This window comes from Pogona vitticeps, chromosome 1 (assembly GCF_051106095.1).
Source record: "Pogona vitticeps strain Pit_001003342236 chromosome 1, PviZW2.1, whole genome shotgun sequence".
Lineage (NCBI taxonomy): Eukaryota > Metazoa > Chordata > Lepidosauria > Squamata > Agamidae > Pogona > Pogona vitticeps.
In genome coordinates this window covers 357,141,152-357,277,616 of record NC_135783.1, presented here as the reverse complement: position 1 = coordinate 357,277,616, position 136,465 = coordinate 357,141,152, and the positions used below count along the sequence as shown (strand labels likewise).

The 136,465-nt window shown below is 43.7% G+C and overlaps 3 protein-coding genes across 4 annotated transcripts; all 3 read left to right on the top strand.

The window, feature by feature from the left end:
* The first annotated feature begins 6,995 nt into the window (after window positions 1-6,995).
* Window positions 6,996-34,607, top strand: LOC110071354 (cytochrome P450 2C18-like). Its single transcript, XM_078384631.1, has 9 exons — window positions 6,996-7,227; window positions 13,395-13,557; window positions 17,717-17,866; window positions 23,520-23,680; window positions 24,300-24,476; window positions 28,671-28,812; window positions 29,500-29,687; window positions 32,816-32,957; window positions 33,807-34,607. Exons 1-9 carry the CDS (start codon window positions 7,045-7,047, stop codon window positions 33,986-33,988), a joined length of 1,488 nt encoding a protein of 495 aa, XP_078240757.1. The 5' UTR covers window positions 6,996-7,044; the 3' UTR covers window positions 33,989-34,607.
* Window positions 34,608-60,425: 25,818 nt separating this feature from the next.
* LOC140703309 (cytochrome P450 2C18-like) lies at window positions 60,426-79,398 on the top strand. 2 transcript variants are annotated; one of them, XM_078384621.1, is made up of 9 exons: window positions 60,426-60,642; window positions 61,988-62,150; window positions 63,117-63,266; window positions 64,793-64,953; window positions 65,564-65,740; window positions 70,694-70,835; window positions 71,748-71,935; window positions 77,337-77,478; window positions 78,589-79,398. In XM_078384621.1, exons 1-9 carry the CDS (start codon window positions 60,460-60,462, stop codon window positions 78,768-78,770), a joined length of 1,488 nt encoding a protein of 495 aa, XP_078240747.1. In that variant the 5' UTR covers window positions 60,426-60,459; the 3' UTR covers window positions 78,771-79,398. The 2 variants fall into 2 exon arrangements, with proteins under 2 accessions (XP_078240747.1, XP_078240748.1); XM_078384622.1 differs by lacking the exon at window positions 77,337-77,478.
* A 12,354-nt stretch (window positions 79,399-91,752) lies between these two features.
* Window positions 91,753-115,394, top strand: LOC110070541 (cytochrome P450 2C18-like). The gene is made up of 9 exons (XM_072986971.2): window positions 91,753-91,961; window positions 93,264-93,426; window positions 94,389-94,538; window positions 100,697-100,857; window positions 101,404-101,580; window positions 104,604-104,745; window positions 105,659-105,846; window positions 113,600-113,741; window positions 114,590-115,394. Exons 1-9 carry the CDS (start codon window positions 91,779-91,781, stop codon window positions 114,769-114,771), a joined length of 1,488 nt encoding a protein of 495 aa, XP_072843072.2. The 5' UTR covers window positions 91,753-91,778; the 3' UTR covers window positions 114,772-115,394.
* Window positions 115,395-136,465: the final 21,071 nt, after the last annotated feature.

Sequence of the window (136,465 nt, the reverse complement as noted above, 5' to 3'; positions counted from 1 at the left end):
TTATTTCAACAGGATTCCCTTTAGGACCTTTTAGCATTTATGTAATTGTTATCGTGTTTGAGTTTAGAAAATTTGATACTTCTATTTTTTGAAATAAATAAATACCTGAACTTTGGAGAAAAAAGGTCAGAAGCCTGTTGGTGATTAATTAGTTATGCAAAATTAACTTACAGCAACTAGGTTTTCAAAGAAAGTATATGTTTTTAAAGAGTGATTTTACAATTTCCACTCCTAGTGAATTTCCATGGCTGAGTGAGGATTTGAACCCTGGTCTCCAGAGTCCTAATATGCCAGACTATTCCTGTATTTGTGATTAACACATGCTTAAGTTTAATTGTGTTCATCAGGTGCCCCAAGAAACATAACCAAATTTTGCCACCATGAGTTAATGCTTTTTAACATGAAGTTAATTTGCCTCCCTCCAGTGATGTCCTTTCAAGGGAAAATGAACATTTATGATATAGGCCACTATGTTTAGATTTTCAGGGAGGGAGGGCATAACATGCCACTTTTTTCATTGGTATGCAGAAATCTAGTATTTAGGATCTATGGAAAAACTAATGGGGAACCAGGCTTGGTCAGGAGGAGGGGATGGTATTATATTTTATTATGATGATGATTAAAAAATTTAAAAGCTGGTAAGGGCATTTATTTGCAAAGGCTTTCATGGCCGGGATCTGATGGTTGTTGTGGGTTTTTCGGGAAGAGCAACCTTCAGAACATGGCCAAAGAGCCCGAAAAACTCACAACAACCAATTAAGGGACCTTTCAACTTTTTTGGAATTGGCAGTTAGATGCAGGGAATCCATACAAAGCCTGTGGTTTCTACTTAGGGTGACCCCAGGAATGAGCAATCTCCAACATGGCCTGGCCTCAACAGCCCTGCCCATCTGTTGCAAACTCAAGCTTGTGGTTTCCTTAGGGAGTAGGTCTATCTTGCATTTAGCCCTCCTCTTTTCCTGCTGCCCTCCACCTTTCCAAATATTATGGTCTTTTTCAATCTATGCCTGCCTTCTCATGATGTGCCCGAAGTAGGACAGCCTCAGGTTTGTTTGTGTTTTTTTTTTCTTTTTGCCTCTGGAGATAATTTAGGCTTAATTGGATCGAGAACCCACTTACTCATCTTTTTTGGCAGTCCAGAGTATCTGCCATACGATCTGATCAGGCCAAGGGTGTCTGCAAAGACGATCGTAATTTTGTTAATTGGGACAGTCCTCTTTGTGTCAGCAAGCTGTTTTAAGCTTCTGTTGTTGTTACATGCTATCAACATTGCCCCTTTGTGCTGTCCTCAACAGCCCTGCACAGCTGCTGCAAACTCAACCCTGTGGGTTCTCTGATGGTGTCAATCCATCTCACATTTGGTTTTCCTCTTTTCCTGTTGCCTCCAGCTTTTCTGCAGAACCTGGAATGGGGAGGGATTAAATGATTGTGACGTTGTTCAGAGACTAGTTCCAAATCCCAGGGTTGGCAGCCCTCTCTTGCTTGTGCTACAGAAAAAGCTTTGTTACTGTTGCTTTGTGGTAAGAACTTTTTCTTCAGAAGGGGTCAGAGAATTTGAGAGTTATTCTCAAGTTCATCTTTGCTTTACATGTGTGTTATGTGCCATTCAAGATGACCCTAATGGGCCTTTCAAGGCAAGTGAGATATTTAAAGATATTTGAGGTATCTAAGGAGTGGCTTTACGTTTTACCAGTTCCACACCCTCAGTGAGTTTCCACGCCTGAATGGGAATTCGAATGCAGGACTCTGGAGTCCCAGTCTGTCCCTCTCTGAATTGCATTACTTAATGTTAAGGGTTGTTGTGAAAGGCAGGATGTTATTATTTGCAAGCATATAAGCATGTCCTATTTTGTCTCTGTGAAAAATTTGATTTCTCTTGAAAAATTTCTCTGGAGAGAATTCTACTTCACTGTCATCATTAATACTACCAGCCTACAATTTCGTTACAAATGTGGTAGCTTTGGGGCATGAAATAGGAGCAGTCTAGAGGTAGCTTCCAGTAAACATTTATGGAAACAAGTCATTGATAATGTTAAACTGCAGTTAAGAGAAAAAAAGCCAGAGGAACTTCGACAACCACATTGTTGGTGAATTGGGGGGTGGGGGGCGGGGGGGAGGAAGTGTCTGGCAGCCTACTGCTGAGTCAACATGTTTTTACATCCCTGTCTTGTTCCTTGTTCAATCTGTATATTTCCATAACTAGATAGTGCTGTAGTAGATAATAATGTACTGATGAAGGTATGTGAAATCATTCAGGGCCACCCAAAGACAATTTGTGAAGTAGTGTGAAGCAGAAAATCCTGCAAGCACCTCTCCCCAATCCTGTCAGTAAAAATACAACAAGTAACCCTAAGTTACTAATAATTTCCTGCCATTTCATGACATGAGGTAGTTGTCACACTCTGCATAACTACAGGCTTGACCCTGAGGCAGTGGTTGCTGAGGTCTCCAGGCTTAAAAGGAAGGTCCCTTCAAATTCCAGATGCAGGGAAGGGGGATCAGGAGACAGGCGTCTAGTTGTCTCTTTGCTCCCAGAGGCATCTGATGGGGCCACTGAGAGATCCAGGATGCTGGACTGAGATGGGCCCTTGGCCTAATCCAGCAGGGCTCCTCTTAGGTTCTTATGCAGTTTTACTATTTTCCCATGTGTGCAGATATGGGGAGAAAAATGTGTCTAATTTTCTATATTTTAGACACAGACTGGGTTTTAGCAAATTAAAGTTTTGTGTAGCACAACAGCAGTTTAAGGAAACTTATGAGAAGCATAATTCTCTTGAATAATTTAAATATAATATCTATGTACAGCAGGGGTGAGCAATGTCTGTTGCCCCTGGTCTCAATTTTTGCCGCAAAGTCTGTAAGTTGCAAAGTCCACCTCCTTCTTCTTCCCAAAGCGGCTAGAATTCTAATTCTGGTTTTCAAAAAGAGTTATTTTGTGTGTGTGTGTGTGTGCGCGCGCATGCTCAGTAATGCCAAAGGGCCCTGTAGATATTTTGTAAGGTAAATCCCTATACCTGGAAGAGCAGTTGTTCACATTCTTTTCACCAGGAATCTTCTGAAGTTTTAAATTTCTGGTCAAATTCCTTTGTGTGTTGCAGTAGAAGTACAGAGATCCACAGAGCAGATGTGACAGAGTTCGTCACTAGGGTATGACAGTTCCTTGATTTTTGATATGGGGGGAAATGGAGAGGTCGAGTTCTTTGGAATAGAAATTTGATTAACAGCTTTAATGGATTTGTCAGCAACAACTTCTGCAGGTGTGCAAAGGTGGCCTCCAGTTAACAACAAACTGAGCTATCAGTCATTTCAGGAGCAGGAAAGGGGAGGGAAGCAATTTTTACTGGTGAGCTATAGGGCGAAATTGGAGGTAAAGGAAAGATGTGTCAGTTCTCTGTCAAACTTGGTCATAAGCACTCACTGTGAGGTGTGTGTGTGTTTGTGTGTGCGTTTTTGGCACAAGCCCATGGTGAGGGTAACAGCAGTGGTATGCCCAAAGAGATACAGTACAGTTATCCAGATGTCTTAATCATGTGAGAGGTAGTTGTGATAATAGGCAGTAGGGAGACCACTATGGAAGAAACCCTCATCAGATCCCACTGTCCTGGGCATTTATTTATTTATTTATTTATTTATTTATTTATTTATTTATTTATTTATTTATTTATTTATTTATTTATTTATTTATTTATTTATTTATTTATTTATTTATTTATTTATTTATCATTAGGACATAGAACCGGTTGTTAATTTATTTGAATCCCACCACTGGAGCAGAGAGTTTGGGGAATCTCCAGAACTACAGTTTGGAGACTCTTTCTCAGCTCTTCTGAAGCAGCCCCTGTGGTGACCAGCAGGCTCTCAACGCCATGTCCAATTGCAGTGGGACAACCTAGCCACGACTGTCTCTCCTTAGAGTTACACACAAGACAAGCAGGAAAAGACCCCAGGCGCTTGTGAAAGGGTCAAGCAGCTTCTTAAGAACCAAGAAGCACAAAGGAATAGCTGCCCAGCTTCACAAAACCAGGCATCTGCCTGAATGTGCTATTTCGTGATGATGATAAGGAGACGTGTAGCTCTTCCCATCTACAAGCATGTCCTTCAGGTTCATTTCGGAAAGAGAACTGGGAATAGTCTCCCCTTTCGAAAGGGATAAGCAGTGAACCAAAGGTACCCAAAGCAGCTCTGAAATCAAAGCAGGGCTCTCCGAACTCCGAAATACTGACTTGGCGATTCAGAGGGGTTAAATAAGCTGACATTTTTTTTAAAAGTTGGTAAACAGAAGTAATGCATAAGGTGACAAGAAAGCAGAGAGAGACTGACAGCTCAAGCACCAATGAAAACTCCAGCCGCTGAGCTGCTGGGAGGGAATTCTTCTGCCAGTTTGCCAGGTTTGGAATATTTATTGTATTTGTTCACTTGTTTGTTTTATAGTCTGCTTTCTTCCAGTAAGGAGACAGAAAGGCAGCTCGCAGTATTAAAAAGAATAGAATCAAAAACTTAATAAGTGAAACATTTTTTAAAAAATAATTAAACTATATGCTAATTAAAATACAATTGATCTTGGCATTGTGATGTTTGCGGAACAGCTGATCGGCGGTTCCAAAATGGCTGCCGGGTGCCCAAAATGGCCGCAACCATTTTCGCGCTATTTCCTCTCTTACCGAGGCAGCGAAATTGGCAGCGCTATGGAGGATCTTCGCATAACGGTGAGTTTTCACCCCCGCATTGCAATGTTTCCGGATAGCGATGATTAATCCGGAATGGATTAACGTCGCTATGTGGGGCACCACTGTACATCCATACAAGAACAACTGCTGAAGCAAAGCCAACCGAAAGTCTCGTGGCAGCTGTAAAAAGCTGGCAGGCGTTGAGTGACTTTCAGTCCACAAAGTTTCGTGTTCATTTTTAAAAAAACGATGGGGCATTAAAGCCAGAATCCTATTAGGATTTTACTCCTGAGTAAGTCAAAACTGCATCAGTCATGGGGCAAGCAATCGCTCATCCACAAGATGGGGCTGCCAGTCACAAGCTCTAGCATGCAACTCACCCCTTCTTTTCAGCTCCACTTCGTCCCCGTGGATTGGAGCTACAGTGGTGCACTGTATAACGAGCGCCCTGTTTAACGATGAACCCGCATAGCGGATTTTGTGATCGCAAAAGTGATCACATTGCGTTGTTTCCTATGGGCCCCACTTCCCCCCAGCTGACCAGTGGGCACTTTGGAGCGACTGCAGTGGAGGCTTCCCCGGTGGTCGCTCCAAAGCCAGCGCCACCCAGCTGGGGGGAGAAGGCTTCAGAGCGACTGTGGTGGAGGCTTCCCCGGCGGTCACTCCAAAACCTGCGCCACTCAGCTGGGGGAAAATGGCCACCTGCAGCGTTTTCGCGCCTCGCTTACCGAGGCGGCGAAAATGCGGCCAGATGGGGGATTCTTTGCTTACCGGTGAGTTTTTCCCAATAGGAACACATTAAATGGAGTTTAATGCATTCCAATGGGTTCCCCCCCCCGCCGCATAGTGAAGAATCCAGATAGCGACGTTAATCCTGGAACGGATTAACGTCGCTATGCGGGGTACCACTGTACTCAGGATTAAAATCCCAAATGGATTCTGACCCTTGTCGTCGACGTTGGTGCATGTTGTGCTTCCATGCAGATTTATCTGAAGAAAGCAACTATATATTTTAAGTGCATGTTAATTGTTTTGTATTTTAATTGTATTTTAACTGTTGTAAGCCACCCAGAGACCTTTGGGTAGAGTAGGTGGCATATAAGTAAAACAAACAAACAAACAAACAAACAAACAAACAAATAAATAAATTCCACACCAGTGGGAATCATCAGCACTTCCAACAAAGAATCCAGAGAAAGAGTCCAGCCACTTGATGTCAGATGATAGTCCAGCCACTTGATGTCAGATGATGGTCTGTGGAGATGATTAGCAGTGCAGCACTGGCTGGAGAGCTCAGTGGTTTAGGGATCTGGCTGCAGGGAAGGGGAGGGGACACCTTTTTGTTCCCCTTGACCCCAACCAGTAAAAAAAAAAAGATTATGAGGATGCTCTGCCACATGTCTAGGCCGGGTATCCATCAAGACTTGTCCGTGGTGTCCATGAGCTGCCCCTGATATGGCTTCTGGGCAGACAACTAACGTCAAAAACCTCCAGCACAATCCATTGGGGGACCTCAGCACCCCCTCTGGCTATTCTGCAAGCTCAGGACGAGGAGATTCTTGGGCGGCAGGAGGTGGTGGTGCAGCAAGAGGACCTTGAAGCTGTCTTGTCCACCAGTCATGGGACAGGCACGTTTGAGCTTTGGAGATTGCTGGGCAGGGGACAGGATACATGATGGGCCAAGATGATTGCCAGATCATGCCAGCTGTGGATCCCGGGCACCTGGTGGGCCCAGCTGGATATAAATCTGACGCCCAAACAGGCTTCAGTTACACCAGTCACAGCCTCTTTACTCAGGATCAAATTCTGGACCACACAGCTCTTTGTGGCATTAAAAAACAGTTTTGTGACTGGGGATCATTAAGAACCCCCTGGACACTCTGCTGGAAGGCTTTCCTTCTCTTTCCCTTCTTTTCTTCTCAACAGCCTGCTTTGCTCCCACCATCAGGGGACCCTGAGGACATCCCCCAAATTCTGAACAATGCTTTGCGTGGTGGATGATGTGGACTTTTGTCCAGGGAAGGTCAAGCACCCTACAAAGGTTGATCTTTCCCTTTTCAAACATCACAGCAAGAATCTCTCTTGGTTTTGCTGCCACAGAGGAACCCGGCTGCCTCTTTGGCGAAGGTCACCAGAAGACAGCCACCTCCTTGTTGAATAAATCAATATTTTAAGTCAGATAAGTCCATTTCCAGCTGATAACAAACAAGTCGGAGTACCGACTGGCTCACCATAATTTGGCAATTAAACCAGGAATGACTAATGATTAACTTGATGGTGCCCCAGAGCATCAGATGTGCAAAGTCCAGGCTGTGGAGCATAAATAAGGTCCCCCTCCTGGCCTCTGGAGATCCTGCTGCGCCCACTGCCAGCCACCATGGAGCCTCTGGGCACGGTCACCCTTTTCCTGGGAGTTTGTCTCTCTTCCCTTCTCCTCTTGGCCGCCGTGAGGAGCAGGACGCAGGGCAAGGGAAGGCTGCCGCCGGGCCCAACGCCTTTGCCCCTTGTGGGGAACATCCTGCAGCTGAAGACCAACTTCCTCAGTAAGGCTCTCGAACAGGTGAGCTGCAGAAGGAAGTCCCCCCACTACCAGGCTCTCTCTAAGGGGTTGTGGTTTCATGGATGGCTCTCGTTCGCTGACTCTCCAGGTTTGATTTATTCAGCAGCTGAAACAACCCCGAGCGAAGTTAGTTTGCAGTCTGCCATTCAGTCCAGAGTCAAGAGCAGAGGAAGGATAAGGGAGAAAAGGCAGGGAGGGTGGGGGGCATAGAAATGCTGAGTTTGAAGGAAGGGCCAAAGAATGCAAAACTATGCTAGAATGCTGTATTTAACACATCTTCCGCATCTGGTTTTTGCCCAGACAGCCCTGCATGAAAAAGGCAGACTTATTGTGTGACTTAGGAGAAAAATGTTTGCCGAGAGGTCACTGTGTTAGCCTCTTTCAGCAAAAACAAAAGAGAGACAAAAGCCTTGGTGAACCTCTGAGCCCCCAAACTGTGTTCCTTCTGGTTAAAATCCACTTCAGGAACATTGTAGCGAAGTGGTCAAAAACCCAACGGAATCATTGCCAATTGCTGAAAATATTTGTGTCTCTCCATGAGTAGTCAGACGGGCAGGCAGAGTCCCTGTGGCTCTTCTGATTATAGGCGCTGCTGCAGCCATCGACGATCGGGTTGTACTGCCTCCAAACCAGTTTCCCAGATTCTTCACTCTTTTTATTATTATACGGTCATACTAACTAACTCCATAAGATGGACTTTAAACCCTTATTCCAAATGCTAGATGTAATGCAAAATGACCTAAGGAACAAAGATGACCAAATAACTCCGCCGCAAGGAAAAAGAAAAGCAAGAGAAGTGACTGCAAAATAAGAAAATAAATGGCACACACTGAAAACACCGGAGAAAGCCAGAAAAATACCAGCAACTCAAGACCTGGTTATATAGACAGGCCTTCCCTCTGGACACTATGTAATTCTCTCTCTTTATCTTTATCTATTCTGTTTTGTGTTAATGTTGGAAGCTGTTATTTCATATTAATTGTTTTTATTATGTGTTTTGTGAGCCTCCCAGAGTAGACTTTGTCTAAATGGGCGGCATATAAGCTCAATAAATAAATAAATAAATAAATAAATAAATAAATAAATAAATAAATAAATAAATAAATAAATAAATAAATAAATAAATAAATAAAACTGACCAAATAATCATTGCAACGAGCCAGAGTGTTTAAACACAAACACTATGAAACCTAGCTGGATGCCCCAGATAACCTACTAGCATGGAAATATTGTTGTATACCCAGATGTTAATATTGAAGCCCAAAAGATAGCCCCAACTCCAAAGACCTGCTTATTGAAAATCCCTTCATGGAACATAGCTGGTTGAGCCTCCAGACACAGTGACCCAGGAATACTGGGTTATTTAACATTACACGATATAATTGCAGTACAGGAAACCTGGAGCACTGATAATATTAGTTTGAATGGCTATCTGGTGCTTTAACAGCTATGAAGTTCCTAGCAGTGGAAAGGGTCATCCAAAAGCAGGGATGGCTCTAATGTTCTCTACTGCTTTGGAGGCTAGGGTTAAATGGCTGCCACATTGTGACAAAATTGCTATGGCCGCCTTACTTGTTATCAGGTCAAGCGCTTATTTGATTATCAGTGCCTATATTCCTCTGTTGTCTTCCAAAAATCAAATAACTCAAATATGGAACTAATTGGAAGTTTATATTACAAACTTAGAATCCATAGCCCCCCAATGCACATGTGATACCTATGGGAGACCTGAATGCAAGAACTGGATCGAACAATGACATTCTTTATTCTTCCAATGTCTGGGGTACAGACTCTCTCAAGAGATCAATTATAGTGGGATATGCCTGGCCCGGATGGTAGAACGTCTTACTCTTTACATTGTACAGTGGTGCCCCGCATAGCGACAATAATCCGTGCAGCAAAAATTGCTGCAAAGCGATTTTGTTGCTATGCGAAAATAAAAAGCCCATAGAAATGTATTAAACCCCATTTAATGCATTCCTATGGACAAAAAAATTCCTTTAAGCAAAAATCCTCCATACGGCCACCATTTTCGCTGCCCGGTAAGTGAGGAATCGGCGGAAAAAGACAGCGGGTGGCCTTTTTTTAACTCGGTGGCCATTTTGGAACTGCCGATCAGCTGTTAGAAAATCATTGCTATGCGATAATCAGTAAGCGAAACAGCGTACCGATCATCGCAAAGCGATTTCTTACCATTTAAAACTTCGCAATGCAATCACTTTTGCGATCGCAAAAACTTAATCGCTATATGGATTCGTCATTAAATGGGGTGCCTGTTAAGTGAGGCACCACTGTAAATGGCAATGAACTGTTTGATAATTGTGCAGAATTTACTTTTGTATCAGGGAGGGGTAGTAGTGTGGTAGACTATATGTTAATTTCTCCATCTTTAACCAGGATGGTTAAGGAATTCTCTGTCAGACATAGAACAGATAGCGATCATTTACCCGTAATTTTAACCTTGTCACTTCTAAACCCAATACAGTGGATGCTCTACTTATGGAATTAATCCGTATTGGAACAGTGGCTGCAGGTCGAAAAGTCTGTAGGTCAAGTCTCCATTCACCTACAATGCATTGAAAACTGATTAATCCCGTTTTTGATCCATTTTTGTTTCATTTTGGGTTTTTTCTGTTCTGTAGGTTGATTCTCAGGCTGCATGTTGAACCGAAATTTTGCAGCCAGAGAAGTCTGTAACTCGAAAAGTCTGTAAGTCGAGCCATCTGTAAGTTGAGGGTCCACTGTACATCTTCCCCCTGAACACGATTTAGGTGACAATGTCTAATCAGTATGGTACAAATGTCTAATTTGGACAGATGAAGTTAATGTAAAAGTCGCCAGTTTCTTAAAATCTCATCTCAGTGAGAAATTAAGAAACTTAATAACAGCACCTACGGAATCTACTTTGGCTTCCACTGTGACAAACTACAACTCCCTAGTATTAACAATACAATCTGTTCTAATCCCAAACAATCTCATACCCATAAACAACTGGGAAGGTACACTCCTAAATGGCTTGATAAGGAATGCTCCCATAAAAAAAAACAACTTAGAGAAATATACATGCAATATAGGAAGAAGAATCTGGCAGTTCTCCCCCAGGAGTACTATGTAGTTAAAAACCAATATAAAACCCTGATTGCCCAGAAAAAGAAACAATCAATTCAAAAACAATGGAACATCTTAATAGACTGTGTGCTATTCTGAGCCTTGGTCTCTGGAGCACTAGGCACTCAAACAGGATCAGCTTGCTGTAGTATCCCAGCAAATATATGGGAACAGTACTTTACCAGAATATTCGAGGAAACTAAACCATCACAAACTGTTAATAACATTAACTGAACTGAACCGGTAACTGAAAATATATAAGGCCACTAATAGCTTGCCTAAAACCAAGGAAGGCACCAGAAGTCTTTAAAGACCAATGTAGACTGGTGCCCCCCCTTTATCTCATCTATTTATATTCATTAATAACACTGGGCAAATTCCATACTCCTGGTTAGAGGCAATAGTGATACCAATCTATAAGAAGGGGAACAAACCCTCAAATTATAGACCAATTAGCCTTCTGTCAATAGTGGGCAAGCTTTACTCTAGATATCTTAATAACAGATTAATCATATGGATTGAGGAAGAGGATCTCTTAGGAAATGAACAGGTTGGTTTTAGGAAGAACCGCTCCACGTTTGACCACTGTATAGTACTGAATCACCTTGCAGAGAAGTATAAGGGCTGTCATGGGAATGGCCTGTTTGCAGCTTTTATAGATATAAAGTCTGCCTTCAACTCAGCACCCAGAGGAAATTTATGGGAAAAACTCTACTCTTCCTCAATTGATAAGTGGCTCTTTTATTTATTTATTTATTTATTTATTTATTTGTTTGTTTGTCTGTCTGTCTGTCTGTCTGTCTGTCTGTCTGTCTGTCTGTCTGTCTGTTTATTTATTTATTTATTTATTTATTTATTTATTTATTTATTTATTTATTTATTTATTTATTTATTTATTTATTTATTTGATTTATACCCTGCCCATCTGGTCTTCCGACCACTCTGGGTGGCTTCCAATACATATATAAAAAACATGCACATATAAAATATAACATACATTAAAGTTAATAAATTATTCAAGATGGGAGAAAAGAAAAGAAGAAAAAAAGAAAAAGAGAAAGAAAAAAATCAAGGGTTAACTGGAGGGAAGGCCTTCATGAACATCCATGTTATTGATTGATTTCTGAAGGTACGCAGCGAGGGGGCCGCGCGAATTGTTGGAGGGAGGTTGTTTCAGAGGCGAGGAGCCACCGCCAAAAGGTCCTGATTTCTAGTTTTTTCCTTGCAGGCCTCTCTCGGCATCAGGCTCCTCAGCCTCACCTCCTGACTCACATGGGTGATATGGGTAGACCTTGGTGGGAGAAGGCGTTCCGTCAAATATCGAGGTCCTAAACCATTTAGGGCTTTATAAGTCAGCATTAACACTTTGAAGTTGATGCGGAACCGAATGGGCAGCCAATGCAGCGCGACCAGAATAGGAGAGATGTGTTGGTATTTTCTCGCTCCGCTAAGGAACCTGGCCACCGCATTCTGCACCACTTAGAGTTTCCGCATCAGCCTCAAAGGCAGCCCCACGTACAGCGCGTTACAGTGATCTAATCTTGAGATTACGAGCGCATGCACCAAGGTATCAAAAGCTTCTACTAACAGACCACAATTAAGCCGAGATGTGGAGTCGATGGGAATCTATCAAACCCCATTCAGGCAGACAGAAGGGTTCGCCAAGGTTGTATTCTGGCACCTACATTATTTAATCTGCGCCTAAATGACCTTCCTAAAAGCTGCACAGCACCTGAATTTCACCCTCTGAAACTGGCTAAAATCAATGTGCCCTTACTACTATACGCAGATGATGCAGTTATCATGTCACTATCAGAAGTTGATCTTAAATGAATTCTATGTGCATTTATGAGTTACTGCAGGAACAACCTTTTAACAATTAACTTCTAGAAAACCATAATAATGGTTTTCTCTAGGCATAGTAAAGTTAAAGAATGGGTTATTGAGGGCCAGCATATAGAACAAGTTAAAACATTTAAATACTTGGGAATTGTCTTCTCACGTACCGTCTCCTGGTCTCACCATAGACAAGCAGCAGTGCAGGTAGATAACAATACAAGCAAAGTTTTTAGATGACACCACTGTATGGGCAGTTCATCCCTCGTGCTCTACAGATAGTTAAGTACAAAATTCTTGCTCAGCTCCTGTATGGTATTGTGATTTGGATAAATGCTTTCAATCCCTCAGTTGAAAGTGTCCTGTCAAACTCGCTGCAACTCCTATTTGCCATGCCAAGATGCATATCTTCACCTGCCTTGCATTTGGAGGTTGGCCTTCAATCAGTGGAATGTCAAGCTTGTTTGTATTCATTCAAATTCTGTTTGAAGGTGGTATATGCTCCCACAACCAGCGGGTATTTACAAAAATACCTCCATTTTTCAAACTCTTTGCCAGCGCATGACTCACAAATTTACCAACAAATTACATCCTATAGGCTTCTCTATGGACTTCTTTCTGAGTCAGCCTTATGATACTGTAGTACCAACTCAATGGTTCTACAATGCGTTAAAGACATAGATCTCCTGTATTCACTAGCATGTGCAGACAGGACCTGCTCACCAATGTACTTTGGTTTAAATTTTAACTTTCCCAAGTTGGCAAATTATCTACAGTATATCGAATCACTCAAGAGATTCTTCTCTTTCCTTCACTTCCTCTCCTCTTTTGAGTGATCAGCTGTAACAATTTGTGAGATAGAGAAGGAGATAAGGAAAGCCAAATCTGTGCATGGAACACCTTTGTCAAACTCCTTCTTATACCCTGACCCTGCCTCCCAAACTTGATGAAGTGGCTTGCTAAAACAAGTTCCACTCCATCATTTCCCCCAAGAGATCTTTATTTAATATTGCATTCAGAGGTGAAGCAAGGTCTATGGAAAACTCAAGAGAGACAGAGTCCAAAACCTGATTTTGCCAGGCTCTGGGGACAGGCAGGGTTGTACAGCATCAAGCTTCAGTTCCTTTTTCCCTGTTGAATGGACCACTTTCAAACTATTAATACTTGTGCAATGTTTTTGAGTTATTGCAAGGACAACTGGTCTTTCCCTGGTCTTTCTCCAGCTCAGTGAGAAATACGGCCCTGTGTTCACCGTGCATTTCGGACGGTTACCTGTCGTGGTTCTCCATGGCTATGACGTCATAAAAGAAGCACTGATTGATCGCGCAGATGAATTTGCATCCAAGGGACGCCTACCGTTGGCTGACAAAATCAGCAAAGGGGAAGGTAGGTTTTGCTGCTTGCTAGTCCACATAGGGTTGGGACGTGGTGGTGCTACGGGTTAAACCACGGAAGCCTCTGTACTACAAGGTCAGAAGACCAGCAGTCGTAAGATAGAATCCATGCGATGGAGTGAGCTCCTATTGCTTGTCCCAGGTCTTGCCAACCAAGCAGTTTGAAAGCATGCAAAATGCGAATAGGTAAATTGGTACCACCTTGGTGGGAAAGTAATGGCGTTCCGTGTCTAGTCGTGCTGGCCACTTGACCACAGAAACTGTCTTCAGACAAATGCTGGCTCTATGGCTTGGAAACAGAGATGAACACTGCGCTCCTTGGACACAAATGAACTAAATGTCAAGGGGAACTGTGATGTGTAACCCCTGCTTATTTCCCCAAACAAAGGGCTCACAATATGTCTTCTCACCAGCCGATAACAATTGGGACGTTCCCCCTTTTTCTCACTGCCACCAGTTGATTTCTTTTATCCACAACCTCTCAAGAACTCTATTCAGACACTTGTCAGGTTGCTGCCAATAGAACTGATTTAATGAAAGGTATTAACTTTAAGTATAATCAGAGATGTTCTTTATTCAATGCATACAGTATAACCATTCAAATATTATATATCTTGCCACCTTCACCACCTGCTCTATTGTTTATCTTGACCAGCTTATCTCTATTATTAGTTCTTCTCACTATCACCAAGTCACAAGTGGTGGCAGTGGCAGGATATGAATAAAGCCAAAGTTTAAAAGGAATTTTTCTGAGTCAAGAGTGTCTTTTAGTGAGTGATCTGTCGTGAAGGAGTGGGTGACTCACTAGAGCTTTTGTGGGAAAGCTTAGCAGTGGAGCCACCTGAACACAGATTTTTTGGGGGTGGGATTAAAGATAGGGAATGACTCTGAGAAAAAAAATCTGGTTGAAGTTACCTCAGGATTTGAAGAGACCCAGTGGGCTAATTTAGAATCCAAGGCTCCAAGAGTTAAGAGAGCACTTGAGGAGAAAAAGTGGAAGCCAGGGTCAATACAGGTCTGAGGTAATAGGAACAAGCAGAGGCGTGAAAAAGATCAGAAGTTGTTTTGGGTCTGGAGGCAAGAAGTGTTTTGGGTCTGGAGGCAAGAAGGAACAGCGTGGCTGGCGAGGTGCCAGAAAGAAAAAGTCTAGCCACCCTTAGCTGCCAAGGGAGAGCTACAAAGTATCTGAGAAAGGAAAAAATATTTTAAAAAGAGGCTTGACTATCTCTCTGCAATATAAATCAACTCTTATCTAAAGAAAAACACATACGTATGCCACCTGAACGAAATAAAAAGCTAGTAATGGAGGCAATGGAAGAGGCACAAGTTTTACCTCATGAAGTTGAGGGAAATGAAGTTCCTCTACCTGTGGAACAAGAGGAGACCCACGAAGGTGCCTCAGGGAGAGAATGTGATCTAAGCTCCCAAGAGTTTGAAAAATGGAGGTTACTACAGGAATTCAAGCTTAAAGAATTAGAGATCAAAGAAAGAAACAGAGAATTAGAAATTAGAGAAAAACCTAGGGCTGAAGAAAAAGCTTGAGAACTTAAAGTTGAGGATGAGGCCGGACAAATCGAATTGAAACAAGAGAAATTGAGTTTCAATTAGAAATGAAATAATTGAAATTGGCCTCTCAAAATAACAACAACAGCAATGCTGAGAGAAATCTCTCAAAAATAGATCTAAAGAAATTTCCTCAATATAGAAAAGGTGATTGCCCAGAATCTTTTCTAATTTCCTTTCAATGTGCGTGCTGGGATTTTAAAGTGAAAGAAGAAAGAATGATATTGCTGAGATCCCAAATAAGTGGAGATTTAGCTGTGCTGTATTCACAGATGCCTCTAGAGCAGGCCAGAGACTTCGAGGCTTGTAGGAAAATGGTGTATTCAAGATATGGCATCAATGCAGAATATTTCGCACTCTGACAAAAAAGCCTAATAAATCTTATTCCCAATTGGTGGCTAAATTAGTTCAATGTTTGGAGAAGCGGATGGAGCATGAGAGTGTCACTTCTTTGGAACAAATGAAAAATGCGTCTGGGCATTTTTATTCTATTTTATTCTATTTTACCTGGAGAGTTACTCTATTTAATAAGAGATAAAAATCCTAAAAATATACTGGAAGAAATTAGATAGAGTGGGACCTCTACCTAAAGTTACCAAGAAGGGGAATAGATATATTTTATCAATAATTGATTATGCCTTTGTTTGGAGAAATAAGCAGGGGTTACACATCACAGGAACCTTTACCTTTACCTAGTACTCATAGGAGGTGGGACCATATCCTCCACCCAGGAGGAGGGAAGAGGCACTGAGATAAAAAAATGGGGGGGGGGAATCAGCTCACATGGATGGTTGTTCAATGAGGTCATTTAACAATTACAATCAGGGTGTGGAAGGCTGTCGGTTCCATTTTTGATTGCTGGTCAAATTCTACATGCATTTACAGTCAGCTTAGCGACGTGAAAAATATGCAGAGTTAATTGATTGAAGACACACACACATTATTCTTCTATAGCAAGACACGTGTATTATAAAAAATATATAGATATTCAGATCGGCAGCACTTTGGCGTAGCCGGCAATCATCAAACAAACAGGTATAGAGGATAGCAGCGAGTGATAGAAGGAGAAGAATACATTATGTACACGCTGTTCTCTTATATACATTTACAGAGCTTCTTCTGTCCAGTCACTGGACACATTACATCATTTTCTCCACCCGGATGTCAGCTCTTCTTCAGACATTGCATCATCCTCTTCTCTGTCACAGTGACTCAGCAGTCACATATCTGCTCATTATGGAAGTTCAGTAATATAATATTTACTCCAGGTTCAGGCCTACAAAATTACAATATCCTGAGATTTTCTCCCTGGCCTTGTTTTACATTGTGCTGTGAGATGCTGATCTTTATCCCATATTGGAATTTATGAACACTTTTTACACATTTTCCTCAAATTACATGTTCTTCCCATTGACTAAACTAATCTTCACTCATTTTCTTTTTAAAATAATTCAGTCTAAGACTGATTCATTTGAGTAAGACAGTTGAATTATGCAAACAAACTAATGATCAGGTGGCAGAATCCAGATTGTAACATAACAATCCACTGCTTACCTCGTGGAAAAGCTGCATTCGGCAAAACCGACGTCTTTTATATCATCAAAGTATAGATCTTTTATGCCGCTGAGACCTTGAGTGTCCCTTTATGGCAGGAAGGTGGAACATAAATGTAATAAATAAAACAGACATTTAATTGAGATTTGGAATGGATCTGGGGAAAGACCGAACCCTTGTTCATTTAATTCCAGAGACAAAGTAAGAGGAATGTATCCAGAAAAGCTAGTCTGTAAGGTGCCACTCTGTCTTATTTTTGTTGTTGTTTGGTCTAGAGATGTTTGCATGATTAACGTGTTTTTATCTTTGATCATTCTGGAGAATTCTGGAACAGTAGGAGAGCAGGTCCTCCTATCTTCCACTGCCTCCCGGAGTTGTGTCAAATTCATGTTGGTTGCTTCGCAGACACTGTCCAGCCATCTCATCCTTGGTCGTCCCCTTCTCCTCTTGCCGTCACACTTTCCCAACATCAAGTTTTTTCCAAGGAGTCTTTTCTTCTCATGAGATGGCCAAAGTACTGGAGCCTCAGCTTTAGGATCTGCCCTTCCAGTGAACACTCAGGGTTGATTTCCTTTAGAACTGATAGGTTTGTTCTCCTTGCAGTCTAGGGGATTCTCAAGAGCCTCCTCCAGCACCACAATTCAAAGGCATCAATTCTTCGGCGGTCTGCTTTCTTTATGGTCCAGCTCTCACTTCCATACATCACAAAAGGAAAAACCATAGCTTTGACTATTCGGACTTTTGTTGGCAATGTGATGTCTCTGCTTTTTAAGATGCTGTCAAGATTTGTCATCGCTTTCCTCCCAAGAAGCAGGCGTCTTTTAATTTCGTGGCTGCTGTCTCCATCTGCAGTGATCATGGAGCCCAGGAAAGTAATATTTTCCTGGTAAAGCCCAGGAAAATCAGTAAAGCCACTATTGGGGAAATATGGCCTTCCAAGATAAAAGGAGTAACCATGTTGGCAAATAATATAGGAAATGGGTTTCGGACATTCAGATCTGCATGCTTAGTGTGGTCTTTCTCCCTGGTTCCAGGGATTATCTCCAGCAATGGGGAAAGATGGAAGGTACTCCGGCGCTTTGCCCTCACCACCCTGCGTAACTTTGGAATGGGAAAGAAGAGCATCGAGGAGAGGATCCAGGAGGAATCCCGGTATCTGCTGGAAAAGCTACAGGACACAAAAGGTAGGTCAGGACCACTGACCCCTCCCCTCAGTCATTTTCTTGAGAAGGGGTCTGCCTAAAACCTAGGAGATCAGTCCTGCTTTGAAGGGTTCTTTAAAGTCCTGTTGAAGCATCACTGATGTGCTGTGTCAGTCAGCAACCATGAAAAAGAAATGGAGAGCTATGCCTCCCTTCCCCTCTGAAGGAAAGCCAAGCAGATGTTTTTCATTTCAAAGGGCCAGGCAGCCGCTGGCCATCCACCCACTGAGTGATCTTGACAAATCTTTACCTTTAGAAAGGAAAGAAGCTCTTGATTGTGCTAAGCAAAGTCTCTTGATGTGCAGTGTGGTTTTCGGACCTGAAACCATGCAATCTCTGCTTGTGGTATCTAAGCAACTGTAAGGGACCCTCTTCGCACAGCATCAGCCAGCTCCAACTCAGCGGTCTAGCCAAGCCCTTAGTTGCCAGGAAGGTTTCTTATTGGTTGAGTGGAATGTGCAACAATTCAGAGAATGCTGGCTGCCAAGGAGTAAACTGCTAAGGGAATTGAATGAATATTAGTCCTATTATTTTTCATTTATCCTTTTTTCCAGTTAGAAGTAGTTCAGTCCAAATTTGTGAGGGCTATATTACAAGTTCCAAGAGAAGTATCTAATGCAGCCCTCAGGTTTGAAGTGGGCTACCTGAAGGTTGAAGCCAGAGCTTGGCTGGCTATTTTTAACTTTTGGCTAAAACTAACCTTTCAACCAATTGGACTGACTTCACTGGTATTACAGGATAACCATCAGTCACCTTGGAAGAGAGCAACAGATGTGGCTATTCAGTAGAAAGTATCCAACAAATGGGATACGTTAAGGCCAAGCGTAATCTTAGGCAGCGTATTATTGAGACAGAAAGGCAGCAGGATCTTGGTATTATCAGAAATAGGTTTACAGTTGACAATGCAATGCTCCCACTGAAACCGGCAAAATATCTCTACTTACCCCTAACACCTAAACAACACAAAGCTTTTACTGTGGCCCGCTTCAATGCATTTCCGTCAGCAGTCCAGGATGGGAGGTATAACAACATCCCTTACACTAAATGTTTATGCCGCTGTAACTCTGGTGAGATTGAATCTATCTCCCACGTGTTACTTCACTGTGCTTTTTATTCTGACATTCGAGAAGTCCATGTTAACCCTTACATAAGGGCATTTCCTGGACGAACAGAGGCACATTACACACAGCTTCTGCTGACAGGGCAATGCCCTGACAGATATACTGGGCTAAATTCAGATATGCTGAAAAAGTAGCCAAATTCTGTGCTGCTGCAATCAAAATCCGTGAAGGAAAGGTTCCACCTAAAGTGCAGCTATAGAATCTGTAAATTGGTGTATAAATTGATAATGTTCACACGGGCTCTACGAGCTTCAAAGTAACAATTTTGGCATTCAATGTAAGCTTTAAAAGGCCATAGATAAGGCCTATGATAGGGATGAAGGAGATATTTACTAAGATGTTTGAATATGGTTTTATATATATGTATATGGATGTTTTCAGTCCTTTGGTGTTTTAGTATTTTTAATGTTTTATGTTCCCAAATTTAATAATGTATCTTAATTTTGCTGGTCAATGACCGTAATAAAACATTTCGTTCATATAATATAAAGAGAATTGCTCAAGTTAGGTTTGAAATTATGCTATAAGCATTTATTTTATTTTATTTTATTTTATTTTATTTATACCCCGCCTATCTGGACCGATGGACCACTCTAGGCAGCTTCCAATATAAAATTAAACAATAAAACACAACTAATACATAACAAATACAAAACAACTAGAGAAACTAAAAAATAGGATAAATTAGAAAAAGAAGAAAATCAAGAATTGGCTGGAGGGAAGGCCTGAATGAATAACCATGTATTTAATTGGGTTTTGAAGATGCCCAGCGTAGGGGCCGCACTAATTCCTGGAGGGAGATTGTTCCAAAGGCGAGGAGCCACCGCCAAGAAGGCCCGGTTTCATGTTTTCTCCTTCCGGGCCTCTCTCGGCGTCAGGCTCCTCAGCCTCACCTCCTGACTCGCGTGGGTGATCCGGGTAGAACTTGGTGGGTGAAGGCGTCCCGCCAAGTATCGAGGTCCTAAACCGTTTAGGGCCTTATAAGTAAGCATTAAAACATTGAAGTTGACGTGGAAACAGATGGGCAGCCAATGCTATGCGGCCAACGTAGGAGAAATATGGTGGTGTTTTCTCACTCCAGTAAGGAGTCTGGCCGCCGCATTCTGCACCACCTGAAGTTTCCGCATCAGCCTCAAAGGCAGCCCCACGTAGAGCGCGTTGCAGTGCTCTAATCTTGAGATTACGAGCGCATGTACCAAGGTGGTGAGCGCCCCCGAGTCAAGGTAGGGTCGCAGCCGGGCAATCCGCCAGAGATGGAAGAAGGCAGTGCGGACCACAGAAGCCACCCGGGATTCCATGGTGAGCATCGGGTCCAAGTGTATGCCCAAGCTACGAACCCCACTCTTCGCGGCCAAGGTGACCCCCCCAAATGTGAGAGAGCCACCCAAGCCACCTACCACGGGGGCACCCACCCTCAGAACTTCCGTCTTATCCGGATTCAGCCTCAGCCCATTCTCCTGCATCCATTTCAGTACGGCCTCCAGGCAGTGCTGAAGGGACAGGACAGTATCACCTGCAGTTGGTGAAAAGGAGATGTAGAGCTGGGTGTCATCGGCATATTGATGACACGAAGCCCCACACCCCCTGATGACCCCACCCAGCGGTCTCATATAGATGTTACACAGCATTGGGGAGATGATCAACCCCTGTGGGACCCCGCAATTGAGGCTCCATGGGGCCAACACATTCTCCCCCAGCTGCACTCTCTGGGGACGGTCCCCCAAGAAGGAACAGAGCCAGGCCAATGCCAGGCCACCGGTTCCCAGCTCAGAGAGCCTCCCCAGGAGGATACCATGGTTGACGGTATCAAAGGCCGCTGAGATGTCGAGGAGGACCAGCAGAGACACTTTGCCCCTGTCGGCCTCCCTCAACGGGTCATCATACAGGGCGACCAATGCCGTCTCTGTACCATGGCGCGGCCTGAAGCCCAACTGAAATGGATCCAGGGTGTCTGTTTCGTCCAGGTGAGCTTGGAGCTGATCAGCCACCACCCTCTCGACCACTTTGCTCATGAAAGAAACATTGGCGACGGGCCTATAATTGCCAATTTCGTCTGCCACCAAACTAGGTTTTTTTCTTATGGGCCTAATGAGTGTTTCCTTGAGGGCAGAAGGAAACCTGCCCTCAAGGAAAGACCCATTTATTATTACAGTGGCCCATTCTGTTGTTATCGGCCTGGCTGCTTTGATTAGGCAAGGGTCCAAGGAGGAGGAGGAGGCTCGACAGCGATCAAGTGCCCTGGCTACAGAATCAGGCGTGACAGGCTGAAAGGTGTCAAAAGTTACCGGGCAAAATGGAGCGCTGGACATCTCAGCTCGACTCACTGTGTTCAAAAAAGGAGAGAGGTCCCGGCGAATGGCCTCCACTTTAGATTTTAAAAAGGCTGCAAACTGGTCAGGTGAAAAACTAGGGGGAGGCCTATCACCTGGACCAGTTCCGGATAGGTCGCGCACTATACGGAATAACTCCGCATGTTTGCTTTATTGTTGTTGTTTAGTCATTTAGTCATGTTCGACTCTTCGTGACCCCATGGACCAGAGCATGCCAGGCCCTCCTGTTTTCCACTGCCTCCCGGAGTTTGGTCAAATCCATGTTGGTCGCTTCGATGACCCTGTCCATCCATCTCATCCTCTGTCGTCCCCTTCTCCTCTTGCCCTCACACTCTTGCCTCAACATCATGGTCTCTTCCAGGGAAACATGCTGGCTAGTATTTATTTTAGGGAGACAAAGTCTATGGATTGGGGAGGTTCCATCAAATTTTGCAAGGTTTCTGCAGAACACTGTTCTTGCTTTCTGCAAAAATTCCTTATTCTCTGTTGCTTCTGGTAGGTTGCCCTATATCTCTTAGGGATTTCTGCTCTTGATTTTAGGATGGTTTTTCTTCCTGTTCAAAGGACTGTCACCGTCTTCTGGGTCATGCTCATGGTCAAATAGACCTTTTCCAAGTTCTTTTTCTAAGCATTCTCTTCCCGACTGTGTGACATCCCGGATTCTCCATACAAGGTGTTTGTGGTGTGCTCTGTTATGTTCTTTCAAAGCGTTCTTGATGCACATCTCTGGAAGCTGCACCTGGGTTTTGTCCCCAGGCCTGTTTTCGGTGGTGGTTGTTCTGTTTTTTGACAATCGTTAGAACATGAACACAATCTCATTATGTATATGTTTTTTTTCACCCATTTCTTCTGCCCTGCTGTTTTCTTACATGTTGTAAACAGCCCAGAGTGGCCTTGGAGCCAGATGGGCAGTATAGAAGTTGAAGGAAGGAAGGAAGGAAGGAAGGAAGGAAGAGAAAGAAAGAAAGAAAGAAAGAAAGAAAGAAAGAAAGAAAGAAAGAAAGAAAGAAAGAAAGAAAGAAAGAAAGAAAGAAAGAAAGAAAGAAAGAAAGAAAGAAAGAAAGAAAGAAACTCTTATGTGTCCGTTGTCCCTGCTCTGGAGTGCCCCCCGCCTTTTTGGAACTCCTGGCTCTGAAGGAAACTCTGGCTTCGTTCTTGGGTCTGCTTGGCTCTGCACAAGGTCTGGATGGGAGTTTGCTCACGTCTCAACTTGACTGCTGGTGGGGGCTTTCATCTACAGTATGACTGTGTTCCGGTTCAGTGGCAAAAGGAATTTCACAAGGAGAATTGTGACCCACCTCAAAAGGTCAGCTTGGATGTGGCCCTTGTTGACCGAGGTGACCACCGAAGGGGGATTTTAACAAGTTAGAAATTGCTGTCGGTGGTCAGTTGGGGTTTTCCTAGCCTTAACCTTGGGGACTCCACCGCTACCCACAAGGCACGGAGGGGGCCGTACACAGTTGACAGGGATGCTTCCTCCTCATGTCCGGGTGCCGCCCCTGAGCCTAATGAGCCTTTCGTTGGTAGTGCCCCACAGTGGCCCCATCCCTGCCGGCTTTGCTGCCTCGGTTTGGAACAGCTCAAGAGTCCTGCCTGTCGTTGCTGTGAGCCCACACAAAGGCAGGCCATTCCGCTACTGACCTCCGGCAGGCGGTGGTTTTTTCCATTCCAGCTTCCTTTTCTTCAGGAGCACTTGATGGGGCTTATGGCCATTGCAAGGGATAACAAAAGCAAGTACAAATAAGTTCCGCAATGGAATTGTTAAAATATGACAACAACAACAACAACAACAACAACAACAACAACAACAACAACAACAACAATGGCGTTAACTTTCATTCAGTCTGTACTCCCTAAAATAAATACTGATTCAAATTGTCAGAATAGTTCAAAGTGTGTGACTAGAATCAATTTTGGGGCATAAACTGAAAAGCATACAAGCAGTGTACGCAGCGTCTCATGCGCAGGGGTGTCCTTGGGCTGGGCAGTCAGTCACACCCTCAGCCACACACCTTGGCACAAGAGAGCCTGGAAAAAGCAAGCACCGCTCACACAGCTACCCCTTGTGTGCATGGCATTGTGTGTTAAGATTCTGCCAGTTGTTTCACCATTTCCAGGGAGGAGCCAGCTGTGGTTTCTGGCTGGCTGGGCGAGGAGGCTAGTGGAGTCTTTTTGTTCTTCCAGGGAAGCCCTTCGACCCCACCTTCCTGCTCAGCTGCGCTACGTCCAACATCATCTGCTCCGTCGTCTTTGGCGCCCACTTTGATTACCACGATGAGCGGTTTCTAGCCCTCCTGGACAAATTCAATGACAACTTCAAGATTTTTAGCTCTTCTTGGGCAAAGGTAAGATTCTCGTCCACTTGGTCCATGAGGTGCTGCCCCATGACCTTTTATTGGCCTTATGCCTAGAGGGCTCCCCTGTGGGCCCACACACAGGTGGTCCTGAGTGATGGGGAGGGGAGGGCCTCCTGCCCCCAAAGGGTTGATGGTCTACCTGGACATCATGAGAAGAACGGCAGAGAGGAAGATGGAAGGGTCTTCTGTTGGAGGCCAGGGGTCTTCTGTTACGATCCGACATCTCCAGCTGCCAGGCCCCTCACAAAGGCCAGGCATGCAGGAAGAGGTTGGCAAGTTCCCTGTCATGCAGGATTTGGGTTTTCACCACCAGGTTTTTGAGTTCAAGGTATATTGCGTAGATCTGTGTGCTTTCCCGCTGCCCAAAGGAGACTTTGTGGATCTTCCTCCCCTATCCCTTCCGTGAGACCTAGAAAAGTCATAGCCATGCTTACGGGGGCCACTGAAATGGCCACAAAGCCACTGGACCTTGTTTGGCCTTAGTATGTTCCAGTCAGTTTCTCACTGAGCTGAAGCAGGTGCTCTCTTTGCCTGCAAGCACCCTGGAAGGGAAAAGGGACGGTTGACACCAGTGACCAGGACATGTCTCTTCTGCCTTGCCTTTCAGATGGCCAATCTCTTCCCGTCTTTCATGGACCTAATTCCTGGACCTCACCAGAGATTAATCAAAAACAATGAAAAATTAAAAGAGTTTGTTTCCAAAGTGGTGAAACAGCATAAGGAGACTCTGGATCCCAGCGCCACCCGGGATTTTATCGACTGCTTCCTTATTAGAATGGAGCAGGTAAGTTTGAAGGCAGAGCCCATGGTCCAAGGGAGTGAGAATCTCAGCCATGGGCTCACGCATCAGAGGGGAGCTTTTTGATCTGAGGGGGGAAGCTAAGAGGACTGGTTGTTAGTGGACCGAATGCCCAGCTTTTTAGGCTGGCCCTGCAGCCTCGGTGGCACCACCAAACACTCGGAATGCAGCCCAGCAGCCTTGGCACCAGGGAGGGAAATGCCAGGGGCTGGTGGGCTAAACGCATCTCACACACAGAAACCCAGCCTCCTCCGCTTCCTCCGCCAGCATGGCTTGCCCTGACCTGGCGCTCCCCTTCAGGAGGCCTGGAGAAGCTTCCCGAGGCATCAGCTGGTGCCTTGAGAACCAGCCAACCCCATTTGCCTGCCTGCCACTCATCTCTACTCACCGGGCATCCCTGGGATAAAGGAGACATCCCTTCCGGTTCATAGATTGCCAGGATTGTCTGCTTCCTCTCACCTGAATCTGAGGGTAGCCCCAGATGCCATTTTCAGTCAGGAGCACATATGTTTACTCTTGTGCGCACTCACAACATGAGGAGGAAGCAGGAGAGGATATGCTGTGGTGAATCAGCGGGTGGGGAGTCTCTTGGGAAACAGGAACGGAAGTCGGAATGATGGTGAGAATACACAGCCTTGTCGTACTCCTTTCCCAATTTTGAACCAATCACTTGTTTGCCAGCAGGTGATGGGACCAATGGCCATGATCTTAGTTTTTTTGACGTTGAGTTTCAGACTGTTTTTTGCACTCTCCTCTTTCACCCTCATTACAAGGTTCTTTAATTCCTCCTCACTTTCTGCCATCAAAGTGGTATCATCTGCATACCGGAGGTTGTTGATATTTCTTCCGGCAATCTTAATTCTGGCTTGGGATTCCTCCAGTCCAGCCTTCCGCATGATGTATTCTGCATATAAGTTAAATAAGCAGGAGGACAATATAAAGCCGTTTTGTACTCCTTTCCCATTTTGACTTCTTTTTTTAAAGTAGTTATTTAAGGATAGGGTAGGGAATACAAAAAGTAAGGGGAAATAGGGAAGAGGGAAAAAGTGTTAGGGGGATAGGAGAACACATATTACAATAACAAATCAACTTTTTGCTTTTTCACAGTTTGATTACCCTCCTGCTTTCATTTTATCATTTAATTTTAGTTTAATTCTATGTTACTCCAACACTATCTGGTAACTGCAGCCATTTATACAATACACCCCATCGTTCAGTTTCCTTTCGAATTGAACAGTATTTCAGCCCATCTGACAGAATGTCCATTTTTGTTACTTCCCATATTTTCACAATAGTATCTCTGCTTTCTTGAGATTTTTCACATAATTATGTTTAATTTTGGAAGCTGCATAGATCACTGGATAACTCTCTATCCCATCTATGTTAATGTATTCGCGAAGGCTTTCACGGCCGGGATCTAATGGTTGTTGTAGGTTTTTCGGGCTTCTTGGCCATGTTCTGAAGGTGGTTCTTCCTAGCGTTTTGCCAGTCTCTGTGGCCAGCATCTTCAGAGGACAGTTTGCAACAACCATCTATGTTACTTGGTGTTGTGCCCAATAAAGACGTTTCTTATGTTTGTGCAGCTTCATTTAAGTTTTGTTTGGCATCTAATGTCCCCTCTTTCGTCATTTTCATCAGATCTTCTATTTTGCTGAGACCTTCATTCACTTGCTGAAACCCTGTTATTATTGTCTTTTGCATAGTAATCTGCTATTCCTTTTCTATTTCTTGTACCAATGTTCAAAAACTTTGAGATTGAACAGACCCACTCTCCATTTGTTGTCTTAAAGTTTTGGAGGGCATCTCAGGCTTTCCAATGAATGGGGTTTGTATAGATAATACTATGGCCTTAACCACAATGATCACCTCTTATACAGTGGTGCCCTGCACAACGGTCGCTCCGTAGAGTGACAAAATCGTGCAACGGTGCCGTTTTTGCGATCGCAAAAGCAATCGCAAAACGGCATCTAGATAGGGGGAATTTTTCAGAGCGAAGGTCGGTAAGCCGTTCGCTTACCGACCTTCACTTAGCGACCCGCCGATCAGCTGTTCGGTGGGTCGAAAATGGCCACTGCGCGCCCCGAAATGGCCACGTGCAGCCTTTTTGCACCCTCGTTCAGCGAGGGGAGGGCGCAAAAATGGCTGCCGGCCATAGGGAAACATCGCACAACGGTAAGTATTTGCCGGAATTGGAACGAATGGCATTTTTGGTTCCGTTGTGCGATGTTTCCCACAGCAAAGGTTAATCCGGAACGGATTAACCTCGCTGTATGAGGCACCACTGTATATCCTTCAACAGTTTCCACAATTTTATCAACAATCCAACCCCTAATCATAAACTTCCCCTTAGATCTCTCTCCAATCTTTATCCAAACATTATAATATAAAAATCAACTTTAACCCTGCAAATTTAAAATCAAATAGAACAGAGGCACAATTATTTCTTCTCCCGAGTTTAGCAAGCTTTTATTATCAGTCTCACACCCAATCCGGCAAACAAAACAACAATCACAGAGTCTCAAACTGTCCAGTAGTTGTCCTTGAAGCTCATCTTATGGTCTTTCCCTTAACCCCTTAATGCTCCTCAGTCCAGTCGACCACGTCTGTTCCTTCTTTCTTCTCCAGAAAACAACCAGATTCTGTTATTAACAGTTCACAGAGTCCAGGAAATGGCAGAGAGAAACATGTCCCAGCCAAACTGCATTCACAAAACTCATGTCTCTTAAATCCTGTCCAATGGTATTACCATCTGGGATTCTTTTCCAGAAACATAAGATTTATTTTTCCGTCTCACTCTCTCGGCTTTGAAACCAGTCTGCTGTATTACGATAGTTTTGCTTTTGAGGCAGACTGATAAGATAGGCTTGATGATGCTATTCTTCTTTCAGCCAAATATTTTCATTCTTATTTTCAGCTTAATGGGGCTGTTTCATAAATCAAAGGCTTCAGCTTATTTAGTTGTTATATATTTTAAGCTTATATTGGTTATTCTCCTTTCCCTCGATAAGGGGTTACGGCTCCGTGCCAAATGTGGCTCCCGCTCCGATCCATGCTGAGTGATTTCTTCAGAGGGAAGAAGTCTGGGTTTGCCTCCCATTCTTCTCCTTCTGCTGCTCACCATCTGCTTCAGAGAGACTTCTCCTAGACTCTCCTTAGATCTCCATTTCAAAAGGGGGATCCTGGACCGGATTGTTCCAGTTTTTCCAGGGAGCTCTTCTCTGGAGCTACTGACAGCACCACAACAGAGCCCCACCTCCTGTCGTACTCCTTTCCCAATTTTGAACCAATCAGTTGTTCCATGTCTTCTTCTAACTGTTCTTGTCCCACGAATAGGTTTCTCAGGAGATCGATAAGGTGGTCTGGCACTCCCATTTCTTTAAGGACTTGCCATAGTTTGCTGCGGTCCACACAATCAAAAGCTTTTGCGTAGTCAATGAAGCAGAAGAATATGCTTTTCTGGAACTCTCTGGCTTTCTCCATAATCCAGCGCATGTAAGCAATTTGGTCTCAAGTTCCTCTGCCCCTTCGAAATACAGCTTGCACTTCTGGGAGTTCTCAGTCCACAAACTGCTGAAGCCTACCTTGGAGTATTTTGAGCATAACCTTGCTAGCGTGTGAAATGAGTGCAATTGTACAGTAGTTGGAGCATTCTTTGGCACTGCCTTTCTTTGGCATTGGGATGTAGACTGATCTTTTCCAGTCCTCTGGCCACTGTTGAGCTTTCCAAACTTGCTGGCATATTGAATGTAGCACCTTAACAACGTCATATTTTAAGATTTGAAATAGTTCCGCTGGAATGCCATTACCTCCACTGGCCTTGTTAGCCATGCTTTCTAAGGCCCACTTGACTTCACTCTCCAGGATGTCTGGCTCAAGGTCAGCAACTACAATGTCTGGATTGTCTGGGATATCCAACTCGTTCTGATATAATTCCTCTGTGTATTCTTGCCACCTCTTCTTGATGTCTTCTGCTTCTGTTAGGTCCCTCCCATTTTTGTCCTTTATCATGTTCGTCTTTGCAGAAAATGTTCCTCTAATATCTCCAATTTTCCTGAACAGATCTCTGGTTTTTCCTTTTCTGTTGTTTTCTATTCTCCTATTTTTACATGGTTTCATATATTATATTTTTATGAAGCTCAATTAAGTTGGCAGCACTGATTATGCCTCATGTTTCTTTAGGGAAAAAAGAACAGTGCATCAGAGTTCACCCCTGAAAACCTGGTAACATCCGTACTTGATTTGTTTGGAGCCGGAACAGAAACAACCAGCACGACCCTCAGATACGGGCTCTTGATTCTCCAGAAATACCCAGAGGTAGAAGGTAAAACAGACCCTTCAACTAACTGCTGGCATCTCAACTCCATTCCCTCCCCTCTGTGGTCTCCACTTTCAGGTTCTCCATGTCTCATCACAGCCCCATGGAATTCCTGCCAGGGTGACTAAAGGCCAAATTCTATGACAGGATTTTGTGTGATCATAGAAGTTAGCTTGGGTGCCAGTGGGTAAAGAAGCACCGTAAAAACGGAAGCGAAACCAGGGAGGATCCACCAAAACCACCACCAGAAAAAGAGGTGGGAACTGGGAAGCTGTTGTGTTTTGGACAAAGGGCTTTCTACACGGGAGCTAAATGTCTAGAGATACTCTTCCATAATACTTGAAGATTGCTCTGCTTCCAGGATTCAAAAGCAGAGAGCATGCATCTGTTTTCCCCTTGAATAAAAGTAGGCACCCAACTCTTCTGAAGAACACCTGTTATGTGAAATACGTTGTTGGGCCATGAATAAATAATGCCCTGCTTCTCGGGGTGCATCCTCTTGGATCAGGGAATAGAGCTGGAGAATGGAGACTATTCAGAGGAAAAAGAAAGTCACATAGAGGCGGCCAAGCCACCCAATCCATCATTCAGCCTGTAAGGCAGTCAGCCACTAGGTCAACCCTCCTGGCCAGATTTCAGGGCTTCCAGGGCATGTGAGGAAATTGGTGCTGACCCTTTCCCATCCCTTTCCAGAGAAAGTGCAGGAAGAAATTGACCGCGTGGTCGGCCGAGCCAGGGCGCCGTGCATAGCTGACCGTGGGCAGATGCCTTACACAGATGCCGTCATCCACGAAATCCAGAGGTTCATCTCTCTTGTCCCACTGAGTGCCCCCCGCTCAGTGGCCAAAGACACCCCCTTCCGACAATATGTCATCCCAAAGGTACTGGCTCTGCTTCTATTGCTTTTGTACTGCTAAGGGGACACAGTAGTTGCTCTGCTTTAACTGCTTCTGTACTGCTAAGTGGACGGATGCAGCTCAGGGATATATGGATCTCGGCCAGACTGAGGAGGGCCTTATCTCAGAGTTGGCACAAGCCCAAGGGCTATGCTACTGAATGGGGGGGCTGAAGAGAGAGGGATGGGGCTGTAACGGTTGGGGTGCATTTCTGTTGCCCTCCTGGCTTCCATTGTAGCAGTTGCTACTTTTGGGGTTTTGGTCATTGACAGGTCAGTTTTTAAAGAAAAAATAGGTTGTTTTTAACTGGAATTGTTCCCTTATGTCCTCTAGTGACCAAAATATTTTTAAAATTTTTTAATCTCTCTTTTTTCTCTCCTTGAATATGGGGTGGGATGCTTACGGCCCCCTAAAGGGCACCCTAAAGAGCCCCTCCTTCAAATCCAAGAGGAAATTTGGAATGGAAATGGAAACCCGAACATTTTTCCTACCTTCCAGTGGCTTGGATTGGGAATCATAAAGAGGCAGGGGCACACTTGGGTTTCGGTTTTCAAGCATATATGCATAAAATTTGGAAGCCTGGAAACCCTCTGAAAGGCAAGCCAGCCTGCTAGATTTCAGAGGATCTCCCCTGTGATGCAGTGGACAGAGTGACAGGCGAGGACTTCAGAGGACAGGGTTTGAATCCCTGCTCCACCGTGAAAAAACACACGGCGGGGGGGGGGGGAATGGAACTGGTAAAGCCACTCCTTAAACATTTCACTCTGAAGATGGTCCCACTGAGAAAAAGAAATGCTCCTCTATCACATTCTTTTTTTCCTGTTTTTTTTTTACGATTTATTTTTAAGTTATCTCCATGACGTAAGCAGAAACATGGTATTTTGCCAGGCAAGTGTGTTTTCTGGTTGGAAAGCGATGTAAAATACTGTTCCACCAGAGGGTCATATGTTTTAACACGTGTGGAGTGCGAGCGAACACGGCGTTCGAAAACGTCTGCGTAAGCCTGGACAGAGAGCAATCAGGAGTTTGCACACGCTAAAACGGGCTGAGTGAGTCCAAGCTCAGCTAGTCATGCTAAAACACTCCATCTTACAGGTCTGCTCACATAAGAACACCCTTGTACTCTCAGATATTACTGTGAAAAGATCGAGTGGGCTTTGTAGTCCTTAGACTTAACTTGCACCACTGACAGGACTCCTTAAGTATGCTAGGCCGAGGCAGCACTCTCAGATGACCCTAAGACAAGTGTACTGTTCAGGAAACCAATTGATTTTTATAATCTTTAATTTATTAAAGAATAAGCATGTTACTAGGTATCAAAACCAAACTAAGCCAAAGCAAGAAAATAAGCATTGAGTTAGTTATTTACAACTCTGTAGTGAGGCAAAGAAAACATGAAAAATAGAAAAGTGTTCCAAAAACCTTACAAAAATACAAAAAGCCATAAAAAAGAATAACAACAGTTCCAGTTCAGTAATTCATTAATAAAAACAAAATAATCCAAATAGGTTATGAAAAGGCTATAGTCCTCAATGATTCTGTAGAATAAAAATCCTGTACTAAAAAGAAAAATTCAGTAAAAGTCCCATTGTCCTTACAAAATTACAAGAGCATAGTAAATATGAAGTATTCCAAAAATAAGAGTTCATAGAGAAATAATCCATAGTCCTTAGGAAAAAGCCCATAAATCCAAGGGTAATCCAATATAGTACAAAGATCAGTCCAAGTAAATGTTAGTCCCGTGTGTCACTAATGAATGAAGAGTCGGTCTTGAATGACAATGTCCATAAGGAAAAAGTTCCTTTTTCAAGAGTAACTGGTAAGGGCTTATCGCACCTTCCCACGATGTCATCCAATCAGAGTTCGTTACTAGGCAAACAGTCCTGTTGCACCACATGACTTCTTTCCCATACACACCAGATGTTATTTGGGTTTACTGTGGTTTCGCAAAAAGTCACAACAATTCCCATCTAATCACACCAAGTCCTTTTCTCAGGCTATCAGAATAACATTCTCTCTACTCGCCAAGAAAACAACCTGTCAGCATAGCAAAGATACTTTATGCAAAGAAACAAGATGGAATCTCTCTTGCTCATTTCTCAGTTACAAAACCCATATTCCTTACAAGACTTTAACTCAAAAACCCATCTCATCACATGGAGAACCCCGATTTCTTTCAATCATGTATGCACAGGGAAGCCCTTCTGTCGCAGCAAATTGTGCCTCTGGGTACCTGGTAGTGATGGTGGGAGAGGCAGCAGCAGCAACTGGAGTTACACCACAGAAATGATGGGACACCTGACTTGACAGTGGTGCAAAAACACTGATCCAAGCATGATAGGATCCAGATGATATTAGTGTGGGATCCTCACCCAACAGACTGGAGAGTGAAATGGTTTTAAAAGCCAGTCTGATCCCCTCAAATGTGATACTGTACAACTCAGCTTTAAAACATATTAAAAGTTTTCCGAAGAGTACGTAATTCCTTAACCGTTCTCTGAAGCCAAGACAGAGAGTGATTCATATATCATGAGACTGTCACATGACTTTAGATTGCAGCCAAAAAAATAATAATAAATTCCTATGTATATTCAGAGGTTAATCAGGTAAGCCCTTATCTTGAAAGCACCCTTAGGGTTGTTAGAAATCACTTCTGACTTGACAGCACATAACAATGACAAGAAGATTATTTGAGAAAAGTCAGAGAGATATTTTGTCCAGGTTACCTTTAAAATTGGCTGATGGAAGAGCCAAAACGTTTTTAGATAGGTCCAAGAATTGTTGTGTACTCATCCAAATGAATGGCAAACATAAAGTCTTGAATGCCACCGTTGGCCCCTGGGAGGTTAGATTATCTCCTCCAGAGGGGAAATGGATAAGTCCCGACCAAGCTCAATTTCATTGATTTTAAGAGGTCCACCTTTGTTTAAAACATTGGATATGGACAGAAAAGCCAAGAGGAACGAGAAGGAAAGGGAAAGGGGTTGAGAAGGGGGCTTAGAAACCTGGCTCCTGGTCAGGTGAAGGGAGGAGAAGCACAAGTGACATCAGAAGCATCTAAGCTCAAACACAGACAGCAAACAGCATAACCCACTTCTTTTCCCTCTCCTCAGGGCACCATCATCTTCCCCGTCCTGACCTCTGCACTTTACGACAGCAAAGAGTTTCCAAACCCCACAGAATTTGACCCACAGCATTTCTTGAACAAAGACGGGACCTTCAGGAAGAGTGACTACTTCATGCCCTTCTCGGCAGGTAAAAGAGCTCTTCCCTCAATGGCCAGTCTCCCAGCCAACGACACTCCTGACCGGCTCTTTGGGGGCTTCCTTGTCTCCCACCACTGGGGCAGGGAGGAGGTCACTGATAGGGGTCAATGTCAAACCCTTCCTGACCTATCCTTACCAGTGAGGGCAAACTTACTGGGGTGAGTGGCTGCTTCCTCACGTTGACTTTTAAGGATGTTGAGCATCAGAGAGAGTGTTTAAACCTTCTTGTTTAAACCATTCCTTCTGGTCTCTCACTCACTCTCTCTTTGTGTGTGTGTTTCCAAAGGGTGAAGAGCTTGAGGGAAGTGCTCCATTCTCCCCCTCTTGCTTGGAGGTGAGGCCTCTCATTCCAAAGAGAAGGACAGTAGCACCTTCTTCTTAGAGCCCTTTAAGGTCTAAAAGCAGTAGATTGGGTGCTTGCATCTTTTTCAACTATCAGCCCTTTCTGCTAGGCTTACTAGGAATGTGCATGCTTTTGAAAGGGAAACGGGCATGAGATCGTGCAAATTAACAAGAAAGAGTGGCTGTTTTCCTCCCTCTTGCCAAGAGGTCAGGCATGTATCAGGCCTGAGGGGTTTGCCAAGTCACATCAGCCTGAAATTTAGCTCCTTGTGGGCGAGAATGAAGGAAAGCAAGCCCACAGTCTGGGTTTTTCCTCTCCTACCCTGCCTTGTCCTTCCCCACCACAATGACCAGAAATGAGGCTGCAGATAATGTCCCGAGGAGGTGTTCCTGGAGGGCCACATTCCCCTTGACCTTGTTGTGAGGTTTCCCCCTCCCCCAGCTGTTGAGGAAGACCCTCCTCGTGCTTACCTTCCCGCCTTGGTTTCCCTTGCAGGTAAACGGATCTGCGCAGGGGAGGGCCTCGCCCGCATGGAACTGTTCCTTTTTTTGGTCACCATCCTGCAGCACTTCAAACTGAAGCCCCTGCAGGATCCTAAGGACATCGACATCACCCCTCTTCTGAGTGCTGCTCTCACCTTCCCTCGGCCTTATCAGCTCTGCGTTCTCCCTCGGTAAGGAGAAGGAGGCCTCTGGCCTACCAGATGGCATCTGGCAGTTGACCAGTTCAGAACTTGGGACTGAGCCTGTCTACATTTTCCAGCCTACCTTGTCTGGGCATCAAAACTGCAAATCCCTGAGAGTCCTTTTCTTAGAGGCAGAGAATCTGTTTTCCAAGAAGGAGGGCCTGGACTTCAGAAGATGAAGCAGCCTGCTCTAATTTGTTTTCCTCAAGCGACCAATATTTTAATTTTGTTCTTTCGTGCTCACACCAGATGTGCTTTTTACTGCTATAAGCGTTTGTATTTTTGGAAGGAGATCAGATTGAAGATCTTGTAACCTAGGTAAAAATGTATAACTGATATATCTACATTTGTCTGACTTATAAGTATTGACCTATAACTTAAGTTCAGCCTTTATGCATTTTTATGTATCGGTATCTAGTGCTTTACCTGCTTTATCTACTACGTTCCCATAGTCTCTTGAGACTGAAGGATGCCTACGTCATATCTACTGCTTTTGTTCACGGCTGTAAAAATAATATGTTGGATCATATGTCTTTGACCTTTTAGGTCTTCATGTTTTCAGTAGTTTCTGGATTTTTTGTGCATAGAACTAATTAAAACTTGCAGATATAGGCTAATGCTGCCATGACTGATTTTTCTCTGTTTACTTCACCATGAGTAGAAATCATGGTTTATTCTTATCCTCTGAAGTGAGACTTGTTTGGAAGCTACATTTCTCATGAACCAGGCAGGAGCAAGTAAGTAACTTATACCTTGATAACACATTAGAATTTTTATATGCTTGCCATGATTGTCTGGTTCCCATTGGTATTCAACCCTATCAGGGATAAATGTTCAGGTGCTACAGACCATGACAGACTCCAACTGCTAATTAATAACCATGTGTCATGAAATAAATCCTTATTTTTACGGGGACCCTATTCAGGCTTTTCCTTCCCTTCTTCTGGAGGCATCCTGGGACTGTGCAGCTTGCCCAAGGTCACACGAGGTGGCTTTACTTGGAGGAAGGCCCAGCAGGGGAATTGTATGCCCAGCCTTTATTCTGCAGTCAGATACCTAAACCACTGAGCTATCCAGACAGCTCAAACAACTAAGAGGTGTTATAAAGTTCTGTTGTGCTCTTAGGGTTTTTCTTGAGTGTCTTCTACTTTTGACTATGACAAAACAGGGATATCAAATCGTCCATGACATGAAGAAAGGAGACAAGGAAGTTTTGTAGAAGAAAGGAAGGAAGAGGAGCAGCCTCCCTTTCTTGCAAACACCCTTTGGGGTTCCCTCCAGGGATGCTGAATTTGCAGGATGGCTAACCAGAAGGAAGTCCTGCAAGATCAAAGCCACCTCATCAGTTTACTGTTGTTGGCCTTCATAGTCCTTAGCCACAACAGTGGGGAGTGATCAGTACATAGGATGAAATGTCTCCCCCAAATATATGGTTTCAGTTTCTGGACTGCAAACAAAATGGCAAGACACTCCTTCTCGATGGTGGACATGTGTCTCTCCCCTTTTTGTAGCTTCTTGCTCAGATAAGCAACCGGATGAAGATCTCCGCCATCGTCACTCTGGCACAGCATGGCTCCTAACCCGGAGTTGGACGCATCTGTGAAGATGGCAAACTCACTCTCAAAATCCGGAGCTTGCAACACTGGGTTGGTGATCAACGCCTCCTTCAGCTTCCCAAACGCCTCCTCGCAGCTACTGGACCACTGGATGTTGTCAGCACTCTTCTTGCAAGTCAAGTCAGTCAATGGCGCTGCTATCTTGCTGAACCTAGGGATAAATCTCCTATAGTAGCCTACCAACCCAAGAAAAGATCTAACTTTCTTCTTGGTGGTGGGTCTAGGCCAACTACTTATGGCCTCTACCTCATCTTCCAGGGGTTTTATTCTACCTCCCCCTACCACATGACCCAAGTACTTCATTTCAGGGCTACCCAGCTGGCATTTGCTTGCTTTCACCATTAGCCCTGCGGCCTTTAATCTTTGCAGCATTATTTCTAAGTGACAAAGATGATCCTCCCAGGTGTTACTGAAAATATATAAGCTATATAAGCTACAGTAAAGTCGCTAAGTCTTTGCAAAGTTTTGTCCATAAGCCTTTGTAATGTAGCTGGTGAGTTCCTTAACCCAAAACTTAGGACACGACACTCAAATAGGCCAAAAGGGCTACAAAATGCAGTTTTCTCCTGATCCTTGGGGTCAATTTGCACTCACCAAAACCCTTTGGTCAGGTCTAGGCAGGAAATATACTGACATCCCCGTATGGTTTCTATCAGGTTGTCCAATCTGGGCATAGGGTAAGCATCCGGCTTGGTCACTAGATTAAGCTTTCTATAGTCAACACAGAACCGAATACTACCATCTGGTTTATGTCCAGATGGGCGACATATAAATGCAATAAAATAAATAAATAAATAAATCTACCAGGACTATAGGAGCAGACCAAGAGCTTGATGATGGAACAATAATATTCTCCTTCGAGGACTTCCGGCTTGACGTCATGATGATACAGTCAGGGGAGACAGAGTTCTGCTCCCCGAGACTGCCTTCCAGCCTGCTAGGGAGCCCCCAGGGGCTTAAGTCACCCCAGAGAGGTGACGAGCGAGGGGGAAATGTCTGTAGATCACGAAGATAATGGCAATTGTCTTTGTTTGATCCAGGAAACTCCCCAAACCAGCAGGAGGAAAACAAGCCGCTCTCACTAGCGGTTTGTCCAGTCATCGGCTGCCGAAGGAAACAGCACCAATTCTGGATATTTTACATCGTGTTATCAACCTGGGTGAGACTATTTTTCTTCTCCCTTTATTAACTCTATCAACATTCCTGACTAAAATAACTCCTTAAAAGAAAGAAAGATTCCAAGCTGTCCCCCTATCTGTGAAAGCGGTGACAGAGGAGAGGAGCGGTCTGCTGCTCTGAAGGGGAGGTTCGGAAGAACATCTATCCTGTGGTCAAGTCTATCCTTTGGAACATTAATCTGTATTTGGCAGAACCTCTTTGAAAGCAATACAGGGGAAATAACGGGTGTTTTTTTGAACCCAGTATTGCAAATGGAGATCGGGAATCATCTTTCCAGGCATTAAAGAGTGCTGAAACTTTGTTGTGTCTAAACTGTGTCTAAACAGTGGAGCTGGCGGTGAGCCCAGAGAAGAGCAACATATATCTCTTATAATGACCTTGGCTTAGCTAAAACTTTTAAAGCAGCTTTTTTTCTGTTTCCCTTTTGGAGCTGCAACTTGGATTAATTACAGATGATTACAGACAATTAACTCTTGGATTACAAATAATAAACTTGACGGCTTTTTGATCGAGCGGATTTACAATTAAAAACTCTAGATCATCTGGTCAGATGTGGATATATACGTCGAGAACTGGACAGTGGGAATAATCCTTGAAACTTTGTTATATCAAATTGTAAAATTGTAAAGCTAATAGTTTATTTATTTATTTATTTATTTATTTATTGGACTTATATACTGCCCCATAGCTCTACAAGCACTCTCCGGGCGGTTTACAATTTTAATTATACAGGCTACACATTGCCCCCCCAGCAAGCTGGGTACTCATTTTACCGACCTCGGAAGGATGGAAGGCTGAGTCAACCTTGAGCCGGCTACCTGGGATTTGAACCCCAGGTCGTGAGCACAGTTTTAGCTGCAGTACAGCGTTTTAACCACTGCGCCACGAGGCTCAGTTTGCTTAGAATATAGAGCTGTGATGACTAGGTATTATTGATGACCATTGAATATAAGGTATTGCTGATATAATGACATATTGACAATATTTGAATACCTAAAGGGTAGAAAAGATAGTGTAGTAGATCAATAGAATTTTGGTGGTTTGGTCTGATATTTGGGGGAAATATTCATAATGAGTCTACCAAATCTATCTAAAACTGTTAAAAAAAACAGCCTCTGCACCATCATCTGGGGCTCCTAGTCCAGTAAAGCAAAGGTCTATTGATACAATGCTATTTCAAGAAAAATTTCAGAAAGATTTACAAGCAACACTCCAAACAATTCAAGATACAGTTGTATCTCACAAAGAGGATACAAAGAAAAATCAAGAAGAATCAAGAAGAAACCATGAAGAAGCTAAGCTCAATCAACAGAATCTGGAAGAGGAAATGGATAAAATCAATGAACAGATCGGGATGATGAATACGCAACTCCAAGATATTCAGCAAAATACTATAAAGAACCAACAAAGAATTGAAAAATTGGAAAATAAGGCAGAACAGAGAAAAGATTGGATAAACTGAAAAGAGAAAACCATGAACTTGTTCAGGCTAATAAAAACTTACAAGACTCAATTGCAGTGATGGAGATGGAAAGAGCCTCAAACATTCTTAGATTTCAAAACATACCAGAAGATAAACAGGAGGACTTACCAGAACTGATGGCAACCATTTTGGCAGAGGCACTGGGAACTGAAAAAGAAGAGATGGAAAATGAGATAGACCAAATATATAGATTAAACTCAAGCTATGCAAGAAAGAATAGAATAACACGTGAAGTACATGTAAAGTTTGTGAAAAGATCGACAAGAGATGAAATACTGCAAAGGGCCAGTGAAGAACCAATACAGTACCAGCAGAAGGAAATTGTGGTATTGAAACAGATACCCTGGAGAATAAGAGAGGGGAGGAAACAATATCAATTTTTGACCACTAAATTGATTAGAAAAGGAGTGAATTTCAGATGGCTGGTACCTGAAGGGATCCTGGTCAATTGGAACTCAAGGGGACACAGACTTGACTCTATCCAGAAAGCAAGAGAATTCCTTGAAAGACATATAACCTTCTTTGAAGAAGAAGCACAGGGACAAGATATAAATGAAGGAGAAAGTAGAAAGAAGAGAGAGAAAACACCAGAAGAGGAGAGTGAGCTAAGTGAAGAACAGAGTCAGAAAAAGGATACTGAACAAGATTTGAACAAAACGCAAAAAGAAAAAAGGAATACTAGGGCAGTAAAACCTAAATACAAGTAAACAAGATGGAGAACAAAATTGGGATCTTCTCAGTGAACATTAACGGTTTGAATGCACCAAGAAAAAGAAATAGTGTTTTTTCAAAACCACAAAAAACCAAAGCAGATATAATTTGTCTTCAAGAGACACACATCAAACAGCAGTATTACAAATATCTGATCTACCCGAAAATTGGGAAGCTCTATTACTCAGCTGCACACAAAAAAAAGAGGAGTAGCTTTGTACGTGAAGGAAAAGTTAAACTCTAAACATATTTATTCTGATGAAGAAGGGAGAATCTTAGTGGTAGAAATAACAATAAATAAAAAAAGGTCTTGATGATAGCAATATATGCACCTAATAATAAACAAGAAAAATTCTATTGTACGTAATACAAAACAATATTGGAAAAAGAATACCAACATATTTGCATATTAGGTGACTTTAATGCAATTGTAGATGAGAGATTAGATTATAAAAATGGCAAAAAAGGGAAAAAGGGAAGGAGAAGACTGCCAAACATTTTCTTTCAGATGGCAGAAGAACTAGGACTACAAGATATATGGAGAGAAACAAATACTAAAAGCTCTCAATTTACCTTCTACTCAAATAGACATGAATCCTGGTCAAGAATAGATATGATCTGGCTATCCTCAGAATTAAAAACTGAAATACAGGAAGTAGAAATAGAAACCAATATTTGGGCAGACCATAATCCAATGAAAATGTGGTGGAAAGGAGAGAGAAAAGAAAAGACAAGATGGACTTTAAATCAGGAAATTTTGAAGGATAAAGAATTTGTGGAAAGAACTAAAAAAGAAATGGAACTCTTCAAAGAGAATAAAAAAGAGGAAACATCCCTGCAAACAATCTGGGACACGGCTAAAGCATACTTCAGAGGATTGGCCAAGAGGAATAAAAGAGAAAACCAACAACTTACAAAACTGAAAGAAAAGCTAAAAAAACTGGAGCTAGAGCTACAAAAAGAACCTCAGAAGAAAACTCTTAAAAACCAGATGGAGATAGTGAACCATAAATTAAACTTAATAGAATCAGAAGAATTAGCTCAACAAGTCAAAAGAGCTAAACAAAATTTCTTCGAGAATGCCAACAAACCTGGAAGATGGCTATCCTATAGACTGAAAAAAAGAAAAACAAAAAAGACTGATAACGAAGCTACAAGATTAAAAAGGAGACCTCCAATATAAAAAAGAGCAAATAAAAAATAACTAAAGAATATTATGCTAATCTCTATGACACTCAAGAAGTTTCTCTTGAAAAGATAATACAATATATTTAAAAAGCAAAGCTCCCTAAAGTACCAGAAAACATTAAAAATCTCCTAAATGAGAAAATAACAATGATGGAAGTAACGGAAGCAATTAAAAAACAAAAAAAGATAAGACTCCAGGACCAGACGGATTACCAGTGGAATTTTATAAATCCTTCCAAGATATAATAAGCTTACCAATAAAAGAGGTCTGCAATAAAGTCCTACTAGAAGCTAAAATACCCAAGACATAGCTAGAGGCATATATAACGTTAATACCAAAAGAAGATACGGACTCCACACATATAAAAAATTTTAGACCAATATCACTGTTGAATGTGGACTATAAAATCTTTGCAGTAATTATAGCGGAAAGATTGAAAAAGTTTCTAGTGGAGTTCATCCATTCAGATCAAAATGGATTTTTGCCAAAAAGACAACTAAGGTATAACCTAAGGCTAATTTTGGACATATTAGAATATTATGAGGTACATTCAGAGAAGCAAATGGCATTAATCTTCTTGGATGCCCAAAAAGCCTTTGATAATGTGAACTGGCAATTTATGATACAGCAAATAAAAGCTATGGATTTTGGCAAAAATTTTACAAATGTAATTGAGACAATCTAATAATGAACAAATAGCTAAAGTAATTGCAAATGGTGAACTGACAGATAATATTAATACAAAAAAGGCACAAGACAAGGATGTCCGCTCTCTCCATTGCTATTCATATTAATTCTGGATGTATTAAATAGGAATGTAAGGAACGGCCCAGAGATTAAAGGTACCAAAATAAAGGATGAGAGCTACAAACTACAAGCATTTGCAGACGACTTGGTGTTTATATTGGAAGACCCACTGGAAACAACATTGAGACTACTGGACAAAATTGATGAATTTGGGGAAGTAGCAGGATTGAAGATAAATAAAGAAAAAACTAAAGTTATAGTGAAAAACTTAACAGCCAAGCAAAAAAATCAACTCTCAAACATGTCAGATTTACAAATAGTTAAAAAAGTTAAGTACCTTGGAATATATTTAACTGCTAGATGTGTAACTATAAAAGAAGATAATTATATGAAACTACTTAACCAAATAAAAATAGACCTAGGAAAATGGAAAAACTTACAACTATCACTATTAGGAAGAATTGCAACAATCAAAATGAACATTTTGTCAAAGCTACTTTTCTTGTTTCAAACAGTGCCAGTGAAAATAGAGAAGAAATATTTTGATGATCTAAACAAAGTGATATTACAATATATTTGGCAAGGGAAGAAAGCCAGAATCAAGCTAAAAATGCTCCAAGAATCCAAGGAAAACGGAGGATTTGGTTTACCGGACTGGACTTTATATTACCAATCATCTGCTCCAACTTGGCTGAAAGAATGATTAGCCTGAAAAACAAGAGACTCTTGTATTTAGGAGGACATGATCTACAGTTGGGTTGGCATGCCTTTTTATGGTATCAGAAAGCCAAAACTCATAGGTATTTTCAAAACCATTATATTAGAAACTCCCTGTATATAATATGGGAAAAAATGAAAATGAAAATATACACAAAAATACCAGGATGGGTTTCACCCATAGAAGCATTTGTTCATCCCAACCTTTTGAATGTTAGAAAAATTTTGACCTATACGGATATTTTAGACAAAGATAGGAGGTCAAAGCCAAAACAAGATCTTATAGAACAGGGGTTAGATGCATCGTGGTGGTCTATAATGCAAATACAATCAAGATATGAACGGGATCTAAAAATGTATGATTTTTATAAAGAACAGACAAACTTTGACCAAATAATGTTAACATCAGATGATAAATTAATTAGGAAAGTATATAAATTCCTTCTAAATTGGAAAATGGAAGACGAACAGGTCAAAGAAACGATGGTTCAATGGGCAAAAATTTTTTGGTACAATATTGACTTAGAAAAATGGCAAGGGCTGTGGTCTAGAAACTATTAAGATGACAGTGGCAACATCTTATAAAGAGAATCTATATAAAATGTTTTATAGATGGCATTTACCTTCTGATAGATTGGCTAAGATGTATTCTAACAGGTCAAGTAAATGTTGGAAATGTCATAAAAAACTGGAACTTATTATCACCTCTGGTGGACTTGTGATAAAGCAAAAAAAATTTTGGAACAAAATACATACATGGCTTGTTAAAATAACCAAAAAAAATGTAGATTTTAGGCCAGAGCTCTTTCTGTTAGGTATAATACCAGAAAGTGTTGATAGACAAAATGTATATTTAATACTGCATATTCTAACAGCGGCGAGGATTATTTATGCACAGTACTGGAAAAATGAAGGAACACCTACGGATCAAGAAATAATTAAAAAGATATTGGACTGTGCCGAAATGGACAGACTAACACTGAAAATCAAAGGAAAAGAAGATACAAAATATTATCAAACATGGGACTTATTCTATCAATGGTTAGAAGGATGTTGTACAGATTAGGAGTGTAATGTGTGTAATAGCTGTTTTACAAATGATTACAGTATAAGCTGTACCCTGGTGACACAATGTTAAATCAGTATGGACTTATATAATTAAAAAAGAGGAATAAAAAAAATAATATTCTCCTTCAACATCTCATCTAGCTCCTTGCGCACCTTGTTGACATATGGCCCAGTGACTCTATATGGAGTTACTGCTTGTGGGGGTGCATCCCCTGTATCTATCTTGTGCACCACTCCTTGGCTAACCCAGGCTTGTTAGTAAAAACATGTTGGTACATTGTAACTAAAGATTTTAATTCACCCTGCTGATCTTGGGATACTGATCTATATGCACACAACATTAACTGTAATCTCTGGTCCCAATTATTAGGGTTTTCAGCAGAATAGGCCCTAATCATGCACATTAGGGTACCATTAAATTTTTCCGTTAACCCATTAAATTGTGGATGATATGGGGAAGTATTTAAATGTTTGATCCCACGTATTTGCCATAGTCTCTGCATGAGTTTTGAGGTGAAAGATGTTCCTAGGTCAGTCACTATCTCTGAAGCAAAGCCCATTTGACTCATACAGCTCAGCAGGGCATCAGCCACTGTATGAGTCTCAATATTACTCAGAGGAATAGCCTCTGGGTATCGTGTGGCATGGTCCACAATAGTTAGGATAAATCTGTTTCCCCTTTTGGTGACTCTAGGCAATGGCCCTATAATATCCATGCCAATATGTTGAAATGGGATAGAGATTACGGGTAATGGGCACAGCTTTGCCTTTGTTTTATCCCTGTTATTACCCTGTCTCTGGCAAATATCACAACTCTGGCAGAAACTCTTAATCTGCTTTCCTATTCTGGCCAATAGAAATTTTGCGTTATTCTTTGTTTGGTTTTATTGATTCCTAGATGAGCAGCAAATATGTCAGAATGTCCTCTTTCTAATATCTTCTGGCAGTATTTTACAGGAACAACCAACTGCTTTTGAATATCTTCTCCCCTTTTTATGGGGTTTACCAGTGTTTCTCTGTACAATAATCCCTGCTCAATGTGGAATCTTTCAGGTGTTTCAGGGGTTAACTGTATTCCAGACACTTTCTCAAAGCAGCATTTTAGTGTGGGATCTGCTTCTTGTTCTTGGGAAAAAGTATTGTTTTGTGGCATATCAAGTGTAAATAATTCAGCGGTGTCTCTATTGTAAGTCACTCCCTTCCCCTGACTGTCACTCTCTTCCTCAGCTGTCTCTGATTGCTCTTGTTGTGAACATGTTATTACTAAAAACATGCTCAGAGAGGTCTGTACCAATCAAAACGGCCAATGGCAATTGTGAGGAAATTCCTACGTGCCAATTTCCCTGCAATCCCTGATATTGAATTGGTAATTCAGCCACAGGCAAAATAACAATTTCTTGTCCTATTCCTTTCACTGCCATGTGTTCTTCTTGTAATATGTATTTTTGAGGTACAATATCTGGATGACATAGAGTCACCTGTGAACAGGAATCTTTCAGAGCCATGTATTTGTTATCTAAAACACAAATATTGTCCCCAGCTGTTTTAAATAACTCATGATCTGTTTTAATAAAAAAGCAATGCCTGATCTCTGCCAAAGGAATACTAGATTCAATATTATCAGCTGATGTAGAGATTCGCCAGTCTCTGCGGCCGGCATCTTCAGAGGACAGCAAACTGTGCTCTGGGTAAGGCTTGAGAGTAAAGTATTTATGGCTGTGAGAAGGCTAGTTTGTGAGATAGGCTATTGTCCTATCAGGAGATGGTTAATTAGTGTGTTTTGTTGTGGTTGTATTGTTTTGGTAAGGAGGGGAGATTATCTGTCCCTGTGGTTTAGGCTTGCTTAAATTGACTTTCTGTGGTAAAAATTCTCTATTTTCTCGGTTTTTACCACATTGGGATGCAATGTGACCCTTTTCATTACATTTAAAGCAGGTTTTAACATTCCATTGATCATTTCCAGCTCCTTTTCCTACTTTTCCCTCCAAATTTTGCCCTCTGGCTTGGCTCTGTTCTGAGGACTTTCCCACAAAATGGCCACCACCCTCTGCTGGTCTTTAAACTGTCCTCTAGGATATTTATTAGAATCTTCCCAAGTGTTCCTCATACTTTTCCCCCCAGAAAAGCTGGTTTTTCGTATCTGGGAAATGAAATCAGCAACCTCTCCTGCTTCTTTCAGATTCTTGGGTTTCTTATCCTTGACCAAATATTTTAGTTCACCATGTAAGAGAGAATAAAACTGTTCCAATCCCACAACATCCTTCAGATCCTGAATTGTCTGAACCCCCTCTTGTAAGAGCCATGTTTCTAAACATCTGGCCAAGTTTGCCCCTAATTGTGAGTAGGTTTCATCAGGTTTCTTAGTGATCTGAATTTTTGCCTCAGATGTTTTGCATTTATGCCATACCTGGCAAACACTAACTTTTTGAATTCAGTGTAATCTTTGATTAATTCGATTGGCATCTCCGCATATATCGCAGCAAGGCCTCCACTAATTTGGGATCTCAATATAATCATCTTTTCAGATTCCCTCACTTGGAAATCCTCACACGCTCTTTCATATATCACAAGGAATGATTCTGGATCATCTCCCTTTCTAAAAATTGGGAATTTCTTTAGGTCTGCTTTAGATAACTGGCTCCCCTCAGAGTTGGCTCCTCTATTGTTATTATTGTTCTGATTTGCCAATTCTAGCCTTCTGAGTTCAAAACCATACGTTCTTTCTCTAGTCTATTTTCCCTCTCCATTTTTTCTCTACCTGGGCATCCAGTTCTCTCTGCCTCATTCTTTCCTCCCTCTCCATTTTCTCTATTTGTAAGGCCTTTTCCTCAGCTTGGACTTTGGCTTTCATCTCCAGCTCAAATTTCCATTTTCTGAACTCTAATGGGTCTTCCCTTGAGGACTCTCCCTCCTGAGCTGAGGTAAATCCTTCCTCAACATCTCCATTCTCACTATCTGACCCAGCTGCCAATTCATAAGGCACCTGCTCAGCTTTCCTTCCCCTAGTCAAGGGCATTTTCTTCTTTTCAGGCTTATTATTTTCTTTAACAAGCCTTGATTTTAAAAGTCCACTTTTTTACTGTCAGTGAGTGTCTATGTTGCAATTTAGCTCCCAGCACTCATTCACTGGCAAGCTAGCTACAGTTACCAGGCCTCTGACTACAGCTAGGCCTCCCGCCAAAACAGAATTTTCCTTTCTGCCTCAGGCAACAAAATCTTAAACACACACAGCTTCCCCCTGTCCCAGGTTCAGCTGTTTTGAGTCCCCTCAGCCTCACTGCCTTTGGCTCCGCTTTGTCCCCTCTGAGTTCTCCCTAAACTCAGGACAAGCCAGCCAATCTGCCACAGCATTTGCTTTGGGTAACTCTTCACGGAAATGGTCACCACAGAGTCTCCCTGTCTTAGTTCCCAATCTGAAGCTTCAGCACCCTCCTACTAGTCTTACTCCCCGTGAGATAAGTCCTAGGAAGTTACCCACGCTTCCACTCAGATTCCCTCACTAAAGACCCCTGCTCTGGGCACCTTTCCACCACCAGGCTTCACTGGATTACACGTATCCCACACGCTGGACACCAATTTTTATTGTAACGTGGCGGGCCACTCCTTTGTCTCTGCCAACTCAAGGCCTCTCAGGATGCCCACCACACTACTATACACTCTTGCTGCCACCAACCTTTCCTTAAATAAAAAGGACAAGGGTTTCTGTCAGGGTATAGAATTTTATAGGCCTGAACCCATATATGTTTCATTAACGAGCTGCCATTATGTGCAGATGAGAGAAAAGCTGAATCATCCTAAGCTGGTGCAATGAGGTGAAACCAGAAAGAGCCCAGGTGCAGAGATGAGGTCACCTGGAACCCGATTGGACTGGACAGAGACAAGATTATGTGGACTGTGTCTGTGATATGTTCTCTTCTTCTGATGTGATTTTCTGCCACGCATGCTGTCGGACTGTGTGAAGACTTCCAGATGTGCTGTAGAGACCTGCCTGTATATAAGTGTACATATATGTAAATATAACCGTCAAAGAAGAACTGGTAAAGTGTCTTCATTTACTCTGCGCCAGAAGCGTAACAGAGGTTATGGGCCCAGAAACGTGCGCTGCGCAAGACAGACGGTGGTGAGTAAACATGGGTGAAGTAAATAAATGAAGGAAGAGAGCAAAAGTGACAGTGGCAGTGAAGTAGAAAATTTGGGAAAAGACAGTTTGTCTGTTAGCCCAGGAGGGGAAAGAAAACAGAGAACTGCGAGAGAAGGCAGGATGGCATACAGCACGGGAGGCGTAGGTGGCTTGGCCATAAATAGACTGAATGGTAAAAATTACAGGACATGGGCAGTCAAAGCAGAAATGTTATTACGAAGAGAGAGCCTGTGGTCTTATGTGAGCCGTCCTCCAGCCCAGTTAACAGAAGAGCAAGAGGAAGAGCATGAGAGAGCTCTGAGTACTATTATTTTGTCCCTAGAAAATGAAGAATTAGTGCATATACAAGGACTGAACACAGCCAAGGCAGTCTGGGACAGACTGAGAGGCATCTATCTGAGAGAAACAGCAAGCACAAAGATTTCCCTAACCAGGAGGCTTTATAAATGCCAAATGAGGTCTGGGGAAAGTGCCTCAAAGCACTTACAAACCATGAAGGGACTGTTCAATGAACTGCAGTTAATGAACGTTGTTTTCCCTGAGGAACAGAAGGTTTACCTGATTTTGAGCAGTTTAAGTTCAGAATTTAACATGCTTAGTACAAGCTTAGAAAGCCTTTCCGATACACAACTAACTCTTGAATATGTAACAAGCAGAATCTTGCAGGAGGAGGAACACTGGAAAGAGAGATTCCAAGCTGCAGAGGAATGCCACGTGGGAGCTGACCGGGAGAGACGGAGACAGAGTCCAGACGGCAGCATGTCCCGAAGACGAAAGCCAGAGACAAACAGAGAGCAGCGTGGGCATGCCATGATGATCAAAGCCTGTTACCAGTGTGGGTCCAGAAATCATTTGCAAAAGGATTGTTTGAGAGGAGAGACGTTTCCAAACAGAAAGGATTCCGAGGCAGCGGTTTGCAGGCGCTCTGCAGAGAGCAGCAGCAAGAGATCAGTCTCTCTTGTCAGCAGAAAAATAAGAGATAACTTCAAGGATACCCACGCAGCTGAATGGCTAATTGATTTGGGGGCCGTAAATCATTTGACTAACAATGTAGAGATGTTTTGTTTTCTAGGAAAGACGGAGCTGAAGAACGTGACGCTGGCAAATGGACAAAAAGCAGACGTAACAGGAGAAGGGAGAGTGTTTGTTCCTAGTCTGAAGTTGGAGATAAGTAACATGTTACTTACACCCACAATTGATTATAATATTCTAAGTGTGTCAGCACTCGATAAACAGGGGTTTTGTGTAATGTTTGAAAAAGGAGAATGTATAATTAAGAAAAATAACAAAGTAGTGGCCAGAGCGAAGCAAGAGGGCAATTTATACATATTAAAAGGCCAAACACACAGAGACACACACATGGTACACAGAAATGAACCCCGACATGACAATTGTATACACTTACTACATAGAAGACTGGGTCATGTAAACTTTAAGACAGTGCAAAAAATGGAAAATATGGCTAGAGATGTGAACATAAGAGACTGTAAGAATTACCTGGACTGTCAAATCTGTAAGCAAAGCAAAGCACAAGTTGCCCCAAAAGGGAGACAGAGTACCAGAGAGACAAATAGACCATTTGAATTGGGAAAGGCAAAATTTGCATTGGTAATTGTGGATGATTATACACGAATTTCGTTTTGTTTCACACTGAAATCCAAAACAGAAGTTTTTCAAACATTTAAGAATTGGCTTAGATCAGTTGAGCGGCGCTTTGGCCACCAGGTGGCGCAATTGCAGACTGACCAAGGTACAGAGTTTACAAATACACAATTCCAGAGGTGGTTAGAATCCACAGGAATCAGACATAGAAAAACAAGCCCTTATAGTCCATTCCAGAATGGAGTGGTGGAGAGAAGGAATGGGGTGCTCCAGAACATGAAAGATGCACTGCTGGCTGACGCAGGGTTGCATCATGTGCTTTGGGCAGAAGCTTTGAAAACTGCAAATTTTTTAATTAACAGAATTTGGTCATCCTCGATAGATCAAACCCCATATTATTTACTGTTTGGTAAGAAACCTTGTTTGAAGTATTTAAGAGTGTTTGGATGTACCGCTTGGGTACATGTGCCAAAGCAACTCAGGAGAAAAGGTCAAGCGAAAACAAAGAAAATGAGGTTCCTGGGTTATGAGCCTAGCTCAAAGGCGTATAGATTTCTAGATGGTGATAGAAGCATTGTAATTTCTAGGTCTGCCAGTTTCGATGAGGGGGAGAACTGGGACAAAGTACATGCAAATTCACAATTATACATTCCACTGAGTGAAAAAAGAAGAGGTCAGTCTAGACAGAAAGAAACACATGAGCAAGACACGAGGTCCTCTGCTGATGAAAATGGAGAAGATGAAGATGGAGAAGTTATTGAAGAACACGAAGAACACGAAGAAACACATGCTAGCGAGGTTAGTGAGACAGAGGCACAGACAGAAACACAAGGTCCCAGAAGGTCCCAAAGGACAAACAAGGGTATACCACCCAAGAGGTTTGGAATGGGTGGTGTGAGAGTGTGTCATGTTTATATAGAACAAAAAAATTACAAAGAAATTTTAGAACTTCCTGCTTTTGAAAAAAGAAAATGGTTAAGGACCATGGATGAGAAAATGGAATACAAGAAGAAATGTAAGGTGTTCACAGATGCAAAGGTGCATACAGAACACACAGAGGTTACAGGTAACAAGTATGTGTTAAAATTAAAAGTTAAAAAATAATGTGGAAATGTGTTGGGATTATGCTGTGTTCAGGCATAAAAAATTAGGAGGGGTGTCAGGGTATAGAATTTTATAGGCCTGAACCCATATATGTTTCATTAACGAGCTGCCATTATGTGCAGATGAGAGAAAGGCTGAATCATCCTAAGCTGATGCAATGAGATAAAACCAGAAAGAGCCCAGGTGCAGAGATGAGGTCACCTGGAACCCGATTGGACTGGACAGAGACAAGATTATGTGGACTGTGTCTGTGATATGTTCTCTTCTTCTGATGAGATTTTCTGCCTCGCATGCTGTCGTACTGTGTGAAGACTTCTAGATGTGCTGTAGAGACCTGCCTGTATATAAGTGTACATATATGTAAATATAACCATCAAAGAAGAACTGGTAAAGTGTCTTCATTTACTCTGCGCCAGAAGCGTAACAGATTCTTTCAAAAATAAAACTGGTTTATTGATTACAAAATAAAAATATGAAAATATGCAGCATTTTTTAAATCAAAAGTGGAGGCCATCCGCCGGGACCTCTCTCCTTTTTTGAGTACAGTGAGTCGAGCTGAGATGTCCAGCGCTCCGTCTTGCCCGGTGATCTTGGACACCTTTCAGCCTGTTACGCCTGACACTGTCTCCAGGACGCTTGACCGCTGTCGTGCCACCACCTCCTCTTTGGACCCTTGCCCGGCCTGGCTAATCAAGGCAGCCAGGCCGTTAACAACGGAGTGGGCCACGGCTATTATAAATGGGTCTCTCCTTGAGGGCAGATTTCCATCTGCCCTGAAGGACACACTCATTAGGCCCATCAGGAAGAAACCTAGTTTGGCGGCGGACGAAATTGGCAATTACAGGCCCGTCGCCAATGTTTCCTTCCTTAGCAAGGTAGTCGAGAGGGTGGTGGCCGACCAGCTTCAGGCGCTCCTGGAAGAAATAGATGCCCTGGACCCATTCCAGTCGGGCTTCAGGCCCCGCCATGGCACAGAAACGGCTTTGGTCGCCCTGTGTGATGACCTACTGAGGGAGGCCGATAGGGGCAAAGTGTCCCTGCTGGTCCTCCTCGACATCTCAGCGGCCTTTGATACCATTGACCACGGTATCCTCCTGGGGAGGCTCTCCGAGCTGGGAATAGGTGGCCTGGCATTGTCCTGGCTCCGCTCCTTCTTGGAGGACCGTCCCCAGAGAGTTCAGCTTGGGGAGAGAGTCTCGGCCCCGTGGAGCCTCAATTGTGGGGTTCCACAGGGGTCGATTATCTCCCCAATGCTATTTAACATCTATATGAGGCCGCTGGGTGGGGTCATCAGGCGGTGTGGGGCTTCGTGTCACCAGTATGCGGATGACACGCAGCTCTACATCTCCTTTTTGCCAACCGCAGGAGAAGCCGTCCTGTGCCTCCAGCGCTGCCTGGAGACTATACTGGAATGGATGCAGGAGAACGGACTTAGGCTGAACCCGGACAAGACGGAAGTGCTGAGGGTGGGCCCCCCCACAGTCCGGGATTTGGGAAACTCCCTCTCTTTTGGGGGGGTGACCCTCCCTGCAAAGGATGGGGTACGCAGCTTGGGGATCCATCTGGACCCGGTGCTCTCCATGGAGTCACAGGTGGCGTCGGTGGTCCGCACCGCCTTTTTTCATCTCAGGCGGATAGCCCAGCTGCGGCCCTACCTGGAGGTGGGGGCGCTCACCACCTTAGTACACGCGCTCGTAATCTCGAGATTAGACCACTGTAATGCGCTCTACGTGGGGCTTCCTTTGAGGTTGCTGCGGAAATTACAGGTGGTGCAGAATGCGGCGGCCAGATTACTCAGTGGAGTGAAAAAATTCCAACATATATCGCCCACTCTGGCCGCATTGCATTGGCTGCCCATCAAGTTCCGCATTGACTTCAAAGTGCTAATGCTTACGTATAAAGCCCTAAACGGTTTAGGGCCTCGATATCTGGCGGAACGCCTTCTCCCACCAAGTTCTACCCGGGTCACACGGGCGAGCCAGGAGGTGAGGCTGAGGAGCCTAACGCCGAGGGAGGCCCGAAAAGAGAAAACAAGAAATAGGGCCTTCTCGGCGGTCGCTCCTCGCCTGTGGAATAATTTACCTCCTGGTATTCGCGGAGCTCCCTCGCTGGGCACTTTTAAGAATCTACTAAAGACCTGGATGTTTCGGCAGGCCTTCTCACCAGATTACCTTTGATTTTCTTATCTCTTATTGTTTTTTATTTTTATCTGTTTTGTAATTTGTTGTTTTATTTTTATTGTATTCTTCCCTGTTGTAAGCCGCCTAGAGTAGTCCTTCGTGACTAGATAGGCGGGATATAAATAAAATAAATAAATAAATAAATAAATAAAAATTACAGGAAGATAATCACGATGTAAATCACTGCTATTTAATTAAATCAATCACATAGACTTTCCCTCACTGACAACTCAGGCACACAGGCCTCCAACAAACTCTTTCTCTCTCACACCAGATCTCTCCAGTTCTCCCTCTCTTCAGACTCCCTTCATGCCCCCTTATTATACCAGCTCCTCCCCTTTCAGTTCCATCCTGTGTCACACCATTGGCTGATGATTTACTGCCCAGCTGTGATGGACAGGTAAGGTAAAGGCTGCCTGTTACACTAAATATTTAATCTTTTTCTCATATTAGAAATCTGTTTTTTCCATTAATTTCATTCTTCTCTCCTCTTTGATGTTCTTCTTATTATTTTTGTTTTCCCCTTATTTACTTTCATCCCAGCTAACTCTCCAAATATCCCCATTAATGGTATTATTGATTTAGTTGCTTCTTCTAATATAAAAACCTGGTTCTCTGCAAACATTTGTAATTTGTATTTTTCTCCTCTTATTTTTAATCCTTTTGTCAATTCATTACTTCTAATTTGATTGTTAAGCACTTCCAATGTAAGAATGAAAAGCAGAGGAGACAGAGGGGCCATCTTTGTCTCGTTCCTTTTTGCAGCTGTATTTCTTTTGTTAATTCTCCATTGACTTTTATTTTAGTGCTTTGTTGTGTATAAATGGCTCTTCTTAGTTTTGTAAATCTTTCCCCAGCTTCTATTACTTCTAGATGTTGTAGCATGAAGTTCCAATTGATGCTGTCGAAAGCTTTCTCAGTGTCAAGGAAGATCATAGCCATTTGTTTTTCCGTATATGTTTCATAGTATTCTAAGTTGTTTAATATGATTCTTATATTGTTTCTCATCTGTCGTTTTGGTAAAAAACTGATTGGTCTTGGTGGATTATTTGGATTAAGATCTTTTTCAATTTGGTTGCCAATATTGTTGAGTATATTTTATAATCTACATTTAGAAGTGAAATTGGTCTATAATTCTTTATTTCTTTCTCATTTGTATTTTCTTTATGTATGAGAGTGATCAACACCTCTGTCCATGTCAAAGGTATTTCTCCTTTTTCTTCAATATATTCCATCATTTCGTTTAGTCGTTTAGTCGTGTCCGACTCTTCATGACCCCATGGACCAGAGCACGCCAGGCCCTCCTGTCTTCCACTGCCTCCCGGAGGTCTATAAATTTCATGTTGGTTGCTTCGCAGACACTATCCAGCCATCTCATCCTCAGTCGTCCCCTTCTCCTCTTACCGTCACACTTTGAAATTATTGAGGTTTTTTCCAAGGAGTCTTTTCTTCTCATGAGATGGCCAAAGTACTGGACCCTCAGCTTTAGGATCTGACCTTCCAGTGAGCACTCAGGGTTGATTTCCTTTAGAATTGATAGGTTTGTTCTCCTTGCAGTCCAGGGGATTCTCAAGGGCCTCCTCCAGCACCACAATTCAAAGGCATCAATTCTTCGGCGGTCTGCTTTCTTTATGGTCCAACTCTCACTTCCATACATCACAACAGGAAAAACCATAGCTTTGACTATTCGGACTTTTGTTGGCAATGTGATGTCTCTGCTTTTCAAGATGCTGTCAAGATTTGTCATCACTTTCCTCCCAAGAAGCAGGAGTCTTTTAATTTTGTGGCTGCTGTCTCCATCTGCAGTGATCATGGAGCCCAGGAAAATAAAATCTGTCACTGCCTCCATGTCTTCCCCTTCTATTTGCCAGGAGGTGATGGGACCAGTGGCCATGATCTTAGTTTTTTTGATGCTGAGTTTCAGGCCATTTTTTGCACTCTCCTCTTTCACCCTCATTACAAGGTTCTTTAATTCCTCCTCACTTTCTGCCATCAGAGTGGTATCATCTGCATATCGGAGGTTGGTGATATTTCTTCCGGCGATCTTAATTTCGGTTTGGGATTCCTCCAGTCCAGCCTTCCGCATAATGTATTCTGCATATAAGTTAAATAAGCTGGGAGACAATATACAGCCTTGTCGTACTCCTTTCCCAATTTTGAACCAATGAGTTGTTCCATATCCAGTTCTAACTGTTGCTTCCTGTCCCACATATAGGTTTCTCAGGAGATACATTCCAATAGTCTCTTATATGGTTTTTGTAATGTAGTTTCTAGTGATTTGTATTATTTGCCAGCAGTCCATCTGGACTTGGTGTCTTCCTTTTTTTTCTTTTTTAAAGGCTTCAACAATCTCTTTAGATGTCAATGGTTCTTGTGGTTTTTTCGGGCTCTTTGGCCGTGTTCCGAAGGTTATTCTTCCTAATGATTCGTCAGTCCCTGTGGCTGGCATCTTCAAGGGCATTTTCTTCTTTTCAGACTTATTATTTTCTTTAACAAACCTTGATTTTGTACACCCACAACAAAACACACTAATCACCCATCTCCTGAAAAGGACAAAAGCCTATCTCACAGCCATAAATACTCAACTCCCAAGCAAACTACACCAGAGCATAGTGCTGTCCTTTTTTTATTCCTGCATCATCTTCCTGGCATGCTCTGGTCCATAGGGTCACAAAGAGTTGGACACAACTTAATAATTAAACAACAACAATCATCTTTCAAGGTATGGATTATTGATTTTTCTTTTTCTTTTCTTAATTTATAAGCCCACCATCTCCCTGGTTTATTTGCATTTTCAAAAAATTGTTTCACATTTTTTATGTTCCTCAATAACTCTTCTGTATATAAAACATTTAGTTGATGTTGTACTAATTTTATTTTTGTTTTCAGCTGTGTCATTGTTGGATTTTGTTTTAATTGTGCTTTGGATGCACGACATAGCCCATAGCTTCTCTGAGTTACTCAAACCCCTTCACCACAGAAGGGAAAAGCAGGAGACTGTTATAAAGGACTGAACCAACAGAACTAATCAGTTCCAACATCTTGTGAGTACAAAATAAATAATCTCAAATGGCTGGACAGTGTAATCCTGAAGCGGCAAACAGGCTGGGACAGATCGGGTTTTTTTTCACTGCGTCACACCCGAAATAGACAAGCAGATAAGGACAGAGACTTTCGTTTTCTGCTCCCTGTAAGAGGTTAATTTACAACCGAAGCTATTTATCTGTTGAGGAACTGACTTTTATTGCTTAAATACCTTACAGCTGCCGGCCGTGAAAAGTAAATAAGCTAAATTGGGGAGAATCTTCATAACAAGGAATGTCTCCTTAAATGAGGTGGACACTTTGAAATTAGGAGACAGTTTTGAACACGCACCTTCCAAATATGGAAACTTTAACACAGGATATAGTAGCGGATATAGTAAATGTTTTCCACAATGTACAGAGGAACATTCTTAACCATCTGAATTTTCAGTTTGATGGGCCCAAGACTGTCCTTTTTGGGATAGAGGAAGGGATACAGCACTGGAACTTTTCGTCACAACAGACTGAAACAGAGAACATCACTACACAGCCGCAAAGGAGAGAGACAAAGGAGGGGAAAGAGGCCCAGGTGGATGAGAGGTGTCCGAATTTGATGGGTGTTTATGCAGATCGAAGAAGCGAGAAGGAAGAGTTGAAATATGATTACAAATTAGACATTCCTTGGCTCCAAATGGACATGAAAATTGGGGAAATTTCAAATCAGAGAGAAAATAGCTTAATAGGTTTTTATAGGTGGCATTTTAAAACTAGAAAAAAAGGGAACTAATGTTTAATTTTGATGAAATATGAACTTGGGATATCATTGTAACACAATCAATCTATAATGTGAGAGATACATAACATACCTATTCTCTGAAATAGATATCATGTGAAATTTTGATATAGAAATTTATATATGCATAGATTAAAAACGGAAAGTAATATAGTGTAGGAGGATAATTAACGCCTTTATAGAAAGATACTAAACACATATGAAGTATAATATGATTAGGTAGTCAATGTTAGATATGTTTTGTGTGGTTTTGCTTTGCTTTTGTTTCTCTAATGATGATGTTTATTGCTGAAATGTGGATTTTACATGATGATAGTATTGATATTCTAAGAAATAATTGGTTGGTCATGTGCCAGGGCATGGACTCACCTCCCTCTATTACTATCTCCATGCAAGAACTGGAGGTTGTTCATGAATTTGTGTACCTTGGCTCAACAATCTCTGACACTCTCTCCCTCGATGTCGAGCTGCATAAACGCATTGGGAAAGCAGCTACCATGTTCTCTAGACTCACAAAGAGAGTATGGCTTAATAAGAAGTTGACGGCATAGACCAAAATACAGGTCTATAGAGCCTGTGTCCTGAGCACACTCCTATACTGCAGCGAGTCCTGGACCCTTTGTGCACGGCAGGAGAGGAAGCTGAACACCTTCCATATGCGTTGTCTCCGACGGATTTTTGGTATCACCTGGCAGGACAAAGTTCCAAATAGAGTAGTCCTAGAACGAGCTGGAATTTTCAGCATGTATACAATATTGAAACAGCGCCATCTACGTTGGCTTGGGCATGTCGTGAGAATGGCTGATGGTCGGATTCCAAAAGATCTCCTGTATGGAAAAATTAGTGCAGGGAAATCGCCCCAGAGGGAGACCACAGCTGCGTTACAAGGACATCTGCAAGCGGGATCTGAAGGCCTTAGGGATGGACCTCAACAGATGGGAAACCTTGACGTCTGAGCGTTCAGCCTGGAGGCAGGCGGTGCATCATGGCCTCTCCCAATTTGAAGAGACACTTGTACAGCAGACCGAGGCAAAGAGGCAGTCCCGAAACAAGCAAAACCAGGGAGCTGGACAGGGGACAGATTGGATTTGTCTCCAGTGTGGAAGGGATTGTCACTCTCGAATTGGCCTTCTCAGCCACACAAGACACTGTTCCAAGACCTCCATACAGAGCACGATACCATAGTCTCTCAAGACTGAAGGATGCCTACAACCAATTGGTAGCCAAGGATATAAGAGAAATAATTATTAGAATTAGTACAATTTTAGGACAAATGATATTTTGTAATTCTTATAAAGTAAGAAGGTTGGTGCAGTCAGTTTTTTTTTTTAATAATGGATAACATTGTATGGAAATTGCTTCCCCCCTGCCTATATATGTGGGGGTTTGTCTGTTTGTATTTTTGATTTAGGCGTACTGTCTCTGTTTGTTTGTTTGTTTTTTTGTGTAGGGTTTGTAGAGATTTTTGTTTTGTATGTAGGAAAAAAAATCTAAATAAAAAAAAACCCTTCGCCATGACAAGGCAGCAATATATGAAGGGGAATCTCAAAGTTAGCCCCATGTAGAGCGCATTACAGTGGTCTAATCTCGAGATTACAAGCGCATGAACCAGAGTGGTGAGCACTCCAACATCAAGATAGGGACACAGCTGGGCAATCCGCCACAGATGAAAATTGGTGGAGTGGACCACTGACACTACCTGTGTTTCCATGGTGAGCGCCAGGTCCAGATGGATCCCCAAGCTGCGAACCTCACTCTTTGCGGTGAGAGTCATCCCCCCCAAAAGAGAGGGAGTTTCCCAAGCCACCAATGTAGGGGCCACCCATCCTTAGGACCTCCAACTTGTCCAGGTGCAATGTCAGCCCATTTTCCTGCATCCATTCCAGTACAGACTCCAGACAGTGCTGAAGGGACAGAACGGCATCCACTGTGGTTGGAGAAAAAGAGATGTAGAGCTGCGTGTCATCAACATACTGATGGCACAATGCTCCACATCCCCTGATGACCCCATGCATCGGCCTCATATAGATATTAAACAGCATTGAGGAGAGGGTCAAACCCTGTGGAACCCCACAGTAGAGTCTCCACAGGGCCGAGTCCCCCTCCACGAGCTGAACCCTCTGGGAACTGTCCTCCAAGAAGGAATGGAGCCAGGCAAGCACCAGTCCACCGATTCCCAACTCAGAGAGCCTCCCCAGGAGGATACTATGGTTGACGGTATCAAAGGCAGCTGAGATATTGAGGAGGACCAGGAGAGACATTTTCCCTCTGTTGGCCTCCCTCAACAGGTCATCCAACAGTGCAACCAGTGGCGTTGCTGTGCCTTGGCACACCCTGAAGCCTGACTGGAACGGATCCAGGGTATCTGTTTCATCCAGAAGGGCCTGAAGCTGGTCAACCACCACCCTCTTGACCACTTTACTGAGGAAAGAAACATTGGCAATGGGCCTATAATTGCCAATATCATCCACCGACAAATTTGGTTTCTTCCTAATGGGCCTAATGACCTTGCCCTCCTGGAGAGATCCATTAATTATTACTGTGGCCCACTCAGTTGTTATAGGCCTGGCTGCTTTGATTAGCCAGGCTGGGCAAGGGTCAAGAGAGGAAGTGGTGGCCCAGGAGCAATCAAGCGCTTTGTTCACCGAATCTGGCGTCACAGGCTGAAAGACTTCAAGCATCACCAGGCAAGGCGGAACGCTGGACATCTCTGCTCGATCCACTGTGTCCAAAAAAGGAGAGAGCTCCTGGCGGATGGCCTCCACTTTAGATTTTTAAAATGCTGCAAATTGGTCAGGTGAGATGCTAGCAGGAGGCCCTTCACCCAGACCAATTCCGGATAGATCACGAACTATACAGAAAAGTTCCACCTGCTTTGCTTATCCAGTTAGCGAAGTATGCTCGACTGGCAGCCCTCACCCTGGCAAGGTAGAGAGGTTAGTTGCAATCCTAACAGGTTTCCTATTATAATCCATCGATTCCTGTCTCCAATTGTACTCTAGCCGTCTCTTATAGAGTTTTTGTTTTTACAGTTGTAAAAATATTCTTTTTCGCTTCTGAGGTGAATTTAATCCATTTACGTTAACTGAGATCATTTTTTTCTTCTTTTTATCCACCTTTATTATCACTCTGTTTTTTTTGCGCTAGTCCTTCTCATTTCTGTAGGTAGTGATGCCATTGCTCCTTATAATTCTTCTTCTGAATCAACATCCAATTGTGTTGGTGTTGCAATAGTTCCTTTCGTTTGTTGTTCTACTGTTGCCTCTATCTGATTATTTCTCTCTTGCAGACCCAGCTCAAACAAGAAGATAAATAAACACACATTGGGTTCACCCTTGATTTATCGTGATTTATCTTGATTTATCTTCCCTTCTCCCCTCCCCGTTAATCAGTCAGAATTGTCCCCTTGTGGAAATTGAACTCTGCTGAACCGGGTTGGCTTGTACCGTATACCTGGAAGAGCAGGCAAGAGGCCCAGAATGGCTGAACTCTGGTGAACTGCACAGAAGCTTTGATGACAAATTTGCCTTACTAGGCTTGGTTTTATAATTAGTTATATAACAGAAGTTATGTGGGTTTAGTATATACAGTTCATGCATTACCCTCAGGTGGCCTTTGGTGGGCACAGGAAGACGAACCTGTTCATTCCACAACAATGGGCGTTTCTCTTGCCCCAGGTGAGGCATCAGCACTTCAAACAAAGAATCCAGAGAGACAGTCCAGCCACTTGTTCAACCACTTGATGTCAGATGATGGTCTGTGGAGATGATTAGCAGTGCAGCACTGGCTGGAGAGCTCAGTGGTTTAGGGATCTGGCTGCAGAGGCAGAGGTTGGGAGTTTGAGGTTAGGGGAAGGAAGGGACACCCCCTTGTTCCCCTTGACCCCACCCAGTTAAAAAACCAAATTATGAGGATGCTCTGCCACTTGTCTAGGCCAGATATCCATCAAGACGTGCCCATGGTGTCCATGAGCTGCCCCTGATATGGCTTTTGGGCAGACAACTAATGTCAGAAGCCCCCAGCACAATCCATTGGGGGAACTCAGCACCAACTCTGGCCACTCTGCAAACCCAGGCCGAGGAGATCCTTGGGCGGCAGGTGGGGGTGGTGCACCAAGAGGGCCCTTGGGCCGTCTCGTCCACCGGTCACGGGGCAGGCACGCTTACACTTTGGAGATTGCTGGGCAGGGGACACGATGTACCACAGGTCAAGATGATTGTCAGATCATGTCAGCTGTGGCTCCTGGCTACCTGGTTGGCCCAGCTGGATACTGTATAAAACTGAGACCTTATCATTGCCCAAGCAGGCTTCAGTTACACCACCTGCAACTCCTAGGGTCAAATCCTGGACTACACAGCTCTTCCCGGGAATTGGCCTGACTTTAAAAAGAAGCTGGGGTTTTGTGACTGGGTGGGGTCAAGAATGCCCTGGTCCCTGTGCCGGAAGGCTTTCCTTCTCTTTCCCTTCTTTTCTTCTCAAGGGCCTGCTTTCCTGCCACCATCGAGGGACCCTGAGGACATCCCGCAAATTCTGAACAATGCTTTGCATGGCAGATGACGTGGACTTTTGTCCAGGGAAGGTCAATCTAACCTATGCAGGTTGATCTTTTGTTTTTCAAACATTGCAGCAAGAATCTTTCTTGGTTTTGCTATAGCAAAAGTCACAAGAAGACAGCCACCTTCTTTCCTAATACATAAATATTTTAAGTTCAGAGAAGTTCATTTCCAGCTAATAACAAACAAGTCGGAGAACCGACTGCCTCACCATAATTTGGCAATTCAACCTGGAATTCCTACTGATTAACTTGATCATGCACCAGAACATCAGATGTGCAAAGTTCAGGCTGTGGAGCATAAATAAGGTTCCCCTCCTGGCCGCTGGAGATCCTACTGCACCCACTGCCAGCCACCATGGAGCCTCTGGGGACGGTCACCCTTTTCCTGGGAGTTTGCCTCTCTTGCCTTCTCCTCTTGGCCGCCGTGAGGAGCAGAATGCAGGGCAAGGGGAGGCGGCCGCCGGGCCCAACGCCTTTGCCCCTTGTGGGGAACATCTTGCAGCTGAAGACCAGCTTCCTCAGTAAGGTTCTTGAACAGGTGAGTTGCAGGAGGAAGAGTCTCCCACTGCCAGGCTCTCTCTAAGGGGTTGTGGTTTCATGGCTGGCTCTCGTGCGCTGATAGGACATGACAGCAAGGGGCATGGCAGTCTGAAGAGCGCAAGAGGTTGTAGCATCCCCTCCCCAAGGAGCATGCAGTCGGCCATTCAGTCCAGAGCCGAGAGCAGAAGAAGGATAAGGGAGAAAAGGCAGGGAGGGTGGGAGGGAGGGCATAGAAAGGCTGGGTTTGAAGGAAGAGCCAGAGAATGCAACATTATGCTAGAACGGTGCCTTTAACACATCTTCCGCATCTAGTTATTACCCAAACAGCCATGCATGAAAAATGCAGACTTATTGTGTGATTTAGGAGAAAAATGTTTGCTGAGAGATCGCTGGTTAGCCTCTTTCAGCAAAAACAAAGGAGAGAGACAAAAGTCTTGGTGAACCTCTGAGCCCCCTCTTCAGGAACATTGTGGCGAAGTGGTCAACAACCCAACGGAAGCATTCCCAATTGCTGGAAATAGTTGTGTCACTCCATGAGTAGACAGACGGGCAGGCAGAGTCCCTGTGGCTCTTCTGATTTCAGACGCTGCAGCCATTGACGATTGGGTTCTGCTGCCTCTAAACCAGTTTCCGAGATTCTTTACTCGAGAGGTTCTTCTCTTTCCTTCGCTTCCTCTCCCCTTTTGAGTGATTAGCCATAACAATTTGTGAGATAGAGAAGGGAGATAAGGAAAGCCAAATATGTGCATGGAACACTTTTGCCAAACTCTTTCTTATTCCCTGACCCTGCCTCCCAAACTTGAGGAAGTGCCTTGCTAAGACAAATTCCGCTCCATCTTTTCCCCCAAGAGACCTTACTTTATTTAATATTGCATTCAGAGGTGAAGCAAGTGCTGTGCCATTTCTCCATTTCACACAAACACACACACAGACATATACACAACCTCATGTTGATAAGAATAAATCCTCTGGAAGAGGTCTATGAAAAACTCGGAGAGTCGGAGTCCAAAAGCTGATTTTGGCAGGCTCTGAGGACAGGAAGGGTTGGACAGCATCAAGGTTCAGTTCCCTTTTCCCTGTTGAATGGGTGAGTAAGGTCCCTTTTAGTCATTCCCCTGGCTGAATGGAAACGAACAGACCACTTTCAAACTATTAACACTGGTGCAATTTTTTTTAGTTATTGCAAGGATAGAGTGGTCCGGTAGGCCAGATAGGCGGGGTATAAATAAATAAATAAATAAATAAATAAATAAATAAATAAATAAATAAATAAATAAATAAATAAATAAATAAATAAATAAATAAATAAATAAATAACTGGTCTTTCCCTGGTCTTTCTCCAGCTCAGTGAAAAATACGGCCCTGTGTTCACCGTGCATTTCGGACGGTTACCTGTCGTGGTTCTCCATGGCTATGATGTCATAAAAGAAGCTCTGATTGACCACGCAGATGAGTTTGCACCCAGGGGGCGCCTACCGTTGTCTGAAAAAATCAACAAAGGGCAAGGTAGGTTTTGCTGGTTGCTAGTCCTCATGGGAGGTGGGACCATCTCCTCCGCCCAGGGGGAGGGAAGGGGCACTGAGATTAAAAAAACAATGGGGGGAAATCAGCTCACATGGAGGGCTGTTCAATGAGGTCTTTTAGCAGTCACAACCAGGGTGTGGAAGGCTGTTGGTCCCATTTTGGTTGCATTTGGTTAAATTCTACTTGCATTTTCTCCCTGGCCTTGTTACACATTGTGCTGTGAGATGCTGGTCTTTATCCCATATTGGAATTCATAAACACTTTGTACACATTTTCCCCAAATTACATGTTCTTCCCATTGACTAAACTAATCTTCTTCACCCATTTTATTTTTAAAATAATTCAGTCTAAGACTGATTAACATTTGAGTAAGACAGTCGAATTATGCAAACAAACTAATGAGCAGGTGGCAGAACCCAGATTGTAACATCAAGATCCACTGAAGTTGGAACTTATTCCACCGCTTACCTCCTGGAAAAGCAGCATCAGGCAAAACAGACGTGTTTTATATCATCAAAGTATAGATCTTTATGCCGCTGAGACCTTGAGCATCCCTTTATGGCAGAAAGGTAGAACATAAATGTAATAAATAAAACAGACATTTAATTGATATTTGGAATGGATCTGGGGAAAGACAGAACCTGTGATCATTTAATTCCAGAAACGATGAAAGAGGGATCTATCCAGAAAAGCTAGTCTGTAAGGTGCCACTCTGTCTTTTTGTTGTTGTTGTTTGGTCTGATTACATTTGCATGATTAACGTGGTTTTGTCTTTGATCATTCTGGAGAATTCTGACACAGTAGGAGAGCAGGTTCTCCATAGAGTCACTTTTAGGGAAATATGGCCTTCCAAGATAAAAGGAGTGACCCTGTTAGCAAATAATATAGGAAATGGGATTTGGACATTCAGATTCGCATGCTTAGTGTGGTCTTTCTCCCTGGTTCCAGGGATTATCTCCAGCAATGGGGAAAGATGGAAGGTGCTCCGGCGCTTTGCCCTCACCACCCTGCGCAACTTTGGGATGGGAAAGAAGAGCATCGAGGAAAGGATCCAGGAGGAAGCGCAGTATCTTCTAGAAAAGCTCCAGGATACGAAAGGTAGGTCTGCACCCTTGACCCCACCTCTCAGTCATTTTCTTGAGTGGCCCTTTTTTTTTTTTTTGAGCTCCTGGCTCTGAAGGAAACTCTGGCTTGGTTCTTGGCTCTGCTTGGCTCTGCACAAGGTCCGGATGGCAGGTTGCTCACATCTCAGCTTGACTGCTGGTGGGGCCTTTCGTCTACAGTATGGCTGTGTTACGGTTCGGTGGCAAAAGGCATTTCACAGGGAGAATTGTGACGCACCTCAAAAGGTCAGCTTGGATGTGGCCCTTGTTCACTGAGGTGACTGCCGAAGGGGTATTTAGAAAGTTAGCCATTGCTGTCAGTGGTCAGTCGGGGTTTTCCTTCCCTGAGCCTTGGGGGACTCCACCGCCACCCACATGGCATGGAGTTCAAAGTGTGTGACTAGAATCAATTTTGGGCCATAAACTGGAAACCATGCAAGCAGCGTGTGTAAGCAGCCCCATATCTCCAAAGAGATTTATGGGGGTGCTGGAAATTGGGACGAGTAAGAAAACCAGACAAACCTCTAACTGCTGAGCAGAGCCAATTGAACTCAGCCAAGTTCTGTCTAAATTTTCTTACTCAGAGGCCAATCTCCTTATTAAGAAAGCAACACAGTCATAACCATGAGATATACTCAGAATGATTTGGCTCTGAAAGTTTGGTAGCAAACCCACGTGGCCAATTAGACATTCAGCTAGTCTGTTCAAGAAACAAAGCTTCTAGATAGAAATCAATCATTACTGTTTTATTAAAAAGAATTACTTTAGAAAAGGTTTCAGTTGATAGTACAATAAGTCAGTAGGTACATTTTCATTCAAGACCAACGGAACACACCACTCCCCCACTCCAGCTAAAAAAATAAAGAAATGAAACTATGCTAACTAACAAAAAGCATAAATCATCCATCTCACGTGTCTTGGGTCTTCAAAGGCTGATGCTAGATGAAAACCAGTCCATTATGGGAAAAGCACGTGTCTGCCCCTTTCTCAGGCAAACTCCATCTTTCTTCTCACTTTCTCCTCACTCTTCTTCTTCCCAGAATGCCTCCTGGGTCTTGTTGTCCCGCCTAACTTTCTCAGGGAGCTTCAGTTGTTTTCATACTTTGTGGCAGAATTATTTTGACTACGAAACTCTCTGCTCTCCACTCAGCTTAGCAACGAGATAACCAGAGAGCGAAGCTTCTCTGAAACAGCATATAAAACTTTCCTACTACAGAACAGACTTTAAATCAAAATGGATGCTATTGGGACAATCTTAGGACTACATATCCCATTCTAATACACATAAAAACACAAATCATCACAGTGTGCACAGCCTCTTCTACGCAGGGGTGTCCTTGGACTGGGCAGTCAGTCACATCCTCAGCCACACACCTTGGCACAGGACAGCCTGGAAAAAGCAAGCACCGCTTACACAGCTGCCCTTGTGTGCATGGCATTGTGTGTTAAGGTTCGGCCAGTTGTTTCACCATTTCTGGCTGGCTGGGCGAGGAGGCTAGTGGAGTCTTTTTGTTCTTCCAGGGAAGCCCTTCGACCCCACCTTCCTGCTCAGCTGCGCTACGTCCAACATCATCTGCTCCATCGTCTTTGGTGCCCACTTTGATTACGATGATGAGAGGTTTCTAGCCCTCCTGGACAAGTTCAATGACAACTTCAAGATTCTTAGCTCTCCTTGGGCACAGGTAAGACTCTCGTCCGCATGGTCCATGAGGCGCTGCCGCATCTTTTATTTGCCTTACACCTAACTGGCTCCACTGTGGGCCCACACATAGGTGGTCCTGAGCTATGGAGAGGGGCTCCTGACCCCAAAGGGTTGACAGTCTACCTGTACATCATGACAAGAATGGCAGAGAAGACAACGGAAGGGTCTTCTGTCGGAGGCCAAGGGTCTTCTGTTGTGATCCGACGTCTCCAGCTGCCAGGCCCCTCAGAAAGGCCAGTCACACGGAAAGAGGCCGGCAAGTTCCCTGTCATGCAGAATTTGGGTTTTCACCACCCGGTTTCTGAGTTCAAGGTATATTGGGTAGATCTGTGTGCTTTCCCACTGGACATAGGAGACTTTGTGGATCTTCCTCCCCTCTCCCTTCCGAGAGACCTAGAAAAGTTGTAGCCATGCTTACGAGGGCCACCGAAATTGGCACAAAGCCACTGGAACTTGTTTGGCTTTGGGATGTTCCAGTCAGTTTCTCACTGAGCTGAAGCAGGTGCTCTCTTTGCCCACAAGCACCTGGAGGGGAAAAGGGATGGTTGACACCAGTGACCGGGACGTTTCTCTTCTGCCTTGCCTTTCAGATGGCCAATCTCTTCCCGTCTTTCATGGACCTCATTCCTGGGCCTCACCAGAGAATAATCAAAAACGTTGAAACATTAAAAGAGTTCGTTTCCAAAGCGGTGAAAGAGCACAAGGAGAGTCTGGATCCGAGTGCCACCCGGGATTTTATCGACTGCTTCCTTATTAGAATGGAGCAGGTAAGTTTAAAGGCAGAGCCCGCGGTCCAAGGGAGTGAGAAGCTCGGCCGTGGGCTCACGCGTTGGAGGGGAGCTCCGTGGTCTGGGGAGGGGGAAGCTAAGAGGGCTGGTCGTCAGTGGACCGAGTGCCCAGGGTGGGAGGCTGGCCCTGCAGCCTCGGTGGCACCACCAAACACTCGGAATGCAGCCGAACAGCCTTGGCACCAGGGAGGGAAATGCCAGGGGCTGGTGGGCTAAACACACCTCACATACAGAAACTCCGCTGCCACCTCCTCCACCAGCATGGCTTGCCCTGACCTTCTAGAGGCCTGGAGAAGCTTCCCGAGGCATCAGCTGGTGCCTGGAGAACCAGCCAACCCCATTTGCCAGTCTGGCACAGATCTCTACTCCCCTGGAGTTCCTGGGAGAAAGAAAAGGAGACATCCCTTCCGGTTCATAGATGGCCAGTATTTGTCTGCTTCCTCTCACCTGAATCTGAGTGTAGCCCTAGATGCCATTTTCAGTCAGGAGCACATACGTTTACTCTTCTGCACACTCACAACATGAGGAGGAAGCAGGAGAGGACATGCTGTGGTGGATCAGTGGGTGGGGAGTCTCTTGGGAAACAGGAACGGAAGTCGGAATGATGGTGAGAATATACATCCTTGACATACTCCTTTCCCAATTTTGAACCAATCAGTTGTTCCATATCCAGTTCTAACTGTTGCTTGCTGTCCCACATATAGGTTTCTCAGGAGATAGACAAGGTGGTCAGGCACTCCCATTTCTTTAAGGACTTGCCATAGTTTGCTGTGGTCCACACAGTCAAACACTTTTGCATAGTCAATGAAGCAGAAGTAGATATTGTTCTGGAATTATCTGGCTTTCTCCATAATCCAACATGTATCAGCAATTTGGTCTCTAGTTCCTCTCCCCCTTCGGAATCCAGCTTGTACTTCTGGGAGTTCTCGGTCCACATACTGCTGAAGCCTGCCTTGTAGGATTTTGAGCATAACCTTGCTAGCGTGTGAAATGAGTGCAATTGTACGGTAGTTGGAGCATTCTTTGGCACTGCCCTTCTTGGGGATTGGGATGTAGAATGATCTTTTCCAATCCTCTGGCCTCTGTTGAGCTTTCCAAACTTGCTGGCATATTGAATGTAGCACCTTAACAGCATCATCTTTTAAGATTTTAAATAGTTCCACTGGAATGCTATCACCTCTACTGGCCTTGTTCTTAGCCATGCTTTCGAAGGCCCTTGCTGGACAGCCACTTTGCTTTTTTCAATTTCCTTTTCTTTGTGATGGTTTTTGTTGCTGTCTCCTGTACAATGTTACGAGCCTCTATCCAAAGTCCTTCAGGCACTCTGTCCACCAAGTCTAGTTCCTTAAATCTGTTCTTCCACAGATTTGGTTTAGATTATACCTGAGTAGCCCAGTGGTTTTTCCTACTTTCTTCATTCAGTTTAAGCTTGAGTTTTGCTATAAAAAAACTGATGGTCAGGTCCACAATGACCTCCAGGGCTTGTCTTTGCTGACTGTATAGAGCTTCTCCATCTTTGGCTGCAGAGAATATAGTCAATCTGATTTCGATGTTGCCCATCTGGTGATGTCGATGTGTAGAGTCCTCTTGTGTTGCTGGAAAAGAGTGTTTGTGATGACCAGCTTGTTTTCTTGACAAAACTCTGTTTACCTTTGGCCAGCTTCGCTTTGAACTCCAAGGCCAAACTTCCCTGTTGTTCCTTTTATCTCTTGACTCCCTACGTTAGTATTCCACTCCCCTATAATGAGAAGAACATCTTTCTTTGGTGTCAGTTCTAGAAGGTGTTGTAAGTCTTCATGGAAGTGGTCAATTTCACCCTCTTCATCATCAGTGGTTGGTGCATAAACTTGGATTACTGCAATGTTAAAAGGTCTGCCTTGGATTCATATTGACATCATTCAATCATTTTTGAGATTGTATTCCAGTTCAGCTTTCCCCACTCTTTTGTTGACAATGAGGGCTACTCTATTTCTTCTACAGAATTCTTGCCCACAATAGTATGGCAATTGTCTGAATGGAATTTGCCCATTCCCATCCATTTTAGTTCACTGACGCCCATGATGTCAATGTCTATTCTTGCCATCTCCTGTTTGACCACCTCCAGCTTCCCAAGGTTCATAGATCTTACATTCCAGGTTCCTATGCAGTATTTTTCTTTGCAGCATTGGACTTTCCTTTCACTTCCAGGCACATCCACAGCTGAGCGTCCTTTCGGCTTTGGCCCGACCACTTCATTAGCACTGGAGCTACTTGTACTTGTCCTCCGTTCTTCCTTAGTAGCATATTGGACGCCTTCCGACATGAGGGGCTCATCTTCCAGCATCATATCTTTTAGCCTTTTGTTTCTCTCCATGGAGTTCTTTTGGCAAAGATACTGGAGTGGCATTGCCAATTCCTACTCCAGGTGGATCGCGTATAGTCAGAACTCTCTACTATGACCTGTCCATCTTGGTGTCTCTTCACGGTATAGCCCATAATTTCTCTGAGTTACTCAAGCCCCTTTGCAAGGACAAGGCAGCAATCCATGTAGCCTGCACAATTAAAACTTGTGCTTTAAATACTACAGGGTGGTATAGAACACCCTGCATTGTTTAAGTATCCAGCTAGACAGATCATGCTAAAATGAATATGGAACACATTATATGTAATGCAATTACAAAGAAGTCATAAGATGTGAGAAGGAGCTTGGAATCGTTGTAGATCATAAGCTGAATATCAGGCAAAGTATGATGAGGCTGCAAAAAAAGAGGCAACTGCAAATTTAGGATGCATTAAGAGAACTCTACTCTCCAAATCCCATTCATTCCACTTTTATTCAGCACTGGTGAGGCCTCACCTTGAGTTCTGTTCTGGAGACCACACTTCAAGAAGGGTGATGACGAAGTGGAACAAGTTCAGAGGAGGGTGGTGAGGATGATGAGGGGACTGGAAACCAAGCCCTGTGAGGAGGAAAGATTGAAAGAACTGGGCAGGTTTAGCCTTGAGAAAAGAAGACGGAGGGGTGATACGATAGCACTTTTCAAAGACTTGAAAGGCTGTCTTACCGAGAAGGGGCGGGTTCTGTTCTCCATCATCCTAGAATGCAGGACACGCAACCATGGGTTCAAGTTACAGGAAGCCAGGTTTTGATTGAATATCAGGAAAAACATCCTAATTGTTAGAGAAAGGAATTTAATTCATTTAAAAAGAGCATGTTTTGAACTCAGTAATAAAAATCCTAAGCAACTAGCAAAAGATACTCAGTTAAAAAAATTAAGGTAATATAGAAGTGAGAGCACCAGGAGGAGGTTTAACAAAGTGAAATAAAAGTTAGTAGTGATCCAATTTTTTTTATTTAAAACAAACTATATACTAGTAAAAATCCATTTCTAGATAAAATTAAAGAATATAAATCGAGAAACTACGATAAGAAGCTGTTGGAAGAGGATCGGAGTAGAATGGAACAATTAATTATTGAGGAGGAAATAGAGGGGATAATAAGTAAATTGAAGGCAGGGAAAACACCTGGAACAGAATTAGGTCCGTAGTACTATGAAATATATTTTTGTTAGTTGTAGGTTTTTCAGGCTATTTGGCCGTGTTCTGACGGTTTTTCTTCCTAACATTTTGCCAGTCTCTGTGGCCGGCAGATCCTTCACAGGATCCCACAGATACAAATACAGTGGTGCCCCGCATTGCGATGATAATCTGTGCAGCAGGAATCGTTGCAAAGCAATTTCGTTGCTATGCAAAAATAAAAAGCCCATAGGAATACATTAAAACATGTTTAATGCATTCCTATGGGCAAAAAAACTCACCTTTAAGCGAAAATCCTACATACGGCCGTCATTTTCGCTGTCCGGTAAGTGAGGAATCAGCGGAAAAACACAGCGGGCGGCCTTTTTTTTTCATTCACCTGGCGGCCATTTTGGAACTGCCGATCAGCTGTTGGGAAATCATCGCTATGCGAAAATCCGTAAGCGAAACAGCTTACCGATCATCGCAAAGTGATTTTTCCCCATTTAAATCATCGCAATGTGATCACCTTTGCAATTGCAAAATCTTCATCGCTATGCGGATTCGTCGTTAAACAGGGCACCCGTTAAGCGAGGCACCACTGTACTCAACAATCCTACCCACTACACCAGAACACAGACAGAGTTCTAGCTCCTGTCCTCTGAAGATGCTGGCTACCTGAAGATGCTGGCTACTTCAGTCTGGAGAGACTATGGTAACGTGCACTTTTTGGAGGACTTGGAGTGTCCTCTCCAGAGCACGAAGCCTGGGAAGAATAATATGGAGAATAAGCTATTAGCTACCCAAGCAACAAATCCACCCTCTCCACATCGCTGAAATAGTACAACGGAAAGGCAAGAGCCAATACAACTGGTTCCAGCAACGTCGCGGGAGTTGCCAGAATGACATGAACTGCCTCCGGGACTCCGGCTCCGGATTTTGCCTCGAAGTTAACCCCTGAAGCCTTTTCCATCAGTGGATATAGCCACAAGGCAGTGGGGGGTTGGGATCAGAGTTTTTCTTCTAGATGGGCTGCTTTCCCAGGCTGACGAGCCCCACCTACCCACCTACAGAGACTGGCAAAATGTTAGGAAGAAAAACCTCCAGAACATGGCCAAACAACCCAAAAAAACTGAAACAACCATCGGATCCCAGCCATGAAAGCCTTTGAGAATACAAATATATTTTTATTTGTTTAAATTATTTTTTCTCTTATGTAAACGTCATTTGATTCCTGGTTTTGTCTTTTGTTGTCTGCAAGCCAGGTGCTAGTACATATTATATTTCATTTTTTATTTTATGGGCTTCATTTGACAGGCTCCATGCTCCTTTTCTGCCAGTTTGAACCTCTCCTATTTATTAAATGGCTTCATATATTATATTTTTTATAAAGCTCAGTTAAGTTGGCGGCACTGATTATGCCTCATGTTTCTTCAGGAAAAAAAGAACGGCACATCAGAGTTCACCCCTGAAAACCTGGTGGCCTCCGTACTTGATTTGTTTGGAGCAGGAACAGAAACAACCAGCACAACCATCAGATATGGGCTCTTGGCTCTCCAGAAATACCCAGAGGTAGAAGGTAAAACAGACCCTTCAACTACCTGCCAGCAGCTCCACTCCGTTCCCTCCCCTCTGTGGTTTCCCCTTTCAGGTTCTCCATGTCTCATCACAGCCCCGTGGAATTCCTGCCTTGCTCCCTGGGTGATTCCAGGCTGAACTGTAGGGCAGGATTCGAGGTGATCATGGAAGTTAGCTTGGGTGCCAGTGGGTAAGGAAGGACGGTAAAAATGGAAGTGAAACCAGGAAGGATCCACCAGAACCACCACCAGAAAAAGAGGTGGGAACTGGGAAGCTGTTGTGTTTCGGACAAAAGGCTTTCTTCAGGGAAGCTAAATATTCAAAAACACCCATCCAGAATATGTGGAGAGAACTCTGTTTCTAGGATTCAAAAGCAGAGAGTACATATATATGCCATATACACTCGAGTATAAGCCTAGTTTTTAGCATATATTTTTTTTTGCTGAAAAAGGATTCCATCGGCTGATAGTCGAGTCAGTGTCAGAATGACATGTTCTCCTCTGCGGTGTGGGTGTTCTGCAGACTCCTCCGCTCATATACGGGCACCTGCAGCTTTGAAAATAGCTCTGCTTCTAGGATTCAAAAGCAGAGTGAATGTATCTGTTTTCCCCTTCAATAAAAACAGGCACCCAACTCTTCTGAAGAATGCCTGTCACCTGGAATAAGTTGTTGGGCCATGAAGAAATAATGGCCTGCATCTCAGGGTAAACCTTCTTTGTAGGGGTGATGGGGGAATAGAGCTGGAGAAAGGAGACTCATCAGAAGAAAAAAGTCACATAGAGGAGGCCAAGCCACCCAATCCATCATCCAGCCTGTAGGGCAATCGGCCACCAGGTCAACCCTCCTGACCAGATTCCAGGTCTTCTGTGGCACGTCAGGGAATAGGTGCTGACCTTTTCCCATCCCTTTCCAGAGAAAGTGCATGAAGAGATTGACCGCGTGGTCGGCCGAGGCAGGGCGCCATGCATAGCTGACCGTGGGCAGATGCCTTACACGGACGCCGTCATCCACGAAATCCAGAGGTTCATCTCTCTCGTCCCACTGAGTGTCCCCCACTTAGTCGTCAAAGACACTCAATTCCGACAATACGTCATCCCAAAGGTACCGGCTCTGCTTCTACTGCTTCTCTATTGCTAAGGGGACGGATGCAGCCCAGGGATACATGGATCTCAGCCGGGCTGAGGAGGGTCTTATCTCAGAGTTGGCACAAGCCCAAGGGCCGTGCTGCCAAAGAGGGGCGGCTGAAGAGAGAGGGACAGGGCTGTAAAAGTTGGCGTGCATTTCTGTTGTCCTTGTGGCTTCTATTGTAGCAGTGGCTACTTTTGGGGTTTTGGTCATTGACACATCAGTTTTTTTAAAAATAAGGAATTTTAATAATTAATTTTTTATTGGAAAAATACACGTTCATTAGAAAATCAGTTTATATTGCATAAACATTAGCGTTAAGAACATATTCAGAGATCATTGCAGTTAAATAAGATAAATATTTCCCATTTAAAATAATCAACTACTAAGATGAAACTAAGGTGGGCTATGTTGGGCTAGAGTGGGTTAGCCCCCACCTCTCTCTTTCTCCTTTCCTTACATCCTCTCTCCTTCAAGCTACATGCGCATACCATCATCAAGGAACGAAACCCAGAACAAAATAGAATCCATTTCCTTCTGTCAAGTCAAGCAAAAAGTTACATTGACATAACCCATGTTCCATCTTCTATCCTCCTAACTCCTCCCTTCTTCTTTTTTTAATTCAAACATACGAAAAACAGAAATAGAAAAAGAAAAAAGAGAATAATGAAAAGAAAACTACACTAAACCCTCTACTAAGCTAACCCCCCCCTTTGGAGTCAGAGACTCCAGCCTCATTAAACCCTCTGCTCTCCCCCGGTTTGGTTTCCAGTGTATACTAAGTAGATATACATATATGATAAAATTTGCCCTAGACTCCTGTCTTCTTCTGGGCCCAGGAGTATATTAGTTCCCAGCTTTGTTTTACGTAGTGTCTTGGTTGTTCCCGTAGTGCTTCTGATAGAGTGTCCAGTTCTGCTAAATCCCATAACTTCTTTAACAACTCTTCTGTCGTCGGAACCTCTTCGCTTTCCCATTTTGGGGCCCAGAGTAGTCTCGCTGCTGTGAGTATATGCATGAGACAATGCTTCAATCTTTTTATCATTAATTCCTGGCATGACATTCAATAATGCCATTTCAGGTTTTATATCTAGTTTCTGCTGGGTAATTTCTTTCACTATTTCCCACACCTGTGTCCAATAATTTTTGACTTTTCCGCATGTCCACCACATATGATAATAAGTTCCTGCATTTTTTTACACTTCCAACATATACTGCTGTTACCCTCTGACATTTTTGCTAGTCTTACAGGTGTATAATGCTATCTGTAAAACATTTTGAGGATATTTTCTATAAGATTTGCTGGTTTAATCATTTATAGCTTTCTTTCCACATCTTAGTCCAATCATCAAGACCTACGTTATATCCAAAAAATTTGCCCATTTTACCATTGTCTCTTTCACCCTCTCATCCTCTAAGTCATATTCTAATAAGTATATGTACATTTTCTTAATTATTCTTTCATCCGTATATATCTGCAGTCTATCCACCTGGACTTTGCCCTCAAAGAAACCCACTGTCCTATCTTTTTTGTATCTTGATTCTAATTTTACCATTGACCACTAATCAACAGCTACATCCATTTTTTCAAGTTCTGGTTTATCCTTTATCTTCTACTCTTTAGTTAACAGATTTTCATTTGTGGTCAAAATTCCTTTCTGGTTCAGGGCTTTTAATGTAAATGCTTCTATAGGTGCCACCCACAATGGGATTTTCTCGTAGGTTTGTGCTTGAAATTTTTGCCATACCATCCCTAGGGCCTTCTTAATGATATGTTCCCCAAACTGTGAGTGTTCTTTATGTCTCCCATACCATACATATGCATGCCATCCCATCTTTAAATCATGTCCCTCTAGTTTCATAAGTCTTTGATTTTCTAAGATTATCCATTCTTTAATCCAGGTCATTGCACAGGCCTTATAATAGAGTAGCCAATTCAGCAGGCCCACTCCCCCCTTTCTTTCAGATCTTGTTGCAGTTTAAGTTTTATTCTTGGCTTCTTAGGTTTCCAGAGAAAATTTGATGTTTGTTGTTGTTTAGTCGTTTAGTTGTGTCCGACTCTTCGTGACCCCATGGACCAGAGCACGCCAGGCCCGCCTATCATCCACTGCCTCCCGGAGTTCTGTCAATTTCATGTTGGTTGCTTCGCAGACACTGTCCAGCCATCTCATCCTTGGTCGTCCCCTTCTCCTCTTGCCATCACACTTTCCTAACATCAAGGTCTTTTCCAAGGAGTCTTCTGTTCTCATCAGATGGCCAAAGTACTGGAGCCTCAGCTTCAGGATCTGTCCTTCCAGTGAGCACTCAGGGTTGATTTCCTTTAGAATTGATAGGTTTGTTCTACTTGCAGTCCAGGAGATTCTCAAGAGTCTCCTCCAGCACCACAATTCAAAGGCATCAATTCTTTGGCAGTCTGCTCTCTTTATGGTCCAGCTCTCACTTCCATACATCACGACAGGAAAAACCATAGCTTTGAGTATTAGGACTTTTTTTGGCAAGGTGATGTCTCTGCTTTTTAAGATGCTGTCAAGGTTTGTCATCACTTTCCTCCCAAGAAGCAGGCGTCTTTTAATTTCGTGGCTGCTGTCTCCATCTGCAGTGATCATGGAGAAAGTAAAGTCTGTCACTGCCTCCATATCTTCCCCTTCTATTTCCCAGGAGGTGATGGGACCAGTGGACATGATCTTAGTTTTTTTGATGTTGAGCTTCAGACCATTTTTTGCACTCTCCTCTTTCACCCTCATTACAAGTTTCTTTAATTCCTCCTCACTTTCTGCCATCAGAGTGGTATCATCTGCATATCGGAAGTTGTTGATATTTCTTCCGGCAATCTTGATTCCAGCTTGGGATTCCTCCAGTCCAGCCTTTTGCATGATCTATTCTGCATATAAGTTGAATAATCAGGGGGACAATATACAGTCTTGTCGTACTCCTTTCCCAATTTTGAACCAATCAGTTGTTCCATATCCAGTTCTAACTGTTGCTTCCTGTCCCACATATAGGTTTCTCAGGAGACAGACAAGGTGGTCAGGCACTCCCATTTCTTTGAGGACTCGCCAAATTTGATGTTAGTCTATCCAAATCCTTAAAATATTTAAACTTCAGTAGTATTGGGAGATTTTGAAATAGGAATAGGAGTTTGGGTAAGATCATCATTTTTTTTGTTGATATTCTTCCCATGAATGAGAGTTGTAGTTTGCTCCATTCCTCCAGATTTTTCTGAATTTCTTTCTGTATTGCTAAGTAGTTTTCTTTCATTAAATTGCTTGGTCTTTTGGTAATAACCACCTCTAAATATTTAATTTTTTTCACCACCTCAGAATTGGAGTTCCGTGCTAATTTTTCGACATCCTTCTTTATGTTTTTTGTCATAAATTTTGTTTTTTGATAGTTTACTTTAAATCTGGCCACCTTTTCAAATTCTTCTATAACTTCCAATAACCCTCCAAGATTTTCCAAAGGATTTTTTAGTATTATCGCTAAATCATCCACGTACGCTTGTAGCTTAAATTCTTCTCCTCTAATTTGAGTTCTTTGATTGCTTTATTGTCCCTGATCTGTCTGTTAAGTATTTCCAATACTAAAATAAATAATAGGGGGGATAGTGGGCAGCCCTGTCTTGTTCCTTGTTCAATCTGTATATTCCCAGTTAGATTACCATTAACTTTTATCTTGGCTACTTGCTTAGTATATATTGCCTTAATTGTTTGTAGATATGTTCCTTGGAAGCCCATTCTCTTCAGTGATCATAGCATAAACTCCCAATTTACATTATCAAAGGCTTTTTCTGCATCAAGGAAAATTAGCATCATCTGCTTTTCAGGATGCATTTCATAATATTCCAATATGTCTATTATTATCCTTATATTTGATGATAGTTTCCTTTTAGATAAAAAAGCCTGTTTGGTCTTTATGTATTATTATTTCAAGTATCTCCTTTAATCTTGTGGGTAGGATGGTTGTGAAGATCTTATAATCAACATTTAGGAGAGAAATCGGTCTGTAATTCTTAGTTAGTCTTTTATCTGTGCTTTCTTTATGTATTAGAGAGATGTATGCTTCTTTCCATGAATTAGGAATTTCCCCTTTAGTCTGTATATCTTCAATTAGTTTCTTGAATTGTGGACTTAAGATTTCTTCAAATGTCTTATAATATTCTGCTGGTAGTCCATCTGGGCCAGGAGATTTGCCGCTTTTTTGTTTCTTCCATGCTTCTCCGATCTCTTCCATTGTGATTGGTTTGTTCAGTTTCTCCAGTTGTTGTTCCAATAATTATTTTGTCTCTCTTCTCCTTCTCTTTTCTTATATAGTTCAGTGAAGAATTCATGAATCTCCTTTTCAATCTCCTTTTGTTTATATACTTCCTTCCCTTGCTTATCAAATATTGCTGTAATCATCATTTTCTCTCTCTCCCTTTTTATTCTATATGCTAACCAATGAGAACCACAGCCAGGGGAAAGAGAGAGAGAGAAGGAAGGGAAGGAGGGAGGGAGGGACATGTTCACGGAGCCTGAGAGGAAGGGCAGGATGAGGCCAGTCCAGTGCGCGGGGGGGAGGAGCTGTCTTTGGGTGAAAAATGGATCAAAGGAACTGATTCTCAGGAATCTGCCCCAAAACACGGTCAAATCAAAAGCCCCATTTGTACCCACAGAGTTACACCACAGAAGTGATGGGACACCTGACTGATTTTAACGTGGGATCCTCAACCACAACAGTCACAGTCTCTGCCAACAAACTGAACAGTGAAATGGTTTTAAAAGCCAGTCTGGCCCCTCAACCGTGATACAACTCAGCTTTAAAATGTATTAAATGTTTTCTGAAGAGGACGTGACTCCTTAACCGTTTTTTGAAGCCCAAGCAGAGAGTGATTCATATACCATGAGACTGTGACATCACTTTATATTACACCCAAAAAAATAATAATAAATTCCTATGGATATTCCAAGGTTAATCAGTCGTGTAGGTAAGCCCTTATCTGGAAAGCATCTTTAGGGTCACAAGAAGTCACTTCTGACTTGACAGCACATAACAATGACATGAAGATTATTTCAGAAAAGTTTTATGATAACAAAACATAAAGGCTTGAATGCAACTGTTGGCCCCGGGAAGGTTAGATTCCCTGCACCACAGGGGAAACGGATAAGTGCCGACCGAGCTCAAATTCACTGATTTTAAAAGGTCCAACTTTGTTTAAAATATTGGATTTGGTCGGAAAAGCCAAGAGGAATGAGAAGGAAAGGGAAAGGGACTAAGAAAGAGGCTTGGAAACCTGGCTCCTGGTCGGGTGAAGGGAGGAGAAGCACAAGCGACATCAGAAGCATCTCAGCTCAAACACGGACAGCAAACGACATAATCCACTTCTTTTCCCTCTCCTCAGGGCACCATCATCTTCCCTGTCCTGACCTCTGCACTCTACGACAGCAAAGAATTTCCAAACCCCACAGAATTTGACCCACAGCATTTCTTGAACAAAGACGGGACCTTCAGGAAAAGTGACTACTTCATGCCCTTCTCGGCAGGTAAAAGGGCTCTTCCCTCAATGGCCAGTCTCTCAGCCAACGGTGCTCCTGACCGGCTCTTTGGGGGCTTCCTCGTCTCCCACCACTGGGGCAGGGAGGGGTCACTGATAGGGGGTCAAAGTCAAACCCTTCCTGACTTATCCTTACCAGTGAGGGCAAACAGCCACAGAAAATGAGGGTGGCGGCTGCTTCCTCACGTTGACTTTTAAGGATGTTGAGCATCAGAGAGAGTGTTTAAACCTTCTTGTTTAAGCCATTCCTTTTGGTCTCTCTCTCCCTCTCTCTTTGTATGTGTGTTTCCAAAGGGTGGAGAGCTTGAGGGAAGTGCTCCATCTCCCCCTCTTGCTTGGAGGTGAGGCCTCTCATTCCAAAGAGAAGGACAGTAGCATCTTCTTCTTAGTTTCTTAGCCCTTTAAGTTCTCAAAGCAGTGGATTGGGTGTATTCGCGAAGGCTTTCACGGCCGGGATCTAATGGTTGTTGTGGGTTTCCCGGGCTTCTTGGCCGTGTTCTGAAGGTGGTTTTTCCTAACGTTTCGCCAGTCGCTCTGGCCAGCATCTTCAGAGGACAGCAAACAGTTTGCTGTTCCCTGAAGATGCTGGCCACAGAGACTGGCAAAACATTAGGGAAAACCACCTTCAGAACACGTCCAAGAAGCCCGAAAAACCCACAACAACCATCAGTGGATTGGGTGCTTGCATCTTTTTCAACTATCAGCCCTTTCTGCAAGGCTTGCTAGGAATGTGCATGCTTCTGAAAGGGAAACGGGCATGAGATCGTGCAAACAAACAAGAAAGAGTGGCTGTTTTCCTCCCTCTTGCCAAGAGGTCAGGCATGTATCAGGCCTGAGGGGTTTGCCATGTCACATCAGCCTGAAATTTAGCTCCTCGTTGGACGAGACTGAAGGAAAGCAAGCCCACAGTCTGGGTTTCACCTCTTCTACCCTGCCTTGCCCTTCCCCACCACAATGACCAGAAATGAGGCTGCAGATAATGTTCCAAGGAGGTGTTCCTGGAGGGCCACATTCCCCTTGACCTTGTCGTGAGGTTTCCCCCCAGCTGTTGAGGAAGACCCTCCTGTTGCTTACCTTCCCGCCTTGGTTTCCCTTGCAGGTAAACGGATCTGCGCAGGGGAGGGCCTCGCCCGCATGGAACTGTTCCTCTTCTTGACCACCATCCTGCAGCACTTCAAACTGAAGCCCCTCCAGGAACCCAAGGACATCGACCTCACCCCTCTCCTTAGCGGCGTTGGCAACCTCCCTCGGCCTTATCAGCTCTGCGTTCTCCCTCGCTGAGGAGAAGGAGGCCTCTGGCCCATCGAATACCATCTGGCAGTTGACCTGTTCAGACCTTGGGACTGAGCCTGTCTACATTTTCCAGCCAACCTTGCCTGGGCATCAAAATCCCTGAGAGCCCTTTGCTTAGAGGCAGAGAATCTGTTTTCCTAGAAGAGGGGTCCTGGACCTCCGAACATGCATCAACCTGCTCGAATTTGTTTTCATCAAATGACCGATATTTCAGTTTTATTCCTTCTTGTTCACCACCACATGTGCTTTTAACTGCTATAAGCTTTTGTATTTTTGGATTGAGATAAGATTGAACTTCATGTCTGTAACCTTTCTAGCTAAAAATGTATAATTGATATATCTATATTTGTCTGACTTATAAGTATTTACTTATAACTTAAGTTCAGTCTTTATGAATTTTTAAGTATTGGTATCTACTGCTTTACCTGCTTTATCTACTACGTTACCATAGTCTCTCGAGACTGAAGGATGCCTACGTCATATCTACAGCTTTTGTTCACGGCTGTAAGAATGATATGTTGGATCATATGTCTTTGACCTTTTAAGTCTTCGTGTTTTCAGTAGTTTCTGGATTTTTTGTGCATAGAAGTAATTAAAACTTGAAGATATAGACTAATGCTGCCAGGACTCATTTCTCTCTATTTATTTCACCATAAGTAGAAATCATGGTTTACTCTTATCCTCTGAAGTGGGACTTGTTTGGAAGGTACTTTTCTCATGAACCAGGCAGGAGCAAGTAAATAACGTATACCTTGATCACACATTAGAATGTTGATATGCTTGCCATGATTGTCTGGTTCCCACTGGTATTCAACCCTATCAGGGATAAATGTTCAGATACTATAGACCACGACAGACTCCAACTACTAATTAATAACTACGTATCATGAAATTAATCCTGGCTTATGGCGGCTCTTTTCAGGCTTTTCCTTCCCTTCTTCTGGAGGCATCCTGGGTCTACGCAGCTTGCCCAAGGCCACATGAGGTGGCTTTGCTTGGAGGAAGGCCCAGCCGGGGGGGGGAATTGAACCCCCAGCCTCTGACTCTGCAGTCAGATACCTAAACCACTGAGCTAGCCAGACAGCTCAAACAACTAAGAGGTGTTATAAAGTTCTGTAGCGCTTAGAGGGTTTTTCTTCAGTGTCTTCTACTTTTGACCATGACAAAACAGGGATATCAAATTGTTCATGGTGTGAAGAAAGGAGACAAGGAAGTTTTGTAGAAACATACAATCAGTGTCAGAAGAAAGCAAGGAAGAGAAACAGACTGTTGCAAACACCCTTTGGGGTTCCCTCCAGGAATGCTGAATTTGCAGGATGGCTAAGCAGAAGGCTGCCGATGTGCCACAAGGGGAGCAGAAAGTTTGAGGAATCTCCAGAACAACAGTTTGGAGACTTTTTCTCAGCTCTTTTGAAGCAGCCCCTGTGGTAACCAGCAGGCTCTCAATGCCATGTCCAGTTGCAGTGGGACAACCTAGCCAAGGCTGTCTCTCCTCAGAGGTACAGTGGTGCCCCGCATAGTGACGATAATGTGTGCAGAAAAAATGTGGTTTTAAAAAGTCCATAGGAATGCATTAAAACCCGTTTAATGCTATCTTATGGGCAAAAAACTCACCCTTAAGTGAAAACCCTCCATACCGCAGCCATTTTCGCTACCCGGTAAACGAGGAATCCGGGGGAAAAACAGCGGGTGGCCATTTTTTTAAACCGGCGGCTGTTTTGCAACCGCCGATCAATTATTGGGAAATCATCGCTATGCGATGATCGGTATGCGAAACAGCATACCGATCATCGCAAAGCGATTTTTTTACCATTTAAAACATCACAATGCAATCGCAAAAATGATTGCAAAATAATCGTCGCTATGCGGATTCGTCATTAACTGGGGTGCCCGTTAAGCAAGGCACCACTGTACACACAAGACAAGCAGGAAAAGACCCCAGGTTCTTGTGAAAGAGTCAAGCAGCTTCTTAAGAACCAAGAACCACAAAGGAATAGCTGCCCAGCTTCACCAAACCAGCCTGAATGGTATGTGATTTTTCGTAGTGATGATGATAAGGAGAGTTGTAGCTCTTCCCATCTACAGGCATGTCCTTCAGATTCATATCTGAAAGAGAACTGGGGATAGTCATTTTGGCAATCTCCTCCAAAGTCCCTATCCCCCCAGGCCTTCAGGAGGTTCTCGCTCTTCTTTCTTGCTCGCTGACACCAGATATTAATCCCTTCATATCAATGACGTCTAGAGACAAGTGTGCTTTTAAAACTTAATTCTTTTATTTGTTCTGGGAAGTTAATAAATGATAAATATTCTTGAGATAAGTCACAGGTTGCCAATCACAGGTACAGTGGTGCTTCACTTAACGATGTTAATTGGTTAAAAAAAAACATCGCTATGGGAAAACATTGTTAAGCGAAACGCGTTTTCCCATAGAGATGCATTGAAAACCAGTTAATCCATTCCAATAGGCACGGATTGCAGTCCTTAAGCGAAAAAACCCATAGGAAACGTCGTTAAGCAATACAATGTTTCCTCCATTGGAATGCTTTGAAGCCTATTCAATGCATTTCAATGGTTTTGCGATGTCCATTTTTGCAAATTTAAGTGTGTCTTAAAAGGTTCAAAAACTGTTTTAAATGCTTGGAATCGTTAGTGTGCCTTCTAAAACGGGTGCAAACTTAATTTGGCTTTGATCTAACTTTTCGTTAATTTTTGCTGAATTTTTCCCCCCACCAACTTTTGACAGCTGTCAAAATTTGACAGCTTCATTGTTTCCTATGGGGGAGAAAAAATTCACAAGAAATTAACTAAGACTCAGAACAAAGCCAAACTAAGTTTGCACACGATTTAGAAGGTACTCTAACGAACCCAAGTATTTAAAACAGTTGCCCATTTTTGACAGCTCCATTGTTTCCTATGGGGGAGAAAAAAATTCACAAAAAATTAATGAAAAGTCAGCACCTGTTTTAAGTGCTTGGGATCATTAGAGGACCTTCTAAACCGTGTGCAAACCTAGTTTGGCTTTGTTCCGAGTCTTCATTAAATTTTTGTGAATTCTTTTCTTCCCCCATAGGAAACAATGGAGCTGTCAAAAATGGGCTCCATTGTTTCCTATGGGGGAGGAAAAAATTCACAAAAAAGTAATGAAAAGTTAGCAACTGTTTTAAATGCTTGGGGTCATTAGAGGACCTTCTAAATCGTGTGCAAACTTAGTTTGGCTTCGTTCTGAGTCTTCATTAATTTTTTGTGAATTCTTTTCTTCCCCCATAGGAAACAATGGAGCTGTCAAAAGTTGGGCTCCATTGTTTCCTATGGGGGAGAAACAAATTCACAAAAAATTAACAAAGACTCAGATCAAAGCCAAATTAAGTTTACACATGTGTTAGAAGGTGCACTAACGATTCCAGGCATTTAAAACATTTTTGAACATTTTAAGACACTTTTAAAATTGAAAAAACGGGCATCGTTAAGCGAAACAGGGGACCTAGAAATGCATTCGCTATGCGAAGTATGGTCCCAAAATTGCTATGTGAAAATCGCCCATAGGAAACATCTTTAAAAGATGCATAGAATTCTTTTAAAAAACCCATTGTTAAGCAAAAACATCGCTAAACGAGGCAATCGTTAAGCAAGGCACCACTGTATTTGAATCAAATCAGATATAACTTCAAAACTCTTATAACACTCTGTTCTAATCAATGTTCTTACAGATCTCTAACTCGCTCTCTAATCACATTCAAGATACATACAGTCTCTTTCTCCCAGATTCCCCCTCAGACTCCATCCACCAGTCTTTATATCCAGCTCCCTCCCCCCTTGGCTCCGCCTTCCATCCACTCATTGGCTCCTTCTACAATGTTCTGCGGTGATGGACAGGTGAGGGCAGGGCTGTTCGCTACACACCTCCCCCCTTAAAAAGTTGTTTCATGGGGGAAAACCTATAGTGGTTTACCTTCATAAAGAACAAGGAGCTTTAATGTAGTACACCATCAACTTTACAACAGCACAATCAGACCTTACTACCTTCGAACGTAGGTAACAAGCCAACATCTTTTATGCTTGCTATACAATAAACCTTGTAATTCAGTTACTAGTTCAATTACAATACTCACCATTTCAATCATATACACAGGTGCTTACCCAACAACATCACATAACCCTTCTAATACATACATTTTTTTCCATTGAACACACAGCATATAACATTTAACACAGTACAATTGACATTTTATTGCTTTTGCCTTTTTACCAAAGTCCATTTTCTTCATCTTCAGCCTTCTGCGCTCCTCGACAAGGCGTCTGCCACAGCATTATGAGTCTCATTTGTCCTAATTTTAATTTTTCCCAGTCCGAGTTTTGTGACATATGAGTTCACTCTCGATACCACATTTTTGTCCTTTTCGAAAGTCCAGCATTGTAGTCATGGTGGAGTGGTAGTATAGCTTTAATTTAAATTCTTGTTTTTTTTAATTTTGCCCAATAAGTTTCATCACCATCTTATTGAGATCTTGAAGAAAAGTTTGTTTAAGGAATACTGGGATAGTCTGGAAAAGAAATAGTATTCTTGGAAGAATTTTCATCTCAATTGTCGTTCTTCTCCCCATGAAGGGCAATTGTAGATCCTGCCATTATTTGAGATCCTTCTGGATACCATCTAGTACTTTCATGCAATTATCTTTTACTAGTGTACTAGGTTTTTTTGTAATTTATATTCCTAAATATTTAATCTTTTTCTCATATTAGAAATCTGTTTTTTCCATTAATTCCATTCTTCTCTCCTCTTTGATGTTCTTTATTTTTTTTTTGTTTTCCCCTTATTTACTTTCATCCCAGCTAACTCTCCAAAGGTTGCTAATATTTCCATCAATGGTTGGTTCTTCTAATATAAAAACCAGGTTCTCCGCAAACATTTGTAATTTGTATTCTTCTCTTATTTTTAATCCTTTCATCAACTCATTACTTCTAATTTGATTGTTAAGCAGTTCCAATGTAAGAATGAAAAGCAGAGGAGATAGAGGGGGCATCCTTGTCTCGTTCCTTTTTGCAACTGTATTTCTTTTGTTAATTCTCTATTGACTTTTATTTTAGTGCTTTGTTGTGTATAAATGGCTCTTGTTAGTTTTGTAAATCTTTCCCCAGCTTCTATTCTAGATGTTGTAGCATGAAGTTCCAACTGACGTTGTCAAAAGCTTTCTCAGCGTCAAGGAAGATCATAGCCATTTGTTTTTCCGTATGTGTTGCATAGTATTCTAAGGTGTTTAATATTATTCTTATATTGTTTCTCATCTGTCTTTTTGGTAAAAAAAAAACAAACAACTGGTCTTTTGATGTTCCTCGATAACTCTTCTGTATATAAAACATTCAGTTGACCTTCTGTCACTCCCCTTGTCATGGTCAGATCGCCATCTGGTAAAATGTAACATTTCCGTGGCTCTCCCCCCTCGCAGGGAGCAGGGACCTATTTCTATGGTCCGCCCTCAAAGGCTACTGGATCCGGTTGGATTCCAGGATGCCATGAGAGGGGTTATGGCTGACCTGGCTAGCGCTCCTGTTGACACTCTGGTTGACAGCTGGACCATGGCTGCCACCAGGGCCGTAGACATGATCGCGCCTAAACGCCCTCTCCGTCACAGAATCCGCCTGGCGCCCTGGTTCAACCAGGAGCTCCGAGCTCTGAAGCGACATAGGAGAAGGCTAGAGTGTAAGTGAAGGAAGGACCCGACGGATTATAATTTGATATCTGTCAGGGTCACAACTAACCTTTACCTGTCTAAGGTAAAGGCTGCCTGTCGAACTTACTTCGCTAACTGGATAAGTGAAGTGTCCAACCAGCAGGCGGAGTTATTCCATATAGTGTGCGACCTATCTGGAACTGGTCCTGGTGATAGGCCTCCCCCTAGTTTCTCACCTGACCAGTTTGCAGCCTTTTTAAAATCAAAAGTGGAGGCCATCCGCCGGGACCTCTCTCCTTTTTTGAACACAGTGAGTCAAGCAGAGAGGTCCAGCACTCCATCTTGCCTGGTAACCCTTGACTCCTTTCAACCTATCACACCTGATTCTGTGGCCAGAGTGCTTGACCACTGTCAAGCCACCACCTCCTCCTTGGACCCTTGCCTGGCCTGGCTAATCAAAGCAGCCAGACCGATAACAACAGAATGGGCCACTACAATAATAAATTGTTCTTTCCTTGAGGGCAGGTTTCCTTCTGCCCTCAAGGAAACACTCATTAGGCCCATAAGAAAGAAACCTAATTTGGTGGCGGATGAAACTGGCAATTATAGGCCTGTTGCCAATGTTTCTTTCATGAGCAAAGTGGTGGAGAGGGTGGTGGCTGATCAGCTCCAAGCTCACCTGGAAGAAACAGAGGCCTGGATCCATTTCAGTCGGGCTTCAGGCCGTGCCATGGTACAGAGATGGCATTGGTCGCCCTGTACGATGACCTGTTGAGGGAGGCCGACAGGGGCAAAGTGTCTTTGCTGGTCCTCCTTGACATTACAGCGGCCTTTGATACCGTCGACCACGGTATCCTCCTGGGGAGGCTCTCCGAGCTGGGAATCGGTGGCCTGGCGCTGGCCTGGCTCCGTTCCTTCTTGGGGGACCGCCCCCAGAGAGTGCAGCTTGGGGAGAATGTGTCAGCCCCATGGAGCCTCAATTGTGGGGTCCCACAGGGGTCGATCATCTCTCCAATGCTGTTTAACATATATATGGGACCACTGGGTGGGGTCATCAGGGGGTGTGGGGCTTCGTGTCATCAATATGCCAATGACACCCAGCTCTACATCTCCTTTTCACCAACTGCAGGTGATGCTGTCCTGTCCCTTCAGCGCTGCCTGGAGGCCATACTGAAATGGATGCAGGAGAACGGGCTGAGGCTGAACCCGGACAAGACGGAAGTTCTGAGGGTGGGTGCCCCTGCAGTAGGTGGCTTGGGTGACTCTCTCACATTTGGAGGGGGGTCACCTTGGCCGCGAAGTGTGGGGTTCGTAGCTTGGGCATACACTTGGACCCGACGCTCGCCATGGAATCCCAGGTGACGTCGGTAGTCCGCACTGCCTTTTTCCATCTTTGGTGGATTGCCCGGCTGCGACCCTACCTTGACTCGGGGGCACTCACCACCTTGGTACATGCGCTCGTGATCTCAAGATTAGACCACTGTAATGCGCTCTACATGGGGCTGCCTTTGAGGCTGATGCGGAAACTTCAGGTGGTGCAGAATGCGGCAGCCAGACTCCTTACTGGAGTGAGAAAACACCATCATATTTCTACAATGCTGGCCGCATTGCATTGGCTGCCCATCTGTTTCCATGTCAACTTCAAAGTTTTAATGCTAACTTATAAGGCCCTAAACGGTTTAGTACCTCGATACTTGGCAGAACTCCTACTTCCACCAAGGTCTACCTGGATCACCCGCACGAGTCAGGAGGTGAGGCTGAGGGCCCTGATGCTGAAGGAGGCCCGGAAGGAGAAGACACGAAACCAGGCCTTCTTGGCGGTGGCTCCTCACCTTTGGAACAATCTCCCTCCAGGGATTCGCGCGGCCCCTACTCTGGGCATCTTCAAAACCCAATTAAAAACATGGTTGTTCATTCAGGCCTTCCCTCCAGCCAATTCTTGATTTTCTTCTTATTATTATGTTCCCTATTTTTTAGTTTATTGTAGTTGTTTTGTATTAGCCATGTATTTGTTGTCTTTTATTATTTAATTTTATATTGGAAGCCGCCTAGAGTGGTCCATCGGTCCAGATAGGCGGGGTATAAATAAATAAATAAATAAATAAATAAATAAATAAATAAATAAATAAATAAATAAATAAATAAATAAATAAATAAATATTGATGTTGTACTAATTTTATTTTCGTTTTCAGCTGTGTCATTGCTGGATTTTGTTTTAAGTGTGCTTTGGAGGCCTTCAGGAAGTCTTCCAAAACTTTATATTTTCTTTCTCTTTCTCTTCTTTGTTTTATTGTATATCTAATTGCCAATCCTCGGAAGTAGGCCTTCCCTGGCTCCCATACCATAGGTATTGGTGTTTCTTCTATCGTATCTTGTCTAAAGACTCAATCCATTTCTTCTTTTGTATGTTTCATAAAGTCTTCATTTTTCAAGCATGGTGTATTGAGTCTCCATTGGAAGGGTTTTGCTCTAGTTTCCAACTGTAACAACACCGTGCTGTGATCTGCAAAAGTATTGGGTAGAATTTCTGTCTCAAGAACCTCTTTCATCAGAGTTGAGGATATCCATCAGGCATCTATTCTTGACCATGATTTATGGCTATTAGAGTAGATGGTGTAGTCTCTTGTCATTGGGTATCTTGCTCTCCAAGGGTCTGTCAAGATTAGTTCTTCCGCTATTTGTAAAAATTTTTGGGGATTTTCGTTCTTCTTTCATTGTTTTTTCTGATTTTGTGTTTAAATCATTATCAAAAACTGCATTGAAGTGTCCCATCACACAGTATTCTTCATCATTTCTATTTGAGAATGTGGAATATGATAAGATGACTAAAGAATTGATAACCAATTTATTACCAGTGGCTAGACTGATAATAGCTAGGCAATGGAAATCAAAATCTGAATTTCAAATCAATGAATAGTATAATGAAATATGAAATATAGCTATAAATGATAAATGATATATATATTTAAAAAACGGCATTGAAGTCTCCCATCACAGTTCAACTTCGTTGAAGTTCCTTATAGAAATTCTGTTGATTTCCATTGGGTGCATACAAGTTTGTAATCAGCGATTTTTTTGTTTCTCTGAATTTCTACCATCACTATTCTCCCTTCTCCTGAGGAGAATACACATTTTGGGCGTAGTTCTTTTCTTACAAATGCAGCTACTCTTTTTTTAATTTTCATCTGCTGCTACAAATAATTCATCAAGTTTTGGACATTCTAATAAACGTTGATCTATCTTCCTCACATGTGTTTCTTGTAGACAGATAATGCCTAGTTTGTTTGTTTGTTTGTTTGTTTGTTTGTTTGTTTGTTTGTTTGTTTGTTTATTTATTTATTTATTTATTTATTTATTTATTTATTTATTTATTTATTTATTAGATTTTATCCTGCCCTTATAGACAATGTTTACTCAGGGTGGCTTACAATAACATTATTCATAAAACAGTTAAAACAACAATTAAAATGACAATAAACAATTAATCAAGATGGAAAAATATAAACAAAAGACTACATAAGTATTGAGAGGAGGGAAGGTCTGCCTAAAGGGCTAAGTCTTTAATTGATTCTTAAAGACACCCAGCGAGGGTGCCAGGCAGATCTCTGACGGTAGTCTGTTCCAAAGTCGAGGGGCCACTTCCAAGAAGACCCGGTTTCTTGTTCTTTCTTTCCAGGCCTCTCTCAGCATTAGACCCCTCAGCCCTCTTTCCCGGGTATAGCGAGTGACTCAAATAGATCTAGGTGGGAGAAGGCGTTCTGCTAGATATCGAGGTCCTAAACTGTTTAGGGCTTTATATATCATCATTAACATTTTGAAATCAATGCAGAAACGAATGGGCAACCAATGTAAGATAGCCAGGGTGGGAGAGATATGCTAGTGTTTTCTCCTCCCACTAAGTAATCTGGCTGCTGCATTCTGCACCATTTGAAGCTTCCACATCAATGTCAAAGGTAGCCCCATGTAGAGCGCATTACAGTGGTCTAATCTCGAGATTACAAGCGCATGAACCAGAGTGGTGAGCACTCCAACATCAAGATAGGGACACAGCTGGGCAATCTGCCACAGATGAAAATTGGCGGAGTGGACCACTGACACTACCTGGGTTTCCATGGTGAGCACCAGGGCCAGATGGATCCCCAAGCTACAAACCTCACTCTTTGTGGTGAGAGTCATCCCCCCCAAAAGAGAGGGAGTTTCCCAAGCCACTAATGTAGGGGCCACCCACCCTCAGGACCGCCATCTTGTCCAAGTGCAATGTCAGCCCATTTTCCTGTATCCATTCCAGTACGGACTCCAGACAGCGCTGAAGGGACAGAACGGCATCCACTGTGGTTGGAGAAAAGGACATGTAGAGCTGCGTGTCATCAACATACTGATGGCACAATGCTCCACATCCCCTGATGACCCCATGCATCGGCCTCATATAGATATTAAACAGCATTGAGGAGAGGGTCAAACCCTGTGGAACCCCACAGCAGAGACTCCACGGGGCCAAGTCCCTCACCCCAAGCTGAACCCTCTGGGGACCGTCCTCCAAGATGGAGCCAGGCAAGCTCCAACCCACCGATTCCCAACTCAGAAAGCCTCCCCAGGAGGATACCATGGTCAACGGTATCAAAGGCAGCTGAGATATGGGGGAGGACCAGCAGAGACATTTTGCCCCTGTCAGCCTCCCTCAACAGGTCATCATACAGGGCGACCAGTGCCATTTCTGTGCCATGGCACAGCCCGAAGCCCAACTGGAACGGATCCAAGGCATTGGTTTCATCCAAAAGAGCCTGAAGCTAATCAGCCACCACCCTCACAACCACTTTGCTTAAGAAAGAAACATTGGCGATGGGCCTATAATTGCCAATATTGTCCACTGCCAAATTTGGTTTCTTCCTAACCGGACTAATGAGTGTCTCCTTGAGGGCAGGAGTGACCTTGCCCTCCAGGAGAGAGCCATTAATTATTACTGTGGCCCACTCAGTTGTTATAGGCCTGGCTGCTATGATTAGCCAAGGCTGGGCAAGGGTCGATGGAGGAAGTGGTGGCCCAGGAGCAATCAAGCGCTTTGTTCACCGAATCTGGCGTCACAGGCTGAAAGACTTCAAGCATCACCAGGCAAGGCGGAACGCTGGACATCTCTGCTCGATCCACTGTGTCCATAAAAGGAGAGAGCTCCTGGCGGATGGCCTCCACTTTAGATTTTAAAAATGCTGCAAATTGGTCAGGTGAGATGCTAGCGGGAGGCCCTCACCCAGACCAATTCCGGATAGATCACGAACTATACGGAAAAGTTCCACCTGCTAATTTGAAGCTTTGTTTATCCGGTTAGCGAAGTATGCTCAACTGGCAGCCCTCACCCTGGCAAGGTAGAGAGGTTAGTTGCAATCCTAACAGGTTTCCTATTATAATCCATCAGTTCCTGTCTCCAGTTGCACTCTACCCGTCTCCTATAGAGTTTTTGTTTTTGCAGTTGTAAAAATATTCTTTTTCGCTTCTGAGGTGAATTTTATCCATTTACGTTAACTGAGATAATTTTCAGTTGTTTTTTTTCTTCGTTTTTTCCATCTTTATTATCTTTATTAGGTTTTTTCCCCCTAGTCCTTCTCATTTCCGTAGGTAGTGATGCAATTGCTCTTTGTAATTCTTCTTGTGAATCAACATCCAATTGTGTTGTTGTTGCAATAGTTCCTTTCGTTTGTTCTTTTTCTGTTGCCTCTGCCTGATTATTTCCCTCTTGCAGACCCAGCTCAAACAAGAACAAAGGTAAACACATTCGGTTGGCCCTTGATTTATCTTGATTTATCTTCCCTCCCCTGTTAATCAGGCAGGATCCTCCCCTTCTGGAAATTGAACTCTGTTGAACCGGGTTGGCTTGTATACCTGGAAGAGCGGGCAGGAGGCCCAGAATGGCTGAACTCTGGTGAACTGCAGAGAGAGGGTTTGATGACAAAGTTGCCTTGCTAGGCTTTGTTTTATAATTGGTTATATAACAGAGGTTTTTTATGGGTTTAGTAGATATAGTTGATGCATTACCCTCAGCTGGTCTTTGGTCGGCTGGGAAGCAGGACAGGAAGATGGACCTGCTCGTTTCACACCAAGGGGCGTTTCTCTTGCACCAGGTGAGGCATCAGCACTTCCAACAAAGAATCCAGAGAGACAGTCCAACCACTTGATGTCAGATGATGGTCTGTAGAGATGATTGGCTGGTTGGACAGCTCAGTGGTTTAGGGATCTGGCTGCAGAGCCAGAGGTTGGGAGTTTGAGGGGAGGGGAAGGGACCCCCCCCCTTGTTCCCCTTGACCCCATCCAGTTAAAAAAAACCAGATTATGAGGATGCTTTGCCACATGTCTAGGCCAGGTATCCATCAAGACGTATCCATGGTGTTCATGAGCTGCCCCTGATATCAATTTTGGGCAGACAACCAACATCAGAAACCTCCAGCACAATCCGTTGGGGGGAACTCAGCGCCCCCTCTGGCCACTCTGCAAGCTCAGGCAGAGGAGATCCTTGGGTTGCAGGGGGTGGTGGTGCACCAAGAGGGCCCTAAGGCTGTCTCTTCCTCCGGTCATGGGACAGGCACGCTTGCACTTTGGAGATTGCTGGGCAGGGGACAGGATGTACGACGGGTCAAGATGATTGTCAGATCATGCCAGCTGCGGCTCCCGGGCACCTGCTGGGCCCGACTGGATATAAAACTGAGAACCTACCATTGACCAAGAAGGCTTCACTTACACCAGCTGAAGCTCCTTGTTCACCTAGGGTCGAATTCTGGACCACACAACTCTTCCCGGGAATTGGCCTGACTTTAAAAAGAAGCTGGGGTTTTGTGACTGGGTGGGGTCACGAATTCCCTGGTCCCTCTGCTGGAATGCTTTACTTCTCCTTCTTTTCTTTTCTTCTCCTTGGCCTGCTTTCCTGCCACCATTCTTAACAATGCTTTGCGTTGCGGATGATGTGGACTTTTGTCCAGGGAAGGCCAAGCTAACCTACACAGGCTGATCTTTCCCTTTTCAAACATCACAGCAAGAATCTCTCTTGGTTTTGCTGCCACAGAGGAACCCGGCTGCCCCTTTGGCAAAAGTCACAAGAAGACAGCCGCCTTTTTGCCTAATATTGCAATATTTTAAGTTCAGAGAAGTTCATTTCCAGCTAATAACAAACCAGTCGGAGAACCGACTGCCTCACCGTAATTTGGCAATTTAACCTGGAATTCCGACTGATTAACTTGATCATGCACCAGAGCATCAGATGTGCAAAGTTCAGGCTGTGGAGCATAGATAAGGTTCCCCTCCTGGCCTCTGGAGATCCTGCTGCACCCACTGCCAGCCACCATGGAGCCTCTGGGGACAGTCACCCTTTTCCTGGGAGTTTGTCTCTCTTGCCTTCTTCTCTTGGCCGTCGTGAGGAGCAGGATGCAGGGCAAGGGAAGGCAGCCACCGGGCCCAATGCCTTTGCCCATTTTGGGGAACATCTTGCAGCTGAAGACCACCTTCCTCAGTAAGACTCTTGAACAGGTGAGCTGCAGAAGGAAAAGCCTCCCACCGTCAGGATCTCTCTAAGGGGTTGTGGTTTCATGGCTGGGTCTCGTTTGCTGATAGACCATGACAGCAAGGGGCAAGGCAGGCTGAAGAGCGCGAGAGGGTGTAGCATCCCTGCCCCAAGGAGCTTGCAGTAGGCCATTCAGTCCAGAGCAGAAGAAGGGTAAGGGAGAAAAGGCAGGGAGGGTGGGGGGCAAAGAAAGGCTGAGTTTGAAGGAAGAGCCAGAGAATGCAAAATGAGGCTAGAATGGTGCCTTTAAGACATCTTCCACATCTGGTTATTGCCCAGACAACCCTGCATAAAAAATGCAGACTAATTTTGTGATTTAGGAGAAAAATGTTTGACGAGAGGTTGCTGTGTTAGTCACTTTCAGCAAAAACAAAGGAGAGAGACAAAAGATTTGGTGAACCTCTGAGCTCCCAAATTGTGTTCCTTCTGGACAAAAATCCACTTCAGGAACATCGCGGCGAAGTGGTCAACAACCCAATGGAATCATTGTCAATTGCTGAAAATAGTTGTGTCTCTCCATGAGTAGACAGACGGGCAGGCAGAGTCCCTGTGGCGCTTCTGATTTAAGACACTGCTGCAGCCATCGACGATCGGGTTGGGCTGCCTCCAAACCAGACTCTTCACTCTAGAGATTCTTCTCTTTCCTTCGCTTCCTCTCCTCTTTTGAGTGATCAGCTGTAGCAATTTGTGTGTGTGTGTGTGTGTGTGTGTGTGAGAGAGAGAGAGAGAGAGAGAGAGAGAGACAGAGACAGAGACAGAGACAGAGACAGAGAGAGAGAAGGAAAGCCAAATGTGTGCATGGAACATCTTTGCCAAACTCCTTCTTATTCCCTGACCCTGCCTCCCAAACTTGAGGAAGTGCCTTGCTAAGACAAGTTCCGCTCCCTCTTTTCCCCCAAGAGACCTTACTTTATTTAATATTGCATTCAGAGGTGAAGCAAGTGCTGTGCCATTTCTCCACTTCACACAAATACATACACAAACATATACACAACCTCATGTTGATAAGAATAAATCCTCTAGAAGAGGTCTATGAAAAACTCGGAGAGTCGGAGTCCAAAACCTGATTTTGCCAGCCTCTGAGGACAGGAAGGATTGGACAGCATTAAGGTTTGGTTCCTTTTCCCCTGTTGAATGGGTGAGTAAGGTCCCTTTTAGTCATTCTCCTGGTTGAATGGAAACGAACAGACCACTTTCAAATTATTAACACTGGTGCTATTTTTTTGAGTTATTGCAAGCATAACGGTCTTTCTCTGGTCTTTCTCCAGCTCAGTGAGAAATACGGCCCCGTGTTCACCGTGCATTTTGGACGGTCACCTGTTGTGGTTCTCCATGGCTACGACACCATAAAAGAAGCTCTGATTGACCACGCAGATGAGTTTGCACCCAGGGGACGCCTACCGTTGTCTCAAAAAATCAACAAAGGGCAAGGTAGGTTTTGCTGGTTGCCAGTCCTCATGGGAGGTGGGACCACATCCTCCGCCCAGGGGGAGGGAAGAGGCAATGAGATTTAAAAAACAATGGGGGGAAATCAGCTCACATGGATGGCTGTTCAATGAGGTCTTTTAGCAGTCACAACCAGGGTGTGGAAGGCTGTTGGTCCCATTTTGGTTGCATTTGGTCAAATTCTACTTGCATTTTCTCCCTGGCCTTGTTTCCCATTGTGCTGTGAGATGATGGTCTTTATCCCGTATTGGAATTCATAAACACTTTTTACATATTTTCCCCAAATTACATGTTGTTCCCATTGACTAAACTAATCTTCTTCACTCATTTTTTTAAAAAAAATAATTCAGTCTATGACTGATTCGTTTGAGTAAGTCGAATTATGCAAACAAGCTAATGATCAGGTGGCAGAACCCAGATTGTAACGTAATGATCTACTGAAGTTGGAACTTATTCCACTGCTTTCCTCATGGAAAAGCTGCACTGGGGAAAACCGATGTCTTTTATATCATCAAAGTATAGATCTTTAATGCTGCTGAGACCTTGAGAGTCACTTTATGGCAGGAAGGTGGAAGATAAATTTAATAAATAAAGCAGACATCTAACTTATATTTGGAATGGATCTCGGGAATGAGAGAACCCTTGATCTTTTAATTCTATAGACGAAGTAGGAGGGATGTATCCAGAAAAGCTAGTCTGTAAGGTGCCACTCTGTCTTATTTTTGTTGTTGTTTCGTCTAGAGATGTTTCCATGATTAACGTGGTTTTGTCTTTGATCATTCTGGAGAATTCTGGAACAGCAGGAGAGCAGGTTCTCCGTAAAGCCAGTTTGGGGAAAATATGGCCTTCCAAGATAAAAGGAGTGACCCTGTTGGCAAATAATATAGGAAATGGGATTCGGACATTCAGATTCGCATGCCTAGTGTGGTCTTTCTCCCTGGTTCCAGGGATTATCTCCAGCAATGGGGAAAGATGGAAGGTGCTCCGGCGCTTCGCCCTCACCACCCTGCGTAACTTTGGGATGGGGAAGAAGAGCATCGAGGAGAGGATCCAGGAGGAATCCCAGTATCTGCTGGAAAAGTTCCGGGACACAAAAGGTAGGTCAGGACCATTGACTCCTCCCCTCAGTCAACTTTTTGAGAAGGGGGCTGCCTAAAATCTAGGAGATCAGTGCTGCTTTGAAGGGCTCTTAAAAAATCCTGTTGAAGCATCACTGATGCGCTGTGTCAGTCAGCAACCATGAAAAAAAATGGAGAGCTATGTCTCCCCTTCCCATCCAAAGGAAAGCCAAGTAGACATTTTTCATTTATGGTCAATGGAATCTCCAAAGGGCCAGCCGATTGGCCACCCACCCACTGAATGATCTTGACAAATCTTTACCTTTAGAAAGCAAAGAAGCTCTTGATTGTGCTAAGCAAAGTCTCTTGATGTGCAGTGTGCTTTTCGGATCTGAAACCACACAATCTCTGCTTGTGGCATCTAAGCGAATGTAAGGGACCCTCTTCACACAGAATCAGCCAGCTCCAACTCAGCGATCTAGCCAAGCCCTTAGTTGCCAGCCAGGTTTACAGTGGGGTCTCGACTTACGAACGACTCGACATACGAACGTTTCGACTTACGAACTGCTCTCATAGGAATATATGGACTCAACTAACGAACTTAGATTCGAGTTACGAACTCTTTTTTTCCCTTTTTTTTAAGCTAAGTCATCTTAGATTAAAAGAAAAAAGAAAAAATATGCCCCTCTAGTGACAGAAGGCAGAATAGCAGCTTCCCATTAGTTTCTATGGACGAAAAGAGCAAATACGGATTAAATGGTTTTCAATGCATTCCTATGGGAAATGCAGATTCGACTTAAAAACTTTTCGACCTGAGAACTGCCTTCCAATACGGATTAAGTTTCTAAGTCGAGTGTGTGTGTGTTTAGTCGTTTAGTCGTGTCCGACTCTTCGTGACCCCATGGACCAGAGCACGCCAGGCCCTCCTGTCTTCTACTGCCTCCCGGAGTTGTGTCAGGTTCATGTTGGTTGCTTCGCAGACACTGTCCAGCCATCTCATCCTCGGTCGTCCCCTTCTCCTCTTGCCGTCACACTTTCCCAACATCAGGGTCTTTTCCAGGGAGTCCTCTCTTCTCATCAGATGGCCAAAGTACTGGAGCCTCAGCTTCAGGATCTGTCCTTCCAGTGAGCACTCAGGGTTGATTTCCTTCAGAACAGAGAGGTTTGTTCTCCTTGCAGTCCAGGGGGTTCTCAAGAGCCTCCTCCAGCACCACAATTCAAAGGCATCAATTCTTCGGCGGTCTGCTTTCTTTATGGTCCAGCTCTCACTTCCATACATCACGACAGGAAAAACCATAGCTTTGACTATTCGGACTTTTGTTGGCAAGGTGATGTCTCTGCTTTTCAAGATGCTGTCCAGATTTGTCATCGCTTTCCTCCCAAGAAGAAGGCGCCTTTTAATTTCAGGGCTGCTGTCTCCATCTGCAGTGATCATGGAGCCCAGGAAGATAAAATTTGACACTGCCTCCATATCTTCCCCTTCTATTTCCCAGGAGGTGATGGGACCAGTGGCCATGATCTTAGTTTTTTTGATGTTGAGTTTCAGACCGTTTTTTGCACTCTCCTCTTTCACTCTCATTACAAGGTTCTTTAATTCCTCCTCACTTTCTGCCATCAGAGTGGTATCATCTGCATATCGGAGGTTGTTGATATTTCTTCCGGCAATCTTAATTCCGGCTTGGGTTTCTTCCAGTCCAGCCTTCCGCATGATGTATTCTGCATATAAGTTAAATAAGCTGGGGGACAATATACAGCCTTGCCGTACTCCTTTCCCAATTTTGAACCACTCAGTTGTTCCATGACCAGTTCTAACTGTTGCTTCCTGTCCCACATATAGGTTTCTCAGGAGACAGATAAAGTGGTCAGGCACTCCCATTTCTTTAAGAACTTGCCATAGTTTGCTGTGGTCCACACAGTCAAAGGCTTTCGCATAGTCAATGAAGCAGAAGTAGATATTTTTCTGGAACTCTCTGGCTTTCTCCATAATCCAGCGCAAGTTAGCAATTTGGTCTCGAGTTCCTCTGCCTCTTCGGAATCCAGCTTGTACTTCTGGGAGTTCTCGGTCCACATACTGCTGAAGCCTACCTTGGAGGATTTTGAGCATAACCTTGCTAGCGTGTGAAATGAGTGCAATTGTACGGTAGTTGGAGCATTCTTTGGCACTGCCTTTCTTTGGGATTGGGATGTAGACTGATCTTTTCCAATCCTCTGGCCACTGTTGAGTTTTCCAAACTTGCTGGCATATTGAATGTAGCACCTTAACAGCATCATCTTTCAAGATTTTAAATAGTTCAACTGGAATGCCATCACCTCCACTGGCCTTGTTGTTAGCCAGGCTTTCTAAGGCCCACTTGACTTCGCTCTCCAGGATGTCTGGCTCAAGGTCAGCAACTACATTGTCTGGGTTGTCCGGGATATCCACATCTTTCTGATATAATTCCTCCGTGTATTCTTGCCACCTCTTCTTGACGTCTTCTGCTTCTGTTAGGTCCCTCCCATTTTTGTCTTTTATCATGTTCATCTTTGCGCAAAATGTTCCTCTAATATGTCCAATTTTCCTGAACAGATCTCTGGTCTTTCCTTTTCTGTTATCTTCCTCTATTTCTTTGCATTGTTCATTTAAGAAGGCCCTCTTGTCTCTCCTTGCTATTCTTTGGAAGTCTGCATTCAAGTTTCTGTAACTTTCCCTATCTCCCTTGCATTTTGCTTCCCTTCTCCTCTCTGCTATTTCTAAGGCCTCGTTGGACAGCCACTTTGCTTTCTTGCATTTCCTTTTCTTTGGGATGGTTTTCGTTGCTGCCTCCTGGACAATGTTACGAGCCTCTATCCAAAGTTCTTCAGGCACTCTGTCCACCAAATCTAGTTCCTTAAATCTGTTCTTTACTTCCACTGTGTATTCATAAGGGATTTGGTTTAGATTATACCTGAGTGGCCCAGTGGTTTTTCCTAATCTCTTCAGTCTAAGCTTGAATTTTGCTATGAGAAGCTGATGATCAGAACCGCAGTCAGCTCCAGGTCTTGTTTTTGCTGACTGTATAGAGCTTCTCCATCTTTGGCTGCAGAGAATATAATCAATCTGATTTCGATATTGCCCATCTGGTGATTTCCATGTATAGAGTCGCCTCTTGTGTTGTTGGAAAAGAGTGTTTGTGATGACCAGCTTATTCTCTTGACAAAACTCTATTAGCCTTTGTCCTGCTTCGTTCTGAACTCCAAGGCCAAACTTCCCTGTTGTTCCTTTTATCTCTTGGCTCCCTACTTTAGCATTCCAGTCCCCTAGAATGAGAAGAACATCTTTCTTTGGTGTCAGTTCTAGAAGGTGTTGTAGATCTTCATAGAATTGTTCAATTTCAGTCTCCTCAGCAATGCTGGTTGGTGCATAAACTTGGATTATTGTGATGTTGAATGGTCTGCCTTGGATTCGTATTGACATCATTCTATCATTTTTGAGATTGTATCCCATTACAGCTTTTCCCACTCTTTTGTTGATTATGACGGCTACTCCATTCCTTCTACGGGATTCTTGTCCACAATAGTAGATATGATAATCATCTGAGCTGAATTCGCCCATTCCTGTCCATTTTAGTTCACTGATGCCCAGGATGTCGATGTTTATTCTTGCCATCTCCTGTTTGACCACCTCCAGCTTCCCAGTGTTCATAGATCTTACATTCCAGGTTCCTATGCAGTATTTTTCTTTGCAGCATTGGATTTTCCTTTCACTTCCAGGCACGTCCACAGCTGAGCGTCCTTTCGGCTTTGGCCCAACCACTTCATTAGCTCTGGAGCTACTTGTACTTGTCCTCCGCTCTTCCTCAGTAGCATGTTTGACGCCTTCCGACCTGAGGGGCCCATCTTCCAGCGTCATATCTTTTAGCCTTTTGTTTCTGATCATGGGGCGTTCTTGGCAAAGATACTGGAGTGGCTTGCCATTTCCTACTCCAGGTGGATTGCGTTTAGTCGGAACTCTCCACTATGTCCTGTCCGTCTTGGGTGTCCCTGCACGGCATAGCCCATAGTTTCTCTGAGTTACTCAAGCCCCTTCGCCACGACAAGGCAGCAATCCATGAAGGTCCCCATTGTTCTTCCTCTAAGTCGAGACCCCACTGTATTACTGGTTGACCTCTCTTTCTTCAGGGTGCCATAAACATGCTTGCTAGTATTTATTTTAGGGAGACAAAGTCTATGGATTGCGGAGGTTCTATCAAATTTTTGCAAGGTTTTTGGAGAACACTGTTCTTACTTTCTTCAAAAATCCCTAATTCTCTGTGTTGCTTCGTGTAGGTTACCCGATATCTCTCAGGGATTTCTCCCCTTGACTTTGGGATGGTTTTTCTTCCTGTTCAAAAGACTGTCACCATCCTCTGGGTCATGTTCATGGTCAAATAGACCTTTTCCAACTTACTTTTCTAAGCATTCTCTTCCTGATTGTGTGACATCTCGGTTTCTGCATACAAGGTGTTTGTGGTCTGCTCTGTTTTGTTCTATTTTCTGCATACAAGGTGTTTGTGGTCTGCTCTGTTTTGTTCTATCAAAGCATTCTTGATGCACATCTCTAGAAGCTGCACCTAAGCGTTTGTCTCCAGGCCTGTTTTTGGTTGTTGTTCTTTTGTTTTTTGACAATCGTTAGAACTTGCACACAATCTCATTATATATACATTTTTTCACCCATTTCTTCTGCCCTGCTGTTTTCTTATGTGTTGTAAACAGCCCAGAGTGGCCTTGTATACAAGTTGAAGGAAGGAAGGAAGGAAGGAAGGAAGGAAGGAAGGAAGGAAGGAAGGAAGGAAGGAAGGAAGGAAGGAAGGAAGGAAGGAAGGAAGGAAGGAAGGAAGGAAGGAAGGAAGGAAGGAAGGAAGGAAGGAAGGAAGGCAGGCAGGCAGGCAGGCAGGCAGGCAGGCAGGCAGGCAGGCAGGCAGGCAGGCAGGCAGGCAGGCAGGCAGGCAGAAAGAAAGAAAGAAAGAAAGAAAGAAAGAAAGAAAGAAAGAAAGAAAGAAAGAAAGAAAGAAAGAAAGAAAGAAAGAAAGAAAGAAAGAAAGAAAGAAAGAAAGAAAGAAAGAAAGAAAGAAAGAAAGAAAGAAAGAAAGAAAGAAAGAAAGAAAGAAAGAAAGAAACTCTTATGTGTCTGTTGTCCCTGCTCTGTAGTGGCCCTTTTTTTGAGCTCCTGGCTCTGAAAGAAACTCTGGCTTGGTTCTTGGTTCTACTTGGCTCTGCGCAAGGTCTGGATGGGTTGCTCACATCTCAGCTTGACTTTTGTTGGGGGCTTTCATCTACAGTATGGCTGTGTTATGGTTCCGTGGCAATAGGCATTTCACAGGGAGAATGCAGCTGACCTTTTTCCCACGGGAAAAGGTCATCTTGGGTGTGGCCCTCGTTCACCAAGGTGACCACCAAAGTGGTATTTGAAAAAGTAGACATTGCTGTCAGTGGACAGTTGGGGTTTTCCTTCCCTGAGCCTTGGGGGAACTCCACCGCTACCCACAAGGCACGGAGGGGGGGCGTACACAGTTGACAGGGATGCTTCCTCCTCATGTCCAGGTGCCGACCCTGGGCCTATTGAGCTTTTCATGGGTAGCGCCCCACAATGGCCCCATCCCTGCCGGCTTTGCTACCTCGGTTTGGAACAGCTCAAGAGTCCTGCCTGTCGTTGCTGTGAGCCCACACAAAGGCAGGCCATTCCGCTACTGACCTCCGGCAGGCGGTGTTTTTTTCCATCCCAGCTTTCTTTTATTCAGGAGCACTTGATGGGGCTTATGGCCATTGCAAGGGATAACAAAAGCAAACACAAGTAAGTCTGGCAATGGAATTGTTAAAATATGACAACAACAACAGCAGCAGCAGCAGCAACAATAAAAGTGTTAACTTTAATTCAGTCTGTAACGGATTCAAATTGTCAGAATAGTTCAAAGTGTGTGACCAGGATTGATTTTGGGGCATAAGCTGGAAACCATGCAAGCAGCGTGCGCAGCCTCTCGTGCGCGGGGTGTCCTTGGACTGGGCAATCACTCACACCCTCAGCCACACACCTTGGCACAGATCAGCCTGGAAAAAGCAAGCACCGCTTACACAGCTGCCCTTGTGTGCATGGCATTGTGTGTTAAGGTTCTGCCAGTTGCTTCACCATTTCCAGGGAGGGGCCGGCTGTGGTTTCTGGCTGGCTGGGCAAGGAGGCTAGTGGAGTCTTTTTGTTCTTCCAGGGAAGCCCTTCGACCCCACCTTCCTGCTCAGCTGCGCTACTTCCAACATCATCTGCTCCATCGTCTTTGGTGCCCATTTTGATTACGATGATGAGAGGTTTCTAGCCCTCCTCAACATATTCAATGACAACTTCAAGATTCTTAGCTCTCCTTGGGCACAGGTAAGATTCTCATCCGCTTGGTCGAAAAGGCGCTGCCGCGTTACCTTTTATTGGCCTTACGCCTAGAGGGCTCCCCTGTGGACCCACACACAGGTGGTCCTGAGTGATGGGGAGGGGAGGGCCTCCTGCCCCCAAAGGGTTGATGGTCTACCTGGACATCATGAGAAGAATGGCAGAGAGGAAGACGGAAGAGTCTTCAGTTGGAGGCCAAGGGTCTTCTGTTGAGATCCGACATCTCCAGCTGCCAGGCCCCTCACAAAGGCCAGGCACGCGGGAAGAGGCTGGCAAGTTCCCTGTCATGCAGGATTTGGGTTTTCACCACCCGGTTTTTGAGTTCAAGGTATATTGGGTAGATCTGTGTGCCTTCCCACTGGACAAAGGAGACTTTGTGGATCTTCCTCCCCGTCCCTTCCGTGAGACCTAGAAAAGTCATAGCCATGCTTACGAGGGCCACCAAATGGGCACAAAGCCACTGGACCTTGTTTGGCGGAAAAGGGATGGTTGACAACAGTGACCGGGACGGGTCTCTTCTGCCTTGCCTTTCAGATGGCCAATGTCTTCCCGTCTTTCATGGACCTCATTCCTGGGCCTCACCAGAGAATAATCAAAAACTTTGAAACATTAAAAGAGTTCGTTTCCAAAGCGGTGAAAGAGCACAAGGAGAGTCTGGATCCGAGTGCCACCCGGGATTTTATCGACTGCTTCCTTATTAGAATGGAGCAGGTAAGTTTAAAGGCAGAGCCCGCGGTCCAAGGGAGTGAGAATCTCGGTCGTGGGCTCACGCGTTGGAGGGGAGCTCCTTGGTCTGAGGGGAAGCTAAGAGGGCTGGTCGTCAGTGGACCGAGTGCCCAGGGTGGGAGGCTGGCCCTGCAGCCTCGGTGGCACCACCAAACACTCGGAATGCAGCCGAGCAACCTTGGCACTAGGAACGGAAATGCCAGGGGCTGGTGGGCTAAGCGCACCTCACACACAGAAACCCAGGCTCCACCTCCTCTTCCACCAGCATGGCTTGCCCTGACCTGGCACTCCTCTTTGGGGGGCCTGGAGAAGCTTCCCGAGGCATCAGCTGGTGCCTTGAGAACCAGCCAACTCTATTTGCCAGCCTGGCATACATCTCTACTCACCGGGCATCCCTGGAAGAAAGGAGACATCCATTCCAGTTCATAGATTGCCAGGATTTGTCTGCTTCCTCTCACCTGAATCTGAGGGTAGCCCCGGATGACATTTTCAGTCAGGAACACATACGTTTACTCTTGTGAGCACTCACAACATCAGAAGGAAGCAGAAGAGGACATGCTGTGGTGGATCAGCGGGTGGGGAGTCTCTTGGCAAACAGGAATGGAAGTTGGAATGATGGTGAGAATATACATCCTTGTCGTACTCCTTTCCCAATTTTGAACCAATCAGTTGTTCCATATCCAGTTCTAACTGTTCTTTCTTTCCCACATATAGATTTCTCAGGAGATAGATAAAGTGGTCAGGCACTCCCGTTTCTTGATGAACTTGCCATCATTTGCTGTGTATAGTCAATGAAGCAGAAAGAGATATTTTTCTGGAACTCTGGCTTTCTCCATGATCTAGTGCACATTAGCAATTTGGTCTCTAGTTCCTCTGCCCCTTCAAAATCAAGCTTGTTCTTCTGGGAGTTCTCAGTCCACATCCTGCTGAAGCCTACCTTGTAGGATTTTGAGCATAACCTTGCTAGTGTGTGAAAATAGTGCAATTGTGCAGTAGTTGGAGCATTCTGTGGCACTGCCCTTCTTTGGGATTGAGATGTAGACTGATCTTTTCCAATCCTCTGGCCACTGTTGAGCTTTCCAAACTTGCTGGCATATTGAGTGTAGCACTTTAACAGCATCATCTTTTAAGATTTTAAATAGTTCAACTGGAATGTCATCACCTCCACTGGCCTTGTTGTTAGCCATGCTTTCTAAGGCCCAGTTGTCTGGGTTGTCCGGGATATCCAAATCATTCTGATATAATTCCTCTGTGTATTCTTGCCACCTCTTCTTGATGTCTTCTGCTTCTCTGAGGTCCCTACCATTTTTGTCTTTTATCATGTCCATCTTTGCACAAAATCTTCCTTTAACATCTCCAATTTTCTTGAACAGATCTCTGGTTTTTCCCTTTCTATTATTTTCCTCTATTTCTTTGCATTGTTCATTTAAGAAGGCCCTCTTGTCTCTCCTTGCTATTCTTTGGAAGTTTGCATTCAGTTTTCTGTAGCTTTCCCTGTCTCCCTTGCATTTTGCTTCCCTTCTCCTCTCTGCTATTTCTAAGGCCTCGCTGGACAGCCACTTTGCTTTCTTGCATTTCCTTTTCTTTGGGATGGTTTTTGTTGCTGCCTCCAGTACAGTATTACGAGCCTCTATCCAAAGTTCTTCAGGCACTCTGCCCACCAAATCGAGTTCCTTAAATCTGTTAATTTATTTTAAAAAGAGAATATTTTGAGCTAAGTAATAAAAATTCTAAGCTACTAACAAAAGAAAAGAAATAAAGGTAATATAGAAGTGATAGAGCACCAGGAGAAGGTGTAACAAAGTGAAATAAAAGTTAGAAGTGATCCAAGGTCTTTTATTTAAAACAAACTATATACTAGTAAAAATCCATTTCTAGATAAAATTAAAGAATATAAATAAAGAAACTATGATAAGAAACTGTTGGAAGAGGAAAGCGGTAGAATGGAACAATTATTTATGGAGGAGGAAATAGAGGGAATAATAAGTAAATTTAAGTAAGATAACACCTAGAACAGAATTAGGCCCGCAGTACTATGAATTATATTTTTGGTAGTTGTAGGTTTTCCGGGCTGTTTGGCCGTGTTCTGAATGTTTTTCTTCCTAATGTTTCGCCAGTCTCTGTGGTCATGGGCATCTTCAGAGGACAGAAGTAGCACTCTGTACTCTGGTGCAGTTTGTTTAGTAGTTGAGTATTTATAGCTGTGGGATCAGCTTTTGTCCTTTTCAGGAGATGGGTGATTATGGTGATCATGTGGCTACCTGATTAGGCATCCTTCAGTCTTGAGAGACTATGGTAACGTGCACCTTATGGAGGACTTGGAGTGTCCTCTCCAGAGCATGAAGCCTGGGTAGAATAATATGGAGGATAGGCTGTTAGCTACCCGAGCAGCAGATCCCCCCTCTCCACGTTGCTGAAATAGTCCAATGGAAAGGCAAGAGCCAATACAACTGGTTCCAGGAACATTGCAGGAGTTGCCAGAATGACACGAACTACCTCCGGGATTCCGGATCCGGATTTTGCCTCGAAGTTAACCCCTGAAGCCTTTTTCATTAGTGGATATAGCCAGTGGAGTTTTTAAATAGGAGTTTTCCTGTTCCTAGATGGGCTGCCTTCCCAGGCTGGCGAGCCCCACGTACCCACCTACAGAGACTGGCAAAATGTTAGGAAGAAAAACCTCCTGAACACGGCCAAACAGCCCAAGAAAACCTAAAACAACTGGCCGTGAAAGCCTTTGAGAATACAAATATATTTTTATTTGTTGAAGTTATTATTTTTTTCTTATGTAAATGCCATTTGATTCCTGGCTTTGTCTTCTGTTGTCTGCCAGCCAGGTGTTGGTACATATTTTATTTGATTTTATATTTTATTTTATGGGCTTCATTTGACAGGCTCCATGCTGCTTTTCTGCCAGTTTGAACCTCTCCTATTTTTACATGGTTTCATATTATATTTTTTATAAAGCTCAGTTAAGTTGGCGGCACTGATTATGCCTCATATTTCTTCAGGAAAAAAAGAACGGCGTGTCAGAGTTCACCCCTGAAAACCTGGTGGCCTCCGTACTCGATTTGTTTGGAGCGGGAACAGAAACAACCAGCACGACCATCAGATACGGGCTCCGGATTCTCCAGAAATACCCAGAGATAGAAGGTAAAACAGGCCCTTCAACTACCTGCTGGCCTCTCAAGTACATTCTCTCCCCTCTCCTGGTCTCTCCTTTCAGGTTCTCCATGTCTCATCACAGCCCCATGGAATTCCTGCTTTGCTCCCTGGGTGATTCCAGGCTGAACTGTAGGGCAGGATTTTGGGTGATCATGGAAATTAGTATAGGTGCCAGTGGGTAAAGAAGGATAGTAAAAACACAAGTCAGACCAGGAAGGATCCACCAGAACCACCACCAGAAAAACAGGTGGGAACCTGGAAACTGTTGTGTTTCAGGCAAAAGGCTTTCTTCAGGGAAGCTAAATATTCAGAAACACTCATCCAGAATATTTGGAGGGCGCCCTGCTTCTAGGATTCAAACGCAGAGTGCAAATATATATACACCATGTGCACTCGAGTATAAGCCTAGTTTTTAGCACAATTTTTTTTGCTGAAAAAGGATTCCATCGGCTGATAGTCGAGTCAGTGTCAGAATGACATGTTCTCCTCTGCGGTGTGGGTGTTCTGCAGACTCCTCCGCTCATATACGGGCACCTGCAGCTTTGAAAATAGCTCTGCTTCTAGGATTCAAAAGCAGAGTGAATGTATCTGTTTTCCCCTTCAATAAAAACAGGCACCCAACTCTTCTGAAGAATGCCTGTCACCTGGAATAAGTTGTTGGGCCATGAAGAAATAATGGCCTGCATCTCAGGGTAAACCTTCTTTGTAGGGGTGATGGGGGAATAGAGCTGGAGAAAGGAGACTCATCAGAAGAAAAAAGTCACATAGAAGAGGCCAAGCCACCCAATCCATCATCCAGCCTGTAGGGCAATCGGCCACCAGGTCAACCCTCCTGACCAGATTCCAGGGCTTCTGTGGCACGTCAGGGAATTGGTGCTGACCTTTTCTCATCCCTTTCCAGAGAAAGTGCATGAAGAGATTGACCGCGTGGTCGGCCGAGGCAGGGCGCCATGCATAGCTGACCGTGGGCAGATGCCTTACACGGAAGCTGTCATCCACGAAATCCAGAGGTTCATCTCTCTCGTCCCACTGAGTGCCCCCCGCTTAGTCGTCAAAGACACCCCCTTCCGACAATACGTCATCCCAAAGGTACCGGCTCTGCTTCTACTGCTTCTATACTGCTAAGGCGACGGATGCAGCCCAGGGATACATGGATCTCGGCCGGGCTGAGGAGGGTCTTATCTCAGAGTTGGCACAAGCCCAAGGGCCGTGCTGCCGAAGGGGAGGGGGCAGCTGAAGAGAGAGGGACGGGGCTGTAAAAGTTGACGTGCATTTCTGTTCCATTGTAGCAGTTGCTACTTTGGGGTTTTCTGTCATTGACAGGTCCGTTTTTTAAAAAAAGAGGTTGTTTTTAACTGGAAATGTTCCCTTATGCCCTCTAGTGACCAAAAGTATCTTTAAATGTTTTTTTTAATCTCTCTTTTTTCTCTCCTTCAATATGGGGCGTTATGTTCATGGTCCCCTAAAGGGTCGTTGGGCATTCGGCCAGAGAGTTCAACGGGCACTTATCTACCACCTTTGCGCTGGATCGAGTCCTTAGACCTCAGCAGTGCATAGCATAAGCCCTTTGAACATGTCTGACCTAAAAAGAACTCTTTGCACTTACTCAGTACTTAGCATGTACAGGCACATGTGTTTTGTGATTCCTTAGAACTCCCAAAAGCTCAGTTAGGTAAGACTCTTAAATGATAGCTAGTTTGTGGCCCTTCTCCACTCCTGGATTTAGCCAGACCCTGCTGTTCAAGAGACCAGACCTCAATAAGGAATTTTAATAATTATTTTTTTATTAGAAAAATACACTTTCATTAGAAAATCAGTTTATATTGCATAAGCATTAGCATTAAGAACATATTCAAAGATCATTGCAGTTAAATAAGATAACTATTTCCCATTTAAAATAATCAACTACTAAGATGAAACTAAGGTGGGCTATGTTGGGCTACGGTGGGTTAGCCCCCACCTCTCTCTTTCTCCTTTACTTACATCCTCTCTCCTTCAAGCTACATGCGCATACCATCATCAAGGAACGAAACCCATAACAAAATAGAATCCATTTCCGTCAGTCAAGTCAAGCAAAAAGTTACATTGACATAACCCATCTTCCATCTTCTATCCTCCTAACTCCTCCCTTCTTCTTTTTTTGAATTCAAACATACGAAAAACAGAAATAGAAAAAGGAAAAAGAGAATAATTTAAAAAATGTAAACTAAACCCTCTACTAAGCTAAACCCTCCCCCCTTTGGAGTCAGAGACTCCAGCCTCGTTAAACCCTCCGCTCTCCCCCAGTTTGGTTTCCAGTGTATACTAAGTAGATATACATATATGATAGAATTTGCCCTAGACTCCTGTCTTCTTCTGGGCCCAGGAGTATATTAGTTCCCAGCTTTGTTTTACGTAGTGTCTTGGTTGTTCCCGTAGTGCTTCTGATAGAGTGTCCAGTTCTGCTAAATCCCATAACTTCTTTAACAACTCTTCTGTCGTCGGAACCTCTTCGCTTTCCCATTTTGGGGCCCAGAGTAGTCTAGCTGCTGTGAGTATATACATAAGACAATGCTTCAATCTTTTTATCATTAATTCCTGGCATGACATTCAATAATGCCATTTCAGGTTTTATATCTAATTTCTGCTGGGTAATTTCTTTCACTATTTCCCACACCTGTGTCCAATAATTTTTGACTTTTCTGCATGTCCACCACATATGATAATAAGTTCCTGCATTTTTTTACACTTCCAACATATACTGCTGTTACCCTCTGACATTTTTGCTAGTCTTACAGGTGTATAATGCCATCTGTAAAACATTTTGAGGATATTTCCTCTGAGATTTGCTGGTTTAATCATTTTATAGCTTTCTTTCCACATCTTAGTCCAATCATCGTTATATCCAATTTTTTTGCCCATTTTACCATTGTCTCTTTCACCTTCTCATCCTCTAAGTCATATCCTAATAAGTATATGTACATTTTCTTAATTATTCTTTCATCCGTATATATCTGCAGTCTATCCACCTGGACTTTGCCCTCAAAGAAACCCACTGTCCTATCTTTTTTGTATCTTGATTCTAATTTTACCATTGACCACCAATCAACAGCTACATCCATTTTTTTCAAGCTCTTGTTTGTCCTTTATCTTCTGCTCTTTAGTTAACAGATTTTCATATGTGGTCAACATTCCTTTCTGGTTCAGGGCTTTTAATGTAAATGCTTCTATAGGTGCCACCCACAATGAGATTTTCTCGTAGGTTTGTGCTTGAAATATTTGCCATACTATCCCTAGGGCCTTCCTAATGATATGTTCTCCAAACCAGTGGTTCTTAACCTTTTTGAAAGAAACACCCCCTTGAGCCATTGAGGAAGTTATCATCGCCCCCCTCCCCACGCGGATATCTTATTTATTTATTTATTTATTTATTTATTTATTTATTTATTTATTTATCTATCTATCTATCTATCTATCTATCTATCTATCTATCTATCTATCTATCTATCTATTTATTTATTTAAGACACTTAAATCCAATGACCCCTGAAAACAAAATTCAATTCCAAGAAAATGAAATGCCCCAAAAAAGTAACATTTAATGATTTAGTTGCAAATGAATTTTAAGACGCCAAAAGAAAAATAAAAAGGGCATAAAAACAAACTGCAATGCAGGAACTAAAAATTTCAAGATGAAAACTCTGATACTTAATTAAGATTGGGGGAAAATATATATTCATGCACACTGTAAAAAAGCTGCAGCCATCTTCACAGGTTTGGATTGCTCCAGCGCCCCCTACCGCCCCCCTTCTGCTCCAGCGCCCCCACGCTGCCCCTTTTCATTATACCGCCCCCCTGAAAAATGAAATCGCCCCCTGGGGGGCATTACTGCCCACGTTAAGAACCACTGCTCCAAACTGTGAGTGTTCCTTATGTCTCCCATACCATACATATGCATGCCATCCCATCTTTAAATCATGTCCCTTTAGTTTCATAAATCTTTGATTTTCTAAGGTTATCCATCCTTTAATCCAGGTCATTGCACAGGCCTTATAATATACTAGCGAATTCAACAGCCCCCCCTCCTTTCTTTCAGATCTTGTAGCAGTTTTTATTCTTGGCTTCTTAGGTTTCCGGAGCAAATTTGATGTTAGTCCATCCAAATCCTTAAAATATTTAAAGTTCAGTATATTGGGAGATTTTGAAATAGGAATAGGAATTTAGGTAAGATCATCATTTTTATTGTTGATATTCTTCCCATTAATCAGAGTTGTAGTTTGTTCCGTTCCTCCAGATTTTTCTGAATTTCTTTCTGTATTGCTAAGTAGTTTTCTTTCATTAAATTGCTTGGTTTTTTGGTAATAACCACCCCTAAATATTTAATTTTTTTTCACTGCCTCAGAATTGGAATTCTCTGCTAATTTTTCGAGATCTTCCTTCTTTATGTTTTTTGTCATAAATTTTGTTTTTTTGATAGTTTACTTTAAATCCGGCCACCTGTCCAAATTCTTCTATAACTTCCAATAACCCTCCAATATTTTTCAAAAGATTTTCTAGTATTATCGCTAAATTGTCCACGTACGCTTGTATCTTAAATTCTTCTCCTCTAATTTTGACTCCTTTGATTGCTTTGTTGTCCCCAATACTAAAATAAATAGTAGGGGGGATAGTGGGCAGCCCTGTCTTGTTCCTTGTTCAATCAGTATATTCCCAGTTAGATTACCATTAACTTTTATCTTGGCTACTTGCTTAGTATATATTGCCTTAATTGTTTGTAGATATGTTCCTTGGAAGCCCATTCTTTTCAGTGATGATAGTATAAACTCCCAATTTACATTATCAAAGGCTTTTTCTGCATCAAGGAAGATTAGCATCATCTGCTTTTCGGGATGCATTTCATAGTATTCCAATATGTCTATTATTATCCTTATATTTGATTATGATTTCCTTTTAGATAAAATGCCTGTTTGGTCTTTATGTATTATTATTTCAAGTATCTCCTTTAATCTTGTGGCTAGGATGGTTGTGAAGATCTTACAATCAACATTTAGGAGAGAAATCGGTCTGTAATTCTTAGTTAGTCTTTTATCTGTGCTTCTTTATGTATTAGAGAGATGTATGCTTCTTTCCATGAATTAGGAATTTCCCCTTTAGTCTGTATATCTTCAATTAGTTTCTTGAATTGTGGACTTAAGATTTCTTCAAATGTCTTATAATATTCTGCTGGTAGTCCATCTGGGCCAGGAGATTTGCCGCTTTTTTGTTTCTTCCATGCTTCTCCGATCTCTTCCATTGTGATTGGTTTGGTCAATTTCTCCAGGGGTTGATGATTCAACCTCCATTCAGGAATATTGTTCCAATAATTTTTTGTCTCTCTTCTTCTCCTTCTCTTTTCTTATATAGTTCAGTGAAGAATTCATGAATCTCCTTTTCAATCTCCTTTTGTTTATATACTTCCTTCCCTTGCTTATCAAATATTGCTGTAATCATCATTTTCTCTCTCTCTCCCTTTTATTCTATATGCTAACCAATGAGAACCACAGCCAGGGGAAAGAGAGAGAGAGAGCAAGAGAAGGAAGGAAGGGAGGGAGGGAGGGGGAGGGAGGGGGAGACATGTTTAGGGAGCCTGAGAGGAAGGGCAGGATGAGGCCAGTCCAGTGCGTGGGGAGGAGGAGCTGTCTTTGGGTCAAAATGGATAAAGGAACTGATCCTCAGGAATCTGCCCCAAAACACGGTCAAATCAAGAGCCCCATTTGTACCCACAGAGTTACACCACAGAAGTGATGGGACACCTGACTGATTTTAACGTGGGATCCCCACCCACAACAGTCACCATCTCTGCCAACAGACTGGACAATGAAATGGTTTTAAAAGCCAGTCTGGACCCCTCAACCGTGATACAACTCAGTTTTAAAATGTATTAAATGTTTTCTGAAGAGGACGTAACTGCTTAACCATTCTCTGAAGCCGATGCAGAGAGTGATTCATATACCATGAGACTGTGACATCACTTTAGATTGCAGCCAAAAAATAATAGTAAATTCCTATGTATATTCCGAGGTTAATCAGTCATGTAGGTAAGCCCTTATCTTTAAAGTACCCTCACGGTCACTAGAAGTCACTTCTGACTTGACAGCACATAACAATGACAAGAAGATTATTTCAGAAAAGTTTTATGATAACAAAACATAAAGGTATTCGCGAAGGCTTTCACGGCCGGGATCTAATGGTTGTTGTGGGTTTTTCGGGCTTCTTGGCCGTGTTCTGAAAGTGGTTCTTCCTAACGTTTCGCCAGTCTCTGTGGCCGGCATCTTCAGAGGACAGCAAACTGTGCTCTGGGAGGTTGAGAGTGCCAGCTAACGACACCCATCAGCCACAGGGACAGATAATCCCCCCTCTTGATCAAAACAATGCAGCCATAACAAAACACAATCAATCATCTCCTGATTAGGACAATAGCCTACCTCACCAACTAGGCTTCTCACAACCATAAATACTCCACCCACTCTCAGCCTCCCAGAGCACAGTTTGCTGGCCACAGAGACTGGCGAAATGTTAGGAAGAACCACTTTCAGAACACGGCCAAGAAGCCCGAAAAACCCACAACAACCAAAACATAAAGGCTTGAATGCAACCGTTGGCCCCGGGAAGGTTTGATTACCTGCACCAGAGAGGAAATGAATAAGTCCTGACCAAACTCAACAGTGGCCAGAGGATTGGAAAAGATCAGTCTACATCCCAATCCCAAAGAAAGGCAGTGCCAAAGAATGCTCCAACTACCGTACAATTGCACTCATTTCGCACGCTAGCAAGGTTATGCTCAAAATCCTACAAGGTAGGCTTCAGCAGTATGTGGACCGAGAACTCCCAGAAGTACAAGCTGGATTCCGAAGAGGCAGAGGAACTCGAGACCAAATTGCTAACTTGCGCTGGATTATGGAGAAAGCCAGAGAGTTCCAGAAAAATATCTACTTCTGCTTCATTGACTATGCGAAAGCCTTTGACTGTGTGGACCACAGCAAACTATGGCAAGTTCTTAAAGAAATGGGAGTGCCTGACCACCTTATCCATCTCCTGTATGTGGGACAGGAAGCAACAGTTAGAACTGGTCATGGAACAACTGAGTGGTTCAAAATTGGGAAAGGAGTACGGCAAGGCTGTATATTGTCCCCCAGCTTATTTAACTTATATGCAGAATACATCATGCGGAAGGCTGGACTGGAAGAAACCCAAGCCGGAATTAAGATTGCCGGAAGAAATATCAACAACCTCCGATATGCAGATGATACCACTCTGATGGCAGAAAGTGAGGAGGAATTAAAGAACCTTGTAATGAGAGTGAAAGAGGAGAGTGCAAAAAACGGTCTGAAACTCAACATCAAAAAAACTAAGATCATGGCCACTGGTCCCATCACCTCCTGGCAAATAGAAGGGGAAGATATGGAGGCAGTGTCAAATTTTATCTTCCTGGGCTCCATGATCACTGCAGATGGAGACAGCGGCCCTGAAATTAAAAGGCGCCTTCTTCTTGGGAGGAAAGCGATGACAAATCTTGACAGCATCTTGAAAAGCAGAGACATCACCTTGCCAACAAAAGTCCGAATAGTCAAAGCTATGGTTTTTCCTGTCATGATGTATGGAAGTGAGAGCTGGACCATAAAGAAAGCAGACCGCCGAAGAATTGATGCCTTTGAATTGTGGTGCTGGAGGAGGCTCTTGAGAATCCCCTGGACTGCAAGGAGAACAAACCTATCAGTTCTAAAGGAAATCAACCCTGAATGCTCACTTGAAGGACAGATCCTGAAGCTGAGGCTCCAGTACTTTGGCCATCTCATGAGAAGAAAAGACTCCTTGGAAAAAACCTTGATGTTAGGAAGGTGTGATGGCAAGAGGAGAAGGGGACGACCGAGGATGAGATGGCTGGACAGTGTCTGCGAAGCAACCAACATGAACCTGACACAACTCCGGGAGGCAGTAGAAGACAGGAGGGCCTGGCGTGCTCTGGTCCATGGGGTCACGAAGAGTCGGACACGACTAAACGACTAAACACACACACACAAGCTCAATTTCACTGATTTTAAGAGGTCCACCTTTGTTTAAAACATTGGATATGGACGTGAAAGCCAAGAGTGACAGAGTTGTGGTATTACCAGGATACACCAGGTGGTGCTAACCAATAGAAAACTTCCCTGAGAGATGAAGATGCAAAGCAATAAATCAGTGTTGATAGCAGAATAGTTGTATTATTTACAGGATATATACATACATGTACAGCTTAGTCCTTGTTTCCAGTCCTGAAGTCATACACAGTTGTTTCAACAGAGTTCAATGCATAAATCAGAGTCAAAGTCCTTGTAAATTAGTTCAGCAGTCATATACCATGTGTTCAGTCCAGTAGTCAGAGTTCTTCTCCCAATATATAGCATGAAGACACGGCTTCTTCCAGGATTTCTCCAGCACAGCACCACGACAGCAACATGACACCAACCCAACAACACCAACGACACCAACAGAGTGTGTGTGCTAGGTCTGCTAGCTTTATCCCAGGGTTATCCAATCCTGGGATTTCTTCCTCAGCTGTTACAAGTAACTCAGCTGTATAAATTCTAGCCTTACTTCTTTCTACAGCACTGATTCTTATAAACACTTATTGCATAGTACAAAATTGTATTCAACAATTCCTCCAGGTTTATCTTAAACCTGTCAAAGAGGAACGAGAAGGAAAGGGAAAGGGGTTAAGAAGGGGGCTTGGAAACCTGGCTCCTGGTCCATTGAAGGGAGGAGAAGCACAAGCGATATCAGAAGCATCTCAGCTCAAACACAGACAGCAAACGGCATAACTGGCTTCTTTTCCCTCTCCCCAGGGCACCATCATCTTCCCTGTCCTGACCTCTGCGCTGTATGACAGCAAAGAGTTTCCAAACCCCACAGAATTTGACCCACAGCATTTCTTGAACAAAGACGGGACCTTCAGGAAGAGTGACTACTTCATGCCCTTCTCGGCAGGTAAAAGGGCTCTTCCCTCAATGGCCAGTCTCCCAGCCAACGGCGCTCCTGACCAGCTCCTTAGGGGCTTCCTCGTCTCCCACCACTGTTGCAGGGAGGGGACACTGATAGGGCTCAACCTCAAACCCTTCCTGACTTATCCTTACCAGTGAGGGCAAACAGTTACGTAAAATGAGGGTGGTGATTGCTTCCTCATGTTGACTTTTAAGGCTGTTGAACATCAGAGAGAGTGTTTAAACCTTCTTATTTAGCCATTCCTTCTGCTCTCTCTCTCTTGCTCACTCTTTGTGTGTGTGTTTCCAGCCGGTGGAGAACTTGAGGGAAGTGCTCCATCTTCCCCTCTTGCTTGGAGGTGAGGCGTCTCATTCCAAAGAGAATGACAGTAGCATCTTTTTCTTAGTTTTTTTTAAGCCCTTTAAGATCTCAAAGCAGTGGACTGGGTGCTTGCATCTTTTTCAACTATCAGCCCTTTCTGCTAGGCTTGCTAGGAATATGCATGCTTCTTAAAGGGAAATGGGCATGAGATTGTGCAAATTAGGAAGAAACAGTGGCTGTTTTCCTCCCTCTTGCCAAGAGGTCAGGCATGTATCAGGCCTGAGGGGTTTGCCAAGTCAAATCAGCCTGAAATTTAGCTCCTCGTTGGGCGAGAATGCCACAGTCTGGGCTTCACCTCTCCTACCCTGCTTTGCCCTTCCCCACCACAATGACCAAAAATGAGGCTGCAGATAATGTTCTGAGGAGGTGTTCCTGGAAGGCCACATTCCCCTTGACCTTGTCATGAGGTTTCCCTCCAACCGTTGAGGAAGATTCTCTTCTTGCTTACCTTCCCGCCTTGGTTTCCCTTGCAGGTAAACGAATCTGTGCAGGGGAGGGCCTAGCCCGCATGGAACTGTTCCTCTTCCTGACCACCATCCTACAGCACTTCAACCTGAAGCCCCTCCAGGATCCCAAGGACATTGACCTCACCCCTTTCCTGAGCGGCGTCGGCAACCTCCCTCGGCCTTATCAGCTCTGCATTCTCCCTCGCTGAGGAGAAGGAGGCCTCTGGCCCACCGGATGCCGTCTGGCGGTTGACCAGTTCAGACCTTGGGACTGAACCTGTCTACAATTTCCAGCCTACCTTGTCTGGGCAGCAAAACTGTAAACCCCTGAGAGCCCTTTGCTTAGAAGCAGAGAATCTATTTTCCTAGAAGGAGGGCCTGGACCTCAGAACAGGCATCAACCTGCTTGAATTTGTTTTCCTCAAATGGCCTATATTTGTTCCTTCTTTCTTGTTCACCACAAGATGTGCTTTTCACTGCTATAAGCTTTTGTGTTTTTGGACTGAGATAAGATTGAACTTCATGTCTGTATCCTTTCTAGCTAAAAACGTATAATTGATATATATTTGTCTGACTTATAAGTATTTATACCTTAAGTTCAGTCTTTATGCATTTTCAGTATTGGTATCTGCTGCTTTATCTGCTTTATCTAATACATTACCGTAGTCTCTTGAGACTGAAGGATGCCTACGTCATATCTACTGCTTTTGTTCACAGCTGTAAAAAATGATATGTTGGATCATATGTCTTTGACTTCTAAAAGGTCTTCATGTTTTCAGTAGTTTCTGGATTTTTGTGCATAGAAGTAATTAAAACTTGCAGATATAGACAATCTAATGCTGCCAGGACTCATTTTTCTCTGTTTACTTCACCATGAGTGGAAATCATGGTTTATTCTTATCCTCTGAAGTGAGACTTGTTTGGAAGCTACTTTTCTCATGAACCAGGCAGGAGCAAGCAAATAACTTATATCTTGATAACACGTTAGAATTTTGATATGATGGTGTTAACCGGCTGTAGGGGAAATACTCCCTACAACTCCCAACAATCACCAGCCAAAAGGCAAATATGCTCCGTTCGGAAGAGTTTATTTACAATTCTGCAGAATTGGAGAGATCCCCAGTAAGAAAAAAACCCGGGGTCTCTGCCGAAAACAGGATACACAAGATTATAAAGGGCTGTCTCCTAATGAGCTCACAGTCTTGGAATTTCACCAAATAAGGTCATAAAACCCCTTGCGGCTATTTTATTGGCGGTCAAGCAGGGGGCCAAAGCAGGGTTTTTCTATACAGGCAAATTTCTGTGTTCATGGCAGTCCTCCAGTAGATGGCGGCGAGGGCACATGCGCAGATGTACCCTGAATGAACCAAACTATATGTTCTTTATTTTTACAATGGCCACGATTGTCTGGTTCACACTGGTATTCAACCCTATCAGGGATAAATGTTCAGGTGCTAGAGACCACGACAGACTCCAAATACTAATTAATAACCACGTGTCATGAAATTAATCCTGACTTTTATGGGGATCCTTTTCAGGCTTTTCCTTCCCTTCTTCTGGAGGCATCCTGGGACTACACCAAGGTCACAAGAGGTGGCTTTACTCGGAGGAAGGCCCAGCATTGATTGCTTGATAAGCTCCCCCTTTCTTCTGGGCCATGATTGTCCCACAGAAACTATCTTTGTTGAATAGAAACAGACGAAAAGATTTTTGCTTGTTAGGAAAACCTAGAGCAAGTGCTGAGATGAGAGTTTCTTTTGGCTTCTTAAATACTTTCTCCTTTTGATTTTCCCATACCAGCACATCAGGTTGACTTTCTCCTAACTTGGAGATGAAGGGATTCGTCAACTCTGCATATCCCTCTAACCAGATTCAACTGAAGTTGACAGTTCCCTGCAAACTCCTCAACTGTTTCTTCTTTCTAAGAAGTTCTAGACCTAGGATCCCCCATATTTATTTTGGATCCAACTGTTTCTTTCCCTCTTCAAGATAATGTCCAATATATTTTATCTGGGTCTGACAGAATTGCAATTTCTTTTCTGATACCGTCAAACCTATTTTCCCCAAGTACTTCAATAGTCTGATGGAGCTTCTCCTTACGGCTTTACCCTCTTTCCCACTCAAAAGCAGATCATCTATGTAACAGCCTCCTTATACCTCACAAAGGGGCCATTATGTCACACTCAATCGCTCTTCGTTTCCACTGCCACCAACCATTCCCTCAAATGAAGCTTCAGGCCAAAGTATAATTTAAAAATAAAAACTTAGGTTTATTGTGTACAAACAAAAGGAATGGTAAATCACTTGAATATAAATAATAAAGCAATCACTATAATAATATAACAATCACACACACACACTCTCACAGACTCTCACTATGTAGCACAGTTCTTATCTCACAGTATCTCCAAGCCGTATCTCCCTATCTCAACCGTATCTCAAAGCCCTATCTGACCCTCTCACACCATTCACTCCCCTTATATATAACAACTCCACCCCTTATGTCCCACCCTCCGTCACGCCATTGGTAGATGACACACAGCTTCAGCAGTGACGGGCAGGTGATGTCATAGCTGTATGTAACAATCTACATCTTGTGTCAGAACCACTCCCTTCTCAGGGACCCAGCTCTGAAGGACCTGGGTCAGCACTTCTCCAAATATCGTTGGATTTTCGGAGTACCCCTGAGGCAAGACCTGCCATTCAAATCTATTGACAATCCCAGTCACAGGGTGGGGCCATAGAAAGCAAACAACTGTCTGGCAGATTTTTCCTGGGGCACTGAGAAAAACGCTCACTTGAAATCTGTTACTGTTTATACCATGTGTTCAGGTGATATCCCGTTCAAGATAGTGTATGGATCTGACACTATAGGAGCTGTAGGTATTACTACTGCATTTATTTTTCTCAGATCTTGAACCATTCTATAAGTCTCATCCGGCTTCTTAATTTGTAGTATTGGGGTGTTATAGGGGGAGATTGATTCCTCAAACAAACCATCCTTTATCCATTCCTTCAATTCCAATTACCACCCTAATAATTGCCCCTGAGGGTTAACTTCCCTCAATGGTGACTGAGAGTATAGATATTGTAGCTCCTGTATTCACTAAGAAAGTTACCTCCTCTCCCTTTGGTCCCACTCCAAATTTATCAAGGGCTCTGTGGAGGTTGGACCAAAATACAGATACCCCTGACATCCCTAATCTGAATCTTCATATTACAGAGCCTGCAAGTATGTCTCCTGATCCTTTTCTTGCTTTTTTCCCATGCATTCATTTTTCCAGTGCCCTTTTTCTTTACATATCACACAGACATCTTGGGGCAGAGGAGTCCTTGTCCCTGAGCCCCTCCTTTCCCTTACAAATCTTCCTCTCCCATTCCCCTGACTTTCCTTCTCTTGATACCACGCCCGTCCTCATCCCCTACCTCTCCCTCTCCCTCTCGTTCATCCCCTGTCAGGCACATTCACCTCCTTCACTGCTTGCAATATCAGCCCAACCTTTCTTTTGTCTTTCTCCACATCTCTTCTTACCATAACTTTTCGAGCCTTTTTAACCAACTGTCCCAGAGTCTGTTCCGATAGATCATCTACCCGCTGAAGCTTTTTCTTTATGTCTGGGTACGACCCGGAAATAAATTGGAGTTTCAGTTCTGCCTCATTTTCAGGAAGCTCATTCCCTTCTTGAGTCTTTCTACATATTCATCTGGCATTTCCTCCTTCTTTTGAGGGGCTCCGAAAGCTAATATTTACTGCCCTAGGGATAGATTTAACTAGCCCCTTAAGCACTCGAGTGCGATACTCTTCACATGCTTGTTACATAACAGCACTGATGTTACCTGTCTGTCATGGGTTTGGAGGGAAAGTTCCATCCTATGGGGAGTGGAAGGCGGGACATCAGGAGGAGGGGCTGTACTGTATAAATATGTGATGCCTGTGTGGTGAGGGGAGATGCTGAGACAAACACTGTGAGACACTGGGTTGTGACGAAGCAGCAGCTGGGAAGAAGAAGCTGTTGTGGGAGTCTGTGTGTCAGACAGGGTACTTCTGTGTGTCAGAGTACCAACCTGATAGGTTCAGGTGTCTGTTGGTTAGCCAGAACTGATAGGTTCAGGGTCTGTGCTTTAAGTTAAGGGTTCTGGGTGAACCAAACTGTATGCTTGTATGAGTGAGAATAAGCCACGTTACTTTATCCTATTCACCTGATTGTTTATTTTTCCCTGTGTGTATTTAAAATAAACCTTATTCTTTTTATTGTTTAAAAATCCATCCCTGGTCTGTGTGACTTCTTAAAGGGAATGGTTGGTGGCAGCTTAGTGTAACTGTGTGACATATCCCAGTAGGTCTGGGTTTGTCACATTGATTGGTGTCCAGCGTGTGGGATACGACTGGTCCAGTTGTCCAGCGGTCCAGCAAAGCCTTGGCAAGTGTGCCCAGAGCAAGGGGGGTCTAGTCAGGGACAGTCTGAGGCGCGTAGGTAATCTTCTAGGTGTACCTCACGGGGAGGTGCGCTAGTAGAAGAACGTGCCAACTGGGGAGACTTAGATTAAGGTGCTCTGAGGCAGCCTAGTTTTGGCGGGAAAAAGCTGAGGCAAAACTGCGTAGCAACAGCGAGCTAGCTTGCCAGCTGAGAGGCCCAGCAGAGGGGGGTAGGCTCTGACTCGATACTGTTGCAAATTTAGTGCTGAAGAACAGCAGCAATCTCTAGGGAGAGCTGGTTCTGAGGTAAAAGGAAAAAAGTGGTCGTTTTATTTTGAGGCTTGACTTTTTAAAGCAGCCTGTTCTGAGGGGGGGGTATGCCCTTGACTCGAAGCCAGATGGCAGAAATGAGTGAAGTGAAAGACCCCCAGATTGACCAAGGTTCTGAGGATGAATTTGGCTCAGTGCAGGGTGACAGCACAGGAGAGCAAAACCCAGAACTCAGAAAAATACTCATAGCCCAACAGCATGAACTGAGGATGAGGCAGTTAGAAATAGAAATGGAGAACTCAAAGGGGGAGGACTCTATTGAGTTTAGCAAATGGGATCAACAACTAGATCCAACCTTGCAGCAGTGCTTTAAGATGGTTAGCAATTGTCCAGTAACCCCTGAGAACCGTGAGAGATATTATTGTGAAGAAGGCCTTTTATTTAGGGAGATCTTAATAAACTCCACGAAGGAAAAATTGCTTGTAGTTCCTTCTAAATATAGAAAGAAAGTAATGGAAAAATGTCACACAGACACCCTATCGGGACATTTAGGGATGGCAAAGACTAAGCAGAAAATATCCCAGAAGTACTACTGGCCAAAAATGGGAAAAGAAATAAAAGAATTTTGTCAAAGCTGCACCACTTGCCAAATGAAAATAAATAGTGAGGAAAAATCCAAGAGGGATGATGACTGGGATAGGTATATGGAAGAGATGAAAAATATTGACAATATATTTAAGCAAATGGAAAATAGACATATTGAACAACTGAAAGAGAAACAGAGGTCTGGGTTTACTCTATTAAGGCAAGTTTTTAAGGATGCATACGGCATAGATGAGTTTTCTGAGGGAAAAGATTTACAATCCAAAGTGGCAGTGGATATGGTTTATGAGTGTGAAAGAAAGATAAAGCCACAAACTATTCACCAGATAAGAAAGCCCTTAGGTGAGGGGAAATCTGTGGGTAAACCCAAAGAAACCTACAGCAAGTACTCTCAGGGACCAGGGAAAAGCCAGCAAGGGGGAGGGGCCCATGGTGAAGGGAAGCCCTCAGACATGAAACTAAGACCTCAGATTTTGGCGGGAAAACCAAAACAAGATGAGAGAGAATCAAAATACACCAGAAAATGCTATTTCTGTCAGGGAAAGGGTCATCTAATCTCAGAGTGTGAGAAATTGAAGCAGCTAAAAGGAATGGTGCCTCAGAATTCTAGTGGGACCAAGCCAAAAGCTGTGTTCTGTGTCCAGAAAGAGCAAGGCTCAGTGTCACAGAGGGAGCCTGTTGCCATGGCTACTCAGTCTGGAACAGCTGCCTCTGCTGATCAGGCTGAGGAAAATGGTCCTCTTATAGAGGTAAAGCGCTGCTTGCTGGTAAAAACAGATTCTCAGTTGTTTGAGACAGCTGGGGTGGACGTAGGAATACTTGACCGTCAGTATAGGGGGCTGCGGGACACTTGTTCCCAGGTAACCCTGTGCCATCCAGATATTATTCCTAGGGAGTTTATAATCCCAAATGAGAGCATAAAGGTGGCAGGGATTGAGGGGCAGGTAATCTCTCTGCCAGTAGCAGAGGTACCTGTCAACTTTCAAGGCTGGAGGGGAGATTGGCGGCTAGCGATTTCATCGACTCTGCCAGCAGCCGTGCTCGTGGGAAATGACTTGGCTGAACATGTGAAAAGGGTGCTAGTGATTACACGCTCACAAGCCACCACGGGAACAGTTCAGGGGGGTAATGATGAGCCAGAGGCGGAAGCAGAGGGGAGTTCAGAAGCTGTGGTGGAAACCTTAACCACAGACAGCAGATTTGGACAGGAGCAAAAGGCAGACGCCACTCTCCAAAAGTGTTTTGAACAGGTGACTGACGCCCAGCTAACACCTGAAACCCCAGTGAGAGTTCTGGAGAAAAAGGGGATTTTATATAGAGAAACCTTGAGGAATATCTCAAAAGGGGAAGTAAAATACAACCCAGAGGAGGTAAAGATCAGTCCTGCACTCACCCAAGACCAGCAGCAAGAACTAAAAATGCTGCTTAGTAAATATCAACAGGTGTTTTCCAACAAGCCGGGGATAGTGAAGGGAGTGATGCATCGGATCCACACAGGGGATGCACCCCCGCAGGCAGTATCCCCATACCGAGTAACGGGACCCTATAGGGACAAGGTGCGGAAGGAGCTGGACGAGATGCTGAGGGAGAACATAATCGTCCCCTCGTCTAGTCCTTGGTCCTCTCCGATAGTCCTTGTGGACAAGCCTGATGGGAGCATTAGGTTTTGTGTCGATTACAGGAAATTAAACCGTGTAACCACTCCTGATGCCTACCCAATGCCCAGGCTAGACAACCTGATTGAAACCATAGGGGGTTGTCGGTTCATCTCATCATTGGACCTGGTAAAGGGATATTGGCAATTAAGAATTGATCCCAGGGATCAAGAAAAGACTGCCTTTTGCAGCCCTTTTGGTCTCTATGAGTTTCGAGTCCTGAGCTTTGGTCTCAGAAATGCACCAGCCACATTCCAAAGGCTGATGGACCAGACCTTGGCAGGGCTCAGTGACTTTACAGTGGCCTACATTGACGACATAGGGATCTTCAGTAATACCTGGGAAGATCACCTGATACACCTGGAGTTAGTGCTGCAGAGGTTAAGTGCAGCAGGGCTAACAGTAAAGGCCAGCAAGTGTCAGCTGGGTAGCCCAGAAATAAAATACTTAGGTCACATGGTAGGGGGAGGAATGATAAAACCCCTGGAGGCCAAAATAGAAGCTGTTCGTGATTGGCCCAGACCCAACACCAAGAAAAAAGTCAAATCATTTCTTGGGTTGGTGGGCTACTACAGAAAGTTCATCCCGAGGTTTAGCGAGATTGCGGCTCCGCTGACCGATCTGACGAGGAAGAAGGCTGATGACCGCATCCCGTGGACCAGCGACTGTGAGGCGGCGTTCCAGAGGTTGAAGGAGGCGTTAATCAACTATCCTGTCCTGCGTGCTCCAGACTTCGACCGGGAGTTCATAATCTACACCGATGCATCTAACAGCGGGGTAGGAGCAGTTCTGTGCCAGGAGGATGAGAATGGTGACCAGCATCCAGTGTCCTACCTGAGTAGGAAACTTCAAAAAGGTGAGAGACATTTGGCAACCGTGGAGAAGGAGTGTTTAGCCATAGTCTACGCGATCCAGAAGGCCAAGCCTTACATCTGGGGAAGACATTTTATTCTGTGTACTGACCATTCACCATTGCAATGGTTAAAGACAATGAAAACCCACAATAGCAAACTTATGAGGTGGGCTTTAAACCTACAGGACTATGACTTTGAAGTGAAGGTGGTCAGAGGGTCAGTGAACTGTGTTGCTGACGCCTTATCAAGAAGACCTGAAGATTGAAGACGGCGAAGAACATGGACTATGTGTATATAATGATGACAAAAGGTTAAATGTACCTGGTTTTGAATTGGTTTGTATGAATAAAGGTAAATTGATGTAATGTATAGGGTAAATGTTTAAATGCATAATTGCTATGGTTAACTTAGAGTGTAAGTATGAGTAAGTATAATATGGTATGTATAACTGTTGTTGTGTATTTTATACAGGTTGTTTTTTGGTGAAAAGCACGTTAGCTTTCCCCCTACAAAACAACTTATAAAGAGGGGAGGTGTTACATAACAGCACTGATGTTACCTGTCTGTCATGGGTTTGGAGGGAAAGTTCCATCCTATGGGGAGTGGAAGGCGGGACATCAGGAGGAGGGGCTGTACTGTATAAATATGTGATGCCTGTGTGGTGAGGGGAGATGCTGAGACAAACACTGTGAGACACTGGGTTGTGACGAAGCAGCAGCTGGGAAGAAGAAGCTGTTGTGGGAGTCTGTGTGTCAGACAGGGTACTTCTGTGTGTCAGAGTACCAACCTGATAGGTTCAGGTGTCTGTTGGTTAGCCAGAACTGATAGGTTCAGGGTCTGTGCTTTAAGTTAAGGGTTCTGGGTGAACCAAACTGTATGCTTGTATGAGTGAGAATAAGCCACGTTACTTTATCCTATTCACCTGATTGTTTATTTTTCCCTGTGTGTATTTAAAATAAACCTTATTCTTTTTATTGTTTAAAAATCCATCCCTGGTCTGTGTGACTTCTTAAAGGGAATGGTTGGTGGCAGCTTAGTGTAACTGTGTGACATATCCCAGTAGGTCTGGGTTTGTCACAATGCTTTCCTTCCTTGGGCTTCTTGGACATTTATATTTGGGGGTTGTTGGTATGGGATTGCTGTTTCAGCCTGTATGGGTGTCCTATCAGCCCCCCTTGACAGCCACAATTCACATGCTTTCTGCACTGCTCCCAAAAACTTCTCATTGCTCGTGACTTGCTTCAATATAAATATAAACTCCTGGATTGAATATGTTGATGTCCTAAGCACTCCCTCTAGATCTTTTACAAATCCCTCTGGGTCTTCTGTTAATTTAGGTAACTCATTTCAGATAGCTCTTAGTTCCATGGAAGTTAAGGGGGCATCCACATACCCAATCTGTCCTCCTCCTTGTGGGACCTGATGGAGTGGATTAAGATTTACAGCTCCATCTTCCTTTCCTTCACCGCCTCCAGCCCTACCAATGTCTGTGGGATTCTCTTTCCCAGTTTGGAAGGATCGACCATCCCCATGATGGTCATTTCCCTCCAGCACACCTTTAATTTCCCTTCGGCTTGCTCTACCTGCTGCAACGGCCCCTCTAGCTGGATAAGGAGGTGGCAGCTGACCCAGGGGTGGCAAGTGATCCAGGGGATCCCACTCCTCTCTTTCTCACGGACCCAAATTGTTGGGGTTTTTCTCGCGGAATTACGGTTTTCAGCAGTTTCAGCAGAGTATATGGCAGTTTAGGCAGTCCAGCAATAAAACACACACAGTCCGGCAGCATTTCGTGCAGCAAAAGTGTATTTACAGCAGCAGCATGGCAGGCATATGTGATCTCCAACCAAGTGAAGATAATATTGACTGTACAAGTCTACATATATACATTTCCACAACCAATCACAATACAGATTACATCATTCCATTACATCAGCTCTAGGTTGCATCAGCCTTGCTGAGTCACCCTGACTCATTCCCAGCACACCTGACAGACATGGTTGCTCATTATAGCACTTTATTCTGGTCAGGCCTATAATTTATACTTGACACCCCTCCAAATTTTAGGGTTGAGGAGAATATGCTTCCAGTTTATCTGTTAATTCCACATGTTTCTGTATGCTCAGGGATTTTATGTGCTATGTTCCCCTCTGACTCTCATGTCCTTACTTGTTTACCATGTATCTCATGTGTGTACCCTGAGTTACCCATATACCTTTTGTATTTTATTCACCAACACTTATGTCATACCCACACCAAACCTCTTTGGTGGGATTCCCTTATTGGCTCTTTGTGACCTCCTAGGTGTGTGCCTTTCTTCTTTCATTATGTGTTCATTTCCTGACTCACTACAAGCCCCATCTTCCTCTTCTTCTTCTTCTGATTCATCACTGCAAGTTTCTTCAGCCTCTTGCGTAGGCTCCATCTGACTTCTGTGTTCCCTTTTTCTCTCTAAAAATGGAATGTACACTTGTGTTTCTCTGCCACTGGAACATTCTTCTGCCTCTTCAGTAGGCTCTACCTGTCTTTTGTGTCCTCTTTGTCTTTCTACATGTGGAATGCGCACTTGTGAGTTTGCATGTATTCTGTCCCAGTTTTCGTGCTCACAGAAGCTTGCTGACCTAGAAATCACAACATTTTTATTATCATCAAGAAACCTATACACCTTTGAACCTCTTTCGTAACCCAAGAATTTCATTTTCTTTGCCTTTGGTTTTCCTTTCCGTCTTGTTTCCTTTGGCACATGAACCCACGCACTGCAAGCAAACACTCTCATGTGTTTTATGGAAGGCTCCCTTCCATATAGCAAGTAGTATGGTGTCTGATCTATAACAGAAGAATAAATTCTGTTAATTATGTAACATGAAGAATTGTAGAATTTGTTCTTAATTGTCTTGTGAATTTTTCTGTTTATGGTGTGTGTGTGTGTGTGTGTGTGTGTGTGCGTGTATTGTTTTTAAGTGTGGCCGGTAGCCATATTAAATTCCGGGTATGGTTTACATACCTGGCCAGTAAATAAATAATAATAATAACGAAGTTAGAATTGCTTCAGCCCAAAAAACATGGTTCATTCCAGCATCCTCCAGCAAAGCATCCTTCATTGTTTGTAGGACCCCATTCCTACGTTCAGCCACCCCCTTCTGAAAAGGTGAATATGGGCTTGTCTTCCTGTGTAAAATACCAGCATCTCTTAACCAACTTTGGAACCTTTCTGACATGAACTCTGTTCCTCTGTCCGTCTGTATCTGTGCCACCCGCTTATCAAAGCATTTCTCCACGTATGACAACCAATTCCTCAAATGTTTATACACTTCTGCCTTACTTTTCATTACATAGCAAAATCCATACCGGGTATGGTCATCGACTATTGTCAAAACATATCGCGAACCACCCATAGATGGCAGCAGGGGGCCTATAACATCTGCGTGTACAAGCTCAAATGCGCTTTTTGTTTTTGTTGTCCTTTCTTTAAGAATTGGACTAATCTTAGACTTTGCTAATTTACAAACATCACAGTCTAGATAATTCTTACATGCTTTCACTTCTGCTCCCTTGGCAAAGCTTTCCATTTTCTGTATTACTTTAAAACTTGCATGCCCAAGCCTCCTATGCAATAGGTGCGCACACTTATCATGATCTGGCACATTCCTTACCACATTAGCTACTTCGTTATCATTCAGTACATACAAATCATTTTCTTTTCTCACTTTGGCACAAACATCATTTCCTCTCTTTATAGTACACATGTTATTCTCAAACGTTACTGTATATCCTTCTTTTGTTAACCTTGAAATACTCAGAATATTACATTCCAGATTGGGGACATATAAGACATTATTAAATTCCTTTTTCAAACCTGACACATAAACCTTCCCCTTTCCAGCTACAGGAGAAGTCTGTCCATTTGCCATTTTCACGAAGCTCTGTTCCGATGCACCTAGAAAAGAAAACACACTCTTATCATTAGAGAGATTATTTATAGCCCCACTGTCTAATATCCAGTCTGTGACCTTGGCTTTATCTCTTTCTGCCTGCACGAGATAGGTTCTCCCCTTGCTTCTCCAGCTGTTTGCCTTTTCACAGTCCCGTTTCAAATGCTTCTCTGAGTTACAGAAAAAACACCGTTTCACTGCAAAAACTTTCCTTGCTTGCTCTTCTCTTCTAAAGTCAGCTTTTCTCCGCTGTGGGCTGTGCCTCCTTCTCTCAGGACTGTCATTTCTCCTCCTCTGGGGGCTGTTTCTTCTTTCCTGTCTTTTTCTTGCTTCCTCTAATAGCCGTGACATAATATACTGCAGATTCAAATCTTGCTGTGACATAGTCTCTAGACTGATCACAAGATTGTCATAAGATTCTGGCAGACTACTCAACAATATATAAACTTTATGAGGCTCTTCAAATTCCATATTCCTTTGCTGCAACTCATCAAACAGATTCTTCATTTTCTGTAAGTGATGGGACATTGTTTCTCCAGGTTCTAACCTTGCTCTATACAGCTTTCTGGTTAGGGAAACCACTGTTCCTGCTGTGTCCCTCACATATATATTTTTCAAAGTGTCCCAGCATTCCTTAGCTGAAGTTAGTCCCCTCACGTGCGTCAGCTGGCTATCTTCTAAACACAAAATAATCGTAGAAAGAGCTGTTTCATTTTTCCTTTCTTCCTCCTTGTCTAGCTCATCTGGGGGATCTGTCACTATCTCCTACAGTTCCTCACGCCTCAAAAACATTTCTGCCTTGACTGACCACGTCTGGTAATTGTTTTCGTTTAGTCTGGTTACTGGAAAACCTCCCAGACTCCCAACCGGCTGCATCTTGCTGCTTGCTTCCTTGTCCTCCGTTTTTCCTCCCCTCCTGGGCTCTAAACAGCAGAAGTCTTCCTTCCCTGGACTCTAGCCTTTCCTTTCAGTACCCACTGGTACTCACCACCTTTCTTTTCGTCACACAGTCTGTGCAGGGCGTAGCACTGGGCCCATAACCTTCTTGTTGGAGTTTTTCTCGCGGAATTACGGTTTTCAGCAGTTTCAGCAGAGTATATGGCGGTCTAGGCCAGTGGTTCTTAACGTGGGCGATAATGCCCCCCAGGGGGTGATTTCATTTTTCAGGGGGGCGGTAAAACGAAAAGGGGCGGCATGGGAGCGCTGGAGCAGAAGGGGGGCAGTAGGGGGGCGCTGGAGCAAGCCAAACCTGCTAAGATGGCTGCAGCCTTTTTACAGTGTGCATGAATATATATTTGCCTCCAATCTTAATTTAGTTTCAGAGTTTTTGTCTTGAAATTTTTAGTTCCTGTATTGTGGTTTGTTTTTATGCCCTTTTTATATTTCTTTTTGCATCTTAAAATTCGCTCGCAACTAAATCATTAAATGTTACTTTTGGGGGGCATTTCATTTTCTTGGAATTGAATTTTGTTTTCAGGGGTTATTGGATTTAAGTGTCATAAATAAATAAATAAATAAATAAATAAATAAATAAATAAATAAATAAATAAATAAATAAATAAATAAATACATACATACATACATACATACATACATACATACATACATACATACATACATACATACATACATACATACATAATAAAAAGATATCATCACCGCGGGGAGGGGGGCGATGATAACTTCCTCAATGGCTCAAGGGGGCGTTTCTTTCAAAAAGGTTAAGAACCACTGGTCTAGGCAGTCCAGCAATAAACACACGCAGTCCAGCAGCATTTCGTGCAGCAAAAGTGTATTTACAGCAGCAGCATGGCAGGCATATGTGATGTCCAACCAAGTGCAGATAATACTGACTGTACAAGTCTACATATATACATTTCCACAACCAATCACAATACAGATTACATCATTCCATTACATCAGCTCTAGGTTGCATCAGCCTTGCTGAGTCACCCTGACTCATTCCCAGCACACCTGACAGATATGGTTGCTAATTATAGCACTTTATTCTGGTCAGGCCTATAATTTATATGTGACACGAAGGCTCCTTGATAGCCTCTACCATTGCAGTGCAGACCGCTCCCGTCCCTGCAAATGACCCGGTCAGAGCAAAAGCCACCCATGTGGACATATAAGGGACTTGCTTGTCCAGTTCTGGATCTCCGGGTCTCATCATAAAATACAGATGTAACATTTCCACCCAATTTGGTCTCACAGGACCCAAGAGGCTGCCAGCGCCTGTCACAAAAATCAAACTTAGAAAGTGGCCATACATTCATACACAATCTAACCATCTCTCCCTTGGTCATTTCCTCCGTGGCATATTTTCCCCCAACTGACGAGATCAGCCATCCCAAGGGGCTGTCTCAAGGCCCCTCTACTTGTTTCCCAGCAAGCGGGGCGTCCCCCTCGAGGCCCCCCCTTTTTTGAAAACATGGTTCCCATTTTGTTCTATCTTGACCAAGCTACTCATCCTTAATTGGAGATTTGAAGTTTCTCTTCGTCAAACCCCAAACTATTATTGGTTGCTGTAGTTTTTCCCCTCAGGGTTCTTAGGGTACAAGAGGCAGGCCTTACCACAGCAAGGGGCAACTCAAACCAGTTGTTGGGGTGCCTCGCTTCCAATGGCAGTGAGCCTCCTATAACTCCAATGGTGGAGCAATTACTTCAAATCTGTTCCCCAACTCAATGGAGCAATATTGCACTTCCGACACCAAATTTATTTATTTATTTATTTATTTATTTTATTTGTATCCTGCCTATCTGGTCGTGTCAGGACCACTCTAGGCGGCTATTGTGATGTGCGGTACTCTGTACACATACACACCGAAGACTTACAGCAAGCAAGTTTTATTTCATGTCTGTAGGCATGGAGAGAACACACCTTGGGTGTTTGTGTGGGTGGGGGGTCTCTGCTATTCAAGCATTCAGCAATACATTTTATACCCAACACAATGCAAACCCTCGCTGTCCCTCTGACCAATCCTGAACAATGCAGAGAGCTCACATTCTACCTATCATGCGATGCTAAGTGCCCCTATGCCCATATATGTATCCCCCCCTTTACTACACTAACTCTACACTATCTCATGTTTCTTAACTTTCACTTTCTGCTTTTATTTCTCAATTTTTTTGTGAACTTAGAACTGTTACTTCACTTATCCATGTCACCTCTCCTCAGCAAGCTGGGCCCTCAATTTACTGGCCTTGGAAAGATGGAGGGCTGAGAGAACCTCGAGCTGGCTACCTGAGCTCCTCACAATAAAAAGTCAGGTCCTGAGCAGAGGCTTGGCAGCAGTTTAGCCACTGTGCCATGAGGCTCTTTATGTGAGGCAAGCCCCCGCCCTCCCTTCCAGTAACTTTTGTTCTCTCTGACCATCCTCCAAGAAACAACCATGCAGGGTGTCCTGCGTGCTAGAGATTCCATCCCCCCCCCTTTTCTTTGGACTGTAATTAAAGATGGTAACTGTAAGTAAAGATACCTTTTCTGTTTTAAATGCTTTACATGGCCAGAAGCCACCTCCTCAATGATCACCACTGCTCCTGCAGCTCTCTTTGGCTTTGGTGAGCCATGTGTGTTTGGTTCCCGTTGCAGTCCTTCAAGGGGAGGGCCAATGGCCATCAAGGAAGCAGCTGCTTTCATGCTGATGGACTGGCTTCCCTCCCAATGAGCTAGCGATGGAGCCAAGTGGCCACCTGGAGACCAGAGGAGTCTCAAAATAGTGCCACACTAGGAACATCTGGTCTGGATTTATCAAGTCCACTTTTTCTGAGCATTTCGTCCCCCCCCCTTTTTTTTGGTACACCGAACGTTTGTCAGACTTTTAGAGGAGCTCTGATCTTACATTCATTTCTCGTCGGGTCTGCAGGAGCCGACAAACAACCGGTGAGAGGCCACAAGCGTCTGGAACAGTTGGCGGCCGCCAACAGGCTGACATTGTTTAAACAACAGCGGTTTGCAACTATGTCATAAACCATTGCCTCTAGATAATTCATGCTTCCCCCTTTTAACAAGCTAATTAGGATTGCGATGGTAACAGGAATTGACTGGAAGACCTACGCTTCGTGAGTCACGTTTTGGCTGCACGAGTTAACAAAGGAAGCCCAGGAGAGTGGCCCCCGGCCCGCTCCTACAACGAAAGCTGTGTATGGCGTGAGGCGCGAATGGAGGCCATGCACCAAGAAAGGAATCAAACTGTTGAATGTTAATTTATTTTTATGTTTGCATTTTAAGAGACTATTTCCCCTCCCAGAACCGACGGGTAATTGTTCATGTCATGTTTGATTTCCTTCTTGCGGCAGGAAGGCAAATAGAGGCTTTTTACCCACAGAAATCTTTTCAGAGTCCTGAAATGAAGTGTTTGGAATAAGTCAGATGACACGAGGGACGAGTTCTCCCATGTTCTGACCAGTCATGTCCGGCCTCCACTCTTACTTTATAATTAATTAGCTGTCAGTTCTGCTAAACCTTGGTGACACAAAGCAAATGGGTCTCGAAATTAAGACTCAAGCCTGGGAGAACCTTCTTCCCTGACCTCACCCTTCTCTTCATTGATTTCTTAGTCATTGCATTTTTGCAGTTGAGATGCAGGAGAAAGAGAAGGAGAAGCTTCTTCAGTGTGTAAAGACAATTAAATCATCTTCTCCAGATTCCCTGCCCTGCCCTTTTGTCATCTTTTGCTCTGAGGGTTTCCACAAAACAGATGCCTCTCAGGCAACGCGGGAGATGAGTCTCGCAATCAGAAGGACTTACCGTTTCCCTTTTGCCAAGTGGCTCAGACGCTCATTGATTTGTTGCTTTGACAATAGTTTGTAATTGCACAAAATGACAAGAGCGGCTGAAACATCACATCCAAAATGAGACCCCGAGGGATAGCCCAGAGAAAGAGACTGTTTGCCAGCCAGCTGACCGTCTCCTGGCATCTTTTCCTGCAAGAAAAAGTTTTGCTACCAGGATTATGGGGTGGTGGGGGTGGGGGTCTGAACAGGTCCTCTGGGGTGGGGCTGTTACAAGTCTCTCTCTCTCTCTCTCTCTCTCTGTTTGTGTGTGTGTGTATGAGTGTGTGACTCCTGGCCTGTACACTAATCGCCAGGGCTCAACTAGGGCTATATGGGTGGCTCCAGGTTTGTTTTCTTTTTTCTTTTTAAATTCAAACATTTTTGATTAATGAAAGCATCCCTCATTAACTAGGGAACAGACTTTGAAACAATGGCTAATATTCAAGCCCTTGCGAAGTGCAGCAGGGTGTGGATAAAGCCGGTGCCTTCTCAGAATGATAAAATAACAGGATTGATTGTATAGTGGGAAGAGGGTATTGACTCCGACGTTCTGCCAAAGCAAGGAAGCCACAGCTAAAACTTCCCCGGCATGCAGTCCTTCTGCCTGCCGTTTAAATGCCTCCATGGAGCTGCTCCAGTGTTGATACTTAGACCCAAATGAACCCAATCCCCTGCCAGTTTCAGCTAGTCAGCCTCCCAAGTGGGCGGCGGGGATGGCGGCTCACAGCCCTCACCTCTAGAGTTTTCAGAACCTGGGGCCTCCACGTTTTCATCTTGGCTGCCTCCTCTTCCTAAATCGTACAATCATCGCATAATTGAGTTGGGAGGGGTTTATAAGGCCATCAAGCCCACCCCGCGCTCAGTGCAAGTCAAAGCAGATTTGAAATATGGTTGTCCAATTTTCTCTTGAAGGCCTCCAGCGCTGCCCCCTTCCCTCCGTGAACTGGGTACTTAAATTACCAATCTCTGGGGGATGGAAGTCTGAGTGAACCTTGAGCCTGGAATTGAACCTGCGTTGTGAGCAGAGTTTTGGCTGCAATACTGGAGTTTAATCACTGCACCAAGAGCCACGAGACCCTTAAATGCAGCCAAGGTCTGGCTTTCTGTAATTTGATCAAAAACAGATTCTGCCCCTCCCCTGTAGAAGTTGTAGGCATCCTTCAGTCTCGAGAGACGATGGTAGCGTGCTCTGTATGGAGGACTTGGAACAGCGTCTAGTGTGGCTGAGGAGGCCAATTTGAGAGTGGCAATCTCTTCCACACTGAATACAAATCCAATCTGTCCCCTGTCCAGCTCCCTGGTTTTGCTTCCTTTGTGACTTCCTCTTTGCCTCAGCCTGTTGGGCAAGGGTCTCTTCAAATTGGGAGAGGCCGTGATGCAGTGCGTGCCTCCAGGCTGAACGCTCAGATGTCAGGGTTTCCCATCTGTTGAGGTCTATTCCTAAGGCCTTCAGATCTCGCTTGCAGATGTCCTTGTATCGCAATTGTGGTCTCCCTCTGGGGCGCTTTCCCTGCACTAATTCTCCATAGAGGAGATCCTTTGGAATCCGACCATCAGCCATTCTCACGACGTGCCCGAGCCAACGTAGACGTCGCTGTTTCAGTAATGTGTTCATGCTGAAAATTCCAGCTTGTTCTAGGACTGCTCTGTTTGGAACTTTGTCCTGCCAGGTGATGCCAAAAATCCGTCGGAGGCAACGCATATGGAATGTGTTCAGCTTCCTCACCTGCTGTGCACAAAGTGTCCAAGACTCACTGCAGTACAGGAGGGTGCTCAGGACACAGGCTCTATAGACCTGGATCTTGGTATGTGTTGTCAGTTTCTTATTGAGCCATGAAAAGTGCTGTCCTATCACCCCTCAACCTTCTTTTCTCAAGGCTAAACATGGCCAATTATTTCAGCCTTTCCTCATAAGGCTTGGCTTCCAGCCCCCTGATCATCATCCTTGTTGACCTCCCTCTGAACTTGTTCCCACTTTGTCAACAATGCATCCCTCTTGAGGATGTGTGGTGTCCAGAACTGGACACAAGACTCAAGGTGAGGCCTAACCAGTGCTGAATAGAGAGGGACTAGCACCTCGCAGGATTTGGAAACTATACTTCTATTAATGTAGCCTAAAATTGTATTTGCCTTTTTTGTAGCCACATCACATTGTTGGCTGATATTTAGCTTGTGATCTACCACGAGTCCAAGATCCTTCCCGCTCGTAGTTTTGCTGAGCCAGGTATTCCCCATCTTGTAACTGTGCAATTGGTTTCTTTTCCCTATGTTAGTATTTTGCACTTCTCCCTGTTGAATTTCATTCTGTTGTTTTCAGCCCAGTGCTTGAGCTGATCAAGATCTTTTTTGAACTATGTTCCTGTCTTGCAACATATTAGCTATTCCACCCAACCGTGTGTCACTTGCCTATTTGATAAGATCCCCTACATTCCATCATCCAAGTCATTAATAAAAAATATGGAAGAGCCACAAGCTGGGGCTGAGCCCACTTGTTACCTCCTTCCTGGTAGAGAAGGAGCCACAGAGAAGCACTCTCTGGGTACGATTCTGTGGACAACGATGTATCTATTTGACAGCTGTTCTATCCAACCCGCTCCTAGTTTTCCATGAGAAAGTCATGCAGTTATTTGTAATGTTACTCTTTTTTTCCTTTCTATTTTTTGGTGATAGGCATGTGATGGTGTGACATTAATGGCCAGGATCCTATTGCTGCCCTCGTCTCTGGAGTAGAACCATTGAATCAATAACTGAGTGGTAAGCAGATATACACATACATCACACTGAGTCAACATGCTTAGTCTAGATGAGATTAGCATTAGGATACTGACCAATGTATTTTAATTCCTTTGTAAAGTTATTTTTAAGCTCATCTAGGAAAGTGGATTTGATATGGGGTAGGAAAGTGAGAATATATTGAAATTTTGGCAATTAGTTTTAAGGAAATAAATTAAATGTGCAAGGCAAAGTTAGCTGCATGTCCTAAAATAGTGCTTTTATCAATATTTGAAAAGGAGGAAGGTAATTGGACAACTAATTAATTAACTGGAATTAGTTTCCAATTTGTTAGCAGTGGCAAGATTGGTTCATGCTAGGAGCTGGAAAACAGCTTTTAATTTACAGTTAAGTGATTGCTATAGAGAAGTTTGGGACATAGCTGTCAATGATAAGCGTATACATAATATAAAAGTCAAGAGAGAAGTAACTGGCAGAGATGTATTTATAGATATATGGAGAGAATTTTATTAATTCTCTGTTAATAAAAGGGAAAGGGCAAAAACCATCATAAGAGTCAGTACAGTTCCGGAAAGAAGCTGAATCTCCACAAAGGGAAATTTTATAGGTGGTTAATCCCAAAAGGCCCCAGTGGGAGGGGAGGCACTGCGTATTTAGCTATTTCTTTATGAAATGTTTACATCTCTATTGAATTTCTCTTTCTTTCTGCTTGTTTTTGGAAATAACAATAATAGAAATAATAAGGTCATCCAAGGGCATTTTGGAGACGTTTTGATGACTGTTTCCCAAGCTTTACACCATTTTCTCATCAATAATCCAATGGTGCTTGAGGGTGATCAAGCATTACTGGGGTCAATGATTAGGGCTGAGAAGAACAGGAGAGGTAGAGCAGAACAGAGTGAGACTTAATTGGACAACTTGTTAAGGACGATGCTTTAAAGATAGCCTTCCCCCAACCTAGCCTTTCCAAGACTATAAATCCCACCATCCCTAGCCATCAATTGGATGGTGGGATGTGTATGCTTCTGGAAGTTTCCAGGATGGGAAGAACAATCTCAAAAGAGTGTTTTTGGGAGGTGGGGTGGGGCAGGGAGGCAGACATAACATGTGCTGCTTATGCCCATCAAATGTCATATGGCATTCTCTCTGTCACTTGTAAAGTGGAGCCGCAATGAGTAACGTAAGGTTAAAATCTTTTCCCCCACCCAGTATGGCTCTTAGGGTAGATGAAGGTCCAGTGGTGGAAAAATCAGGAAGCGGAGGATGTTAATCTTCGTCTTGAAATCCGATTTTCCAGGCCAACCTCTGGGTTGAGGAATGGCAGGATGGAGACGAGCGTCCCTCCCAGCTCTGCAATTTTAAGACTATAAGAGAGACCGAGAGACACAGCAAGAGGGAGAGAGAGCAGTGGGTATCCCCCCACCCCAACAATGGGATTGGGATGAAACGTCCCTCTTCAGAAGTAGGAGTCTTTGGGGGGGGGAAGATTCTGGAGGAACAAATACTTATAAAACCTTATTTGTATCCTTCGAAATGCTGGAGTTTTTAACACCCTAGTGGGGGAGTCCCCATCAGGAAATCTAGCCAGCCCTCCCCAGTGGCACGAAGCGAGGACTTTCCCTGCAGACGGGGTCTTCCCGGGTTCTTGCACAGCCTAGAGATGGCAGGCAGGCAGGCAGGCAGACTCTTCCCCCTTCCTGATCGTTCCAGCACAAGGGCAGTCCTCTCATGAAAAGCATCTCTTTAGGGGGACCGCGGCCAGTTTCTTGTGCTTGTTCTGTTTTCACTCGTTTACCCGCCTGGCTCATCTTTCAAAACCTGTTCCAATGGCATCTTATGCGAGATGGCAAACGGATTTCCTCCTCAGCCGACAGACTCGTACCCGTAGAGCTTCTCCTCTGCTGGGTGAGGCCCGGCAGCAGGATCAACGTCATTCATGGGGAAGTGATGGGTGGCAGGAGGGGGCCATTGGCCATTTCCTGGATGTTGTTGCCAACATCTCCTTTGGCGTCAGTTCCCCATGAAGGACGGGCGAGGGCCCAACGAGAGTCCCGGAGGCAAAGGGGCTTTGCTGGGGCTTCTCAGGCCGGCTCTCGTGCTCCCTCCCAGCCCTCCAGCCCTCCTTCCGCCTGGGAGGCCGACGGCCAAGCTGTGCCCGAGGAGGCTACGGAAGAGGAAGGAGGGTGTTCTCCCCCTGTGAAGAACTCATCAGCTGGAATTGGAAATCCCAGGGTCCCTGCTCTTTGTTTTGAAGAGGAGCATGAATTATTCACCGTCCTTCAAACGTTTCACGCCAGAGGTTGTCTCCCTCGGTGTGCGGTGTGATGGTAGCTGCATCAAGAGGCACAGCTTTATCCCTGGGGCCCTTCCGTCGGCTAATCAGCGGGTTCAGCCATCCTCCCCGAGGGCTCCTTCACGGTGAAAAATCACAATTCAGTTGAAGTGTCCTGTTGTATTTCTCATTAGGATCCGGAACCAGACCAGCATCCGCTTAGCCCTGTTGTCTTGGTTTCCTTAATAAGATGGAAAGAAGGATTTCTCCTTTCTCTACCTCACACACAGGAAAGTTGGCGTGTCCAGCTTAGTTAGCAGAGGTCGAAGCTTTTGGTCCTTTTCAGGAGAAAGGCAAAGTAACAACATTATAAGCAAGCAAACAAGCAAGC

Coding starts and splice junctions, on each gene's coding strand:
- LOC110071354 (XM_078384631.1), top strand. CDS start 7,045: ATGGAGCCTCTGGGCACGGTCACCCTTTTCCTGGGAGTTTGTCTCTCT. Junction 29,688..32,815: donor GACAATATGTCATCCCAAAG/GTACTGGCTCTG, acceptor CCCTCTCCTCAG/GGCACCATCATCTTCCCCGT. Junction 32,958..33,806: donor CTTCATGCCCTTCTCGGCAG/GTAAAAGAGCTC, acceptor TTTCCCTTGCAG/GTAAACGGATCTGCGCAGGG.
- LOC110070541 (XM_072986971.2), top strand. CDS start 91,779: ATGGAGCCTCTGGGGACAGTCACCCTTTTCCTGGGAGTTTGTCTCTCT. Junction 94,539..100,696: donor AAAGTTCCGGGACACAAAAG/GTAGGTCAGGAC, acceptor TTGTTCTTCCAG/GGAAGCCCTTCGACCCCACC. Junction 101,581..104,603: donor TCCTTATTAGAATGGAGCAG/GTAAGTTTAAAG, acceptor ATATTTCTTCAG/GAAAAAAAGAACGGCGTGTC.
- LOC140703309 (XM_078384621.1), top strand. CDS start 60,460: ATGGAGCCTCTGGGGACGGTCACCCTTTTCCTGGGAGTTTGCCTCTCT. Junction 70,836..71,747: donor GAAATACCCAGAGGTAGAAG/GTAAAACAGACC, acceptor ATCCCTTTCCAG/AGAAAGTGCATGAAGAGATT. Junction 71,936..77,336: donor GACAATACGTCATCCCAAAG/GTACCGGCTCTG, acceptor CCCTCTCCTCAG/GGCACCATCATCTTCCCTGT.